This window comes from Acipenser ruthenus, chromosome 1 (assembly GCF_902713425.1).
Source record: "Acipenser ruthenus chromosome 1, fAciRut3.2 maternal haplotype, whole genome shotgun sequence".
In the NCBI taxonomy this organism is placed as follows: Eukaryota; Metazoa; Chordata; class Actinopteri; order Acipenseriformes; family Acipenseridae; genus Acipenser; species Acipenser ruthenus.
The window spans coordinates 102835730-102979908 of NC_081189.1; the positions used below are offsets into that span (position 1 = coordinate 102835730).

Sequence of the window (144179 nt, forward strand, 5' to 3'; positions counted from 1 at the left end):
TTCTTTAGAATTGATTGTAAGTACATTACATTTTTTTATGTATGCTTTACTCATTGTAAGGACAATTGTAGTACATCGTTGTGTAGTAGTGTGGGCAGCAGTGTGGAGTAGTGGTTAGGGCTCTGGACTCTTGACTGGAGGGTTGTGGGTTCAATCCCCAGTGGGGGACACTGCTGTTGTACCCTTGAGCAAGGTACTTTACCTAGATTGCTCCAGTAAAAACCCAACTGTATAAATGGGTAATTGTATGTAAAAAATAATGTGAAATAATGTATAATGTTATATCTTGTAACAATTGTAAGTCACCCTGGATAAGGGCGTCTGCTAAGAAATAAATAATAATAATAATAGTACTATTTAAGCTTACCCCCCCACCCTTTTGTTTTGTTTTACACACGCGTGAAGTAAATAGTTCTATGTTTGGGTATTAAGTGTTTCTCATGTTAATTTTTTATACTGTAACATTTAAAACACATGTATTTCAGTGCCATATTTGTATTACAGTATATATCGTTGTTCCATGTAAATACACTTGAAAACGGGGGCTTTTTGCTAATTGGCAACTTTTGGTTAATGACAACTTTTTGCTGGGAACCGAGAAGTTGTTAATAAGCGGCATCTACTGCACAACAGTGATTCTGACGATGAAGTGACTGGAACAGCACCGGTGCCCCATTGTAAGTAGTAGTCTGGCAATTGGCTTACATTTATTGTGATGTACTGGTCTCCAATGTACTGGAAGTTATTTCTTGTTAACCTTTTGCATTTTCAGAAAGGAAAAACTCTTTAAATCTATTTTACATGCTTGTGCTTCTCATTAAGTAAATACACATTAATGGGAAATAATAATTTTTCAATAAATCACCTTGGGGTGGTCAACATACTTTAATGTGACAATGTAGCTTTGTCCTGACAGGTTTTTATGTTTTGTTTTCACAGGCTAAAGACAAAAGAAGAGAGGCAGCAAAACAGACAGAAATAGTAGGACCGCTGCAAACAGAAAGCATTACAGAAAGGATAACCTCGAGAAGCATTGCAGTCAATAGAACAAGGTACAAAAAAAAGAGTAGGCTTAAATAGTACTACTTATTTTAATTATACATAGCTATCTATCTATCTATCTATCTATCTATCTATCTATCTATATATATATATATATATATATATATATATATATATATATAATAACATTTTGTGTAAGAAGTAATTCAGTATAGTACATAATACACCCTTTAAACTCCTGTACGCAGAGGGAGACTGTCAGCTGAACAAGAGAAGTGAATAAGGTCTTGGTGTCCAGTCTAAACGTCGGTACTTCAGCAAGCACAATCTTCCCCTAACCCATGTTGAATTGTTAGTGGGTTGAGGAATGTTAGGGACAATGGCACATGCTAGGTGCTGGAATGCTGTTCATTGGAGATCATCATATGTGATGAGTGGCATTCAAACCCAGACCTCCAAATTTGAAAGTAATTTGAGGATTGTGAGCTAACCTGGTGTGCCAGGTGAGCAGTACAGTTGTGTTATACTGGTGTGTTACTTGGTGAGCTCACACCCTTATGAATGGTATTATCAAGCATGCTAGAAACAAAACTTTATAAAAGTCCATTTTTTTATTTTAGAAAAGAAGATGAAAAAACTGAACAAAAGACACCTGGGCGCAGGGGGAAGGCCTCCAAAACAGCTTTCCAAAGAAACAAGCAAGTTAATAAAAATGAACCAATAATATCAAAGCTTCAAGTACATCATGCTAACTGCTCTACAACCCTAGAGAAGGAGATGTATTTTATTCACAAGTTATTATACTTAGAAAGCCAGGAACAGCTTGAGAAATCAGCATCACCAACAGAAAATGTAAGACATATTTTGAATACACAGCTGCTAGCTTAACCTGAAAAATAGAAAATGACAAAACACTGCCCCATTTCTGGTTAGATTATATGTAGGGCTTGAACTTTTTGGTTTTTATTTTCCAAATCTCTACCTCCCTTTAACCCTTCTGCTCTGGTGAACATTCTACCTGTTTGAAGTCTGACTGACATAGCTTGACTTTTGGCTTGTATATCAGGACAAATATCCACCAAAAGTATACTGTATTATACCTTTCTAAACAGCCGAGTCTGAAGATTATTAAGGGAATAACGTTTTCACTCTATGATAAAATATACCCTACAATTACCTAGTTTTAATATAAAACAAAAAATAAAAAGTTTTAAAATGTACTCGAAAATGCATTTTTCTTACATGTCTCCATAAGTGTAATTTAGTGATCTCATACCTAAAAACTGTAAAGGTATCAGTGGTAGCCACAACATTCCAGAACTAGGATCAGAAAGAATGTTTCATTCTACACCAAATTGTTTAAATGGTACATAATGTGAAGAAGTTCGCCATCAGATAGATCTGTCAACTCATCAACATTAAATAAATACTTTCTTTTTGAGGTCGGTAAGCACTCTTGGTTATGTAAAGCAATTTAGTATGTTCTCCGGTAATGCAGTGCTTTAAAATCATGGTATATACGGTAATTGAAACCAAAACCTAAGATACTGAAATGCTGGACCTCATAATAAAAGGTATCTCTATTGGCATGGGGCTTTAGTGAAATGCATTTTGATTGGAGAGTCATCCCCGAAGTTTGTTTTATAAATATTTCACTACAGTTAATATTTTGTTTATTTTATTTTTGGGTTTATAAACATTTTGGGCAATTTTGTATGATTTCTGGTAAGCTTGTACTTGTGATTGCCGAATCTCCTGACTCTACTTGCATAGTGTATTAGTCTGAAGGATAATTTTTTACATGGCAGAGTTAATCTAAATAAATTCTAAAAAAAATGTTGTACCCACCATACTCTTTACAATTAGCATATAGCTTAACAGTAAAACGCCCAGGTCTGTTGTATAAATAGTTCATACAGTTTAAGATACTAGTGCAGGGGTATTCAAGACATTTTTTTGTGAGGGACGAATTTTCCAAAAAAAAACAAAAACAAATGAAAGTTCTCGAGGGCCAGACATACCCAAACATATTTCTCTAATTTGCCAATGGTCCTTTACAAATGCAGAGTACATTGAAATAACTATGTATAAGTGATTCCCTGTTTAATGGGATAGCTGAGTTCTCTTTTTTTTCTTCACAATATTTGTGAACTGCAGCATTGTATCACTTTCTGCCAGTCTTAATAACTGATGTAGGTGTGAATCAGTCACAGTACTGCGATGCACGGATTTGACTTGCTTCATTGAGGAAAAAACACTTTCACAGCAATATGTGGATCCAAACAATGAAAAGACTTCAAAGCAGCGTCCTTTGTTGTTGGGTATTTCTGGTCAGGAATCAGAGACCAAAATGCAAGGCTTGTTATGTAATTTCTCATTGCCTGTAATGATGAGCAGGTCAATCAGTCCCATTTGCACATCAGCTTTAGAGAAGACCAACACTTCTCATGCTTCTAGAACATAAGAAGAACATAAGAAAGTTTACAAACGAGAGGAGGCCATTCAGCCCATCTTGCTCGTTTGGTTGTTAGTAGCTTATTGATCCCAGAATCTCATCAAGCAACTTCTTGAAAGATCCCAGGGTGTCAGCTTCAACAACATTACTGGGGAGTTGGTTCCAGACCCTCACAATTCTCTGTGTAAAAAAGTGCCTCCTATTTTCTGTTCTGAATGCACCTTTGTCTAATCTCCATTTGTGACCCCTGGTCCTTGTTTCTTTTTTCAGGTCAAAAAAGTCCCCTGGGTCGACATTGTCTATACCTTTTAGGATTTTGAATGCTTGAATCAGATCACCGCATAGTCTTCTTTGTTCAAGACTGAATAGATTCAATTATTTTAGCCTGTCTGCATAAGACATGCCTTTTAAACCTGGGATAATTCTGGTCTCTCTTCTTTGCATTCTTTCTAGAGCAGCAATATCCTTTTTGTAACGACGTGACCAGAACTGAACACAATATTCTAGGTGAGGTCTTACTAATGCATTGTAAAGTTTTAACATTACTTCCCTTGATTTAAATTCAACACTTCTCACAATATATCTGAGTATCTTGTTGGCCTTTTTTATAGCTTCCCCACATTGTCTAGATGAAGACATTTGTGAGTCAACATAAACTCCTAGGTCTTTTTCATAGATTCCTTCTTCAATTTCAGGATCTCCCGTATGATATTTATAATGCACATTTTTATTGCCTGCATGCAATACTTTACACTTGTCTCTATTAAATGTCATTTGCCATGTGTCTGCCCAGTTCTGAATGCTGTCTAGATCATTTTGAATGACCTTTGCTGCTGCAACAGAGTTTGCCACTGCTATTTTTGTGTAGTCTGCAAATTTAACAAGTTTGCTTACTATACCAGAATCGAAATCATTAATGTAGATTAGGAATAGCAAAGGGCCTAATACTGATCACTGTGGTACACCACTGGTTACCTCGCTCCATTTTGAGGTTTCTCCTCTAATCAGTACTTTCTGCTTTCTAGATGTTAACCACTCCCTAATCCATGTGCATGCATTTCCTTGAATCCCTACTGCGTTCAGTTTGAGAATTAATCTTTTATGCGGGACTTTGTTAAAAGCTTTATGGAAATCTAAATAAACCATGTTGTATGCTTTGCAATTATCCATTGTCAATGTTGCATCCTCAAAAAAGTCAAGCAGGTTAGTTAGACACAATCTCCCTTTCCTAAAACCATGCTGACTGTCTCCCAGGATATTGTTACCATATAGGTAATTTTCCATTTTAGATCTTATTATAGTTTCCATAAGTTTACATATAAGACATGCTGTCGCCTCATACTTTTGTTAAGTTGGCTGTATAAAGATCATCAATGCATAGAAGCAGGCGCCAGCAGGGTGCAAAATAAGACTGCACAGGCAGCAATTGCAGTAGTGCCCAAGCTGCTTGCCGCAACGCCTCTCAAATTAAAAAAAAAAAAATATTACAGCAAAAGTTACCTGTAAGCCTGTCCCTCAGCACTAGCACATCTGATCTACAACCCATTCACAAACTTGCTCAGCGTCAGCTGGCCCGTTCGGTCACATTTCAATTTAATTCTGTCTAATCTCATCCTGCGAGAAAATGACTCATTTTCATAATGTATTACTGTTGCCATTCTTTTTACTGTACACCTCCCAGCTCTAAGCCATGAGAAAGACGTACTGTATCATTAGTTAAGTAAGAAATAACCCATGACCCCCTGGGTGCATTGTGAGGCACGCGGCCGCAGCAATGTAATATTTATTTGCCATAAATATTACATTGAACATTTCCATTTATAGTAACATTTTTGAGATAAAATGGCATTTGTGAATTGAAAGCAGACTGATTTCCCACATCTGAAGGAGGATTCACAGAACACTGCACTGGCACTTGATGTCAAGGGAGGAGCTTCAGAGTGCTTTTTTTTGTGTTTGTAGGAAATGAGCCTACTCAGGTTTTGCGGTCTTCAAGAGAAGCGGACCAATAATTTCAGAGGCTGTTTTCACACCGATAACCATCATGAGATGACATGTGGACTAAACGACCTCCATGTCAGTTTGCGCAGTGCCGCAATCACTCCCTTCCAGGGCGAACATAATACAGTTCTATGCCGGACCCAACCTTGTTTAAAAGCCCAACGGTTGTGTCAGAAGAGATTTTAATTTTGTTTTAAATATGTTTCTAAAATCGGAGGGTAGTGGTGAGATGTATCTGTTGTGTCTAATTTAAACATTGAATACTCACTAGTCGGTTTTATCAGGCGATATATATATATACATATATATATATATATGTGTGTATATATATGTGTATATATATATATATATATGTGTGTATATATATATATATATATATATATATATATATATATATATATTACATGTTGAGTGAGACAAGCGTGGTGATTTCTCAGATGGCTTTTGAATAAAGTGTTATGCTACTACTTACCTCAGAGTTTTCTTTGTTCTGTTCTGACTAAATACCACAGTATATTTGCCAATTTTTCTGTAATTCTTAGTGACAGAGATGAAAAAAAAAAGATTGTTGGGTGATTTAAATGCAGTTGTATGTTGACATTTTTACTTACAGAAACACTGTTTAGCTAATTGCTACTATTAAGGCGTAGTAATATTAATAGATCAGGTAAGTAAGTTGGTCTATGATGTCATAGCCCTGCGGGAAAACAGTTCTTACCGCACGGTCATGTGACCTTGTTAAGCCAATCACAGCACTTAATTTATCCAAGCCATTTTATAATGACGGTCAAACAGAGGGAGGGACGCTGTTATGTTAGACTGAGCTCAATATGACCGTGCTTGAGCAGGCTATCATGCCAACTCAAAAAAGTTTAAAAACAAAAAAGGAAGAGCTGTCTAAATCGGCAGTGAAGTGTTCTAGGATTTACCTGATGTTCAGGTAAGAAATGGCTGCACAACAATTCGTCCCCGACAACAATAATAATGCCAATTTACATTTGTCAAGTACTGCAGAAAGGACGAGATTAGATGGATTAAATGTAATTGTGACAGAACAGGCTTAAAATTGCAACACTTTAAAATGCATTGCTAATTTATATAGACACTTCAATGACCGTTACTGTTTTGTAATTCGGTGCTATTCCTCCCAAAACACCAATGCCAAAAATGGTAGAGAATTGTTTTGCTGAAATTCTTACACAAAAAAAAACTAAAAAAAAAAAACTGAGCAAGTAGAGTAGAACGCCAGAGTTACGAACGCCTTTGGGAATGGAGGTTGTTCGTAAGTCTGAAATGTTCGTAACTCTGAAAAAATTAATTTTCAATGGTTTTATTAAATATGCACACCTGCTAGCTACACCCTCAATCTGGCAAATAATACAAGGATACAGCACAGTAATGCATTACTCATTACCCAACACAGCGCATCACCCATCTGTCTCCACTGTCACACTGCGGACTCACCATGCAGCCACCCAAGAGCTACAGAGGCGGAGGACAAAGCAGCTCTCGGACAAGCCTGCAGGCACCCAGCCAGACCACAGGGGTCGCTGGTGCGCGATGAGCCGAGGACACCCTGGCCGACCTAACCCTCCCTCCCCCCAGGCAGCGTGCGGCCAATTGAGAGCCGCCACCTGGAAGCTCCCGTCCTCGGTCGGCTGTGGAATAGCCTGGACTCGAACTCGCGACGTCCAAACTATAGGGCACATCCTACACTACACGCAGAGTGCCTTTACTGGATGCGCCACTTGGGAGCCCCCCTAAATTCCAATTCTAATAGCACATTTACTGTAGGAATTGTTTTGTGAAAATACTATCACCAAACTAACGCAGATTACAAAATCTGAATCTTACATTTGCAGCGTACAATTTACAAAAATGGACGACATGAAAACAATTTACTGCAGCCCCCAGTATACTCAGTATTTTTCAATGTTTTCATCTGACTACCATTAAAACTGTATAAATCCTCTTGTCATGTTGTACTGTTAAACACAAAAAAGTATGACTTTAAATATTAATAATTTTAAACAGACTTACCTTTTTTAAAAGAAAATTAAGATTGTATGATAACTGGGAAAAAAGGAAGTCACTGGCCAAGAAAATAAACTTTGATTGCATGCACCCAGGAGGCATGTGTCTAAGACTGTATATTTGTAAGATAATAACTCTTTTCAGGTCACGAGAAAACCAAAGCACTCCATAAGTTAGCTCTCATCCCTCTGACACACTTCCAACCTCGGGCCACTGGAAATCATTAAAAGGGCTGTATGTTGAGTACCGTGGTACTAGTGCATTAAGAAGTGTTAACCTTTAGGTTGAATTTCAAGGAGAGAAGGTGATACTTATCACCTCCTTCTTTTCTCTATCTGTAACTTGATCTCTACCAGCACATCAATCAATTTTGTGATATGTTGTCTCCTGATTTGTTAACCAATCTATCCTGCCTCTAAAACACTCCCATTACTAGCAATCTCTCTCTTTTGAGCTTTGTTTGTTCCCACCATCCTCCCCTCCACCCCCTAAACTTTACTATTTTCTTATTTCCTATACAGCGCCCCGCACCGAGTCTCTGCTGGGGAGGGATATTGATCACTTCCCCTAGCTTCTCAGGCATCCACCATTCAAGCTCTCTTACCTTTCACATTACATTCGCTATTCTGTTAAGTTTCTATCTATACTGAACCTTTAGTTCCTCTACTCTCTCAAACTTTGTAATTATACTAACATCTGTTTCTTCCTTTAAGGACTTGATCACAAGTACGTTCGGCCTCGTTGAGTCGAGGCCATTGTCCTCCCCCCTGTGGGTTTGGATCCGCATCCAAGCCGCCGCCACGGCTCTCCTGTGAGTAGGACACTTTATGTTTTCCAGGTCTCGGCGGTCATCCGACCAGCCTTCAGTCACCAGGTTCCCGATCACGAGACTGAGACATGCTTTCCTATCCACTTTTTCCCCTTCAAGTAAATAGCATTCATCGAGACTGCTATAAACCACTCTGTATAAAAATCACTATCTATACGCTTTTCACCGATACCCAGTAGAAAACTAAATAATAATAATAATAATAATAATAATAATAATAATAATAATAATAATAATAATAATAATAATAATAATAAATCTTTATTTATATAGCGCAATTCATGTGCAATGCAGCTCAAAGCGCTTTACAAGCAGAATAAAACAAACAAAAAAAGTACAATTATTAAAAGCAGAAGTAACAACAAAACTAAAACATATTCATATTAAGATATTAATATTATAAAAATATGTTTTTAATCGAGATTTAAAAATAACAATTGAGGGTGATTCTCCAGGGTGTGGGAGCATTAAAACAAAAAGCAGCCTCTCCCATCCTTTTATTATTCACCCTCGGAATGCACAGGAGGCCAGCGTCAGCAGATCGAAGAACGTGTTCCGGCTGGTATGGAATTAGCATGTGATTCAAGTAGTCTGGAGCTAATCCATTTAATGCTTTAAATACTAGTAGTAATTTTTTGCTCTCATTAGCATTCTAGCAGCTTCATTTTGCACAAGCTGCAGGCGTGATAGAGCATGGTATGCAAGTCCAGAAAATAAAGCGTTACAGTAATCTAGAAAAAATAAAAGCATGTACTAATTTCTCAGCATCATCCAAGGACAGAAAAGGTCTAACTTTAGCAATATTCCTCAAATGATAGAAAGAGACTCTAGTAATATGTTTAATATATGATTCAAAGCAAAGTTCAGGGTCAAAAATAACCCTCAGGTTTCTCACCTCAGATTTTACATTTGAGTTTAACAAACCTAAATCAATATTTGTCGACTCCATCTGTTGTTTAGAGACTAAAAGTAGGACTTCTGTCTTATCCTGATTTAACTGTAAAAAATTGAGACATCCAGGTTCTAATATCAGCAAGACACTTGAATAAGACATTGATAGCTGTTATGTCACCTTCTTTAACAGATATATAAATCTGTGTGTCATCTGCATAGGTGTGAAAATTCACCCCATGTTTCCGAATCATCTCCCTAAGTGGAATCATATGGGACCAAGAATGGAGCCCTGCGGGGCACCACATGTAATATTAGCAATAAAATATTGTCTATTCGATAAATATGATTTGAACCAATTTAGAACAGTACCAGAAAGGCCCACCCATTCTCTAAGACGATTAATTAAAATCCCATGATCCACGGTAAAGTTCTAAAGGATCAGTACAGATAAACAATTTGAGTCTGCACTCATACGTAGATCATTCGCCACTTTGACCAACGCAGTCTCAGTGCTATGGATAGAGTGAATTCCCAATTGAAATTTCTCAAAGATGTTATTATTATCAAGGAAACTATTCATTTGTTTAAAAACTAACTTTTCAAGTACCTTAGCTAAAAAATGAAGGTTTGAAATAGGTCTAAAATTGCTTAGAACTGAGCTATCCAGATTGGATTTCTTGAGTAAAGGTTTCACTAAGGCAGTTTTTAAAGAAGCCTGATTCCAACAAGCCATTATCTAGTGTAACAGTACAGACACACAGATCATCCTATCTTGCCTTGCCACAGTAGCTGTTAAAATAGAACAGAATCAACCAAAAATATGCATTACATAATTTAAGTTTCATTTAGTACCAGTATTAGATTGTCTTGGTTTTGCTGTAAACTGTAACAAACCTATGACCAAATTATAAAATATATAACTCACATAAATAAAGGGAATCATTTATTTCTGCCCTCTTTGTGTTCACTTTCCAATTTTGATTGTCACCTGATTTTCTTTGTTATCCATTATTACTTTTCCAAACTATTGTACCAGCAACTAGATCTTTATGGTAACAAAATAACAGTTTCTTCAAAGAACAGCTTCAGCTATGAAAACAAAACTGTGTGACTACATAGGTTATGTACCAGGAAGTGTCTATCTGAAGATAACATCAGTCCTTCATTCAATAAACATAACAAGGGAGATTTCACTTGGTAATTCCCCAATATATTTTGCTTACATTGAAGAGCTTAATTCAGGGAAATCCCTTGATTACAGAAAATTGAACTATAAGGTTCACATCTGTTGATAGCCTAAAATTAGGACCCAAGAGCACAAAACAAACACATTTTAATTTAACTTGTTTATCCAAAATTTTAATTTAAAGTGCTTCAGTTGTGAAAAATATGTATTGCTTGTTATCTTAATTTAAGACTTATCAAAGTATGTGCCAAGAACTTTACTGTAAACCCTGTTTTTTTTTTCCCTTGCTGACATTGTGCCATAGCTGCAATTTTTTGTACAAAATACCATTGTTATTTTAATAAACCACATGGGCCCATAAAAAGATAAGATATTCAAAACTGGGAATTTGGCTAAATGATTTTACACACCAAAACACAATTACCTTACTTGGATTGGAATGCTGCCATTTTACAATGCTTTAAATAAATAGAAGATGTATATACTCTAATTATAATAAGTTTGAGTAAATATTATCATCATTACATTTTCAACAAAATAAAGACTGGTGGTTAGGACTTTTTACAGCCTGTAAATCAAATTGTATGATAAAGGTTTGATAGACAGGTGCCTCTATTCCCACAGATTCTAATATTTTCAAAACTTAATCCCAACTGGATAAGAGTTTTTCAAGATTCTGTTCACTTGTGAGAAAGTCCTTAGGAGGTTTCATCACATTTGGAGGTGATTGTATACCCCGCCCCCCACACCCCCATGCCCCTACACCCCTACCCCCCCTTTGCCACACACACACCCTGACAGGGAATAATAATAGCTTAACAAAATAAAGTCTTAATGATTTTGAAAACAAAATAAAGTCTTTACACATCAACCTTATACTAACATAATATCATTTTAATGATTACACTGCATGCATAGTTAACAAACTTAATGAAATCCAAAAAGTCTTAAAACCTAGGTTTGAGGATGCTGACGAAAACCAAAATTGTTTTTCTATACATGTGTAGGTAGATGCCTATCTATTAAAAAATAAAAAATTACATGAAGATAACAATCCAACCCAGCTCTGTCCCCAAAGTGTTACTAAGTTCTTACCTTTAGATTGGGTTCAGAACTCAAGGGAGATGAATCAATCAAAAGCTTTTCCAGCAAATGAGTTGTTTCTTCCTGTTACTGGATTTACATGCAATCAGAAAAGGAAGTACCAAAATGAAATGTAATCAGATACTGTGTATTTCATTGATGTTTATTTATGTTGGGCAATTCCCCTGAGTGCATAGTTGTTGTGTTTTTTTTTTTTTTTGTGGAACTATTGTCTCATATATACAGTATATATATATATATATATATATATATATATATATATATATATATATATATATATATATATATATATATATACAGTGCCTTGCATAAGTATTCACCCCCCTTGGACTTTTCCACATTTTGTAGTGTTACAACCTGGAATTAAAATGGATTTAATTGGGATTTTTACCATTTGATTTACACAACATACTTAACACTTTGAAGGTGCAAAATATTTTTTATTGTGACACAAAAGTTAATTAAACAAAAAAAAGACATTTGTTGGTTGCATAAGTATTCACCCCCAATACTTGGTAGAAGCACCTTTGGCAGCAATTACAGCTGTGAGTCTTTTTGGATAAGTCTCTACCAACTTTGCACATCTGGATCCTGCAATTTTTGCCAACTCTTCTTGGCAAAATTGCTCAAGCTCTGTCAAGTTGGATGGGGACCGTTGGTGAACAGCAATTTTCTAGTCTTGCCACAGATTCTCAATCGGATTGAGGTCTGGGCTTTGACTGGGCCATTCTGACATTCAGGTTCTTGTTTTTAAACCACTCCAGTGTAGCTTTGGCTGTGTGTTTAAGGTCATTGTCCTGCTGGAAGGTGAACCTCCACCCAAGTCCCAGGTCTCTTGCAGACTGAAACAGGTTTTCCTCTAGAATTTCCCTGTATTTGGCTCCATCCATCTTGCCCTCAATCCTGACCAGTTTCTCAGTCCCTGCCGATGAAAAGCATCCCCATAACATGATGCTGCCACCACCATGCTTCACCGTGGGGATGGTGTTCTCAGGGTGATGAGCAGTGTTGGCTTTGCGCCACACATAGCGTTTTGCTAAGGCCAAAAAGTTCAATTTTGGTCTCATCAGACCAGAGAACCTTTTTCCACATGTTTGCTGTGTCTCCCACTTGCCTTTTGGCAAAATCCAAACGGGATTTGATATGGTTTTTTTTCAGCAATGGCTTTCTTCTCGCCACTCTTCCATAAAGTCCAGCTTTGTGGAGCGTCCGGGTTATAGTTGTCCCATGGACGGTTTCTCCCATCTCAGCTGTGGATCTCTCCAGCTCCTTCAGAGTTACCATTGGCCTCTTGGTTGCTTCTCTGACTAATGCCCTCCTTACCTGATCACTGAGTTTTGGTGGACGGCCTTCTCTAGGCAGAGTCGCGGTTGTGCCATATTCTTTCCATTTTTTAATAATGGATTTAACGGTGCTCCGGGGGACGTTTAAAGTTTGGGATATTTTTTTATAACCCAACCCTGATTGGTGCTTCTCCAGAACTTTATCCCAGACTTGTTTTGATAGCCCCTTGGTCTTCATGATGCTGTTTGTTTAGATATGCTCTCTAACAAACTCTGGCGGCTTCCAGAAACAGCTGTATTTAATCTGAGATCATGTGACACTTTAATTGCACACAGGTGGACTCCATTCAACTAATTATGTGACTTCTAAAGACAATTGGTTGCACCAGAGCTTATTTAGGGGTGTCATAGCAAAGGGGGTGAATACTTATGCAATCAAGACTTTTGAGTTTTCTATTTGTAAATAAGTTTTAGGCAGGTGTGAAAAAATGCTGTAAAGTAAGAATGCTTTCAAAAATAGACATGTTAATAGTTTATATTTATCAATTAACAAAATGCAAAGTGAGTGAACAGAAGAAAAATCTACATCAAATCAATGTTTGGTGTGACCACCCTTTGCCTTCAAAACAGCATCAATTCTTCTAGGTACACCTGCACACAGTTTTTGAAGGAACTCGGCAGGTAGGTTGGCCCAAACATCTTGGAGAACTAACCACAGTTCTTCTGTGGATTTAGGCAGCCTCAGTTGCTTCTCTCATGTAATCCCAGACAGACTCGATGATGTTGAAATCAGGGCTCTGTGGGGGCCATACCATCACTTCCAGGACTCCTTGTTCTTCTTTACGCTGAAGATAGTTCTTAATGACTTTCGCTGTATGTTTGGGGTCGTTGTCATGCTGCAGAATAAATTTGGGGCCAATCAGATGCCTCCCTGATGGTATTGCATGATGGATAAGTATCTGCCTGTACTTCTCAGCATTGAGGAGACCATTAATTCTGACCAAATCCCAAACTCCATTTGCAGAAATGCAGCCCCAAACTTGCAAGGAACCTCCACCATGCTTCACTGTTGCCTGCAGACACTCATTCGTGTCCCGCTGTCCAGCCCTTCGGCGAACAAACTGCCTTCTGCTACACCCCAGTTCCTGTGTTTTCATGCATAGTTGATTTGCTTGGCCTTGTTTCCACGTCGGAGGTATGGCTTTTTGGCCGCAAGTCTTCCATGAAGGCCACTTCTGACCAGACTTCTCCGGACAGTAGATGAGTGTACCAGGGTCCCACTGTTTTCTGCCAATTCTGAGCTGATGGCACTGCTGGACATCTTCCGATTGCGAAGGGAAGTAAGCATGATGTGTCTTTCATCTGCTGCAGTAAGTTTCCTTGGCCGACCACTGCGTCTACGGTCCTCAACGTTGCCCGTTTCTTTGTGCTTCTTCAAAAGAGCTTGGACAGCACATCTGGAAACCCCTGTCTGCCTTGAAATTTCTGCCTGGGAGAGACCTTGCTGATGCAGTATAACTACCTTGTGTCTTGTTGCTGTGCTCAGTCTTGCCATGGTGTATGACTTTTGATAGTAAACTGTCTTCAGCAACCTCACCTTGTTAGCTGAGTTTGGCTGTTCCTCACCCAGTTTTATTCCTCCTACACAGCTGTTTCAGTTTCAGTTAATGATTGTGTTTCAACCTACATATTGAATTGATGATCATTAGCACCTGTTTGGTATAATTGTTTAATCATACACCTGACTATATGCCTACAAAATCCCTGACTTTGTACAAGTGTACCTAGAAGAATTGATGCTGTTTTGAAGGCAAAGGGTGGTCACACCAAATATGGATTTGATTTAGATTTTTCTTCTGTTCACTCACTTTGCATTTAGTTAATTGATAAATATAATCTATTAACATGTCTATTTTTGATAGCATTCTTAATTTACAGCATTTTTTCACACCTGCCTAAAACTTTTGCACAGTATTGTATATATATATATATATATATATATATATATATATATATATATATATGTTTGTGAGTGTTTAAAAACATTCTGAGTGGTTCTAGGTTATGTTGCTCCAATATATAGTTATTTTTCTCTAAATCTGCTTTTACCGGTCTTTGAGCTGCTTTTAAAGATTGGACCAGTAGTCTGCTCTCAATGCAAAGAATATCCGCTTCAATGATTTTTGACACATTTTGTTCATTCAGCTGCTGAATGATATTACAAAATCTATACACGACACAAGTTGTATTAATATATTTAGGAAAACATTTGACGGGGTTAATAAAAAATGATGAAGTAAAAAAAACTAACAGTGGTAAACGCAAGCAATGAGGAATGGAATGCTTTATGTATAGCGGCCCTTAAAATGCTGTCCTTCAAGAATTTCAAAAATGACAATGCTTTAAAACATTATTCTCGCTGAATGGTCTCTGTAGCTAAGCAACAATCTTAAGAGCAGATGTGTTTGCAATGCTGGCAGTCTTTTAATGTCTGGCAAAAAAAAAGTACATTTATCTGGAGAAATATTTGCTGAGCAATTAATCCCATCCCACAACAACATAATAATTGTGCTGTAACATCTTTCTTTTCCAAATGTACAATTCCATTGGCTGGCAATCTAATAACTGTTATTATACGGTTACTGGTATAAATAAATAAATATGTATGTTCTTAAGGTGTGGATATCTTCTAAAAGAGAGGCTCAAACAGGTAAGAATAAAAGGACAAGTGTATTCAAAACGGTTTTATTTTCCAAAGCAACTGGTTTTCTGAACAAAATGTGTGAGAATTTTGAATAATTGAGTATCTGCTTTATCAGAATATTGGTTGAACTGTGCTAGCTATTACAAAGTTCTAGTGATAGTACTATATTACTAAAGACGTTTTACAGTCAGAAAAGAGTGCAACATAACTGCAAATATATTTTATGGCAATTGTCTTATCATGTAGCAAAATCACTCAGCGTTCCCATTGTCAAAGACAAGTATACCAAGCTATTGTTCCATCATGCTTCATTTCCAGACACTTTTCTAAGCACTTACTTCCTATTAGTCACTTCTCTACACTTACCAAAACATAACAACACTGAAAGTGTTCAGGGTGAGATCATCTGCATAGCTGAGGCTGAACAGCCTTTGTGGTTCTTTGGCAAGTGAACAACTATCTTTCAACCATGATGGAATTGTGCTGTTTTCTGCTGACTGGGAAAGCTACAATAAATGCACATTCTTTTATGATTTTAACTTTGTACATTAAAATGGTAAGCATGTCGACCAGGCAGAGATGACGCACAGATAAGTAATGACTAGAAGTATTAATATTTGCAGCAGTAAATGACGGAACACAGTAAATAATATTTAAAGATTACATAAGGACCTTTTATTGTGTTACATGTTCCCATGTGTTGTTACAATTGTTTTAATTTTTTTATACATTTTGACCACTTTTTTAAACTTTTAAATTGCATTCCGCCTCAAGATGGCTTCCCATGTACCCGCATGGACCTTGCAGAACTACATTTCCTATCATCCTACATATGTGAGCAGGAGGATGATGGGAAATGTAGTTCTGAGAGGTCCATGCGGGTACATGAGAAGCCATCTTGAGGCAAGGAATGCAAGTTTAAAAAAGTGGTCGATGAGAAAAAAAATTAAAAACACACACCTTACGTAAACAGTAAGCAACACATGTGAACATGTAACACAATAAAATAAAAAGGTCCTTATGTACCCTTTAACTTTCACAGCCTGATTGTCATACTCATATGATTGATTGATTGCTGCTCCACATAGGAATACAGATATAGAAGTGACAGCTTTGTTATAGGGGTGCAAATATATTTGCAGTGTGGGTGAAAAAACAAAAAACTAGCTACTGTATCTACTCAGTAAAAAGTCAGTGTTATATTTGGAAGTATAGGCTAGATGGTGCTGTTTCTTCATTATTTCTTTAATGCCCACCCTCAGGGTGGGATGCTTGGATAAACCCCTTAACAAAGTTGGACTGTTGGGTAGTTTTATTCTGTTACTATTTCAACCTTAAAGGGCATTATACAAACTATTTCCTTACTCCCCTCCAGTGGTGTGCAAACCAGCAACCCTGCACAGCTTGTAGGCAGACACAATGTCCACCAATCATTGTGGACCATGCACATGTCCTGCTGGCTTATGCTTACATCTATCTCTTGACTGTCCAAGCACATTTTATGTGATCTTCATCTACAGTAATTACTGCAGCTAAATTGCGCACTGTTAAAAGTAATCTTGCTCTTATAGCAAATGGCAGCATTAGCCTTGAAACTGTAACACAATATAAATATATTGGTTTATGCTGATTCATTATACGTGAGTGCATCCCATACAGTTCTGACAAAGTTTCTTCCCATCTATAATAGTGCTGCAAGATGCATATTGAATGCAGGTTAAAACCAGTGCCACTGTACTCTCTATGGAACTTTAGAGTGGCTCAGTCTGGAGAATAGAAAGATCTGTGGTATTTGTGTTTAGTTTATAAGGTGTGCACTGGACATGCTCCAAGTTACCTTACATCTCGATTAGAGACATGTACCACTACCTGTGCACTGAGATCAAATGATGTGCCTACTTTTAAAACCTCTAAATTGAGATCTAATATGGGCCAACGTGTCTTTGTATATCAAGCATAAAAACAGCCTCCTAAATACCTTTTTTAATCACTTATAAATATTTTAAATCTCACCATGGTTGCAATCCTGTAAATACTGACTATGACTAGGATCATGTTAATTGGAATTGTTCTATTTTTTACGCTTTTATTTTGTGTTACTGGCTTTATGATTGTTTTAAGTGTTTTTGCCTTATTTGAATTAATTTGTCTACTTTTGTCATTGATATTATAATGTTATTTCTTGCGGCCTTCTACTGCCAGGACCCCCGTAAAAATGGGAAGTATATCTCAAGGGTTCTATCCTGGTTAAATAAATACATTTGGTTAGTTTAGCTAGCAACTATTCAAGCAGAAGGAATCCCTGTCAGTTAACGAACTTGGGTAACAAAAATAGCTTTTGATTGCTTTTGTGCAGTCCCTTTGACCCTTTTTAGTTAAATATTCATAAAGTCGTTATGCAAAGAGTCGTAATATTTGGAATGGATTATATTACCCTTGATTTGCTATTTTCAGTAGTGAGTTAGAGGTAAACATTGTCACATTTATTACTAACAAAGTTCAACAGTATTTTGAACAAACCAAATGCATCTAATAAAGTGCTTATTAATATTATTTTCCAATCATTCTCTGAAATCTGATGTGAAGATTTGAAAGATAAACTACTTCTCCTCCCTCTCCTCCTCCTCCTCCTCCTATGACTACTACTACGACTAATACTACTACTGCAGTGTTTGTTTTTATTTAAATATCAGCAGGAAGGATCGTTTTGTAATACTAATAGGAAGTAGGTGTAATGGAAGAGTGTCTTCTCAAACAAACCCACCAGATGGCATGCCTTCCATTATGGATAGGAAGAGTTCAGTAGGCCTGCTAAAGCACTGGAGAGCCACCTCCTAAAAGTAAAATGTTGAATTCCACAGATTATATCAATAATTTGTAGAGAATAAACATAAAAATAGGCAAAATACAAACATAGTATGCTCGTATTCGATCTTGCATCTATTTTTTAGGTCTGTGAAACCTTTAAATCGTATAGGTCTACACTGCATAAAATAGCTTGTGTTACTAATTTTAAACTCCAAGAGCGTGGTTTTAATTTCAAATTTAGTCTATTTAATCTGTAGACAACATGATAAGTCTAGTTAACCTACCAGTAAGGTATATTTTTATACTAAATCAAGCAAAATATTAGTACATCTTTTACCAGGTTCCCAGTTAACACCAGTTTTATTTATCTATAAAGAAAACAAAATGTTGATGAAACAAAGCTTCAAATGGATTGAAATTTGTATTTACATTTTGCTGTTTGATTTTACTAACAACAAAAGATTATGTATAGAGAGTTAATAGATAGGCCTAAACCATACTAATTTGATCATCAACAATGTGACTGCATTCTGTTCCACATTATTTACCTACAGTAGGTTATGACTAAACTGCACTGGTATGTGCAGGTAAAAGTAACAAGCTATTTTGTTTATGCAAATCGCAAGCAGACCATGTCAGGATGTTAAAGGCAGCACCTACTCCTGTGCAAGTTATTTAACCTATTCAACCTATTGTCTTCGTTATTAGGCCGATTTGAATAGACATGTTTTACATCGCATTGTATAAGGTCATAACAGTTCGATTTTAAAAACCTATTAGGGTACTTTTTTTTAAAAGTATTACTATTTATTATTATTATTATTATTATTATTATTATTATTAATAATAATAATAATAATAATAATAATAATAATAATAATAATAATAATAATAATGTAAACGTATATCTATGGCTAACCCTTTCTTTTTGAGAAGTTGGCTGCAACTCGACATCCTGTTTACCAACTTTGAAATTGACTTTTAGTTTAAAATATAGTTGGACAAAGGTTTGTAACAGCTCATTATTTTTTGGTGATAAACGTGTTAAAGATATTGTAATACCTAAAATGTTTGACAATGACAATGAAAAGAACACGAACCGCTTGTATATCTCGTGCATATTCCCAGTGCCATAAATGCCAAATAAAAATCGTTCCAATCCCTCGAAATCCCTTGAAAGAATGTGATGGTGGTCCACTATGAAAGGCACTATATAAAAGAAATAATGATTGAAATATCGAACTTACATTCTCACTTCAATTTCATCATCATCATCATAATATGAATCCTTAAAAAAAAAATTCCTGCAGAATAAATGTTGCCTCTCATAATTTATCGTTATTTTGGTAGCAGAAATGTAAATCATGATCTATCTATCTATCTATCTATCTATCTATCTATCTATCTATCTATCTATCTATCTATTTTTTGAAAGGCTTGTATTGTCTATGTCTATTTATTAATATATATATATATATATATATATATATATATATATATATATATATATATATATATATATATAGATAGATAGAGAGATAGAGAGATAGAGAGATAGATAGATCGATAGATAGACAGATAGATAGATATAGCTTACCCTTTCTGGTCACAATACAAAAAAACGAATATTTAATAATTTATGGAGTTTCTAAAAAGACCAGTCAACTAGAGATTGCAGGAACCACAGAAGCAGAAAGTAGGCCTACATGGGGGTCTCGTTAAGTTGTTGAAATGAACTCAGACCACCCAATTCGCCTGCCAGGACTCAGAAAGGAAAAGTCGAACTTGAAACACTGTATTGGGGGGGGGGGGGGGGGGGGGGGGGTCGAATGTGTACTTAGTTCTGCTTACCTTTAACTGCCTAGGACTCTGAGGTCCATGTGGTCATCTGAAAAAATCACCGTTTTTTCTGATTTAAATTGTTAAAAACAGGCGGTGGAAATGGGTAGCTGCATATTTGTTGTGCATTTGTAATAGGGATTAATAATTCAAAACTATACCTAGGGCATTCATTCTAACTTGTATAAATATGACGACTATCAATCGCAGTGAAAATGAAAACTATAATTTTTGAAAACTACTTTTTGTAATTTTGTAAACTTGAGAACACTTGAACATTAGTCTTTAATGACCATTCAGATACATCCTGACAAATACACCAGCATTTTTGAAATTCTGCGATAAAAATTACCCTCGCGACTCCAGTAAAATCAAAATAAAACTTGAATAAATGTAAGTCATGCTTGGAATATTTAAATAACGGTGATGAATACTGATTTAAGATTTGGTAATAATTTGCATTTAACCTTTTTGAAAATCGGTACCTTATTACTTCTTCGTGAATGCTTTAAAATACTTTGGTTCAAAACAATAACAACTAAATGTTAGTGTTTTATTGTAAATGCACGTTCATAAATGCTAATAACGAAAATCCCTCTCAATGTTAAAAAAGGAAAAAAACAGCATCCTTCTTAATGTATATCACATTTTTTAAATTATTTTTTTATTGCAACGTCGCATTCTAACAACAGCATTTACAGTTTTGCCGTAAAGAGTACATTTTTAGTATGACTACTCATAAACTATTTCCAAAACAGTCATTGCATTTAGAAATGATTATATATTTCTTAGCAGACGCCCTTATCCAGGTCGACTTACAATTGTTTCAAGATATCACATTATTTTTACATACAATTACCCATTTATACAGTTGGGTTTGTACTGGCGCAATCTATTTAAAGTAAAGTAGCTCAAGGGTACAACAGCAGTGTCCCTTTCCTGGGATTGAACCCACGAACCTCCGGCCAGGCGTTCAGAGCCCTAACCACTACTCCACACTGATGCCCGATGTAGTAGTAGTAGTAGTATTGGCCTGACTAATCAATTTGTATGCCTATTGTTAATAATAATAATAATAATAATAATAATAATAATAATAATAATAATAATAATAATAATAATAATAATACATTTGAGATTTGTGCACCCAAATTTAAAATCTCATTTTAAAAAAATGGTTGGGCCATTTGTGCTGTGCACAGTTGCTATTATTTTTTTTTACCAGAATTATTTTATTTGCTACCCCTTCCCTCTTTACAAACAGATACAAAATACCGTGGATTTTAGATTTTTTTAAATGTATGTTGTTAGATTTGCTCTAGCATACTAAACTCATTTAATGATATTTCCTAGAAGCAAACGTTTTTCGAGGTTTTCAGGAGTGCCGTCTAATTAAATGTGCATGCGAGCAACACTGATAAGCATGTTTAAGATAGAGACACTGACAAACAAGGGACATTTATTTATTTATTTATTTATTTATTTATTTGTGTGTGTGTGTGTGTGTGTGTGTGTGTGTGTGTGTGTGTGTGTGTGTGTGTGTGTGTGCGTAGGGGGGTAGTTACACCTACATACTAGTAACATTAACTAAATGTCCATTCACATAAAATAATGTTAACCTTTATTATTATTAATAATAATAATAATAATAATAATAATAATAATAATAATAATAATAATAATAATAATAATAATAAAGCTATAGCTATAGCTTCTTTTTTTCATCCAATGGAGCCCAGTTTGCACACTGTTAAGAAAGGGTGGAGTATTATCTATGTTATTAACATGTCACAGCTTGGCCTGACCAATCAGACCCTAGCATTCTTCTTGCTTTGTCCAATGGGAGTTGCTGAGGGATTGCTGTCAGTCACAGGTAAGAAATTAAACCAGAACTGTATGAAAAAGGGGAGGAAAGCGAAAGAGACTAGGATTGCAAAAAACTATCTAAGAGACAAGAGTCCTGCAGCCGAAAACAGGACCACATTCTGTGGAGGGGATAAAACAGATACGCAATGAGCTTCTTCAACCAGAAGAAGAAAATAAACTGATGAACTATAGTCCTTTTAAGGAAGAGGAAAATAATATAGGTCTTACGCTTATCTTTAAAACAAAACAGAAAAAAACAACTTTGCATTAAAATGGCCGTTCGCAGCAACACCTTAACGTCATTCTCCATCCAGGCTATTTTAAATAAAAAAGAATATAACAGACATTCGAACGATTTGGATGTAGCCTGTTTTGCAAAGTCATCCTGCTGGAAAATATTTGGGGATGTGGATACTAGAGTATCTGAAGGCTTTTCTTCCCCATCTAAAAGCGAAGGAGAGGCGGGCATGGTGAGCGACCAGAAGAGCTATGATTCAGATTCGGGTGTCAGTGAAGAGAATGACATGAAGACCCGTCCTGTCTGTAAATCAGAGAAAGATAATATGGAACTTTCAACCTCAGCATTATTGGAAGACAGTTTCCACGATGAAACGGATCATGAATCCACAGCAATGGAGAGTGCTCAAATTCTTAGTGACTATGAGATGTCAGCAAATGTGTCTGGTAAGTGATAAAAGTATTCTAAAAATACAGCTGCCATTATTAAAAATAACCGTTCTAAAGCTCACGTGTTAATGTTAATTTAAGGGATGCTGCTCAGATATCTCTTACAATTTTTTAATGCTAATATGTATACAATTATAAATAAAACAAAATAACAAAAATAAATGCCTGAACGGGAAAGGTTGCATCTACCTTTCCTCTACAAGAGTATCAAATCTAAAAGGCAGAGTATTGAAGTTTATGAAAGGCACGCAAGTGGGGCATTAAGGGGTGTTAGAAACAGCCTATGCTGACTGCAACATAGAAAGTGCTTAGCTAACAAGAAGTTAGTAATAGTTGATTTTAGTTAAAGATATTAGGAGATGTTCATAAATAATAGAGCCCACAAGATGAAACGTATCGTTTTCGTTGGTGTCCTGTCCTCAGTTATGCTTGTTGGGTTTGGCACTCTGATTATCGATTTAGGTACAATACCTTTCAAAAACACGGATTTACTGACTTATATTTACTTCTTTCAGATTCCAACCACCCGGAAGATGCTACATGCGATAACAGCTCGGAACAGCCTAAGCAGAGGAAGAAGCGATCAAGGGCCGCTTTCTCCCACGCGCAGGTATTCGAGTTGGAACGGCGATTCAACCACCAGAGGTACTTATCCGGACCCGAGAGAGCCGACCTGGCGGCCTCCCTAAAGCTGACCGAAACTCAAGTTAAAATCTGGTTCCAGAACCGCAGATACAAAACCAAACGTCGCCAGATGGCTGCTGATTTAATGGCCTCAGCCCCCGCAGCCAAGAAAGTGGCGGTGAAAGTTTTAGTTCGGGATGATCAGAGACAGTACAACCCAGGAGAACTAATAAGACCGCCGCTCCTGTCCCTTCAGCCATCCTACTACTATCCTTATGCATACTGCCTCCCTGCATGGACACTGTCTGCGTGCGCTGGGAATCAATGAAACTATTTCAGAAAGAAACAAAAACCTCCGACACCAAACTGAAACACAACAGTATTTATTATTAATATTTTTTTTCCTTCAAATAAAGACACTTATTTTATTGTGATTTTTAAAACCTAAAACTGCCCAGTGCAGAATGTTTCATGGTATCCATGTATTGACTATTTATAGCATTATGGATTATAGTGAAAGTACTAAGGACTTCCTTTCCATCATATCGATTTAATGAGAATCTCAGTGTTGGACTATTATTGATTACCACAAACAAGCGTGCCTCTTGTTGCTGAATGTATGGACTATTTAGAATCTGCAGTTTTTACTTAATTGTTTCTTTTATTCAAATTTTACATGACAGTAATAGTAAAAAGGGCAGCGATGTCACAGACTTTGAGACCTCCCAAATACCACGAGCTGTTCCTGTTTTTCTTACTGAGATTAGGGTAAGACTTTTCAGCACTTTGTCCACATGTAGCTTATATAGTTTCTTTGTGTGTATCTCAGTTCAAGCTTGCTGTAAAATGTTTCGGCCGTGTATTTGCTTACTCCAAGTGCCTTCTGGGCCAATATTGCAAGAAGGTTTAGACACCAACAATAATGACTTTGAATTAAAATTGATTTTTATTCCAGAAATGGTGCGTTATTTGTTCTCCACAGAATATAAACACATAGGCCTATTGTATGTATGCTCTCTGAGAGACTATATGCTTTAAATTATAAATAAAAAACTTCTGAAAAGTTAACTTATTCTTTAAGATACATTTGTGTGTTTCTGGTTTAAATGAAGCGCATTTTAAGTCACTTTTTTGTTTTATGCACAAACCTTTATAGATTTAAGTTTTATAAGATCGTTTTTTTAAAAATAAAGATACGCATCTGTAACTTGTATTTTCATGCATGTGTTTATTTATCTAACTTTGGTGTCCCGAAATGCCAGAGAGGATTTGATTTATCTCACTTCAACAAATTCAATGGCTTGTCAAACCACACGTTTAGCTATAGCTATTAAATTCTGCAGAACTATCTGCAGAACTATCAAGTTATAATAGTGCTGGATTCATAACTGTTTTGAAATACTGTGCTGAAACTGTGAAAAACACATAGGCCTATTTAAAGTAGCTGTGCGTTTGTTTTGTAAACATTCTGTTAATTGTCGTGCAGTTTAAGGCTTATTAACGTTGCTGTTTTAGATTTTGTAGTAAAATATTGAAAAATAAAGAACGCGAGACAATAATAATACCATGTAAAATAAATTAAAACACCTGTAAAAAAGAACATAACGAAGATACTGTCATTTGTCTTTATTAGGTCTAAGAAAAATAAAATAACAATTGTGCGTGATGCAAACTGGAATACAATAAGGCAGAATTATTCAGTTTTATCATTTAATTATTTTTGTATATATTTTCGAGCTAGAAACCTTGCAAAATTCTGAAATATAATCAAATATAAAACGATGCAATTTTTCAAAGGTACACGCTTACAAATGACAGCCTAATACTCTGATATTGCAGTATTAATACCATTTAAAGGTGGTATTTGTTCTGATTTGCTGTGTATTTTCATTTAACGACTACTCCAGAGTAATAACAATCTATCTGACTGATGCTTTGTTCTCACGATTATTGTTTACTAACAAAGCTTAAGATATATATAGCACAATTCATAGAATCCGATTCATAAGATTGAGTATCTTGTAGCTTATACTAATGATAGTTACAGGCTATATTCATTAAAAAAAATGTTGTTTAGTATATTGTATACCTATTTCTCTATAAACGACATTGGTATCTTCTGACAACTGCTATACCTCATAAATAATCCCCCTTTATAGCCGGTTTCACGCTACATTGCTTTTATAGCCGATATGCCAAATAAAGGTTATAATAGTGTGCCCTCAAGTACTAAACTGTAACTACATTTACCAGTGACTTAAGGGAACAATACAAACAAAATGTGTGTTAATGGTAATGCTATAATCTTGCATTCTGTGGCACCTTTTATTGTTAAAAAATGTGTATGTTATAGTCTGACTACAAATAAACATATTTGCATTTTTTTTTCTCAAAGCAGAAAAAAACACTCATAATGTTACAAAATTATATATATATATATATATATATATATATATATATATATATATATATATATAAAACAAAAGAACGTAACATCTCTAAATAGACTGTGAGCTGTTTATTAACATTAATGTTTCTGTTCCTTTGATAGTTCATACAACGTATGGCAGTAACTGCAAAAACCTTCAGTCCAGTAGATATTGACAAATTCTTATTACAAATCTGTAGTTTTAACTAAACTGCTTTCACTTTATTTAAATGTGTCGAAGAGTGTAAGGACATGTTTACATGACCCTGTCCTGTCACCGAAGTAACGCGATTAACACGAAGAAGCAGGGTAGTCTGCACGTTGTAAATTACGGACAGAAGTGACCTCCTCTGTTTTATAGAGACTTGTTTTTCCTAAAACAGATATGTCAATGCACAGCCTAAGTGTTTGTTTTTAAACTGGTGGCGTTGATAAGCTAAAGGCATTGTTTTCTGAAAGGAATGCAAAAAAAAAAAAAAAAAAATCACATAAATAAAATCCATGTAAGTCAAAAGCCTAGAAGTGGTCGTAGTAGTAATGGCTACTACGACGACGACTACTACTACTACTACTACTACTTCTAGCTAGATAAGTTAATGACCCAATGATACAATATCACTTTTTGTGAAGGAAAAGCCCCGCCCCTTCCGTCTGGAAAATGCATTCTTTTTCTCCAGTAATTTCCTTTGCTCCAGTTCAAAGTTTGCTACCTTTCATGAAGGAAAACTATTAATCTTGCCAACCGATTAAGATGCACATAAATACATCTTTATAATTATGAGTTTTTTCAGAAAAAAGTGCAATACTTCATGGGTAATAATGAAATGTTTTTTTTTCAGATTTTTTTTTTCTTGATGATAATAAGTAACTGTTCGAGTATACAAGAGTTCAGCAATGCATTATCTCAGTAATAATAATTAAAAAAAAGCGTAATGACAAGTTACTAGATATCCAACCAGATACACAAGAAGCTAATTATTTTAAATTGTTAAATTCCAAGTGGCATCAAAAAAAGAAACCGTTAAATACTGTATTGTATCTATATTTAAAACATGGGCCCGGTGTGTCACGGTCTTTGCTCCATAGTGCAGACACAAACATTAGACCATTTTTCTTTTTACAAAAACATTTTAAATCTATCTCTAAATGTATACTTTTCATGAATATGAAATACCCCCAATCCAATTCACATACATAGTGTGTATTTCATGAAACAGTCGAGTCAGGTAAATAAAGAGACCTGGCATACCAGCTGAATCACTCCACTGTGCTCCCTGGTTCAACTTGCTACCTCCAATTATGATGCAGACTACACTATAAAACAGACAATTTCACACACACACACACACACACACACACACACACACACACACACACACACACACACACACACACACACACACATTTTTATATTTTACCTCCCTTCTAAAGCAAAGTCTAATAAAACGTTACAGATAAACATAGCAAAATATGTGCAGTTATAAGGACATTTAACTTTATTGCTATAAATTTGGTAGTTTAAAATATTTACATTTTAAATGGAATTTAGGACAATTTCCTTTTCAGTGTGACAGAAAAAAAAATCAGAGGTCTATAATATGTTTTTTCTTTCAAAGGTAACATAGAGGCTGTATTCTGGTGAATTGGATAAACAAGCTGCACTAAGAGTGGAGTCTGTGAGACTTTTAAAAGCATCTCACAGGCGGATAGCTTGTAAAGCTCAATGAAACCCAAATGTAAAATAAGCAAGCTCTGGGTTCAGAGGTAGCAGCCACCGTGTCCCAAATGAAAGACTGACACAACACTGCATGCATTCCTCTCTGTCAATAACAGGAATTCAAATATAATAAGAAATAGCCACAAGTTACATACACACAATCAACAAAACCATTCAATACTGTGTAACATGTTAGATATTTTGAATAATAATAATAATAATAATAATAATAATAATAATAATAATAATAATAATAATAATATTTTCTTTGTATTAATCTTCAGTTAAAAATAAACTAGGAGCTCTTACATGAACCTTTTTTTTTTTTTTTTTAGTTCTGTAACATTATCAATTGTTTTTTTTTTTTTTTTTACAAAAAAAAAGTACTTGGGTAATGCTACAATAAGTGTAGCCCCAGATCTCAAAAAAAAAAAAAAAAAGTAAACGCTTTTAGAGTCTCCATGTCTTAACATTTCTTTCATCCGTATAACTGAGAACAAAACTGGAACTGGGTGTTGTGCATTTACTACCATTGTAAGAGACTGAGCCGAAGATATCTCCAAAAACAAACCCGACATTACCCCATTACATTTTACATTTAAATAGAGATAACTTAAAATATATAGATATAATCAGAATACCGTAATATCTTTAAAACGATTCTGTTTGTGTGCTCTCAGTTTATATCTGCTTATTTTAAAGAATACTTTTCAACATATTAGAACCTTTACAATGCATTACATTTAAGGTGGACATCACTTTATGTAACATTATGTCCCTTTATTACGCATGCTTTAACCGTGGTTAATTTACCGTGGTGCAAATTATTCCCCAATATTCCTATTTCACCGAAATAATTGTGACATTTATATCATAGGAATGTTAAAAAGTATGTTAAACTCACTTCAGCAAAGTTTTGTTTAAATGTTGTGCCTGTGTTCTTTCCAGATACAGGTACAATAATCTTATTACAGTTGATCACTTTACAGGGAATAATTTAAAATATTTACATCATGGTTAGATAAAGAAAACTCGTAATGCCGCCAGTTTGTTTAGGCTTACACTACAATGGAAGGGAACACGCCGTTAACATTCGGTATCAGGTGCATTGACAACTATAAACGTTCAGATGACATCAAGAATTAACCGGTGATGGATCTTGTATTTTGATGTCCGTTTTTTGTAAGTAGCCTAAGCGATTGTCTCTCAGTTTTCCATGTACCTGAGTAGGCCAGTGAGAGCTCGTAGCCTGCCTTGGATGTTTAAGGATTTTCAACAAACCTCTAACAACTTTTAACAAAAAATGTATTTTGCGTATATATCATTGCAATCGCAAATTGCAGCAAGTGCACTTTACATATCGAGGTACATAATTTCTGGTTGATGTGCTTAGTTTGTAAAAGTATTTCTGGGGACCAGTTTGCTCACAGCGCACAACACTGACCGTAGGTTGGGAATCTTTGATGTGGTCTTGTGTAATTTTTAATCACTTATAGCAAAAAATTCGCTAAAAAATAAAAATGGATTACAATGCGTTACCAACAAAGGACCCATACATTTTATTGATAAATACTGTAATACATTGGGTGTCACATACTGTTTGCATTGTATTTAGGTCAAAGGGGCATTTCGTGTTTTACATCCTTTTTAATGAATCCCCACTCTCTGTATCACAGTTTAAATGTAAGCCAACTTAAAGATCCTGTATGTGGAATATTTGCCAAACTAAAAATGATACGATTGGGGTTTACTTAAAAAGTGCATTACACTTATACTGCAATCATCATATAGTTATTTTACGAAATGCAGAGATCTTATTTAAACAAGGCTGTTTGCCTTGTATGACATAGCTTAACATCAACGCAAATAATCCTATTATTTTTAATTGCAGGATACTCTTATATATATATACTAGTCTCCAAACAATATATATATATATATATATATATATATATATATATATATATATATATATATATATATATATATATAGTCTCCAAACAAATAACTTATCTTAACTATCACTATTATTTGCTTTACAGATAATAGGTCCAACTACCAATTCAATTATGATAAACCTCTTCAGAGGTGTAGACCTATCGTCATTACTTTACTGGAAGACAGGAGATACATTTATTTACAGCACATAGATTCACTGCAGTACCAGTACAATGAACGGTATAATCGCAGTTTTATTTGAGCAACGAACAATACATGTATTTTAATGTAGCATTGTTAAATAGTTGTATTATTATTAGTAGTAGTCGTATTATTATTATTTATTTTTTAGCAGACGCCCTTAAAATTGTTACAAGAAATCACATCATTTTTTTACATACAATTACCCATTTATACAGTTGGGTTTTTACTAGAACAATCTAGCTAAAGTACCTTGCTTAAAGTTACAGCAGCAGTGTCCCCCCATCGGGGTTTGAACCCACGACCCTCCGGTCAAGAGTCCAGAGCCCTAACCACTACTCCACACTGCTGCCCTCGTAATAGTAGTAGTAGTAGTAGCAGTAGTAGTAGTATTGACATACATTGCTAAGTATTTTTGGAACTACTATGACGCATTTTCTCCCAAAACGATTGCTCTGAAAATGAGATTACTGTTCTAGCGCACTGGGGCATTCAGAGATATTTTCTAACCTAAAACCAATACGTTTATCTCTTTTTGAAAATCGATTCTGTAACAACTTCACTAAATGTGGAATATACTGAAGCCCGAATAGTTTTTTTTTCTTCTTCTTATTCTGTTAATCATACTTTTATTTGTGTTCAGGAGTCTGAATTTAAAAGTATTATATATAATGTATCAGGTTATGATACATTGTAAAGCTTACACGTCGTTGTAGAAAGGAATACTTGCGCACACTACTTGGTCGTATTACCTGTCGTATTTCACCGACACCAATTTACTTGGCTGTGTATTTAGACAAAGGCTGAGACCATTCACGCGAAGGAGGGCATCAGAAGATGAGCGCGCAGTATCTTTGTCATGGTTTCTTCTTTTATTATGTATTTATATTGTTATTATTATAATAATGCAGCCTATTGTTATTTTGTAATGTTTACTATTTCCTGATACTGTAGACTTTTTGTTTTAACCACGTGTAAAGCGCTTGAGATAATGTGCTATGAAAGGCGCTATATAACTAAATAAACTTGAAAATGTAAACCAATCAAGAAATTATAGTGATCCTCACTGCTTCTGCTGAGCGTATGCAGGGTAAGTTACGGCCCGCTAGCAGCTTTATTTTATTTGCAATTGCCAGTCTTTTTAACCATCTTTGAGGAAAAACGTTACATGGCTGTTAAAAAGGTGTGCTTCTCCTAGCAGCAGGCCTATCTGTAAGATATATTTGCTAGTATATGTTTTCTTTTTGTTGCTGTTTGGGCAGATGCCATTACTGATGTTCCTGTCTGGTTTGTCTCCACAGTTCCCCTTAATAAGTATGATCATCATATTTTGTTTTTTAAATATGTCACGTGTGTTCTAACATATTTAATTTTTAAAAAAATATTAAATTACACGTCTTAAATAACTCTTTATTAGTATAATGATGTGTTTATGGTTACAGTTCCAAACGCGTAAATTACATGGGAATATATAAAATTACATATGCAGCATACATTAGATACAAAATGGGGTGTTAGGTCACTTAAACCTATAGTCTTATATACGCAAGTGTGATTTCCAAGACCATTCAAAATACTGTACATTCCTTGTGTTGCGTGGTCCATGTATTTTCAGACATGGCTAGTCCTGTCGTATCGAAACACTACACAATACGATTTGACTCGAATATACAGGTGATAACTCATCGAGACTGGTGATAACTAGTCGAAAAACCTATCGTATTTGAATTTAAGATCTCGCAATATAGAACTTGGCCACTGGATTCCTTGCAGTGATTAATTTCTAATATTGTTGTATTGCAATGTAAAACACATAATAACTTTTCGGTACTAATCTGGTAAAGGTTTACCATGTTTATGGAGATAACAGCTTACAACAACTGTTGTGGTCTTCAACATACCATTGGAAGAGTTTAAAGTAGACTATCCGTGGGGAAAATAATAAATAAATAAATAAATAAATAAATAAATAAATAATAATAATAATAATAATAATAATAATAATAATAATAATAATAATAATAATAAAGTATAGGTAATATCATATAATAATTGTATTTTTAAACATGTCCCTGTAGTTTTATTTGGTCAAGGTTATTTTTTTTCATTTGTTATGGTTTAAATCTCCTGCATTAATCATGTTTTATTACACAACATGTCAATCTACAGAAATGACATGACATTTTTTGCTAAGCGTGCCCTGAACTTATCATCTTCGTTTAAACTATCTAAAAACGCAACCACGGAAGGTTAATTTTCCTAACAGATTTGTAAGACATATACTGGGGCAAATACAGCTGAAAATAAATAAATAAATACATAAATAAATAAATAAAAATAAAAATCTTAAAATGTGGTTTTATGTTAATATCGTTTTCCGAGCACAACTAACTATTTATTTGAAGAACATACAGTAGGATATTATTTTAGTTATGATTTTTGTTAACTTTTGGGCTCCTGGCATTGTCGTATTAAAAATCTAATTAAATAATAAATATTACAGAACTTCATATCAATAAAGTTCTTTCTTCAGATTTTTTTAATGGATGTATTAATACAAAGGATTGCGGTTTTTCTTTACACATCTAAAAGTACCAAAATTCTATGAACACTTTGTTATCTAATTTTTAACATTACATATTCGTTGTTTAATACAGTAGTTGTATATGACTATGTATTTTTAATTGGCTTGAATTTAAAACTAACAAAATATAACAATTTCACAGATTATAAGGACGACTTCACGATTCCAAGAATGCCTATGAATTTGTGGTAAGACTTTTTCCGTCAAGGACAATTTCTTTATACAAGTTAATAGAGTACGCTTGACATACATAATAGTACTTAATCATTAAAATTATTTTCCTTTCCTCGCAGACATGTTCCAGTTGTTGTTCTAGATCACATTTCACATTTAATGATAGAAAATTACTATTTGAAATGCTACATATTTTGACACTTAAATCCGTGGACCATATGTTTCCCCGAGCGAGAAATAAATTTGTTCGGGCATATAACTTAATTAAATTATATTAAGGGAAGGCAGATTAGGAAACCTTAATATCAAAGCCCTAGCGTCGTGTGATTAAGGTGTGGCGATTTGTATAAAATGAAATCGGTGAACTATGGTTTGAAAGGTATATAATACATTTTGTCACAACGCAAACCATGTAATCATCTGCTTATACCAACTTGAATTTTCAGAGGTGTAACATTCACTTCAACGTGCGTGTAAATAGGTAAGTTTAACATTATTTGTGTTTGCATTGGTGCTTTGTTTGAATTCTAAAATTGTAAATTGTGAAATAAGAAAGATTTTTTTCTCGAAATAGAAAGCTATAACATTTTTATCAAGGGACTCGCGAAGTAAAACAAATTGAAAGTGTAATTTAAGAGGAGGAACCACTGATATAATCGATTTTATCAATAGTTATGTTTGATAACTTTAATAAGCATGCATGGTTTTTGATTTCTAATTTTTTGTGTGTAATTAAACTTGTGTTGTCTTAATACATAATTAATAATACGTATATTATACAACCCTTCTGTGATACAGAATAATAGTCATTAAAGTAATTAATTATATTTTGTACTATTGCAGCTTTTACCTGATACTATGTATTTAAGTAGGCTATATGTAAGCAAAAAACTGCAAATACTGTATTTCCTGACACCTTATTCATATGATAATATATTAGTAATAACACCTTTCAAATAGTGGGTACGGTAAGGTGTTCCACTTCATAAAGAGGACATTCATAGTGTGCTAAACATTAATGCTTTCATTTTCAAGCCGTTAGGCATAAGACCCGGATCAGCTGAATATTAGACTGAGGTTACAGGCCACAAGGCTAGCGCCAGAGCTAGAAAACTAATAGCTATACCTTTGAACTGTTTTGAAGGCGCTACTGTACCACTCTGGATACAGTATTGTAATAATGTGTTTAACAGTGTTTTTATTTTGAACAGCTGCGAAGCAAAATGTACATCATTTTATGTGTTATAGAACTAGAGACTACTCCAAATATGAATACAGTCACTCCCTCTTTCATGTAACTCATTTGAATCCAAAAGTTGGTCTGTTTCATCTTTCACTGGAACTGTGAAAATGAAAAGTGGGTACACAAAAGTAAAGGTTTTGAAATACCATTTTATCTCCATTATTATCACCTTGTGCAAATTATATACACAGATAACTTAAACAATAGGCCTATCTATAAAACAATCAGTCACATGAAACATTGAAATAAATAAACAACCATTGTCTCACCTGTGGCAATTGATGTCAACACCTTATTCCAATTTTTTAGGATGATGTACTAGACTTTTTCCTGGTGAAATTCGTGGAGAGATGTCAAAATAACAACTAATGTTTTGTCAACATTGCTGCCAACGCCTAACGCTGTACAATATATAGTAGGGCCCCATAAGTTAAAAGTTCATTTGATTTTGCCAGTATATTGTATATATAGTAAAACATAATGTAGGTGGCAATCTATGTCAATACATTGACATTAATTGACATATAAAAGGTTTCATATAAATAACATGTTACAGATAACAAGAAACTGCTAAGATACACATAGACGCTTGAATGGACCTCGTGAGTTGTGTATGTGAACATCAACATTTAGTTTTCTTTTTTCAGAGAAAGGTATCAGTTGCTAAATGCTTTGTGACTGAGGGTACAGCTCTTAGTTTCCTAGTTAATAGAATCATAACATGTCTAGAAAAATAAAAATCACTCCACGTTTATCAGCAACCATTTACATGGAATTCATTTAAAACATTTAATTCCATATTTAATTTTGGGGGGTTGGGGTAATTGAATTTTTCAATCCGATTATTTAGACAAACCAGTTTTTCACCCGTTTTCAATTACATCTGAAATGCATAGTGCAGTATTGTGACTTCCAAAAATAAATGATTTAACTTTGTTTGAAACTTCAGCTAAGTTTGTTGTCTCTTGGTTTCTACCAATGGAGAATATTTTCTTTTCCATCATTTTGAATGTAGTTGCATGATTGCGTCTCCAAAGTTTGAATAAGGTTGGCTATGCATATGTGTAACTCAAAACCAAAAAATGAACATTGACATTTAGTCAGCAATAAACAGCTGTTACACATTGTTCATGAAGATTTAAAAAAAAAACAAAAAACCTGCAACTACATTTTTAAATGTGACATACTGTACAGGGAATAAACACCAAAAGTACAACTTGTCTAAATGGGTTGTCCCACAAAACTGTCAGTTCTCGCTATGTATTCTATAATATATAAAAGCGGTATCTCCCTGCTAGCAGGTGCGTCCCTCTTGTCATGGTTTTATTGTTTAAATAGGACCAGCTACTTTATGACAGATGTGACCAATGGCATCAGAAAAATTTCATTCAATCACTATAAAATATGTATAAAATATCTGAAGCTGTTATAAGATTTGTAGGCCTACTTTGATTCTAAAGTTTCAAAAGGGTTTTTATTTTATTTTATTTTATTTTATTTTATTTACTATTAACAACACGCTTCCTAATGCATTCAACTCCCCCTGGGTACAGGGCCACTGGTGATTATATTGTTAACTATCAATTAAATAGGTTTAACAGCTATACACCAATTTGTTTTTTACTCTCCAAATACAAGCATTTACTTTTCAAATACAAGTTTGTCTGCATCAAGGTTTGTTTAATTAAGAGGAGCAGATAACCTTGATGGGGAAAATACCCAAGAGACCCAAATTCCAGAAGATATAAAGTAATTCACTGAACACAAATTTGTTGTATATTAGTTAGATAGCATACATGCTAGGATTACGTTTTCCTAAACAACCTCTTCATCTGTGTTACCATACAAGGTTTGTAGTTAAGCAGTAGTAGTGATAAAGTGTCTAAACACTTTCATTTTTTTTTTTTATAACTGTAGTCGTTGCCAATTATTTCTATTATTTTCTCCCAATTTGGAATTGCCAATTATTTTTATGCTCAGCTCAACGCTACCACCCCTGCGCTGACTCGGGAGGGCGAAGACGAACACACGCTGTCCTCTGAAGCGTGTGCCATCAGCCGACCGCTTTTTTTCACACTGCGGACTCACCATGCAGCCACCCAAGAGCTACAGTGTCGGAGGACAACGCAGCTCTCGGGCAGCTTACAGGCAAGCCCGCAGGCGCCCGGCCAGACTACACGGGTCGCTGGTGCGCGGTGAGCCGAGGACATCCTGGCCCACCTAGCCCTCCCTCACCCCCAGGCGGCCAATTGGGCTCTGCCCCCTGGAAGTTCCCGTCCTCGGTTGGCAAAGAAATAGCCTGGACTCGAACTCGCGACGTCCAGACTATAGAGCACATCCTGCACTCCACGTGCAGCGCCTTTACTGGATGCACCACTCGGGAGCCCTTAAACACTTTCATTTAAAAAAAAAATTAGCACATAGTGCTTCACACAGTATAAAATAAATTCAAAAGCTGGAGGCACAAACAAATAGATAAATAAAATAAAAACTGGGGCCACGCACACAAGCCTAGCAGATGCAGGAGGAGGGGACATATCAATGCCAGAGAAAGTTTTAAATACCATACTTTTGACATCCAAAATTGCAAAACAAGCATAATTTCCTCAATTCAGTCAAATACCACACATCCTGTAAAAAAAAGACAACCTGCACAATGTTCCTTCTATCATTGCACCACACTTCTATTTGCTGTTCCATCTACAACAGACAAAGAACTCTATTTCCCCCAGGATGGCCATCCAGTTTGAAACCAGCACAGGATTTTTATACTCAGGTAGTACCCATAATCGTAGCCTAGTAAACATGTTGTACCATAATTGAAGACTGATTGGGGGAACTAATTCAGGATGATTATGCTAAATAAATATAAAATATTACAGCCATATCTAAGAGCAACAAAGAAAGTAATATACATGTTCACAAATGCTTCTGTTGATATATATATATATATATATATATATATATATATATATATATATATATATATATATATATATATATATATATATATATAATTGTACAACTGCACTAGAAAGGACTGAAAAATAAACCCCATGAACCTGTGTTCTCTTCACAGCAAATTTTCAGGCGCCCAGTTAGGACGTTTTTGATGAGAATATCAAAAAGTGTTAGATGTGTAAAATCATCTTCTTTTTTTTGTGAGCAAAACAAACAAAAGATACTTTTTACATTTTGCTTGGCTGTCTCTTTTATGTGACAGATAACACAACTACCATTCATTACACTATGTTACATGTATTCAAAATGTTTTTTTTTTATTTTTTATGAACCAATGGGAATATTTTAATGATTTTAAACACACACACACACACATGCACACACGCGCACACACACACACGCACACACACGCACACACGCGCACACACACACACACGCACACACACACACACACACACACACGCACACACGCGCACACACACACACACGCACACGCACACACACACACAATGTGTGGATCATTGCCCATTTGTCAAGTACTGTAGTGTATTTGTTACAACATGGTGACTAATGTTGTAGATTGATGATCTCTAATGTTAGTGTTTATATTGCATGTTGGCCTGACCAGAACAAGGTTGAAGATTATCCTCAGCATGCTTCATACTGCTTCAATCTGATCACATAAAGAGTTGATTGAATAATGGTCAATTAGCTTATGTAAAACTCTTAACAGACTTTGTTTTAATATTTAATTTTTTTATTTATGAGTGAATACATTTCCTAATTTTTGAGTTTTTTTTTTTTACTTACATTAAGTGGATGCACTTTATCATTTACCAGCTTTGCTCAATGCACAGCCAGCGTTTTGCAGTTTTAAAGGCAGCATTTAAATAGGGGCAAGGTAACATAAGGTATACTTCTAGGAAATACACTAAATGAATGTCACAGTAACAGATTTGTGTTGATTTAATACATTTTAAACTCAAGTACTGTATAACATAAAGAAACATTAATAAAGACTTCAGATAAAAACAATTGACTTTACATACAGCAAAAACAATTAAACAATTAAGGAAATGTTAGTGCATTGACACAGCTATACAAATGTTAGAATCCCATTTTCATGAGCACCATTGTGTGTATCCAGATCATGCTCCCTCCAGCAACAACTGGTGGTCTTATTGACATGACTGGCTTTTGGGGAACAGAAAATTACCAGATTTGCAGTGGGAGTATGATCTGGATACAGTATGAGGCATAGAAAAAAATATAAAAACGTTTTCTAAAAAGGTTGTATCAGTATTAAAATACATACGGGTCATTTGGAGAAATTTACAGTAACGTCTGTAACATGATTTATTTTGAAACAGCTGGTAGAGGGTTAAAATAAAAATACATGTTTTTTGCAAAGGTGCTTATAGGAACTTAGGCGAATGGATTGTGAATAGGGTTCCCATCTCTGACTAACAAAAAACCGGGACACCACAGTCATTTCGTACAAAAATAAATAAATAAATAAAATAAATAAATAATCATATACTTTGACATTTAATGTCCCAGGAAGTCTTACAGATTTCCCAGGACAGACGCCTCAAAAAGAGAACAATCCAGGCAACACCAGAACGGGTGGCAACCCTAATTGTGAGTAAAAAGTAAGGGTTGTTATTATGCGATTTGTGCTTCTTTTAGCATTTGGTCTACTGGTACCATATAGCACTTGCTGTACATCTACTTTTAAACAGGAGACAATTATATACTCAGCGATACCAATATATTTAGCGAATATGGGGTTAGGTTGTGGTTAAAATGTAATGTAAACAAATGTACATCCCAGTCCTTTGAATTCTTAGGAAACGGGTGGGGTAGCACTGCACTTGTGAGATGCCACTCTCATGAAATCATCAGCATATATCTGAAGAGGGTGATAAGGTTATTTTGTGATTCCCAGATATTCACTTAGAAAGTGGGCTGAGTAGGTTATACTGGCAATAATACCCCACCCCCAGCGCCACTTGTTTTTATAGCTGGCCAGAGCAATAACAATTAAAAGAATCATTACAGTAACACGTGTAGATGCAGAGACAATATTATTATGCAGACTGTGGTGTGAAAATATTGACAAAAAAAAATCTTTATCTACTTGCAGTCTGTTCACAGAAACGTATTTCCATGCAATAGTTGCACAATTCCAACACTGTGGTTTAGTTGCAGTGGCATGGTCTGTGTCTAGTAACAGTACCGTGTCTAATAAATAAATAATCAAACAAACAGCGTTCGGTGCATAGAGGCTGATTATTCATCTATTTTCGATGTATTGGACATTTAAGGCTACATTTAAAACAACCAGTTTGTCATTTAGCTGTCACAAAACCACAGTACAGTACCAACAATCTCAATAAACAAAAAAATGAAGCTACGTCTTGTTGTAACCTCTGACCCCATTTTCCTTGGATACAGAGACGCGTCATAGATGGAATAAACCATTATAAAACTACAGTTAAAACGCAGCAGGAACATTTATAAGCAGATAAAAATAATCTATTATATATACATTTCATTTTTATTTTAGCGAGTTAATGCCATCGGTCAAACCAAGTTGTTTTTTTTTTTTTGTTTGTTTTTAACATATTTGCATTCTTGTAAAGTGCCTCCTGCTTTTCACTGCAATAGGATTGCCCCAGCATAGCAATTGCGTGAATATGGCGTCTGGTTGCTTAGCGCTAGTTCTTTTAATCTTTATCTGATGACATTTCTTTAATTAATTTCAAGTTCGAACAGTTTAAATTATCGTCTTCATAAACATCATGTCTGACTCGGAGGAAGAATGCCAAGACCGACAGCTGAAAATTGTTATTATAGGAGACGGAGCATCAGGAAAGGTGAGAGATTTTCAGATTCGGGACGACAGATACAGACATTGCAGCATCAACAGAAAAAAGGATTTAGGACTTCCAATTTTATGTACACGCTCTGTAATATATTTTAGTCGAGAAGCATTTGCGCTTCTAGAAAAAAACAAAATGAAATGACCCCGTTTACCTATTCGAAAAGACAGTACGGGTAGGTTTTGATATTACAGACAGTGTTTACACAGTACTGGTGAATAACTTGAATAATTTATGACAATAACATGAAAAAAAAAAGTGGCGTAAATAGCCACAGGATAAGCATTTGTATTGATTAAGCATTTGCAATATTGATTGAATACTGCACAAATCCCCCTAAAAAAATAACTCAAAAACACAATTTGTTTATTTGTATTTATTTATAGCGATTTATAAACAAAAAATATGGAGAAAAAATAAAAACTTTGAGAAAAAAAAGTTTACATTAGAGTGTGCAAATAAGTTACCCTCAAAAGTAGAGATAATATTTTATGTATCATGTAAAATAGAAACTCAAGAATGATTGAATATGTAGTAAGTTGTTTGTTGTGTCCTGTACAGTTTCCCGTTGTTTTGATTCAGTGATAGTGCATGTGCATCGATGACAGCTCTACCCTGTGGCAGTTGACCGTACTGGAGCTATGTGTCCAGAGCTGAAGGCGAGGGCACTAACGAGTCAAGGTCAACTACCGTACGGTACTGACTTCACCGAGAGGGAACTATTGCTAGAAAAGATTTTTCACATTACTTTCTTTAAACAGCATTTTAAAATCTAGATTTGCCTTGAACTGTAGGGTACCATTCTGCTGAGAAAAGGTTTAGGAAAATAGTCCAAAAAATGTTCATGAAGGATCACGTACATAATGATAGAGAGAAAAAATGTCTTATTAAACCAATAACTTTTTACTTGTTAGGGGTGCTTATAGTTTATATGGACAGTGCAAGGTTAGTGTCTGGGCAACTTAAGGTTGGTTTATACTTCTCTCGCAGACAAAAGCTGTAGGTCAGCTGCAGACACTTCTACGGGTGTGCCAGAAGGACTGAAGCATCCCCAAGCTGGCAGACTATTTGATGCAGCAAAGTGGTTATAGCTGTCTGTCATACTTTCAGGCAGTCTGCATTACTGCCGGTGTCGACTTGTGATTAGGGTTGCCAACAGGCTCCACAATCGACACTTTGAGACGGGATTTTAAAATTGCCCGTCTCATGAGTGAAGTGAATGTGTAAGCTCATATATATTTTTATGAGCAGCAAACAAGTAAAACTGTTCAGCTGTTCTCCATACTGCCTCCGATCAGACATATTGAACAGCTGAGCAACGTTACTGATTTGATGGGGAAAGTAAATGCATACAGAAAATAAATAGTAACTTTAAGTTGTTAGTGACTCAGATATATAAAAGAATAACAATAATACAAATGAAAATACATTGCATTCATTATTATTGTTATTATTATACAAGTGGTTGCTGCCATAGTAGCCTATGTAAGCACCAATATTAATTTAGCAAAGGTACATTTACGCTTTAATTTCATTGTTTAGAGACAAGTTTAAAATCCTGTTCTGTTCATGTTTATTGGGTTCCTCAAAAACTTGCTCTATCGCGCTTCACTGGCTTGCAACCATGAGACAAATGTTGGATTTTTTCAACATCATCTGACCCTGTGCGTTTCGCTGTCACAGACACACAAGAAAAGGCTGTACGACTTTTCAGAAAAGACGCAGCTTGCGGCAGTGTGAATGGTGTCATTCTGACCACTGTCTGAGACCAAAAATTGGGTCGCAGTTGCAAATAAACCAGGTTGCTGTGGAAAGCTGCTGAGCTCCAGTCGAGCTGACAGTCTGTGATTGGCTGATTTGGCAGATGTGGGTACAGGACTGGTTGCTTTTGTCGAGGCAAAGTATTGATTGGCTGGTTTTAGTGGATAACAAAATATGTTTTGACCAATGTGCTCGTCTACTAGGCCTATTTGCTTTCCAATAGATGTGAACTAAGCTTTCAATACAGCAAGTCAACATGAAATAGCCAACCCTTGCGCAGATTGATTTTAAGTTTGATTTACATTGATGCTGTGGCGTTCCAGCAGACATCTACTGTGTGATAGAAGCCTGCTGGAGCTGGAAACTGATTGGCATATGATACTGAATAGTTTTTAGTAATAGTACGCTCATAAATTAATGGAGTGGGTCATGCTGTGTCAATTTAGTGGTGCACTCAACCAATTTGAAATTCAGTATGGATCACAAAAAATAACTTGTTTTCCCAAAGATTTTCAGGTTAGATCAGAACATCAGATTTGAAAATATCAAACCCAACTTATAGCCTATCTCATAGCTGTTATTTTCTCAGAAACTGTTTATCAGATTGTAGTTCTTCATAACTTATTGGAAGGTTTATACAGTTAACGATAATTATGCAATGTTCCTAGTTTACCTCATTTAATATGTGTATATATATATATATATATATATATATATATATATATATATATATATATATATATACAGACGTGCTCAAATTTGTTGGTCCCCCTCCACAAAAAACAAAGAATGCACAATTTTCTCTGAAATAACTTGAAACTGACAAAAGTAATAATTGGCATCCACCATTGTTTATTCCATATTTAATAGAAATCAGACTTTGCTTTTGATTTTTTATTCAACATAATAATATTGTAAATAAGAAAACAAATGAAAATGGCATGGACAAAAATGATGGGACCGCTAACCTAATATTTTGTTGCACAACCTTTAGAGGCAATCACTGCAATCACTGCAATCAAACGTTTTCTGTAAAAAGCGACGGATGGTGCGATCAGAAACTGACGTACCTTCACCTTGGAGTTCAGCTTGTATCTCTTTGGCAGTTATCCTTGGTTCTTTTTCTGCCATTCGCACTATCCTTCTCTTCACTCTGGGGTCGATTTTCCTCTTGCGGCCACGCCCAGGGAGGTTGGCTACAGTTCCATGGACCTTAAACTTCTTAATAATATTTGCAACTGTTGTCACAGGAACATCAAGCTGCTTGGAGATGGTCTTGTAGCCTTTATCTTTACCATGCTTGTCTATTATTTTCTTTCTGATCTCTTCAGACAACTCTCTCCTTTGCTTTCTCTGGTCCATGTTCAGTGTGGTGCACACAATGATACCAAACAGCACAGTGACTACTTTTCTCCATTTAAATAGGCTGAATGACGGATAACAAGATTGGAGACATGTGTGATACTAATTAAAGAAACTAATTAGTTTGAAATATCTCTATAATCCAATTATTTATTATCTTTTCTAAGGGGTACCAACAAATGTGTCCAGGCCATTTTAGAATATCTTTGTAGAATAAGCAATAATTCATCTCTTTTTACAGCTTCTTTGCTTTATTCTATGACATACCAAAGGCATGGAAGTATACATGATAAAATAGCTTTTAATTTCATCACTTTTCAGGAGGAATGAAGCATTATTTCAATGAGCTGTAAGGGTACCAACAAATTTGAGCACATCTGTATATAGTTGGTCTGTTAATATTAACCTTTTGTGGGGCATAAACCAATGATGACCTTTTGCAGAAGGGTACAATGATCTCAATTTATCCCAAAAGACCAACAAGGGTTCAAAGGTCACGGTTTTACCAACACATACAACTGACTTTTCTTCATGTGGGTAATATTAGTCTGTGCAAGTAAAACGTCTGGGTTATTCCAGCTCAATTGGACCAAAGTGGGTTCATCTACCCTGTAAAAATGGCATGGATTAGGACCCCATAGAATTAAAAAGGTTCAAAATTCAAATTTCAGGGTTGCTGTCCCAGGATTCCTGGTATAAAAAGGTTGGCACTAATCATTTTCTGCCTTGGTTTCATTTTCAACAAAACAACATCCCAGTACTTTGGTTGATCCCATAACTTTGTAAAGTCAGTTTAATAAAGGAAACCAATCTTTCAGCATCAACAACGTAGTAGGACTGCAACAAAGGCTACGCTTTGACCTTCGAAGGTTTGGAACACATTACAGAAGGAAGGTTCGACCCTTCAGTGGTACTAATTTGCATAATTTACTTGTGACGTCACCATAGCTACTTGTTTAGATTTGATTGACAATCATATTATTTTACAGGTAATCCATATAAATGGAGTAAAACATTCAATGTAGTTTAAAATGTGTTATATAGAACAGTAATCATGTTTTTATAATTTAAATAAAAATACATGTTGTTTATTTACACGTAATTGATACAGTAAGCATGCATTGCAGCAGCACCAACTGCAGTGGATTTAGGCAAAACAAAGCTTTATTTAAGTCACTGTTCCAAGCAGGTTATCGGTCACGTTTTACTACTACTAAAAATATTAATAATAATATGAACTTATGCTTGTCAAGTGACCCTGGAGATTGGTTGTGCCTCCATGATACTTCAACAGTCGCCTGCACAATTTGCATTTAACTTTTTTTTTTGGTCATCTGGGCTTTTAACAAAGAAATCCCAAACAGCAGAGGGTTTTCAATACATTTCTTTCAATACAGCTTATGCTATACAGTGCTTTGCTGTCGAGATGGCGAATGAAGAAATTAAAGGTTTGCCCGTGGATAATGTTGTTGAAGCTGACACCCTGGGATCATTCAAGAAGCTGCTTGATCAGATTCTGGGATCAATAAGCTACTAACAACCAAACGAGCAAGATGGGCTGAATGGCCTCCTCTCGTTTGTAAACTTTCTTATGTTCTTATAACATGAGCTGGAGCAGGGAGGGGCGGACAGTGCTCAGTTTTCGAAATTAAAATTATTAGTGTTAGTGCATATTTTGTATGTTTAAAACATATTCTACCATAGCACTTCTTTTACACGGTCCTGTACACTAGCTATTTAGTATGCATTTTCAAGGCTAGAAATTAACTTTAAGGCAGTAGTGAGGATTTGCTACCTGCCTGGAAAGTAGGTAGTAAAATGATCTTATTCGGTAGCGGTTTATTTGACTAATAATTATATATAAAAATTCTGAAAATAAACAACTACCTCATGTTTTAATTAGACTGACTATCCCAAAACTATCTCAAACTATCATATTTAAATGTATTTATTGAAACCACCTTGTGCTCAACTAAGTAATGGAACTAATGCAATTCCTTGTCGAAATGTATTTTATTTTATCCTTAAGTTCTACAAGAATGCAACCATATCTGTCGTCTAAGCATTTGATATGCCATCAGTATGGTTAACCAGGTTATGTTTCATCGGTGCAAATTAAGTGATATGAAATGATCCTCTTGACTGAGATTTCGGTAACTAACAAATCATACACACCCACAAAGACAGCGATTTAAAAAAAAAAAAAAAAAAAGTAATGTGTGCTACATTGTTGTTGAATCCTGCATTGTATGATCTTATAAATTATAAGGTTACAATCACATCCAAGCTGTTTTGAAAATGTTCATATATATGTCAGCTCGCATGGATATTTTTAATACTGTACAATTTTGAAGCAATTAACTAAGTAATAACAGAATAAGGGATATCAACCAAAAAAAAAACAAAAAAAAAAACACGTAGGGTTTGTTTTATTAAACCGTGACATTAGTTAGCTATGTGTGTAAGTTATAGTTTGTATAACATTGTTTGTTAAAGCACTAAACAGAATTACACAAGGTAGTGATAAAAACAGATAGATAAATGAGTGCACCTCAAGATTTTATTTAGTCTACTATTCGTATTGAGAAAACAAGGAAGCCGTTACTTGAATCATGGTAACGTTATAGCTAGCTGCTTGCTCCTTTTTTTTCTGTAGTCAGAAAATAATAATTTTTTATCTACCTATTTGTTCAATTTTAAAGTGAGTGAAACAAGAGTTAACATTATAACAAAACCGGAGCAGCCATTCTCCAATAAAGGGTGATCGGTATGTACAACTATTATTATTATTATTATTATTATTATTATTATTATTATTATTTATTTCTTAGCATATGTGAAAGCTATAGCGAACGAAAGGGTGGGCGCGGCTGGAGATGCCTAATGAGTGCTTTGTTGATATGCAGGGCTTTTTAAACCTGTTTGACTGTGGGAAAAAAAAAACTTTTAAACAGCGCGTCTGAAATTAACTGCTTGTGTGAAAGTAAATTGGACCTGATGCGCCTTAATAAATGGACTGCAAAGGGTTAAGTCTACATGGGATATCTAAACATACTTTAATATAGAAAACATACATGTTTTTAGTAGAAGATGGTGTTTTAAGTTGTATATATAAATGGAGAAACGCACAAAACGATTGGCTTCCTATACATACCGTCCTAAAGTGCTTATATGAACATCTGTAATCCCAGTTGGCATGGTGGATGTACTCGCACAGCACCAAATACTGCACTAATAATTCAGATTGCTCTCCAATTTAATGTAGCACCCTGTTCAAATCTCTGATCCTCACTTCTACAATAAAAGTCCCCACTCACCAGTCTTTGCATTTCAGGAAAGATAAAACGTCATATCACAGGTTATACTTTTTACTTGTAGATTATTTTGTGACGCTCCATGTGAGAACTTGCTCTTAAAGTTATCTGATTTGTTTTAATTATGTTTTACACCAGATCTCATGAATCAAATATAAAGATATCATACAGCATTCACTGCATACCATACAGTAATACTGTTATCTATATACATTTTTCAATAACAAAGATATTTAAAAAAATACACGTCACTGTATTACTTGCCATCATTGTTGTTTACTGTTTGTTTTGCCGTCAGGCACTGGACATACAAACCCATTAACCCTTTGTGGTCATATGTCGGACCAGGTCCAACATTACAATTTTCCCTTACCGGTATGATGTAGGACTCTGTCCGACATCATCAAAAAGACGTAAAACACAGGTCTCTCATCGTTTTTTATCCGGAAAAAGCCGAGAAAACCATTCAATGGCCGAGTGAGACTGACAGGAGCCGAGAGAATCCAAAAAAAAAGGGGGCTATCTGAGCAATACACATAGCCCCGGCACCACAGAGATAACACGGACATAAACAAACAAGATAACTGCTTCCGCATCCAGTGCTCAGAGAACATCACGGACATTTGCAGAGTTTTTTGAGATGTTATAGTAATAAAATAATGACTTGGATCGCATTATTGAGGAGTTTGGTGATAAAATGAGTGATCAGGAGATGATTTATCAGTATGCACGACTATGAAGAGGTATGTTAAAAATACAGTGAACAAGGGGCGGGGCTGGAGATGCAGTACTGTTTTACTGTGAAAAAAAATACTTTTAAAGTGCGTCTAAAATGAAATGCGCATGTGAAAATAAATTGAAACTGACGTGTCTGAGACTCGCTGAATAAATTGACCGCAAAGGGTTAAACTACTTTGCACCTGGATTATAATTGTCTGTCTGTTCATTGATCACTTGCACCTGCGCACTGTTAACCACTGTTTGCCACAATTACACAAATCTTTTTAATGTTAAGTATTTTTTGTTGTGTATTCTGCTTAGAGATAAATGTTTAAAAACATGTTATTCTATGGCCTGAGGGACCTTACAATACTTCCTAAAGTTTTGTTGAAAAATATTGATATCTAGGCAAATTACAAGACATTGTTTCACCTGAGTGATTGCAATGACTCAATACACGTTTATTCTCAGAGTCTTTGAAGCAATAATGGACATTACTCACAATTATTTTCACAAAATAAATATTTATTAATAAAATAAGTTATTCATTCCATTATTATTAGTAATAAGCACAAAGAAAAACTGACCTGACAAATTTAGTTCATGAAATAGTATCTGCTTATATTCACTTGTTTTTTTTATCTTTACAAATGTTGTAAAAAAAACTAAAATTATATATATAATATACAGTGCCTTGCATAAGTATTCACCCCCCTTGGACTTTTCCACATTTTGTAGTGTTACAACCTGGAATTAAAATGGATTTAATTGGGATTTTTACCATTTGATTTACACAACATACTTAACACTTTGAAGGTGCAAAATATTTTTATTGTGACACAAAAGTTAATTAAACAAAAAAGACATTTGTTGGTTGCATAAGCATTCACCCCCCTGAGTCAATACTTGGTAGAAGCACCTTTGGCAGCAATTACAGCTGTGAGTCTTTTTGGGTAAGTCTTTACCAGCTTTGCACATCTGGATCCTGCAATTTTTGCCCATTCTTCTTTGCAAAATTGCTCAAGCTCTGTCAAGTTGGATAGGGACCGTTGGTGAACAGCAATTTTCAAGTCTTGCCACAGATTCTCAACGGATTGAGGTCTGGGCTTTGACTGGGCCATTCTAAGACATTCAGGTTCTTGTTTTTAAACCACTCCAGTGTAGCTTTGGTTGTGTGTTTAGGGTCATTGTCCTGCTGGAAGGTGAACCTCCACCCCAGTCCCAGGTCTGGGGTGGACCTATATGGTAACAATATCCTGGGAGACAGCCAGCATGGTTTTAGGAAAGGGAGATCATGTCTAACTAACCTACTTGACTTTTTTGAGGATGCAACATTGAAAATGGATAACTGCAAAGCATACGACATGGTTTATTTAGATTTCCAGAAAGCTTTTGACAAAGTCCCGCATAAAAGATTAATTCTGAAACTGAACACAGTAAGGATTCAAGGAAATGCATGCACATGGATTAGGGAGTGGTTAACAGGTAGAAAACAGAAAGTACTGATGAGAGGAGAAACCTCGAAATGGAGCGAGGTAACCAGTGGAGTACCACAGGGATCAGTATTAGGTCCTCTGCTATTCCTAATCTACATTAATGATTTAGACTCTGATACTGTAAGCAAACTCGTTAAATTTGCAGACGACACAAAAATAGGAGGAGTGGCAAACACTGTTGAAGCAGCAAAGGTCATTCAAAATGATCTAGACAGCATTCAAAATTGGGCTCTAACAAACTCTGGCGGCTTCCAGAAACAGGTGTATTTAATCTGAGATCATGTGACACTTTAATTGTACACAGGTGGACTCCATTCAACTAATTATGTGACTTCTGAAGGCAATTGGTTGCACCAGAGCTTATTTAGGGGTGTCACAGCAAAGGAGGTAAATAATTTTGAAAATATGTAGATTTTTTTCCCCACTTCGACATTGTGGACTATTTTGTGTTGATCAGTAACAAAAAATCCTAATTAAATCCATTTTAATTCCAGGTTGTAACACTACAAAATGTGGAAAAGTCCAAGGGGGGTGAATACTTATGCAAGGCACTGTGTGTATGTGTGTGTATATATACACTACCGGTCAAAAGTTTTAGAACACCTCAATTTTTCCAGTTTTTATTGAAATTTAAGCAGTTCAAGTCCAGTGAATAACCTGAAATGGTACAAAGGTAAGCGGTAAACTGCCAGAGGTTAAAAAAAAAAAGTTTAGGTTACCAAAAACTGAAAAATAATGTACATTTCAGAGTTATACAAAAAGGCCTTTTTCAGGGAACAAAAGGCCAAAATTCCTACAGGTGTCCCAACTTTTGTTGATTACTTACAAACCCTCTGTCTGTATAAAAACAGTGTTGGAACAGACTGTGTTACTACACCCTCTTAAGCATTATTTGGACAGTATTGTACTGCAGTAAGTAGTATATTGCTCTCATAATGGCGAGAAAAAGGCAATTAACAAAGGAAGACAGACAGACCATTATAACCCTTAACCCTTTGCAGTCCATTGTCAGACTGGGTCCAACATTGCAATTATTCCTCACAGGTCCTTTGTCGGACTGGGTCCGACATCATTATAGCAACGCAATAAACGGGTGTTTAGTCGTTTTTTCTCCGGAAAAAGCAGAGAAAACCATTCAATTGCTGAGTGGGAGCGACAGGAGCCGAGACAAGTCAAACAAAAAAAACAAAAAAAATGGCGTCTCTCATGAATAGTCATACATGGTATCAGGTATCAGATAACGGGGGCGAAGTAAACAAGTTGGCTGACTGAATCAGCGCACAGAAAACACAGACATTTGCAGAGCTTTTTTGAGATGTTATAGTAATAAAATAATGATTTGGATCGCATTATTGAGGAGTTTGGTGATAAAACGAGTGATCCGGAGATGATCGATCGGTATGTACGACTATTATTGTTATTTATTTCTTACATAGGTGAACGCTATAGCAAACGAAAGGGTGGGGCGGGGCTGGAGATGCCTAGTGAGTGCTTTGTTGATATGCAGGGCCATTTAAACCCGTTTGACTGTGAAAAAAAATACTTTTATACAGAGCGTCTAAAATTAACTGCGCGTGTGAAAATTAATTAGACCTGGCGTGCCTGACGCGCAATTAATAAATGGACCGCAAAGGGTTAAAAGTGTAGGTCTTTCCTTCAGAGAAATTGCAAAGAAAGCCAAGGTGTCAGTGAGTACAGTTTCCTACACCATCAAAAGGCACTTGGAAACTGGAGGAAACTCTGACAGGAAGAGGTCTGGCAGACCCAAAGCCACAACAGAATCAGAAGACAAGTTTCTGAGAGTCAACAGCTTGCATGATAGACGGCTCACAGGACAACAGCTTCAAGCACAGCTTAACACTGGTCGAAGTAAGCAAGTCTCAGTTTCAACTGTGAAGAGAAGACTTCGAGCTGCAGGTTTGACAGGTCGAGTAGCAGTAAGAAAGCCTTTGCTAAGATGGCAAAATAAGAAAAAGAGGCTTGCCTGGGCCATGAAGCACTGCCAGTGGACTACTGAAGATTTGAAGAAGGTCTTATGGACCGATGAATCAAAATTTGAAATCTTCGGTTCATCACGCAGGGTTTTTGTACGCCGTCGAGTAGGCGAAAGGATGGTTCCTCGGTGTGTGACACCAACTGTCAAACATGGAGGAGGAAGCGTGATGGTCTGGGGCTCTCTTGCTGGATCCAGAGTCGGCGACTTGCACAGAGTGAGTGGCACCCTGAACCAAAACTGCTACCACAGCATTTTGCAGCGCCATGCAATACCCTCTGGTATACGCCTAGTTGGTCAGGGGTTCATCCTACAGCAAGATAATGACCCAAAACATACCTCCAGGCTATGTCAGAACTACCTTAGAAGAAAAGAACAAGACGGTAGGCTTCAAGTCATGGAATGGCCAGCACAGTCTCCAGACTTAAACCCCATCGAGCTGGTTTGGGATGAACTGGACAGCAGGGTGAAAGCAAAGCAACCTACAAGTGCAACACATTTGTGGGAACTTCTGCAACAGTGTTGGGAAGAACTTTCCGAACAATATTTGATTTCCATTGTAGAAAGAATGCCACGAGTGTGTTCGGCTGTTATATCTGCAAAAGGTGGCTACTTTGATGAGTCAAAAATTTAGATTAAATTTTGTAAAACAAAACGATTCCATGATTTCTTTTTTATCTCCAATTGTTTACTTGTTCTATGCTTTAATTTCAGAGTACATTGAGACATTAAACTGCGTAAATTTCAATAAAAACTGGAAAAATTGAGGTGTTCTAAAACTTTTGACCGGTAGTGTGTGTGTGTGTATATATATATATATATATATATATATATATATATATATATATATATATATATATATATATACAGACAACCTTTAGAGGCAATCACTGCAATCAAACGTTTTCTGTAGCTCTCAATGAGACTTCTGCATCTGTTAACAGGTAGTTTGGCCCACTCTTCCTGAGCAAACTGCTCCAGCTGTCTCAGGTTTGATGGGTGCCTTCTCCAGACTGCAAGTTTCAGCTCTTTCCATAGATGTTCGATAGGATTCAGATCAGGACTCATAGAAGGCCACTTCAGAATAGTCCAATGTTTTGTTCTTATCCATTCTTGGGTGCTTTTAGCTGTGTGTTTTGGGTCATTATCCTGTTGGAGGACCCATGACCTGCGACTGAGACAGAGCTTTCTGACACTGGGCAGTACGTTTCGCTCCAGAATGCCTTGGTAGTCTTGAGATTTCATTGTGCCCTGCACAGATTCAAGGCACCCTGTGCCAGGCGCAGCAAAGCAGCCCCAAAACATAACCGAGCCTCCTCCATGTTTCACTGTAGGTATGGTGTTCTTTTCTTTGAAAGCTTCATTTTTTCGTCTGTGAACATAGAGCTGATGTGACTTGCCAAAAAGCTCCAGTTTTGACTCATCTGTCCAAAGGACATTCTCCCAGAAGGATTGTGGCTTATCAATATGCATTTTAGCAAATTCCAGTCTGGCTTTTTTATGTTTTTCTTTCAAAAGTGGAGTCCTCCTGGGTCTTCTTCCATGGAGCCCACTTTCGCTGAAAAAGCGACGGATTTGGCAGTTATCCTTGGTTCTTTTTCTACCATTCGCACTATCCTTCTGTTCACTCTGGGATCGATTTTCTTCCTGCGGCCGCGCCCAGGGAGGTTGGCTACAGTTCCATGGACCTTAAACTTCTTAATAATATTTGCAACTGTTGTCACAGGAACATCAAGCTGCTTGGAGATGGTCTTGTAGCCTTTACCTTTACCATGCTCGTCTATTATTTTCTTTCTGATCTCCTCAGACAACTCTCTCCTTTGCTTTCTCTGGTCCATGTTCAGTGTGGTGCACACAATGGTACCAAACAGCACAGTGACTACTTTTCTCCATTTAAATAGGCTGAATGACTGATTACAAGATTGGAGACGTGTGATACTAATTAAAGAAACTAATTAGTTTGAAATATCTCTATAATCCAATTATTTATTCTCTTTTCTAAGGGGTACCAACAAATATGTCCAGGCCATTTTAGAATATCTTTGTAGAATAAGCAATAATTCATCTCTTTTCACAGCTTCTTTGCTTTATTCTATGACATACCAAAGGCATGGAAGTATACATGATAAAATAGCTTTTAATTTCATCACTTTTCAGGAAGAATGAAGCATTATTTCAAGAGCTGTAAGGGTACCAACAAATTTGAGCACGTCTGTGTATATATATATATATATATATATAATATATATATATATATATATATATATATATATATATATATATATATATATATATATATATATATATATATATATAAACATGAGACAGAATAAATGTTCTAATATAACGGTCAAATACATCCTTTTTTATCTTTATTTTTCAATTCAAGCAGAGCACAGGTAAAATCGATGCTTAAAAAAACAAACAAAAAAAAAAACACTTTTTATGAGAAGTCTCATTTAGAGAAACCTCTATCATATTCGACATGCTACAAAACCAAGGTTACCAACATTCTAATTGAAATAATGTTTGGTCACAGCGAAGCTATACCTAGATATAGATCATACACAAATGTTTTAAAAATGTCTCAAATAAACTGTAGAAAACGCAGCATATAAAGTGTATTACATATACTTTTATAGCATACATTTACAAGTAAAAACAATATGCACAGACAAAACAAAACATTAGATAGTTGAATAGAACTAACTTGCACTTATTCCGAGCTCCGCCCCTCTCCTTAAGCACAGCTGGACTTACTGGAGGTAAGGCAGACTGGCCCGCTTTGTCCTGCCGCGGAGACTTCTGCTGTCGATCAGGGTACAGATGAGATGATTTCTTAAATTTATTATCTTTGGTAAAAAATAAAAATTGCAAGTGGTTTTACCGACGGTTATCCTATATAAATTTATTTCAGTCAAAGTCATATTTTTGGGGAATTCGACGTTTAACAAGCTTTACCAATTACAATCGAAAAATAGCAAGCCTAATTATAATGTAATGAGCAGGTTAACTGATGTGACACATTCTGCATGGCTGCCGCACTGACCATCTGGGAGGTTCTGGAGAAGTTAAACTAGTGTTGAAGAGACACAGGAATTAAAAATGAAGGTGCAGAGTGCAATTATTGTGCTAGGTGAAACAGTGTTTTTAAATGTCAGTTTTACTAACCAATGTGTATAGAACTTTGTTAGTTTTTCAAACTGCACTTAAAAAAAACAAAACAAAACAAAAAAAATTACCTTCACTACCTAAAACAAAAAAAGAAAAAAAAATACTCAGCAGTGATTCTTTTTTCCAGCAAATGTGTAGCTTCTAAAAACTGTTTAGGACCTATTTTGCACTGGCTGAATGATACATTACATTAAGCTTAATTTAAAGGTGAAATGTTATTGTTCTGCTTTATTAATACTCATTAATGGTATTTTTCATTGAAAAGTCATGACTGCATAAAATATATTTTTCTCTTTGCAGATTTTAGGACGTTTTATTGCAGATTTCCATGGGGGCTAATTAAAATTGAACAAAAATGGCCAATGCCTGGCATCATCGCAGGGAACTATGTCCTTGCAGGCTCGAATCTAGGCTGCTAAGTCTAGCCCCCCCCCCCCACACTTTGGCCTTGATTTAAGCTTAGTGGCCTTGGCGCCCTTTACAAATGTATTGAACTGAAGGCCTTTTTGGCCTTGCCCTTTTTGTTGGCAATTTAGAGCGCTGGTATTAGTTCTGCACAACTCCACTTATAGAGACAGAAGCTAATATAGAACATTTAATGTATTCATTTTTTTTTTTTTTTTTTTACAAATGCACTACATTTTAAAATAAATAAACAAATAAATGTCAACCCTCTATTACCAGATTGGTGGTTGATACATGAATCCCATGTAATTTGGAAAATGTTTTCAGGATGATGAGTGTGTATAAAGAAGGCATGAAGGACTGTGTTACGTAGCAGAACCAATTCCCACGCACACAGCGAGGGAGCATCTTGATCACTGTACAAAAAAGCTGGGCTCGTTTACAACAGCTGTTATCTGTTGACCTCATTTTACCTTCAGGGGTCAAAGCCTGTTTTTTTTCTACATTTTGACCACCTTGTAGTGTGGTTGCTTCATGGGAGTTTTAAGCATATATTGTTTCAATTTGAGCTATTTACCGCCTTTCTAAGACAGTTTTAGAAGTTAGCAATGCTCTAACAGGCTAAATTGTGACTAAATTCTTGTTAATGCTCCTCAGTGCACAGCAAACACACTTTAATTTCAGAACTTCACATATTGACTGATTGTGCTGAGTCCATAACACTGTCAAACCTGTTAAAATCCTGCTTTAGTTGTTCTTACAATGAAGTGCTATTATGTTTATTTTATTATAGTGTTATTGTTTTATAAGATAATTGCTTGTAGGAAGCACACTTTTATTGAAGAGCAAGAAACTCTGCTAACCACCCTCCATGTTTTTTTTTTCAGTCTTCATTGGCTATGAGATTTGCACAAGAGTCTTTTGGAAAACAGTACAAGCAAACAATAGGGCTGGATTTTTTTCTGAAAAGAATATCTTTGCCAGGTAAGAAACATTTGAGTGAGGTCAATTTTATTTTAGTCTTTCAGGCAAATTATACAAATGTTTCACTTGAATATTTATTTATTTTTTACCTGCAGTTACTGTCAATTTACAGTTTAGTATTGTACAATTTTAAAGCTTGCTTACAGTGTTCCCTAAATAATAATAATAATAAAAATACTGTACATAAATTACCCAATTTGTATTAATTTCTGCCTGCTCGCTGTATGTATGTTTTATGAAAAGAACAAGTTCCTTTCAGCATCAAGGTAAGTAATGTTTTAAGTTCTTCCAAGTATTTAAATCAGAGTTAATAGTCTTTATTTGTCTTTATTTTAATACTTTTTTCAGAATTAGTACTAATGCAACAGCATGAAGTTCTAAAGAACAGTGGTATTTGTGCTTATCCACAAATTCACACTTCCACTGGAAAAGACGCAGTGTATTTCTTGAACTCTGTATTTGTGATTAAAAAAACAAATATATGATTTTTGTTTAAGCCAATGTGTTGAAACATCTGACCAGATTACTTATTCTCAATTAGATCAAAGGGAAAATAAAGCAAGATATCATATTTTGAAGCAAGTGCAAAGGCACATTTTCTGAAGGAAAATGAATTACTACAATAAAATCAGCAATACAATACTATGTTTTTTTTTTTTTAAATTGGATTATTATTATTATTATTATTATTATTATTAGTTTTATTTAGCAGACACCTTTATCCAAGATGACCTACAGAGACTAGGGTATGTGAACTATGCATTAGCTGCAGAGTCACTTAAAACAGCGTTTCACACGAAAGACAGAGCACAAGGAGGTTAAGTGACTTGCTCAGGGTCACACAATGAGTACGGGCTGAACGGGGATTTGAACCGGGGACCTCCTGGTTACAAGCCCTTTTCTTTAACCACGGGACCACATTTTGTGAAAACTTTTTAGGATTAATCAAGTTTAAAAGTATAACTTTTAGCTAATAATAATAATAATAATAATAATAATAATAATAATAATAATAATAATAATAATAATAATAAATAATAAATAATAATAAACTTTGTTTTATTTAGTGCTTTTCATGTACAAACATCACAAAACACTGTACAGTTCAATAAAAAAGACATTCAAATTTAGAGATTTAAACATTAGGAAAAGCTACTGTATAAAAGTATGTTTTAAGATGTGATTTAAACATTTCTCAGTCTCAGTCCATGATCAACCCAGAAAGAGCATTCCACAATCTTGGTGCATAACTGCAGAATGCGCTGTCACCCATTGAATGTAGCCTTGTTTTTGGAATAATTAAAAGACCAGAGTCCATTGACTGAAAATTGTGAAGGAATATAGTTGTGTATTAAATCTTTTTAGCATAGAGCCAATCCGTTTAGGGCATTATCAACACAATTTTAAAATCAATCCTAGACTTGACAGGCAGCCAATGCAAGGATGCCAAAACAGGAGTTATATGTTTGCAGGATTTAGATTTTATTTAAACCTGAGCAGGCGTATTCTGAACGTACTGCAGCCTGTTGAGAACCCTCTGAGAGACACCAGCAAGCAGAGCATTGCAGTAATCAAGTCTAGAAAAGACATAGGCATATACTAACTTCTTAGCATCAGACAAAAACAGAATAGAACGTAAATGAAAAAATGATACCCTGGTAACATTCCGTACATGTGACTCAAAAGGCTAGACTATGGTCAAAAATAATACCAAGATTTCTCATTTCAGATCTAGACCAAATCTCAATATTGTAACCAATCAGAGAAGAGTGTTTTTACTTTGATACTTTATCTACAGCATTACTGTGTATGAGAGTACATGTAACATTTTGGGTGTATATTGAAAAATACAAAGCATTATTTTTGTTTGCTTTGTTTATTACGTAGTGACTAATGCTATACTTGGCTTCCTATTCACTGCATAACCAAGGTGTTCTAAAAGATTTATCGGTTGTTAATGGATCCTATGACTGGTTATGAATTAGTTGTGGAAATCTTACAATTTGATGAATAATGTCTCGGTAATCTATCAATATTACATTGAAACACTGCATTTTAAAACATTTTGGATGTGTCTTGTTTAGGTAAGGAAAAGTGTGTGGTACAGATTAACCATTAAAACCATCAAAGTTATCAAGATGCATATACATCTCTAGTTGTTAAGGGGAAGAACCTTTATAGAATAAGGAGCGGGGTTATGTAAAATATAGCATTTTACATCCCCACATGTTGCTACAACTGTTTAAATAACATACCTGTCATTTTTCTTTAACATCCTGACAACTTTTTACACTTTCAAGTCTGTTTCAAAGCTCTTTTCAAAATGTCTGCTCTAGTGCATTGGGGTTTGAGATCTGCCCTCTAAATCACTGCAGGAAGAGCGATTAAAAAAAATAAAAAAAAATAATATAACAAGTGCTCTGGCTTTTCTGTTCCGTACCACATCATGGATCGACATTGCTGTGTTATCTGTTAGACAACGTAGGCAATAATCCCTGCACTACCAGTGCACTAGAGCAGACATTTTGAAAAAAGCCTTAAAGATATAGGCTAAGTGTAAAAAGTTGTCAAGATGTTAACAATCAAAAGAAAAAAATACAGGTACGTTATTTAAACAGTTGTAGCAGACACGTGAGGACGTGTAACGATATATTTTTCCGAACCCCACTACTTACTCTTTAACTCTTATATATAATTTTTTTTTTTTTTTTTAAATCATGGCTCAGTCCTAAAATTCTAGGTGATGCAAAACTTTTGGCCATAGCGGTAGTGTATTCTTTGCCTTTTTTCATTCTCAGGTTAATTTTTATAGCAGGATCATATTCACTAGGTGTCCAGTTATATTTAGTTATTGTAACAGAGAGGCATCAGCGTCTGAATTTATTGAAGAAAAATAACTCTAACTCTATTGCAGATTATTTTACAACAGATGCATTTTTTTATATTAAATGCAGCTTGCCGTGCTGTATAGTCTAGATGCAACCACTGTGAAGATTTTCCTTCCTTAAAAATTGTGAGTCAGCAGGGTCTGCTGGTTTGAGTTCACTGTCAATCAGGCAGTCTACTCATGCAGTTTCCTAAGATCTACTGTAAAATACTTCTAGAAGACCTTTGGTTACTGTCCAGTAAACAGCTTTCCTGTGAAAGGATATTTTTGACTTACTAGCACAAAAAGTGGCCAAGCCAGTGTTTTTAGTACCATTTTGGCTGCACAGCACTTAAAGCAAGATTGCCTGATGAGCCAAATATACTTTACAGTCACTGCTGTATCACAGTAGTGGTTGAATATTATTATTATTTGTTTATTTAGCAGACACCTTTATCCAAGGCGACTTACAGAGACTCGGGTGTGTGAACTATGCATCAGCTGCAGAGTCACTTACAATTACGTCTTACCCGAAAGATGGCGCACAAGGAGGTTAAGTGACTTGCGCAGGGTCACACAATGAGTCAGTGGCTAAACGGGGATTTGAACCGGGGACCTCCTGGTTACAAGTCCTTTTCTTTAACCACTGGACCAAACAGCCTCCACACAGCAGATAAACTGCTTACTGTGTAGTCCCTTTATTTTTGAAGGAAAATAAATATTTATTCAGTTCTTTCTTACTGGACAAAATCTTTTAAGATCTTACATGGAGTCCTTTACCTTCTTTTCAATATAGTAAAAACACCATATCAAGGTTAACTGGTACTTCTTCATAATACAGAAAAATAGTATGCTGAAGAAACTTTTGTGAAACACTATTCAAATAGAAAATGGAATTTCATTTCTTAAACATTTTTACTAAAATGACTGTAAATGCTACCTTACAATACGGGCCTTTTTGACACTGCAGACACCAACTCATTGGCTTGTATGGTCTTGATTGACTAATTTTGTATGTTGTGTAATAAAAGCACAATTGTTGTATTTCATATTGTATTAGTAACCAGAAGTTCTTTTTACAGGAAATGCAAATGTTGCACTACAAGTGTGGGATATTGGAGGCCAGACATTAGGAGGAAAGATGCTGGATAAATACATTTATGGAGCTCAGGTACTATAAACACAGTAATTTGGCATGGCTTTAAAATAAAGAGATGTGAAAAACTGATGCTGCACAAAAAGTATGTTTGTAAAAAAATGCACTGATGCCTCTTTTCCTCTGTACAACCGAGCCGCGCCGGGGCCGTACTGAGCCCTCACGGTGCGGTAAGGAGAGCCCGGGTTGTTTTTCCACTGCAGAGTCGAGCAGTGGAAAAATGTTCTCATTTCTGACGCACGACTGCAGATCTTCCTGAACACTACTATCTGCCCACAGAGAAACTAAAGCCTGCACTTCCTCAAAGTCCCAAGGCTGTACTTTTCTCTCATCACACTAGCTGCCTGCCATGTTGCTTGTTTGGCTTTCTGGACTGTACTGACTGATGCAACATAATGACGAAAATCCTTTACTCCGCCCCTGGCCCGGCTTTGCTCCGAGCCAGATTCAGATGTCTTGTGAGGCCAGAGTTTCACGGTTTGGTTCTCGCTCGGCTTGAAAAATAGCCAGTGGAGAACCACCCATACCCGTACCGTACTGAGCCCTCACGGGTCAGATGTGCCAGTGGAGAAGGGGTATGAGATATGCAAAACACTGCAGCAGACCGTTCTTTATTATTTTACCACCGTAGCCCTTATGAAAACTCAAAGCGCCTCTGGTGTTTTTCTTTATAAGTTTAGTGTGATCTTTATAAACAAGATAAAGTAGATTTATATATTTGTGGTGTAGAGAAATTATTATTGCATCTAGAGCAATGCGTCTGATTTTGTACTGACAGGTCACATATTAGAATGGCTACGTTTACAAATATACTTTGCCTCTGTGAACCGAAGTCTATATGCTCAAATTTTCTGCAAATTCTAATTCGAAAATGGATATTTCCTTTAAATAGATAGGTATAACAAAGAAAGTAAAAGGAAAATATAAGTATAATGTGTAGAAGTTTGTGTAAATTGACAAATAATAGATATCACTGCATTTTTATTAAAAACCCATTTGAATCCGAGGTAGTAATTTGGATTTAAAATAGAGTAACAACTTTGACAATCTAATTATAACCTTTTGAAAAGTAGCTCTGATCTGCAATTATTTCTGACTTGTACATATATTAACTGGGTTTTCTAGAGCAGTCACAATGTGGATTTGTTGTTGCTCTGTTCCTGTTTTTATCCATTATTAAGCATGACATCACACTTGTGCTGCAGTGGGGCACTTGATAAATGGTCGAATCCATCCTCAGTGATTGGGTTTAATGAAGGAGCAGTGAGAAAATAATCCTAAAGTCACTGTGTTCCTTATCCCACTTTAGGGTGTGCTTCTGGTATATGACATCACAAACTATCAGAGCTTTGAGAATCTTGAAGACTGGCACTGCATGGTAAAGAAGGTTAACGAAGAATCTGAAACTCAGCCTGTAATTTCCTTGGTGGGAAATAAAAGTAAGTTTAAATATATATATATATATATATATATATATATATATATATATATATATATATATATATATATATATATATATATATATATTTTACTATTTTTGACATTCTTTCAGATAATTGTAACTTTTCAAGCTTGAAATGGACAAATTAAACTGAAACTGAATATAAACTTTTATATTGTGGACCTACAAGGGGGCAAAATACATTTCTGATTGTTATTTACTATCTGCAATATGATGCATAACACTTAGCTTTTAACATCCAATAAAAAAGAGAGGCTTTATTTTATATGAATTGAGCCTGTATTTGTTCGGTTTTTAACCCCCACCTCATATAGGATGCTCAGTACTATCGGTGCATTTATATTTCTCATAATCTGATTCATAAGCAGGCTACTCATGTGTCAAACCAACATTCTCCCTAGATTTATTGTAAATAGAAATTAACCCAGGTTGCATGGGAGCTACACACATCTTGATTTATGGTCATGGATCATGGAGTCTGGGGCACTGGTTATCTGTAGCTCCTTCATTTGATGGATGAACGATTTCTGCTCCAGAAAGGTAGAGATATTAACCAGATCCATTTGCAAATAAAGACTAATAACTCTGATTTTTAAACATTCTTCATGACAAATGAGGAAGCAAGGAGAAGAGTGCATCAACTCGAATTAAAAATGTTGACTGTATGTTCTGTTAGCCTCGATTGATTGTTACAGAAGTGGTATCTCTACACAGGAAACTCTGTTCCGTTACTTTGCGAAGTTGAAAGGTTATGTTTTAATGTACGTATTAATTTGTGCCCCCTGCTTCTGAAAGTGATGCATTAGCTTTGCAATTTACAGTGAACTCTTGTAGATTTCGAACAGCAGTCTCTACAGAATCATGTTTATAAACTCAGTGCTCCTGAACATACTCTATTACTCCAAGGATAGAAACCTGAGAAACATTTGTGTGTTTTACTCCTACAGTTTGAAAAATACCACACAAATTGCTCTACAAGGAGCAATCAATTATGATCTGACACCTTTTAAATCCTTGAACCTTCATACAGACTTATTTTTCAGTGGCCATGAAAAGGAGTTAGTCTAGATATCTTAAGGGAATAGCAGACACAGACGTTAGTATTTTAGTTGCCTTCAGAGTAGGTACAAACTTGTAACTTAATGTAGAATACTTTGGGGGTACTTTTTTCAGTTTAGTGCCCTCCTGAAAGAAAGAAAAGTGTGCTAGGCCTAATTAATAGCTATAAGTTACAATGTGCAATGTGCAATATTGGAGGGTCTTTAAAAATATAAATTCAAGCCTTGTCGTCCCCAGGAAATAAAAAATCTGCTTGTGCAGTCCCTTACTGTATGTATTTGTTTGTTTAAAATATCTTTATATTTATATATATATATATATATATATATATATTGTAAAACTTCAAATAATCGCCGGTCTCCAATACTCAGCGGGTCTCTAAGTGCAGGGGGCTGCTGGGAAATATGGTAAATAGACGCTGGGTCTCTTTTAAACTCTGGTTATGAATAATAATACGATGCCCGTCATACTGAATGTTCCAGCCAATACACAGACATGGCTGTATAGCGAGCTTACCAATTTGTTTTTCAACAGCGATGAAGAGACCCTGAGGCTCAGGATGAATGATAAGAAAACTGAATTTAATTTATTTTAAGGTACACGTAATGCATGAGTGTGTTGTGGGCCAACAGTGTGAACTTATTTTTCGTATTAACACAGTATTTCATGTGGTTGTTTTGCAATGAAGATTTGTTGCTAGTTAATTTCTCATCGATTGTCCATGCTTACCAATGTACACGTTTGAGTGGGAACAATAAATATAATATGTGTTAATAAAGATTATACTTATTGCTTTTATTATATTTTAAAAACACTTTTTTATTGTGCTGCAAGCCTACCTTAATACACGCCTGTGTTCCAATATTTACAGGGCTGTCTTTAGTGGATTTTACTGTTTTTCTTATTATTACAATACAAACTGTTATTACCCACTGACACAACCTTTTAATGACGTTGCTGGAATGTTGTAATTTACCTATGTCGTTTCTATAAGGTTGTGTGCAGGCAGCTTTTTCATGATTGCTTCAAAGTATTTGCAGATGTTAGTGATCTTACATAACAAATGCCGATTCTCAAATAGTCACCAGTCTCCAATAGAGAGTGACACGGGAATGAAACTTCAGTCCTGTCCTGTCAAAAATAATCCAGTCCCATCCCATCCCGTGATAAACAGAGATCAACTATTATATGGAGGTACAGATATTTTCGTATTCATGTATTATATATATATATATATATATATATATATATATATATATATATATATATATATATATAATAGATAGGTAGGCTAAAAAAAAAACTCAGATTGTCATTGTATGAGGTTGCTGCTTTTAAAAATGTGTAGTATTTACTAAGTAAGTTTACTGTGTAAACATCAGTTCAGTGTTTTATCTACGTTTACGTTTTTAAATAACAGTATTATTGAGTTGAGCAGGCAGCTGGGCCGCCCTACTTAGACAGTGAAATCACTCACTTGTTCTGCACTGGAGCTGAAGCGACACGACTATTCTCTTTACTTGCAATGCCTGTATGTGTTTTTTCAGTATTAATTAATTCGTTCAAGAACTCTTTTGTCATATGAGTGCATTACCCCACGCCTCCACACCAGTAATTATTAATAAAAGCAGAAGCACTATATTATTATTATTATTATTATTATTATTATTATTATTATTACAAAAATGGAAACCCGGGATTTAAAAATAAAATCAATTCCGAAATCCTGGGAATTGGATTCCCCACTCCAGACCTATTGAGTGTGTTTATATCATACAGCGAGTGCCCATCAACAAGCTTTAATTGTCTTACAGCTGATTAACACGAATAGACTACTGCACTAAACACTTCAACATGTAAGCATTTTGCTAAAAGTCATTTTTGATTGCCTATGCCAATGTGCTTATTCTGGCTATATTCAATACCACACAAAACACTTTTTAAAATGTTTTATTATTATTATTATTATTATTATTATTATTATTATTATTATTATTATTATTATTATAATGAATTTCTTAGCAGACACCCTTATCCAGGGCGAATTATAATTGTTATAATATTGAGTTTCAATATATACTTTGTGTGTGTTTTTTTTTTTTTTAGGTTTGTTTTACTTTGTAGTTAAGTCTTTGTGATGTTAATACTAACCACTACTGTTGGTATACATCAGAATGTGACGTTCATAAAAAATTTATCAAAAGCACATTCCTTACTCTCTCTCTATATATATATATATATATATATATATATATATATAATTTTTTTTTTTCGAGTTAAGGTGGGAGAAAGCATTAACTATAGAATTATGGGTAAAGCCAATCAAATCGCGTGAATGTCGCCAAAAGGCTTCTACATTCACAGCGTTTTAAAAATCAGAGTACAGCAACTGCAGACCTGTTTCGCCCTGTTTGGTCCTCATCAGTGCAGTGTAACTGTACCCTGACCTAGTGAAAAGCTCAGACTTCCCAATTCAAATTGGATTAGCACATAACTGAATTTATAACGATGTATGCCGTACGCAAAGTTATGCAACTTTATACATTTTCCCCTGATCTCTGTGCATTTGATGAGACTTATGTATACCTAAACTCAACATTTTATTTTGATATTTGCATTTTATTAATACTGACACTTTTCATTTGATCCCAGCCTCAGATGTCATTTGTCAAAGGTGCATAAACTAGTGTCGCTCACTGTCAGACCACTTACAGTGCATATGCCTCAGTAGCACAGCACAGGCTAGCTGGCAAGGTACTTTTTTTTTTTTTTTTTGTTATTACTGTATGTCAGAATACCCAATGGCTGCAAAATAAAACAAAACAAAAAAACATCTTAAAACAACTTAATTCATGATGCAAAACTGTAAATATATTATAATTCAAGTAACAGTTTTTTATATATATATACTTCAGGTGCCAGTGAACTGTCCAGCACTCAATAATAATAATAATAATAATAATAATAATAATAATAATAATACATTTTATTTATAAAGCACCTTTCCAATCCCAAAGACGCTTTATAAATAAAATGTATTATTATTATTATTATTATTATTATTATTATTATTATTATTATTATTATTATTATTATTATTATAGAGTGCTTGAGAGTTCTCTGGCACCTGAAGTATATAAAACACTGTTACTTGTAGGCAAGATTAGCCACAGCATGTGTGAATACTGTATATTCAAGGCCTGTATATGTATGTATGTATGTTTGACAGTCTGCAGTGTTGAGTGAAGTTATCTTCACAAGATGGTGAAAGTGATCTACTGTTTAGAGCAAAGTTATCTTTCCCAAACCCATGTGCAAGTCAGCAGTGTTGAAATAGAAAAAAAAATAATTAAATGAAGTGTGACATAGTAAAGCTGGTGCCTTTCTCATATTTCTTTACACTGTTATTTGTATTATTTCTTCAGGGTTACAATGGTCTCTACTGCATTGATCAACACATACCCTCTCTATGTTGGACCCTTAACAAGGATCGCTTTTAAAAACATTAGTCACATGATGCATTTTGCCACCAACATTGTTCTCAATGTTTACTTACTTGGCAAAGTAAAGCAGAATATTTAAAGAGCCTTGTAAATCTGCCATAAATCCTGTCTGTTCAGTGTAGACAGCACATTTTTTAATAAAGAGGTGCTAATAATCCCAGGTTAAAGCTGAATGCGCTTCTGTTTTTGGTTTAGTTGAAAAATGTTGTTTCTGGCTCTGGCCTTCATACTTAGGTCTTCTTATAACAAACTAAAGGCTTTTAATTGCACCTTTGGGGATAGTTAGGCTACAATAGACATATGGTGGACAAAAGCCGAGTCTAGTAAGTGAGGTACTATTATAAACAGGAGATGTACACGTCAGCAGTGTCTGAACTGCCCAGGGAGATACCCACAGCTCGTTGTGTAGAATTGTCATATACAGCATAGTTTTTTTTATTGCAAATTTTAAAAGCAGTATTTCATATGAAATGTACCATATCAATTTTTACAGTATCCATATACATTTTTCTTGTTTATGTCAAATTAATTGCAAAAGCAGTAGGCTGTATACTGAAAGAGTATCTCTTGCGTATAATTCTTTTGTCTTATTGGCATTGCCTCATTTTTAAATAAAAATTCAAACGAGAGCTTTGGTCATGGGTAAGTATGATTCAAAAGCCTCCCCCATATAAATAAAATAGATACAGTCTGCCTCTTAGGACTTATGGTTTGATGTGAGTCATTCGGAGGGAGGCTTTACATGTTTATCTTATATTTGATAACCAGCTTAGGCTGCATGTATTGTTTTCCAAGCAGAGTTTAATTTCTGACTTGCCAGGACAACAAAATATTAATATTAGGAACATTCTAAGCTCTGCCCCTTTGGTAACCTTTAGGTTACAGAGACAGTGAGAAAACAGGATACATTGCAAGTTGTGAATAGATTACTGTAAAAATTCTAAATGTAAAGAATATTTAGATAATGATCAGAGTAATCATGACAGAAAATACTATGTCCCCCAGTGTAGGAGCGCCGGTATTCATTGACTTGAATACTTCATGTGGTTGATGTGCTTCACCAAAAGGTTAAGTATTAATGGAAAATGTTCACAGCCATGTTACTAAAAAAAAAACATGTTCCTTGTAAGTTTTCTTTGATTTTGCATTTACAGTAACATTGAATGTCTTCATTCATTAAGCCATCCATAAAGCAAATATTGTTGCACATGTAGCGGATAATACGTCTTTTTAAGACAGCTTGTGTGGTATGTCACAGATCATTAACTGCACATAACCACCTGACTTGCGGCTGTCTGGAAGCGTCATTACGGTAAAATAGTCTTTTATTCCTCTGTCACTACAGAACATTGATTTGCAAGAATGTCCTTTCTTAGCCACTGGATATACATTACGTAAAAGGTGCTGTTATACATCATTAGCGGTTACCTTTAAAGACAAGATATCAAATGGTAGCAACTGACTTTGACTATATATATATATATATATATAAATATATATATATATATATATATATATATATATATATATATATATACCCCAATGGAAATTTATAATTTCTAGAAATTTCTCAAACTAATAATTCTAGGAAAAATCTTTTGTATCAAAAGTTTTGCATTTGTGGATGCAAAAAAAGTTTTTTTGCAAAACTCCAAAAATGCTAATTCAGAAGTATTCATACCCTGACAAGGAAAATTAAATTAATAGCTAGTTAAGGCACCTTTAGCAATAATAACCTCTTTTAAACAATTAGGATATTTGTCAATGAGCTTTTGGCATGATTCTTTAGTGTTTTTTTTCATTCTTCAACATAAAATTGTTCCAGTTCATTCAAATTCTGAGGACTTCTTTGGTGCACAGCCTTCTTCAACTCATACCAAAGATTCTCAATCATATTTAGATCAGGGTTTTGACTAGGCCATTCCAAAACCTTGATTTTATTTATTTTATTAACCATTCTGAAGTAGATTTTGATGTATGCTTTGGATCGTTGTTGTGTTGGAATGTCCAATTGCGCTTTAAGCCAAGTTTTTCAGCAGAGGGTTTCAGATGATTGGCCAATATATTTTGGTGTGCTATGGAATCCATTTTACCATATGCCATTAGAGGAAAAACAGACCTATAGAAGGATATTACCACCTCCATGCTTGACAGTAGGTTTGGTGTTCTTTTCTTTGTACGCGTCAACAGACTTTCTGCAAATGTAATGATTATCAGCGTGACCAAATAGCTCGATTTTTGTTTCATCACTCCACAAAACCTTTGACCAGAACTCATATCTATCATTCAAGTGCAATTTTGCAAACTTTAAGCGATTGTCCTTGTGTCGTTTTCCTAAGTGAAATTTAATCCCTCCCCTATCCAATGATATGTTTCAAGCCTGTACTGCAAAGTACAGTGGTCCTGTAAGTCATTTAAACGAAGTGTGTTTTTTATCATTATTTACACGATCAAGGCCCTAGAAGCCCACTTCAGTATGATCGTGTTGACACAATCCCGGCCCTTAAAGGGTTAAGGTAATTGTGCTGAAGAACTGTGTATTCTACTGTAGTTGGCAGGTTGTATGGAATTGATTGGTGTAAAACCAAGAGGTTTTCCATCAACTTCTCTGATTGTCTTGGATGGAGCATGTTAGCATGCCAGGCTGTATTCCACTGAAGTATTATACAAATGTTATTGTGTAATGATGGGCTTAGTAATTATCTAGCATTACGTTAAGCATCTACCTGATATAAATAGTTATTTAGATAAAGGTTGCTCTCTAGATTTACATATTTAGGATGGTTGAAAGCAGTAAGCCTGTGCCAGGTTGCAAAAGACTGAATCCCAAAACTCCACATTTGGGTGTATTTAAGACCCTGCTCTGACCCCCACAGTCAAACCTTGGAAAGTGTAGAAGATTTTCTTTTTCTCTTATTAATCAGTATACTTGCCATTCCACCCAACTGAACTGTACTGAATGCTGTATTGTTTAAATCTAAAATACACTGTTTTCTTATATTAACTTAATGATTTGAATTCGTGGTGTAATGCTGGAGTTCAAGGCAGTCAAAGCTACCCTCAAGGTTTTAACATAATCTGTCCTCATCCAATTATTTGCTGCAGAGATGTATTCAAATTATTGCAGCTTTCAGTTCTCATATAATCGTAACCTGCCCAAGTTGCTGGTGCTTCTTTCAAAGTCAAATATTTTGAGTACTGCATAGGTTTGTGTGGCCACCCTGAAAGTAAAGTTGCTAAAAGGATGAGTTGTAATTAAATAACTGTTGACAGGATATGTCTGCTTTGAAGCAAACTGATTCCCTTGACAGCGTTCCCACATCAAACCCGCCAGTTTCTTCAAAACAAAAAAGAAGACTTGAAAGACTAATCTAAGCTTATCACTTTAGCAGCTTCTGTAATATTGGAGACTTCATGCTAACCAACTTTAGTGGTGCAGTGCAGTTATATAAGTCTCTATTGATTTAATTTGTTGGAGATCTTGTTTAGGAATCTATATTAATCGCCCTTGTTACTAAGGTTTCTCACTGTATGGATGTTTAGTTCAACAAAAAATCTTAATACCATATTTGTAAAATACTGTCTAATACACAATATCATTGTCTGGTCTACTTGCAGGAGCTGTTCAAGAGTTACATTTTACATTTAATAAACTTTGTGTTATTCTACAAAAATAAACAATTATAAATTGCCAGTTTTCTGTAAACATATTTTATTTAACAATGTTTGGAGTGTTTTGGGCTAATAAAATTACTCGCTCTAGCATTAGGTAAGATGTGGCTGGAGCCACCAAGGTCTGCTTTACTGAAAACTCTTGTGAGTTCTGAATGGTTTTATGGTGCGCTTAAACAAGAAATGCTTAATATACATGTGTTAGAGTTATAACTTCATATGTGTGAAAAGTGAAGGGATTTATAAAATGAGAGCTTTATGTGTAAGTAAGACTAAACAGTATATTGATGTTACTTTATCCTGTTTCCACTGGGGGGTTTACCTTAAGACTTAAGTCATACATTGTATGAATGTCTCTTAACTAAATGTTAGGGTTTTTTTTTTTTGTTTCATTGATGGAAACGTTGACAGAAAATTATGTACAGGGCTGTAGTGCTCTGATTACTCATGTAGCTGTATATATTAGGATTTAGTTAATGCTGATATTTTTTCTCTGGCTAAAAAAGCTCAATAATGTTTACAGTATACAAAACCTAAAATGAAATATTAGCACCATCTTGTGCACCTTACCAGACACTGCAGCAGCAATGTACTTTTATTGTAAGCATGGCATTATTCTCAGGCTTGGGAAGCTTTAGTTCCTGCATCTATTTGCAAAATAATAGCAGTACAGTCAGTTCAGTATATCGCAGTATATCAAATTAATATTGTGTCAAATAAATAATTTTGAATTACTTTGTATTTCTTAACATTCATAGGATTGCAAGGATAGTTAAATAGGTGAATAAGCTTATTTTGATCCCTTGAGGTAGATTCATAGAGGGTTAAGTAGAAGTACTGTGAAACCATTGTCAGGTTAATTGACATATCAAGACAATGTTGGAGAGTTCAGCAGAAAGTAGGCTTTTGTTTAATTTGTTACTATAGCCTTTGTGTACATGGTGTGCATTGTACTTCCTTCAAAAATCTCCACAAGGCTAAATAAAAAATAAAATAAACACCAACACCTTTCTGTGATATGTCTGTATTTGGTAAATCTTACATTTATGAATGATCACTTCTAATGACTAACCTCTTTCCTTGTTTATTTTAAAAATACAAATATGCTTGAGTGGCGATCCTTTACATTTCCTCAGTTTTTTACACATTATGGAATGTAGTAATACAGGACACCTATAGCAATGGAACTATCAGTAACTAACACACAGACATACTATGATAAAGAGTTATCATTAGTCACCATAATGGAATAGAAGGCTCCTGGTAACCTGGGGCTGGCCTGCCAGTTTAAAATGTTTTAGTACAATTTGTTAAGATGGATATTTACAGTCCAGCCATTAGTGATAGAAGGCAAGGGCATTAGGGAAATCCATTTTAGAAGAAACAAGTTCTGAAGCCATTAGTCACAATTACACAATATTTTAGCCGATCAAGCACATCAAATACAGCAAATTCAATCATTTCCCAATGCACACAGCTATTCCTGCTCTGTTCTCATTGAGACCCTGTCATGATGCATTTTACTCATTTATGACAAGTAGGCCATTATACAAACATTCAGTAACATTGAAAAAATGGAATGTGTAAAGCAAACAAATGAAAGAGGTGCAGTTAATCAGCTATTGCTTAAAGATGGGTAAATTTGTGTTTTGTACATTTTACAATCATAACTGTTCTGTCACAGATCCCTTATCTTACTCCCCACTGAACAGGTAATTAATAAGTTAGCTTGCTATGCAGAATACAAATGGAGAAATCTGTTTTTTATGGTATGTATATAAGTTAAGTACAGTATTATAAATAGTGCTTTATCATCATTCATAGTTTCTATACTATTCAACTACTGTACTGTAGGTGTAAATCAAAAACAAAAATACAATTTTTCTTGTTCAGGAAAATGGTTATAGACCATGGGGCTCGATGTATCATTGTTTTTTCTTATCTTGACTTTTCGTAGGTTTCTGTGACTTTGATGACCTACTCGTGATGTATTAAAGTCATTTTCACTCCTGTAACTTAGTTTCAATCCTGCTGCGGTAGTTTAGTTACAGCTGTTCTTTTCAAACTACTTTCATATGCAAATTTATGAATCTCAGTATAATATAAAAGTTTCATGCATATCCTTGATGTATTATCATTTTTTCCTGATTTACGGCTTCAGTTTGTGCCTGTTATTTTACGCATGCCTCTCACTGGCGTAGATTCAACTAGCTGTTCATATGTGACTTAATATATATATTATTAAGTAAGAATAACTCACGACAGGGTGTGCGATAATACAATTCTTACCGCACGCCCTGGGTGGGTTGTGAGGCACGAGGCCACACACCCTGGAGTGGGTTATTTTGCATATAAAATGGCTACTTTTTTTTTTTTATATAATTACACAAACTAGCTTTTTAAAGGAAAAAAAATAAGAAATATATTATGTATCCTTCCACTGAGAAAATAGTTCCTGAAGACTGTTTGATTGTAACAAATATTTTCCCTAGATTGTAAACCAGCATTAGGTGATATGTGGACTAAACGACTTCCGTGTCAGTTTGCGCAGTGCCGCAGTCCTTCCCGTCCGCGGCGAGCACAGTAATTCATTGCTGAACCTGACCTTGTTTAAAAGCCCACCGGTTGTGTCAGCAGAGAGCAGGAGAGATTTTAATTTTGTTTTAAATATGTTTCTGAAATCGGAGGCTAGTGGTGATATGTATCTGTTGTGTCGAGTTTAAACATTGCATACTCGCTAGTCAGTTTTATAAGGCGATGTTTTTTTTAATAAGTAGATGCCACTGCTGCATATACAGTATATTACATGCTGAGTGAGACTAGCGTGGTGATTTCTCAGATGGCTTTTGAATAGTGTTACTGCTACTCCTTGCCTCAGTTTTCTTTGTTTTGTTCTCTAAATAAATACCACAGTATATTTGCCAGTTTTTCTGTAATTCTTAGTGACAGAGATGAAAAAAAAAGATTGTTGTGTGATTTAAATGCTGTTTCAGTTGTATGTTGACATTTTTACCTACAGAAAAACTGTTTAGATACTTGTTACTATTAAGGCGTAGCAATATTAATGGATCAGGTAAGTAAGTTGGTCTGTGATGTCATGTCTTACCGCACGGTCGTGATCTTGTTCAACCAATCACAGCACTTAATTTATCCAAACCATTATATATATATATATATATATATATATATATATATATATATATATATATATATAATCACCTCCAAAATTATTGGCACCCTTGATAAAGATACGCAAAAAAGACTGTATATAATAAATAATAGCAGTACTGATTCAGTGGAATCAACCAAAATTACACATTTCTCAAATTATAAATTTATTTCCAAAAAAAAAAATGAAGTGTCACAATTATTGGCACCCTTGTTTTCAGTACTTTGTGCACCCTCCCCTTGCAAGGATAATGTTTTTTCTGTAATGTTTAATGAGATTGGAGAACACATTGGGAGGGATCTTAGACCATTCCTCCATACAGAATCTTTCCAGATCCTTGATATCCTTCGGTCTGCGCTTATGGACTGCCCTCTTCAATTGAAACCACAGGTTTTCAATGGGGTTCAAGTCCGGAGACACAGATGGCCATTGCAAAATGTTGAACCATTTCTTTGTGGATTTTGATGTGTGCTTGCGGTCATTGTCTTGCTGGAAGATCCACCTGCGGCCAAGTTTCAGCCTCCTCCTCCTTTAAACAATGTCTATGTAAAATAAAGACTGTCAATTTGACACAGGTACTTTATGAAGATGCCTTTCAGACTTTACACCTAGTGTACAGTTTTTCAGCTGTGTCAACACCTGCGTACTTATGTCAGTCACAGTGCACTCAGTGTCAGTTACAGTGCATCCTGTTTGTCTTTTCAAAGACAGCACAGTGTATTGTTAAACTGAAATGTTATGATTGTATTTTTTTTGTTATTTAGGCAAGTTCCCCAGGATCTGAAAATGTTGAAAACCAATTGTAGTAGTTCTTTTGTTAAGTCATTCTGTCTGTGAATGCTTGTGTGCTTTTTAGATTTTTTCCTTTTGTATAAATATAATATGCCGAGGCAAAATAGCCAGTAACAAATTCTCACCATCTGAAAGCAACAAGAGCTACAAAATACAGTACATGACACTCTGTAAAATAAACACATGCTCTGTATCAAATTAATGCATGTCATTTGTGTGTAAGTACAGTAATACTCTGTCATGCTATCTATCTGTGTAGAGGCATAAACAGTTTATTTTGTGTTTAGAATAACTTCCTGGAGGTAGTTAATGTGACATACAGTTTGTCAGAAATGAGGGAAACCAGATCTGCACTTGAGATTGTTTTTCCGATAACCCAGAATTGCTGCATTAAAGAAACACAAACTGTAAGAAGGGTATGGTCTTCTGTTTCAGCTGAATGGAGTTCAAAACTGTAACATACTGTATGTAGTGTATGTTTGGTTACAGCACAATTATTTTTCTGGAATCAATTACAGCAACCTGACTGTTAATATCTGCTTTTTAATTAACACTTGCAATCATTTTATGACAGGATATCATTTTACCCCAGGCAGGTTTTGTTGCATTTAACCACTTTACATGGATGCTTTGGATGTCAAACTAGTAATACATTAAGTACATTTTATATATTTATCTATTTATTTATTTAACCAGGAGATTTACCCATTTGAGGAGTCATTTCAAGGGGGTCCTGGAAACTAATAATATAATAAATGGGGTGTGCAATTCATATCACCCGACGCCCGTCGCAACAAGTTTTGCCGTTATACTTTGCCCGTTGGACAAATAGTTTTTATTTATTTATTTTTCCTCTGTTCGTTCTGTTGCTAGAAAAACGTCCCACCCCTGTCACTTCTGATTGGCTAGCTGTGGAACAAGCTTATCTGTTGGTTACAAAGAAACCCTGTAATGGCTGCCTGAGAGCCTCTGGCAATGCACAGACTAATCTTTTCAACTTAAGGTATTATTTAAATTAGCAAATAAGTGATACTACGTTCTTAATATATGAACCTGACATTTAAATACAGCAATCTAGTAAAGTTACAAAAAAAAAAAAACAACAAAAAAAAAAAACACCCACAATAGTAGGAATTAGCGGATTAGAAAAAATGGTGTTGTGTAATTTATACATCTATTTCTGAGTCTACTTTGTGGTCAAGCGTGTATTTGTTGGGATGTTTAAAAAAAAAGTGACGTTTACTGTTAAGAAGCATTTGAAGTCAAACTTTCCCTGGCAAAAACTTTTTTTTTCTTACTAGATTTGAACAGAGATGGCATTAGTTATTTATTGGATACACAATCCATCGATTTGTAAATTTATTACAACGTGAAGATTGACAAATATGTGTATAATGATAGAAATTAAATGCTTATACATGAGATTGTACAATATTTTATTATTTTAAAACAAAATCCAAACTGTAAATCTCATGGCAATGTTTTATCTATTAATTTATGTATGGATTTATTTTTCAGTGAGAGTAGGCAAGAAAGAATGTTGCCCTCCCAAAATATTTTTTTGGGGAAACCAGGATCACCCTGCTGCAGCAGTGTTCCACTTAATCATCATGGGACAAGATGTTAGATTAGGAAAAATAGCTGTAATATGTTATACACTGTTTTAAAAAAAAGTATATAATAGAAATAAACAAAATAAAAAACATATTTTGTCTTTGCAGAATTTGATGGAGCCTACTGAAATATTGTGTGCTTTTTGGTAGAAAAATTGTAAAAAATAATGCAGAGAAACTTGGCAGGTTACACACAAGTCCTTTAAAATCTGGGGTTCAGCAGTTACACAACTGAAAAAACGTCAAGAAAAATCAGAATTTCACAAAGCAGCAGTAATAGTTGGCAATGGTTTTGTGTCTGTGATGCAACAAATTAAAACACCTGTACATCAGGAGTTGGATTCTGCTTATAGAGAAAGAGCGGAAAAAAAAACAGGCAGAAGCTATTTTTATATTTGAATAACTCCAAGTATTGGTTATTATAGTTTTACTTTTAGTATGTTACTTAAATGTATTAGCACATGTGTTCCAAACTGCACTGAAAGGAACATTTCCTTGAAGTATGTTATATATTTGTTGATGTGAGGTAGGGTCAGAGGGAACCTTCTGTGTATCTTGAAGAATTTAGTGAACCAGTCAAGCTACAAGGCTAGATCCGCTCCTGTTAATCACCGATTGATTGTGTTCACTGTTAAATAAAATAAAAAATCCTACACGTTATATTCTTCTTTTTTGTGCGATGGGGAGGGGTCAAGTAGAGTTTTCTAGCATTTTGACCCTTGGAAAAGAAGTTTCTCAAAAATTACACACCGCTGGATAATTGCAAATTATGACCAACACAATAAAAACGTGTGGTTCAAGCTTAATCAGCAGCATACAGAGATCAAAGAACAGAATAAATAAGATATATCAATTTGTTAATGTGGACTGAAGGAGAAACATTGCAGGAGGTTCTAATCAATTCCCAAATACAATCTTTAAAACCAGAGAAAGATATATTATCATACTTTATAGTATGATGGAAACAGTTCCATGTCTTCTGGAGTTGATTTGCAAAAGATAATTCTCCCATATGTGTTTGAACCCTTGGAACAGCTAAATTAACAGAAAACTGAGAGCAGAAAACTATAGCTAATGCTAGTCCTTTTTACCAAGCCTTAGAAACCCTTAAACACAAAACAGTATCAATGAAAAAGCCTCCGGTTCATAAGTGAGAGGCAGCTAATTTCATGTACATGTGACAATGATCTGTCAAAAAGGGACACTCTAGATCAACTCTGCCACATGAATTATAAAGTTAATCTAATTGAAGTAGAGATTGCTTACAAAACAGTGTCTATTCCTCTGTCCTTTTTCTTCAGCCACTTACCGGGTGAGCAAAAAAAGTAGCCACACTGTAGGTCACGTGTGGCAATAACCATCTGGCGGTAGCGTGAGGCATAGTGTGCTGGATAATGTAGTGTTAAAATCCCAGTTCAATGCCCATGAAATACACATTTTAAAAAACAACATTACAGCTCCGTCCATAAATTGTACAGTACTCGCCTGCTAGTAGAAAACAGCCACAAATTAGCCAGTGTCCTTATTCTTCTGTCCTTTTTCTGCTGCCGCATTGTGCTTTGATTTCTTGGTTATAAAAGAACAATGCTTTTATAAACAAACAAGACATTCTTAAATATCAACATCTTCATATGAGTCACAGATTTTTGCTCATTGCCATGGGCGTAGTTTGACTTTTACATTTGGGGAGGGGGGCTGAAGCGTAAGGCGACATAGTATATAGTCGGGTTGGGACCCTGTGGGGGGTGGTGAGGGTTAAAGCTGGTTGGATAATCATGTGACACAGTGGAGATATTAATTTAAAGGGAGTTCTTGGAACAAGCAACATACAATAGGTATATACTATAGCCCCTTTCACACTGGCACTCCTACCTAGGTCCTGGCTAACCGGTCACAATCCCACGTAGTGTGAAACCACATACCTGGGTCAGACACGCTTTTACCCAGCTTGAGTGAGACAAAATGCTTGATGGCCGTTCGTGAGCCGACGCAATAACATATTGTGAGAAGTGTTGAATTTAAATCAAGGGAAGTAATGTTAAAACTTTACAATGCATTAGTAAGACCTCACCTAGAATATTGTGTTCATTTCTGGTCACCTCGTTACAAAAAGGATATTGCTGCTCTAGAAAGAGTGCAAAGAAGAGCAACCAGAATTATCCCGGGTTTAAAAGGCATGTCGTATGCAGACAGGCTAAAAGAACTGAATCTATTCAGTCTTGAACAAAGAAGACTACGTGGCGATCTGATTCAAACATTCAAAATCCTAAAAGGTATAGACAATGTCGACCCAGGGGACTTTTTTGACCTGAAAAAAGAAACAAGGACCAGGGGTCACAAATGGAGATTAGATAAAGGGGCATTCAGATCAGAAAATAGGAGGCACTTTTTACACAGAGAATTGTGAGGGTCTGGAAACATCTCCCCAGTAATGTTGTTGATTTTATATATAGTGCTGTCTTGTACTATGGTGTACTGAACTGTGTGGCAAAAAGCCTGACTTCTATTATAAATAAACTTATGGAAACTATAATAAGATTCAAAATGGAAAATTACCTTTATAATAACAGTATCCTGGGAGACATTCAGCATGGTTTTAGGAAAGGGAGATCGTGTCTGACTAACCTGCTTCATTTTTTTGAGGATGCAACATCAACAATGGATAATTGCAAAGCATATGACATGGTTTATTTAGATTTCCAGAAAGCTTTTGACAAAGTCCCGCATAAAAGATTAATTCTCAAACTGAAAGCAGTAGGGATTCAAGGAAATGTATGCACATGGATTAGGGAATGGTTAACATGTAGAAAACAGTACTGATAAGAGGAGAAACCTGAAAATGGAGCGAGGTAACTAGTGGTGTACCACAGGGATCAGTATTAGGTTCTCTGCTATTCCTAATCTACATTAATGATTTAGATTCTGGTATAGTAAGCAAACTTGTTAAATTTGCAGACGACACAAAAATAGGAGGAGTGGCAAACACTGTTGCAGCAGCAAAGGTCATTCAAAATGATCTAGACAACATTCAGAACTGGGCAGACACATGGCAAATGACATTTAATAGAGAAAAGTGTAAGGTACTGCACGCAGGCAATAAAAATGTGCATTATAAATATCATATAGGAGATACTGAAATTGAAGAAGGAATCTATGAAAAAGACCTAGGAGTTCATGTTGACTCAGAAATGTCTTCATCTAGACAATATGGGGAAGCTATAAAAAAGGCCAACAAGATGCTCGGATATATTGTGAAAAGTGTTGAATTTAAATGTTAAAACTTTACAATGCATTAGTAAGACCTCACCTAGAATATTGTTCAGTTCTGGTCACCTTGTTACAAAATGGATATTGCTGCTGTAGAAAGAGTGCAAAGAAGAGCGACCAGAATTATCCCGGGTTTAAAAGGCATGTCGTATGCAGACAGGCTAAAAGAATTGAATCTATTCAGTCTTGAACAAAGAAGACTACGCGGCGATCTGATCCAAGCATTCACAATTCTAAAAGGTATTGACAGTGTCAGCCCAGGGGACTTTTTCGACTTGAAAAAAGAAGCAAGGACCAGGGGTCACAAATGGAGATTAGATAAAGGGGCATTCAGAACAGAAAATAGGAGGCACTTTTTTACACAGAGAATTGCGAGGGTCTGGAAACCAACTCCCCAGTAATGTTGTTGAAGCCGACACCCTGGGATCCTTCAAGAAGCTGCTTGATGAGATTCTGGGATCAATAAGCTACTAACAACCAAACGAGCAAGATGGGCTGAATGGCCTCCTCTCGTTTGTAAACTTTCTTATGTTCTTAAAATGGTGTGTATCAAGATGTTTAATATCTTATGCATGGAAAATTAATTTTCAAAATGTACTAGAAGCAGCAAAACTGTCTTTTCTGTAATGAAGTTAGTGTTTTTATTTTGTAAATTGTCAGTTTCAATACATAAAAATATACTACTTTTGTACCAAATTCCTCTGATGCATGAGTGAACAAGCAGAACAATTTGTTTCATCTAATCTGCAGGTTGATAGTGCACTTACGGTAATGGAGAGAATAGGAAATGTAGTAAGGATGTGTGAACCTTCGATCTGAAATTGACAGAGTTTGGGAACAGAACATTGTGATTTATAGTATATTTTCAAAGGAACTAATTCACTCCATAAATAAAAGCACAGCACAATCAAATTATCAAAAGTTTTATTTTTACATTAATACAATTGGAACAAGCTATTATAGTGCAGTATGCTGGACTCCTGATCAGCAGAATTACTTTTCTCATGTTAAAACTGAGACTACTGTTTTTTTTGTTTGTTTGTTTGTTTGTTTGTTTGGTTTTTTTTTCAACTGAATAAACCATGTTGTAACTGGTGTCTGTTTGAGCTTAGACATGACAAAACCTTTCAGCTAAAAGTCTTTTTCAATGTCTTTGTGAATATTTGGCAAAAAAGTAAACACGTAAGTATTTGTTCAGTAATACATTTTGTCGAGCATGGGCTTAATTAGTTTAGTTGGAATGCCCTGGTCAGTCCTATGTAAAACCTGTCTGACCAAAATCCATCCTCCCTAAAATTGAGCTGGTTCCATAAACAAAGAAAGAATCTGAAGCAGTTCGTGCTTTCTGTAAACTGGAGTTCTCTGTCCTGTCACTGTATTGACAGTATCACTGTCCAGCATCAACTACAATGTTAAAGATAACAGGGAGGGCAATGATTGTTTGGTCATATAATTAATTACTAGAAGTGGTGGAACAAGATAGATCATGGTATCTTTAAGGTTGTTGTTTAATCTTTACAATAAAAAAAGTACTTTTCAGTAAAATCCTTCAAGCTGATACACCCCCACCCCTCCAAAAAAACATAGATTGAACCACAGTTATGGATATCTTTTAATAGTATTTGAGGAGTTTATAACAGATGGATAATTATACAGATTAAATTCTCATCTGGCAAAAAAATATACAGCAACAGTGATTGTTCTGGGGACAAATTATGCTTGTGTATTAGTTAATGTTACTGTACAGTATATAGGGACTGTCAGAACTAATTTACTGTAACGTGGTATACACAATCACAATGCTTTTCACTCACTTACAATATGGGTGGATGTTAACCAATACCCTGGAGACTAAATGCTAAACATCAGGTCAGTGTATAATTCCACTGCAACATTCAAGCATTTTGAAAAATATTCAGATGTTTTATTTCTATTGGCCATGTCATTGTGTATGTTACTGTAGTCAATTGTTCCATAGTGCACTGTGTATCTTAAAATGGTGTTAATGTTTCATAAGCTTCTCTGACAAGTGATTTATTACCTGGACCAAGTGTCCAGGAACTAAAGGATTTGTGAAGTTTACTTATAGTAGCCAATAGAGTTCCTCTGTACTTAATTATTGGAATTAATAGGGTATTCCCTTGTAGATGTTAGTGTTTTATAAATAGTAATGGAAGTACATTTGAAAAGTGTAGCATACCTTCTGTTCAACCAATAAAATAACATGAGATGTCTTTGTACATCCAAAATAAAACAAATGTAATACTGTTGTTTTTGTCTATTTATTTACACAGAGGAAAAAATAAAACACTCAAATGAACAGGTGCCAGTATATAAATGGAAGTTTAGAAATTGAGTCTGCTTTACACAAATATATATTCTTGTGTTAATCTTGTTTTAAAAATATTCTTTCTAATCTGTAGTATACATATATTCAAATAAACCAGAAACCAGTCCACCTGTCCTAACACTTTTTTTTCTTGAGCTCAAGATATGCAGGTAGAGAATGCATGTTACTTACCTGAATCATACAACATTTAATAATTGACCAATCTGACTTACTGTTTAAGCAGTAGGGAAGCAAAGATGTTGATTTGGCTGCAAATAAAGAGAGACTGAGGCTGAATGATAATGTTAACCCTAATATATAAACTGCTAAAATCTACTTCATTGTGCATGTTTTTCTAGTTGATTTGGAGCACATGCGAACTGTAAAAGCTGACAAGCACCAACGGTTTTGCCAAGAAAATGGCCTCAGCAGTCATTTTGTCTCAGCCAAGACAGGAGATTCTGTGAGTAAAAAAAAAAACAAAAAAAAAAAACTTTCTTTTCTATATCTATTATTTAGACATAATAAAAGCTTTAAATAAAGTGTCCTATTTTGTTTGAATGTATTTATTAAACATAAAGAAACACAATACCAGTGACATACCCTGCAGTGAAACACCTACCCTCCGAGTATATATGACTGCCAATTACTGTATCCACTCCTACTCCCACCATACAACTTCTAAAAGTTCTTTAAAAACAATCCAAGCATGCTTTTTTCACTGCCTAATTGCTATTTAAGAATAATGCTTTAATGTATAAAGAGTTATAGAAATTAAAATTGCAGTGAAAAGACAAGGCCTACATCAAGAGCTGAATCATGTTATGTGTCATATGAGGAAAACTTGCATTTAAATATCATTCCATATCAGCTATATGAATCCATATTAATACATTGGGTTTACCAATTGAAGTATAACTCTTGTCTTATGAGCCCAGGAGTAGGCCCATTTTTTATTTTTTTTTGTCCTTTCTTGCATCTTAAGACTGCTTCATACCAATCTAATTTCTGTTCTCCGACCCTGTGTGATAGGTTGGAATTAAGTCAGCCACACTCTTGCAACGTGCATCTTTTTTGGAAAGTAATATAGCCTTTTCTCATGTGTCTGTAACCTGAAATCTTATGGGGTCAGATGATGTTGAAAAATGTCAACTTTTGCTGCATGGTCGTATGCTGGTAACTGTCACGGAGCAAGACTTCAAGGAACTTTTAATAGAAGACGTTTGTAAACATCCACATTTATATAACCCCTCGCTTGAAGAATATAGAGCTGCCCAAATAATAGAAACAGCGTTGGTGTGTATTATTCAGATAAAAATGGAAAAGGACTGGAGAGAATGTAAAGCCTGATGGAGAAAAGTGCGTGATAGACTTTGTGAAGAGCAAGAAAAACCTGAAGTAAAGAGTGGAGTCAGAAGCACATTGCTGGGAATTTCCAGTTGCTCTGTGCAGTTTAACTCTATGCAAGTCTTTCTGCAGGTGTCACTGGCATCGTGTGTATATTTTTGCATTGAAGCAATGGTCCCAATCTGTTTAACAGATTGTCAAAACTTTCACCTGTCATTCTAAAAATCTCTCTCCCTGTTATATACCCACATCTCTCTGATTAATGTATAAAATTCTTCCTTTTGGATTCTCTGTTGGTTGAGAGGACAGATGTACCAACGACCTCTTGTATAAGGGGTACACACTCGGCACATCTCCTAAAATGTCAATCTTTCCAATTACGCAAATGCTGTCTTTATTTAAAGTATGAACGACAGCTAGGCAGTCAAAAGGGCTGTGACACAATGTGTCCTTCATACAGCCAATAGTGAAGTGCACAGCTTTTATAGCTGTATGTGCCTGACGTATCGCATTAATCTGTGACAGAAGTATGAACCAGCCCTGAACCTACCTTGGATGTTAAGGAAGCTTTTTTTAAGCTCTGGTTTAGCTTGGATACATCTGTGTTTACTATTGTGTTGAAGGGGAATTCTTGGTTTGTTTGAGCACTTTTGCTGGCTGTCTTTTTAATCACTTGATTCCCATTTCATTTGCAGGTCTTCCTGTGCTTTCAGCGAATGGCTGCTGACATTCTTGGCATCAAACTAAACAAAGCAGAAATGGAACAATCACAGGTGAGAGCACTTCAGGGAATATAAACCCATTCTAGAAAGGTTTTTATGAGAAGAAAGACCCTAATGCTATATGCACTAACACTGCAGTACTAACTCTATTGTCATTATTTTCTTTTACCTCCTCCAAAACACAGAAACACGTATTAGAAAATAGTAAATGGTGTTAAAAAATGTGGTCTGTGAACTGTTATTTATCTTTTGGTAATTTGTCAGGGGTCTTTCTCTGACATACCTTTACCACCATCCAGATATATTAACCAGAAAGCTGTAGTTCGAGGTGATAAGATTTAGAAAGTTTCTAAAAAGCCATTCGTTATTCTGTGATATGGCTTGGTGGAGACATGTTGGCTGTGGAAACTGTAGGAGGCAAGTCAGAGAACAAGCCACCCAACATGACCCTGGGACAAGACCCAGAAGGAGTGTTGAATGTTACAATGACAAATTACGTGATTTTGGTATATAATCATGAAATTGTCAACAAATGCTATTCTAAACAACTACACCCCCATTTTTCTGTCAGAATTAGCCGAGTGTATTCATTATATGGTATTAGGTTCTGTTTCTACAGTAAACAAATACATAAACAGGCCTCTCTTTATAATAAGACCTTTTACTTTATTCACATGTGATAGAACAAATGTATAAAATAAGTGTAACCGCTTGTTCAAAGTATATATATTTTTCTTCATTCATTTAAGATGAAGCCAGTATCAACCCAGCGTATAAAAACAACACATCTTTCACTGAAAATGATGTACAGTGTATGTGGTTTCAGTGGCTTTAGTTCTACTAGTACATTCAATACATAATTCAGCAGTTCTAGATACTTGTTAATTTCTTATAAATTGTTTATATTGTGAAAGTATGTGTAAAATGGTTCTCCAATCTATATACAGTGATGCACAAAAGAAACACAACACTCAGGTCTAACTGATTTAATCAAATATTTTAAACATAGATATCAAACAAAATCACAGAAAATGTGAACAAAAATACAGATAAAAGAATCATAAGTTTTCAGTATGAAACGAGACACACTGTCAAAATGAAAACATTACAAAGTTAGTATCGGGTATGACCTCCCTGAGCATTAACACAATCCTGACAACGTTGATGCATAGACCTGATCAGCCTCTGAATAGACTGCTGTGGGATGTTCTGCCACTCTTCCTGTGCAGCTGCAGCCAGCTGGCGAAGGTTGGCTGGTCGCGGTTGTCTCCTGTGGGTGGCACTGGTGATTTGGTCCCACAGATGTTCTATTGGACTCAGGTCAGGAGAAAAAGCTGATCACGGCAAGACCTCGACATTTTTTTTTTTTATTTATTTTTTTTAAGTGCAATTGTAATCCTAGTACTGTGTGCTCTTGCATTGTCCTGCTGGAAAATCGACACCGGATTGGCTTGCAGGAACGGAAAAACTGTTTCCTCAAGGACTTCGTCCATGTATCGCTGAGAAGTAGCCCTCAATCTGCACCAAAGGCGTTCTTGTGTTAAAGGAGATTCTTTCCCACATCATCACACTTCCACCACCCCACTGGTTGGCTTGAACAACGCAACAGTCAGCATAACGCTTATCATGATGTCTCCACACATGCTGTCTTCCAGGGCAAAACGGCATTAATCGGTGAATAAAACACTTTCTCTGCTGCCACATCAGATGTTCTCTGGCCCACAGAAGACGACGATTTCATCTCTCAGCTGTCAACATGTTACTGCTGAACGGCCCCCGAGCATGCAAATCATTTTCATGCAGACGGCGAGCTACAGTCATTCTGCTGATGCGCGGGTTATTTCCTCCTGGAATTTCTCGTGCTGTAGCCACTGCAGTCTGAAAACGATTACGCAGATGGATCAGTCAGATGTGATGGTCCCGGGCCGGTGTGGTGACCATCTGCCTTCCAGGACGTGGCCTGTCCCTCACAGAGCCGGTTTCCTGGTTTCTCTGGACTAGTCTGCTGATTGTTGAAACAGAACATGTCATTCTCCGCGCAACTTCTCTCACAGACAGGCCGCCTTCATTGATGCTGATAGCAACCAGGCGATCTTCATTACTCAAGCGGGGCATGGTCGTATCTTTCGCTTTTCTTGCGTTAATTAAAACCATCTTTTTGAATGGCTATTTATACAGATTCTTAATCAACTCATTTTGGCAAATACTAAACACTGAGCACCTGGCGTTTTTATGAAATCACATGACTTGAGCTCAGTATTTTGTTATCCCAAGGAACAATACTACTCAAACAATCAACAAACTTATCTGCTCACTATTTAAAATGCAAATAACATTATGTATGTGCCCAATGCGCTATTGGTGTAAAACTTAGACTGTTGCATTTTCATTGTCCATCAATATATATTATTTTTCTTCTGTGCCATGTACAGCCAAAAAATGCCTTATCAATAGCCACATACATCTATTTACTTAAAAGCTCACAAGTAACTAAACCATTACTAGGTGTTTCAGATTTTGTTTTCAGTTAGCATTTTCTTTCATAATAGTGTTACATGGAACTTTTCACATACATAATAAGTAATGTAAACCTAATGTGAGTGTTGTAAACCAGACAGACGAAACTGTGTATAATCTCAGCAAGTATATTTTTATTGGTCTACATTGTTTATGTAATGCAGAGGCCATTCTTTTTAATCGCTGCACTTCAGCATACTGACTTCATTATGCTTCATGAAGTGTGACGTGTTTAGCTCATGAGATTTTCAACAAACGTTGTGAGAGCAGTTAATTGCTTGCAAGTTGCCAGAAGTCCTTTTCCTGATCCCCAGTGTACAGGGTTGATGGAGAGGCCAGGACCTGGGAGTCCAGATAAATGTTATTAACATTGGTTGGTTTTGAGAGTTTTACACAGGAGTCGGTGACCTTTTCAGTGATAGTATCAACAGGGGAGCCCACTTAATCATGGCCCATGTGTAACAGATAAGATACTCTGAAGTTGATCAATTAAAAACTCAACAGAACACATCATCAGCTAATGAATCATGAAGGCATTTTGTTTAAGGACACTTTTATGTCTCGTGTTACACCAACTAGTGCAAATTAGTTTGTTGCCATTGTTCATAATTGCTGTAAACTTCAAGAAACTGAAAAATTTACTCAATAAAATTTGAAAAAAACTACAAATGATTTATTTATTTTATTTAGGTTTAGTTGTGTGACTATAGTTCACTTAACAGAATTGAATCCCATTTGTATACCTTTTAATTGTTCTTTTTTCTTGTGTGATTCAAGTATTTCAAATTGTTTGTGGAAGCAACACCAATGTATTATATTAACAGTTACCTTTGCGGTGACATATTAATAATCTTACCTTTTAATTTATAATGGCAAAGGTTAATTCACTTTATTTTATTTACCAGGAATCAGTTGTCTTTTTGTATGTTTTGTTTAGTACAGGTTCTTGATGAGCTCTATTTTTCTCTTTGTGTTTTTCTGTCATCAAGCTCTGCCTTTTCAACTAACCTTGTCACATTCTTTTTCTACTATTCATTTCTCTCTTCACCTTTCATGTTGGCAGCAAGTTGTGAGGGCAGGGTTGGTGAACTACTCTCAGGAGGAAAGCCAAGCTCCTAGCCCTGAAAACTGTCAGAGTAAAGTCTGTTCAATACAGTAGTCCAGGTACTAAAGTAGATACAAACTGTAGATTTTTGTAAAGCACAGTCAGAACTTTATATAGTATACAATTTAGTGGTGGGAATTTTTTCTGGGACCCGAGCTTAAATTTTACCCCACATTCCTTATTTACTGACATCTGTAAATCCTTAAATATAACATTGTATTATTTTTTTATATTTTGAATATGCTTGCTGTATTCCCATGCAGTGGATATTTATGTATGTATATAGTCCAACTTATTTAATTACATTCAAAACTATAGGAGATAAAAGGTGTATTGTTTTTGTTTGCTCTAAAGTGTAGCATAAACTTACAATAGTTAATCCTATCTGAATAGACTGCTGTTTGTAGAATGGCATTGAAAAGACACAAGCCTTCAACACCCACTTTGGCTTTAAAACATAAAAAATGTCCCCTTTTTTTCTTGTTTGACATATAAAAATAAAACAAACACATTTGGATTTGTGACTGGAATTGTGCCATCACCAAGCTGCCCAAGTCCAATATAAGCAAAAAAAAAATAACATTATTTATAACTGTCAAAGTAGCCATGAGTAAAAAATTGGTTTATCTTTGCAACAGATCCAAACATTAATCTTGAATTAACTTAATTTCATCTTTACATACTTTTTTTTCTCATTTTCCATTTACTATTCATTATGTCTAGGGCTTCTGATTTTCGGTTTTAACCGATAAACGATACCCCCCCCCGATACAAAAAATAAATAAAATGAAATCTATGTAAAGCCAAGTGACACCGGAAAAACAGTGGAAATGATTACACAATTCATGTTGACCACCAACCACTTTCCCAATTAAAAAAAAAAAAAAAAAAAAAGTACTACAAAAACCCCCGAAAAAAACTACCTTTCCCAGTGCAACTGGGCAATGTCCCTCCTTCCTGACTTGTATCTATCATTGATTCGTTCTGAATACTTTAAACCCACCCCAACTACTGAGTGGCAGGACATTCCTAAATTTTTATTGCAGACTCCACTTGCGAGATTGAAAACGAGATTACAATCAGGAATGGAGGCTTGTTTGTGGGATGTAAAGCTGTATTACAGTTAAGATACAGAGGATTTAAAAAATAATTGCAAATTGTGGACACATTTTTAAAAATGTCTACACACAAAAACTCCAGAAGAATGTGCCCATGAACGTAAGAATTTCGTTGAAGACAGCAAAGGAAAGAAGATACAACTTAAGTGTGCAAGTACTGTTGAGTTACTACTATACATATTGACCGAGGGGAAAAAAAAAAAAAAAACACACCCAAGCATTTTGGAAAGTAACTGAAAACACTAATTTCATACATTATATAAAAAGCAAAAGCCCCGGAAAAAAACGATTTACATAAAACAGGAAAATAGCTAAAATTAAGCACTGAAAAAATGAAATTAATAAAAAATGAAAAACAGAAGCCCTAATTCAGTCCTACATGGTGTACACACTTATTCTATTTGATTTGATTTAATAATTTATATATATATATATATATATATATATATATATATATATATATATATGTGTGTGAAATCAAGACAGGTCTAGTTTTAAACTTAAGGGTGACTTTTTTAGAAATGCTTACAGAATAGGTAACAATAGTAAATATGCAATGGGGTAGTATTTATTTGTTCATTTGAATATTTGCCTACACAGTGGTGAAGTAAATAGTATATTATTTTGCAAGGGTAATAGTTAACCAATCCATCAGCAAACAAATAGTATTATTCATGTGCTGTCTACTTAATGTAATGATAATGATAATAAAATATAAAATGTTTTCTTTCTTTCTTACACCAGCGAGTAGTAAAGGCAGATATTGTAAACTACAGCCAGGAGCCAGTGGCACGAACAGTGAACCCGCCTCGAAGCTCCATGTGTGCAGTGCAATGAACCAGACTCCCCCTCCACTGGTACAGTTGGCGCTCTTGCTTCCCTCAGGCCTGTTGTTCATCAGGAACCTTTTTACTCAACAGTGATCATATGTGCAGCACAGCAAGAGGTTTTACAAATTTGACTTCACCAGCATGTACTAAGATGCAGCAGGCAACTTTTGTGACTGGCTAGGGTCCAGCTTCTGATACTGAAACTAAAGAAAAGTTTCTTGTTGTTCTTATATTTTGTATTAAATAGTTTGCTGTATTTAACACTCTCTGCTTGCTATGTCTTTCTAACTATACTTTCTTATGATTATTTATTTTTAAGATCCTGAGGGCAACAATTTTAGCAATCACTGCTTCATTCATGTGTATTTTTACTCTTAAATATACCAGACTCGGCTTTTCAATTTTTATACTGATAATTGTCAGTCCTGTGCAGCAGAATATGATTATTATTGGATCTAATTGTGTAAGATTATTATTATTATTATTATTATTATTATTACTACCTTACATTACCTATGTTAAATGGAATCAATAATAGCCAAATGCTTCCCAAATGACCACCACTATGTTAGTAAATATCTAAATAAATGCACTGAACTGTCTGTCTAGCCTAAAATAGACAAAAGGAGAACATTCATTCGTTCAAACCCAACTTTGATGAGGTGTTTTTTTGTTATTATTTAATGGCAATATAGTGTATATGATTACTGTCTTACTAATCTTTCATACTCTTTAAAAGCTTTGGACCAATTTTACTGTTCCTCCTGTGCAGCTCTATCCCCTCTGCTTCCCTAACAGCCCTCCAAACTTTCCTCACTGAGCAGTGAGTCTCTCTTTCTAGTTAGAACTACATTTAGAAAAAGCTGTGCCACCCTGAAGGAATATACCCGACCATTACGTACAGTATATGTGTAATGTGATTACAGAAATGTTGCATTGTACTTCAAATGTGAAATTACTTCTTATTGTTATCTGAAAGGAATTTCCCAGATCAAGCACCCTCTGATGTATCAGAAATTTAAATGCGGTGTCATTGTGGTAAGGAATAGTTACCTTTGCAGTGACATCAGTTGCAGTTGGTTTTAATTACTTTCACAGATATTACCAGCTTAAAGCCAAATGCTGTTCTACCCAAACAATATATTATAAAGGATTCTTGTAAGATACGTTTTAGAGTAAATATTCTTAAATGCTGCTGCTGACAGTGGTAAGCTACAAACAGACTTAATTGGATTGTATTACATAGAACATAGAAAAAAGCAAAAGTATGTAACTGATATCCTTGAGACTTAGTTACTGCAGTAGAAAGGAAAGGATATTGAGATTCAAGGAAATAAATAAAAATATGAGTAGTATGTATTGTATACATTTTTGTTTCCATAGTTCTGATTTAGTGTACAATTCCATGACAATTGTTCTTCATCCATACCCCATTTAAAACTTTCCTTTCCCCTATTCAAATGATTGACAAAACACTGTGATAAAATGTTTATTAAATTGCCTGCTTTTATTACATTAGCTGGATATTTTGGATAATATTGTATTGGTAAAATAACATCCCAAAACCCACTGTCAATATATTGTTTTTGTTAATGTTTTTTTTTTTCTTCTTTGAATGTAACTTAAGGACTAAACTGGTATATTCACAAAGTGTAACATCAGAAAAGAGCAATTAAGTGGATTAATAATGTCATGTACTAGACTGTTGAACAATGACCTGTTTTTCTTCGACAGCATACCTTCCTTTATACAGAATATTGTATTGTTATTCTAACTGAAGAGATGGATTTCATCCTAACAACTGTGGAGCCTTTGGAAATAGTGGATTCTGATGGTTCAAAAATAGTTTTGAACCATTAAGTTTTTCAATTGTATTTTGAATGTATTTGTTATATACACTGTACATTTATTTGTAATGTGAATATTATATATTGTTTTGCATAGATATAATGCATATGCGTGCTGAGATAAAATAGAAGTTCAAAAACTGAGATTTTGTTTGTTAAATTTATAAATGAAGATTAATGAGGAACTGTACAATGAAATCCACCTTGAAATGTGGAAACTTCTTAAAGGGGCAATGTGATTACCATCTATGTACCAGTTGCCTACTTTTAAGTTGCGTGTCCTCATAAAATTTTACATATCAAAACGACTATATTAACAAAACTCTAAACACTCTAGGTAAACTAGGGAATGTTACTGAGTTGTAGAACAGTAAACGTCTGTGTATGAAGGAATAGCTGCAATGCATAGAAATGACTCATGAAACGCATGATTGGCTGAAAGCTCTTTAGAAGTCTATAATGAGGAGTATAAAACTTTTTTTTGTGGCTATAGAAATTTTGACTTAATTCATTTAGATTAACATCAGTGTGAAAAAGAAGTGGTTGGCTGACGGCACACGCTTCGGAAGACAGCGTAGGGTTGGTAGCGGTGAGCTGAGCATAAAAATAATTGCCTATTCCAAATTGGGAGAAAAAATTATAAAAACAGTTGCCGACTACTAAATAAAAAAAAAAAAGGAAAGCCAAAAATAAATAATATAATTCATACTTTTTATTGCTGTTGAAATAGAAATCGTTTTACAACAGATTGTTAATGTGGAAATAATACTGTGGTTGTTGGGTCTACTATACCTTTTTATTGTTTTTTTAAATTCCAATTTAGTGACAGTCGGCTGTTTATTGGGGAAGAACTGTTTCCCAGAGTTCTGTCCCATTTAAACAAAAATCCTGATTACATCTCCCGAGGCGTCCTGATAAAGCGGCGGTGACTGTATTATATATGGTAGTATAGTTTAGTTTAGTTTATCAAACAGTGCTGATTATACCAAAATACTGTGGCACTGACTGTGTTTATACAGCTATGGCCAAAAGTTTTGCATCACCCTAAAATTATCTAATTTTGCTTCATAAAGTCGAATAAAACCTGCTCAACCCTTTGCGGTCCATTGTCGGACCTGGTCCGACATTGCAATTATTCCTATCCGGTCCATTGTCGGACCCTGTCCGACATCATCAAAAAAACACGTTTCTAGTCGTTTTTTCTCCGGAAAAAAGCAGAGAAAACCATTCAATGGCCGAGTGGGAGCGACAGGAGCCGAGACAAGCCTATAAAAAACAAAAGGCGTATCTCATGAATAGTCATACATGCCCCTGGCATTACATAGGGGCGGTCATAAGGAAACAAGCTGGCTGTTAGTGTATCAGCGCACAGAGACTATCACGGACATTTGCAGAGCTTTTTTCAGATGTTACAGTGAGGCGTTTGGTGATAAAAAGAGTGATCAGGAGATGATTGATCGGTATGTACAACTATTATTATTATTATTTATTTCTTGGCATATGTGAAAGCGATAGCGAACGAAAGGGTGGGGCGGGACTGGAGATGCCTAGTGAGTGCTTTGTTGATATACAGGGCCTTTTAAACCTGTTTGACTGTGAAAAAAAAATACTTTTAAACAGCGCATCTAAAATTAACTGCGCGTGTGAAAATAAATTGGACCTGACGCGCACTTAATAAATGGACTGCAAAGGGTTAATAACGTTTCGTTTACATATTCAATTACATACATGTAGTTTTCCACATACATAACGAAAAACTCAAAAATGGAAAAATCTGACATGAAAACATCAGATTTTCCCAATGACGTCACACATCTTGACACGTGTTAATCAATTAAAAGTAATCAAAAGGTGACAATTAGAAGTGGTAATGAGTAGATTTAAGCTATATAAGCATGATTTTTACATAGATTGTGTAGCTTCAGAGCAAGCCATGGGGAAGAACCATACCTCCTCAGCCATCATTGCACTTCATAAGGAAGGTTTTATCAGTCATCAGATAGCCAACAGAGGTTATGCCAGCCAAAGCAAAGTCAGCAATCCTCTTCAGGATCGGTTTCAAGTTTGAGAGATAGGATGGCCAGTAGTGTCCACTTACTGCAGTAATGGAAAGTAGTTGGAGTGAAGGCGTCTCTTGGATAATGGTCTGGTGTCGGGGAGGCCTGCTAAGAAGCCCCTTCTGAGCAAGAAAATCATCGGCGATCGTCTGAAGTTTGGTCGCACATACAAAAGACTGGACCAAAGATGACTGGACAAAGTAATTTTCTCAGACGAGTCCACCTTCGGCTGTTTTGGAAACCGAGGTGGATTAACAATTCGAAGGGGCAAAGGAGAGATACAAGCCAGAGTGTACTGTCCAAATTACAAAGCATCCAGAAACTGTCCATATCTGGTGATACTTTTCTGCCAAAGGCACAGGATCCCTACACGTTCTACCCAAGTGGACAACTATGTACAAGGACTTCTCCCTACGGCTCAGAACCATTTTCACAACGGTGATTTCTACTTCCAAAATGACAGAGTCCTTGCCATTGAGCCAAACAAGTGAAGAAATGGTTAGAAGACAACAGCATCACGCTACTTCAATTTTGATCTCAATCTCAATCCTACTCAGAATGAATGGAATGCACTGCAAATACTAGGTACTACTATTATGGCTTCCGGTTTTTGCAATATCATTTTGTAGTTTCTTTGATTACATGTTGCTAAATAAAAGATCTAAAATGATGTTCATATATATATATATATTATATATATATATATAGAGAGAGAGAGAGAGAGAGAGAGAGAGATTTTTTTAATGATGTCTCAATCCTAAAATTCTAGGGTGATGCAAAACGTTTGGCTATAGCTGTAGTTTTCTTTTTGGCTTTCCCTATTGGTGACAATAAAAGGGCATGATATGTCTTATTTTGTTACTCTTCACCGAGACAAAAAGGATTAAAGCTGTAGGACTTTTGTCATTTTTTTCTGTGTATTACTGTGACCTTTGACCAGCAAGGCTGTCTTATATCTAGGGTATGTCACTAGAAACCACTTAGTGTTTGACTGAAAGCCGCGTTTAAATAGTTTGAAAAAGGTGCAGGTTATGCACAGAAAAAAAATGTTATGGGGGTTTGATGATTTTACCACATTTAGCAAGACCTACGGATTATGTTTCTGTTATGTATTTGCAGTAACAAAATGCTCAAATCACTTGATATAAGTCGTCCACTGTTCCATATTCTCATAAGAAACATCACAATATCACAATATGTCCTAGAGCCACGGTCTTTTCCCTGTCTGAACTAGCCTCTTGATTCAGTAATGTAGAGTTTATACATTTTTTTTTTTTTAAACTCTGTATGTGATGACTTTAGGTTCGGTATGAAAGTCCAGTCCAGTTTATGTTATGTACCCCTGGACTTGTCAAAATCATAAACTAAACACACTTACACGGAACGGGCTGTTTAACAGAATCCATTCTATTTCACTCTTAACCAGTTCACCCATATACATTTGCGCAATTCACAGATAACTTTGTACCGTCCCTTATGTGGTAGTAAACAGCAAACTGTTACACTGCAAATACATAACACTTGTTTTTAAAATATTGTCTGCACTATTTCATTATTATTTAGCGTTTTTATGACTTGTTATTGTTTTAATGTTATACAACAAAAAACAATCGTTTTACTGTCAATTGTATTTAGATTATGCATCAGACAGGGTATTTTATATAAAAAAAAGCCTATACCATCAAATATTGTACACAAAAGATCAATGTAAAATCCATAAAACTAAGGTGACTTACTTAGACTCAGAATAGACTCGAGAGGGGGTTCGTAGGCTTCATTCTTGGTTTTTGCCTTACGGCTCATGCACTGGTTGGAGGTTGCACTGCGCTGGCCTTTTCTTAATCAGGTATGATTCCGGATTCCACTGGTGAGCAGGAGAATATAGTGACATGAGGTAAACATCCTCGCGCTATATAGAGACACTAAAGTCAACGTTTTTTTTTGTTCGAAACTAAAGAGGTTTGTGCAAGGTGTTTTGCAGCAGTATAACATTTATATAATTTTTTTTTCTTTTGTCATACCATCAGTTTTTTTCTTACAGTTTTTTTCTTACTCAGATTTCATGCATCAGCTCATTAAACAAATATGTTCTTCTGTATAACACCAACTGAAAGGCGCCATCAAATTCCATTGTCCATTAATTTTCCATTTTCCTGCTTCTGTGTGTGGTTGCCATGAAATCCGGATTAAGAAAGTGACGTGTGTCGAACAGACATCTGCACAGATCATTTGTTCTTCCAAAAAAAAAAAACATGATTCATAGCACTGACATTATAATAGAAAATTGAACTAATCCAATATGTGTAATTCACAATATTTAATTTTTCAAATTTCACATTTTTAGCACAAATTCAAATGCAGGCATAAAAAGGCATGTGTTTTTCAGGGAGTTCAAATTTTAGTTTTAGAAATTTGTAAATCTTGAAAGGTAATCATCCCTAGACACTTATTTTCAGATACAATTCTATAGTCCATGTTCACAAAACATTTAACATTGTGTTAAAACGGTATACATTTTTCCTCAGGTCGTTAATTTAGCTCCTAGTTGTTTCCTGCTGGTCAGGGAAAAAAAAAGTCTATGAAAGGTGAGATAGGATTGTGCTTGAGGGGTTTTATACTTGTATGAATGTGGCCTGGGTCCCTTTTCATTTTTGCTGCCGAGCAGGTGACGATCTTCACATGGGGAGAAATAGTGGGGCAAAAAGTGCAAAGTTAGGGTTCTTGACTAGGGGATTAAATAGCAAGCTAATAGAAAAGTAGAAAGGAGGCCTTTGCCCCCTGAACCGCACAATGGTTACAATGCTATAATGTTAGTTTTTTTTGTTTTACAAAAAATGGTGCAAACATAGCCATGGTAGTGACTGTTGTGTCAATATGGCCCTATACCTTGTATTCTTTTTAAAGATGTTGTGGTAGATAACTTATGTTTTTCTTTTCACAACCTTTTGAATTGTTAGACTTAATTGTTTGTCTGCTCCAGTTTCAGGGAACTTGGATAACTAATATGCTTAAAGATGCGGTTTAAGCAGGCTGCTGAAATGAGGACCGCAGCTATGACTACCAGGATTATGTGTTTGTTTGGTTATTGCAATCTTTTTCAGTGTGTATTTAAAAAAAACACACTGCATCATCCTTACAACAACACAACAGCTCCATGGTAACCAGCACTGTTATTATTTATAAAACAGCTCTCCATAACACAGCTGCAACAAAACACGTAGGTTTGATTTAAAAAAAAAAAAAAAACACACACACACACACACACTTCCTTTGGACATGTATTAAAATGCTACATTAGTGGTGTGATTTAAAATCGTAAACTATGCCTAGACATTGATGATACATTTGTTATGGGCTATTCTTATTATGGATAGCTATAAGATAAATATAAGTCCATTTGCACATACTGTATTGCCATTACAGCATAAATTGAACACAAACATGAAAATACAACATTTTTGTTGCTCATTGACTTTTAGCAAAAACTAAGTATAGCCCAAGGGAAATAATCGGCAAAATGAGATCCATGTGTTTGAAATTTAAGCATAACAGGTGTAATTACACCCTCAGCCAGTTCCCAGAGACAGACTATCCCAAGGCTATCCGCAAGACCTGAATAAGGGATACACCATTGTATGTAAATCTGCATTAAAAGAGCTCAAAAAACACTTGACAGATGATACAAATTCCATTGTGTGTTATTGTAAGCCATATTAATCAATCACTTAGTCTGTGTAGTCTTTTGTCAGCTCTACAAAACTGTATGAGGGTACAGTTTCAGGTCTAAATTTTACAGTAGATTACTTCTAAGTGCTAAGCCCATTTAAAGTATTTGGGGAAAATATCAGGGAGGAATTTAGAAGCTTAGTTTTTAAACTTACCCTGACAAAAGAGCTACTTGAAATTCTAAATCTGAATTACAGACTAATTTCTATTGCTTTACCTCCTTAGATTTAAATACAGTTAATTGCGCATCAAAGCTGTTTTAAATGTATTCTGCCAATCAATTGTAGAGCACGTATATTTTGTTATGTTTGAGTTTCTATCTAAAGCTGTCCCTTCTGGATTTTTTGTTCAAAGCTGTCATTTCTGCTGACAGCTGGGTTCAGATTTACTGTGCTATTGTTTAGGCAGGTGTTATTATAAAGAAAGCCACTTTACCTCATGTCCAGATAAAACCAAACAAAACAAAACAAAAAAACTAACAATTGTGGACAAAAATGGATAAAAACAAACTAAGGATAATCTGAAATCTAAAGAAGCTGCATATTTCAGACATAAAAGAAGAATTACATAGAGGGTACAATTACTTATACTCTAGCGCAATGATTCCCAACCTTTTCCAAGGTAGAGACCACCTTGGAATTGAAAGGTTTTCCTGGGATCATTACCAGCTTGTGATATATACATCGGTACAAATCAATATTGAGAACTATTACATATTTAATACTTCAGCAAAGTTCTCTTTTGTGCAAAATATAATTGCAATTGCAAATGGCAGCATGCTACCAATGTGACATACGCAAAAAAAAAAAAAAAAAAAAATTCTTTAGTTAAAGATAAAAAGCAACTAGTTTGTTGATATGTTGTGTTATGTGCTGTAGATGCAGTTACATTTTTTAGTGGTCTGGAATTTGCTCACAGACCACATGTGGCAAACCTGTGCAGTAGTGCAGTGGACTTTCTATCTCCTGCTGATAAACATAATTCAGCTGTGTTTTTGGATATACAGCCAGTTCAAAGAGGTTAGCATTCAAGAGATTTAGTACACAATGAACACAATTCACTAGTATTTCCTCCTTTGCAGTTTGCACCAGTAAAAACAGTGTTAATATCACAAAACTTAAATCAATGCCTTTAGAGGTGTTCTGACTTGATTCTGCCTGATATAGGATCTGAACAGAACGTTTGTTTTGATTACATGTAAAACCTAATTGTTTCAACTCACCTTGGTTTGTTCTCTTGATGGAGTCTTGATGGAATGTTCTCAGTGTCATACACTTCGTTGTGCTAATGAATGCTGATGACAGACGTAAGAATCCACAACAGTTTGGTAGGTGATAAAAGCACATTCATCTCTGCTGAAAGGCATCAATAATGTGACACATGCAGGCCTCCTCATTTTCAATTTAGTGCAAATGAAAAAGGCATATTTTCAAAGACAAAATCAGTCATTTTGTCCATAAAACTACATGAAATTACTCAGAACAACATTTGAGAATGTTTCCTGCTAGTTGTATACCGATGCAGTTTTATTTGCCTTTTTACCTTGCACAGCAGTGCAGGATTATTGTAGGATAACTAATTAAATAATTTCAGTGCCAATAAAGAGTATCCAAGCTCAGGATTTGTTCACCAAAATATTTTTGACTTGTATTTGTGCAACATCAAGATTAAAATGTGAATAAGCCATTATAATTTACAAGCTATATAAATCAGTAAAGTCAGTAATTACCCTTATTGCATATATACTTATATTATCCAGCAGCAGATTCTAGTGAGTGGTGCAAGGTACCTGGACTTTACTGAATAGTGTCTTACAGTGCCGAGAAAAAGTTTGTGAACCCCAATGATAATTCTGGAAATTCCATAGTTTTACCATGATAGCCTTCTTGAATCAAAACCAGTCGTTTCTTAAATATCCAATAGGGTTTATATTAACCAATTCCATGTCTTTTGAAACAAAATTATGTATGAATTAGACAAACAATGAGTAACTAAGATTCAGGGTATGTGAAAAAGTAAGTGAACCCCTGGTTTTATCAGCTCAAGGGGATAATTAGAATCAGGTGTTTAAATAATTATGTAGATCTTCAGGGGTGAGTTTGGGAGGCCCCACCCTATATAAAGATCAGAAACTTTGTGAGTTTGGTCTTCACCATACAGGTGTGTGAAAACATGTCATGCCACAATCAAAATAAATCTCTTGAGTGCCTCAGAAAAACAGTTATTGATGCTCATCAGTCTAGAAAGGGTTACAAAACCATTTCTAAGGATTTGGGGCTCCACTAATCCACTGTCAGACAGTCTACAAATGGAGAAAGTTCAAGACCACAGTCACTCTACCCAGGAGCAGTCGTCCTACTAAAATCTCTCCAAGAACAAACCGGAAAATCATCAAGGAAGTCACAAAGAACCCCAGAGTAACATCCAAAGATCTGCAGGCCACTCTCGCCTTGGCTAATGTGAGTGTTCATGACTCAACTATCAGAAAAAGACTGAACAAGAATGGTGTTCAAGGATAGCCAGGAGGAAACCACTACTCTCTAAAAAGAACATTGCTGCTGAAGTTCGCCAAAGAGCACATAGATGATCCACAAGACTTCTGGAACAATGTTCTCTGGACAGACAAATCAAAGGTAGAACTTTTTGGCCTCAATGAGAAACGTTGTGTTTGGCAAAAAACAAACACTGCGTTCAAACACAAGAACCTTATCCCAACCGACAAACATGGTGGTGGGAGTGTGATGGTTTGGGGCTGCTTTGCTGCCTCAGGACCTGGATGGCTTGCCATCATTGATACAACCATGAATTCTGCCTTGTATCAGAAGATTCTAGAGGAGAATGTCAGGCCATCCGCCCGTGAGCTGAAGCTGAACCGAAAGTGGGTCATGCAGCAAGACAATGATCCTAAACATACAAGCAGATCTACAAAAGAATGGCTGCAGAAGGAGAAATTCCGCGTTTTAGAATGGCCTAGTCAAAGTCTGGACCTAAACCCCATCGAAATGTTGTGGCAGGACCTGAAGCGAGCTGTCCATGCAAGAAAGCCCTCAAATGTCACCGAGTTGAAGCAAAGTTGCGAGTAGAGAAGCGAGTTGGGCCAAAATTCCTCAAAACCGGTGTGAGAGACTGACCAACAGTTACAGGAAAAGCTTAGTTGAAGTCATTGCTGCTCAAGGGGGTACCACCAGTTACTGAATCTAAAGGTTGACATACTTTTTCACACATGGATATTTGTGGATAGATAAGTGTTGAAAAAGTATCATGTTTTGTGTCATTTGTTTAATCAGGTTATCTTTATCTATTATTAGGACTTAGATTAAGATTTAATAACTAATAACTACTACTAATAACCAGGGGTCTACCTAAATCGCAATTTTGTGGAAATCGTGAAATTGAGGGGTCACTTTGAAATTTGTCTCTTAGGGGCCAATGCATACAAACAAGTACGGAGAGGGAAAAAAAAGAAACCTCGTTTAAATGAACTACTGCACACCGCAAGCGACGCAAACTATGTATCTTCCTTATGTAGATAGCCCTTTTTGATTCCTTCGCTGTTCCTTGTGCATTGCACTTAAGCAAAAAACAAACAAATAAAAAACATCTACAAATAACATTTACAAAATAAAAATTCTCCAAAGCGGTTAACATTTTTGTTTACTATTCAAATGACAAAGTTTTAATCAGCCTATCAGTGCGTCTTTACTGCTTTTATGTGACCAGTACTGTGCAGTAGTGGGTGGGACAAAGTTGGTGCTGCATTGTTTTGATTTAGGTTGCTAAAATCTAGTTTTCAGCATTGGAGGTAAAATAGTAGAAATGGACGACAAAAAAAGCAAAGTATATTTCGGCTGATGATTGTTTCAAGATATTTCCCAAAGAAACTGTACATGCAGACTGAGGTAATTGTTTTGCATATCTTAATGTGTCTTTGGAGAAAATACGATCGATCGCTATTTAGCTTCAGAATCACACATTAAATGAAAGGCTACTACAGAGGGTGCTGAAATTTACCGCAATTTAAGTAGACCACTACTAATAAGATTTTAGGTTTGAAATATGTGAAAATCTTAAGGGGTTCACAAACTTTTTCTCTGCACTGTATACCAAAAAGTATTTTTGAGTGGATTAATGTAATGTATGACAAGTCATACATTACATTTACATATGAACACCCAATTAGGTGTTATGATTGTTATTTACTTCTATAACTAATGGCAATAGAAGAGTTGATAAAAGTTAGCAAAGATCTCACTGCATGTTATGCCAGATAACTCTCCCTTATGGTACTGTAGATGGCTACAAACAAGTTCTGCTAACCTTTATACTGAGCAGCTATACGAGTTATTAAAGGAAAATACCTAATACTATTGGAAAATGGGGCCATTACTTTAATTTCTCTTTCTAGAAAGTAATAATTGCTTACAATTGAGACTCTCATAGTTTTAAAAGCCTGTAGTTAACATGCCTGAAGAGGTTCTCATAATACACTTGAGCTGAATAAATTATTTGTGAACCTGTCCATCAAATATGTAATTAAATGACAGCAGGCTGATGAGGCAGGAATTAACATTCTTGGGTGTAACTGAGAAGCCTCTACTTTTCTTGTGCTATTCTGTGGCTTGTAGACTAATCCGACAGCTTGACAAAAGTTACCAGCTCATTTTGCTTCTAAAACAGCTTGGTGATCTCAGATGCACCGTGGAGTGTTTCTGGCAGTAGCCCCTGCCAGTTACAGTGCATTGTTGGGTGTTTTGTATACTGTTAGCTGCCTGAGGGTCAGTTCATGCTCGGGTTAGTGCTTCTGCTGAACAGAACAAAGGCCAGTTACAACTGGTGACCATTTAAGGAATTTGGTTCCCAAGAAGGCGACCTCTATGGAGACAGAAGAGGTGTGATACTCCTCTTTCTCTTCCTGCTGTTACTGGAGGCCATGGTGCTCTTAGCATCATTTCAAATGATTAAACATTAAAATGAATTACTTAGATCCTTATAACATTTTCCAGTATTCAGAAAATGTTATTACAATACTACTATAATCTTAATATAGTGTATATTTTAGAGATGTATTTAACTACTGAAAACAATAGGAACATATTTGTAATGACAAGGGTCTGGGAGAATTTTGCAAAGAAGTGAAGGGCAAAACTGTAATACTTACTATGGAAGTTGTATTTTTCAGCGACCGGGAATTTATTCACAGACTACAGGCGGGGAACCATAGGGTATATTTGCAGAAATGAAGTGCAGCATTCCTGTAGAGCATATGGCGGATTCATATAGGTATGTTTTGGTGTCAACACTTTTACATGTCTATTGGCATGCAAGAGCTGGTGAGGTGGGGATGTGCATGATTTGGCCACTGAATTAAAATTATTTTAATTAAAAAAAATGATAAAAGTGAGTATATTTACACAAGTACAAAACTATAACTCACATAACATACTCATCTTATTTTAAAATATGGCCAGAATATAATCGGGTTATCCTTGTCCTTTCTTTGTTGCACTCATAACATAGTAAAACCTTACCGCAGATTCAGGCAGATTACTTCTTACGCTACCTTCTTGAAACTGCAATCCTCTTAACTGCCCATCCTGTAGGTCAAAGACTATCAGTTTACACCAATTACATCTAAATACAGTATCACAGACAAGCCAAATAGAATGGTACTTCTGCTGCTGCTGAGTTACAGTAAACATGGCAACTGTACATTGTTTGATTACAATCTTTGTTTACTTATTTTACAGCCATGCGTTTAAATAACAAACAATCTCAGTGAAAACCCATTTTGTAATGGCTTGGCATCTCAGCCTATTTAACTGAATAGAGAGGCAAGGACTGGACTGTGAGTACTATTGGGGTATTTATTACTTATGGCAATATAAGGGACCTTCAGAAAGCTGTAGGGAGATAGTAACTGTATTTATTATGTATCAACTGTTCGATTAGTTATTTCTTAATGGGAATATTTAATACAAACTTTAAGTAGTCTGGTTATGGTGACATCAGCAATTATATCGGTAGAAACAGATACACTATTCATAATATTGTCTGATAATTATTCTTAGGTACAGGTCCAACTATTACCAATAATAACAATTGATCTTATTTTAACATATAAACCTTTTTCAACATCGCTGTCTGAAAACGACATAGATTTACACGTTACCATAAACTACCAATAATTCCAAGTTCAATAATTTGAGGTTGTTCAACCTGAGTGCATGATTTAATTCTTCTTAGATAGATGACATGTATTAAGCATGCAATCAAAATGTGTTTGGAAAAAACAGTTACACATTTAATATGACATGAAAACATTACAATAAGAACTTAGGTTTTAAACAACAATTTGCCAATGAAATATTAGTACATACTGACACTACAAGAAGAAATTTCACAAGGCCTGAATAGATATTTAAGAGTATTGTTACCTAGTCTGGAAAGCAGTCCTAGTTTCTCAGTGTGTTTTTCCAGCGTCAGGGCCCTCTGATCTGGATGGATTAATGCTGAAAGCTGAGGGCTCCAGGTGCAGTCTTCTTTTTCTTTTTCTTTTTTTTTCTTTTAATCAGAGAGAGCGCTTTGTAATGTTTACAGTCGGCTTTTATCCTTTCCAGACAAAGGGGAATTTAAAATGTTCCCGCGGCACACACTGATTGGCTAGATTGTGCCTGACTGGGCTGAGAAGCTTGATTGTTGATTGTCTAGTCTGGAGGTGAGTACATGTCATATGTTGATGACAGTAAATATTAACACATCAGCTGCTGTGGGGAAATCAATTACAAGAAGTCATAAAAAACAGATTCCGAGCTGAACACAGAACACAGATTCCGAGCTGAACACAGAACACAGATTCCGAGCTGAACACAGATTCCGATCTGAACACAGAACACAGATTCCGTGCTGAACACAGAACACAGATTCCAAGCTGAACACAGAACACAGATTCCGAGCTGAACACAGAACACAGATTCCAAGCTGAACACAGAACACAGATTCCGAGCTGAACACAGAACACAGATTCCAAGCTGACCACAGATTCTGTGCTGAACACAGAACACAGATTCCGTGCTGAACACAGAACACAGATTCCGAGCTGAACACAGAACACAGATTCCGAGCTGAACACAGAACACAGATTCCGAGCTGAACGCAGAACACAGATTCCGAGCTGAACGCAGAACACAGATTCCGAGCTGAACACAGAACACAGATTCCGAACTGAACACAGAACACAGATTCCGAGCTGAACACAGAACACAGATTCCGAGCTGAACACAGATTCCAAGCTGAACACAGAACACAGATTCCGAGCTGAACACAGAACACAGATTCCAAGCTGAACACAGAACACAGATTCCGAGCTGAACACAGAACACAGATTCCAAGCTGAACACAGAACACAGATTCCGAGCTGAACACAGAACACAGATTCTGAGCTGACCACAGATTCTGTGCTGACCACAGATTCCGTGCTGAACACAGAACACAGATTCCGTGCTGAACACAGAACACAGATTCCGAGCTGAACACAGAACACAGATTCCGAGCTGAACACAGAACACAGATTCCGAGCTGAACACAGAACACAGATTCCGAGCTGAACACAGAACACAGATTCCGAGCTGAACACAGAACACAGATTCCGAGCTGAACACAGAACACAGATTCTGAGCTGAACACAGAATGACATTGTATCATGAGTTTCATAAAAAGCACCATCAAATCCTACACATACAGTACATAAATATAAAATTGTATTGTAAAAAACATATTTCTAAACTGCGTTTTATATATTTATAAGGGTTCATTTGCACAATGGTTGTAACAATATTTATAATAGTAATACCCTGCACTCTGGGAGAGGCAGTAATATGACAAGACGTTTCATCAAAGGTACTAAATGGTTAAAGTAGTTCACAGTATTTAAAAAATAATATCTCAAACGATGTACTGAAAGTAGTGTGCTGATTTATTGGGTAAATTAGGATAATCATCCTAATCCTTCTTAAGAATATACTCGTTTCTCACCTGCAGCTATTATTTAATATGCAGGATCCTTCCCTCACTGTATTATTAAAACCTGACATTCTTTGCTTTTGTTTAAGAGGGATATATGTGACACCAAACACTGCTTCTGGAAAACCACTTTTTGACATGTTAGTGATTAATCAAAATATATTTTATGTTTAAATAATAGCAACTCTTAATTTTAGAAGAGGTGGCATATCATGTGCTTGATAAGGATCGAATCTATTAAACTGGGAATACAATGCTTTTGTAAAAATGTGTAATTAAAATAAAAATACCAAAGGCACTTATCCACTTACCAAAGTATGAGAACCAAAAGAATGAAATGTTTTTACAATGGCTAATAGTAAAGGAAATCAGGACTTAAATGTTATTATATGTGTCAAATAATGATGTCCTGAAATTGAGCAGTAAATAGTAGGGGTGTGCAGAGAACCCATTAATCACTCTCCTACTTGTACTCTTACTCATAACCTTACTCATACTCAGAGACCAGTACTCGTGCTTGTACTCGTAATCATAACTGTACATATTCAAAGACCAGTACTTGTACTTGTAATCACAACCGTACTCATACTCAGAGACCAGTACTTGTACTTGTAATCATAACCGTACTCATACGCAGAGACCAGTACTTGTACTCGTAATCATAACCATACTTATACTCAGAGACCAGTACTTGTACTTGTACTTATACTCGGGCAACATCAGTGGAATTGGGCGGAGTTAACACTCAAGGTGCCGTAAAAATGCATTTCTGCCGCTGATTTTCACTTAGAAAGTGACTAGACCGTGCTTTGATGTTTATTTAACAATGATTTGATTCTTTTGAAGTCCTAATATTTCATTTAAATTCTTACTGTGCAATATATATATATAAGGAAAGCAAGACTGAATTAAAAGACACTTTGGTGCAAGAATAAAATAAATAGCTTTTTAAACATCAAAATAAGATAAAAAGCCCAGCCCTTTTACCGGACAATATATTATTGCTTTTCTTTTCAACAGAATTCATAATAAAACAGCAGGTTCTTTGTGTGCATGAAATAGCAGGCTAAAGTGTTTACGAGACACACAGAATTGACATTGAATGTATATTGTACAGAGACACCAGATCTCACAAAATCAAAAAGACATCGCAAGAAAGAAAGAAAGAAAGAAAGAAAAAACTTTGTTAAGCTAAAAAAAACTGTTCTCCTATGAGTCTAGGCAAAGACAAAATAGTAATACAATAAGACACACATATGACAAAAAACAACTGAAATAGACACTTTTTTTCTTTGACAACATTTTCCACAGACATGTGCACATGGACATAAGAAATAACCTTGAAAAAAAAAAAGCTGAGATCCCCAAATAACCCTAATATGAACACACATATTATATATGTAAGAATTCGATGACTCCGGCTCTGCTCTCTGCTCTGGAGAGCTGGTGTTTTGCCATTGATGCAGTCAGAATAAAATAATGAATTACTCAAAGGTGTCCCAGTGTCCATTGTTTCATTATAAGTTCTTCCCAAAATGAGGTGAAGACTAATTTGACACCCATTTATAAACGCATTAGTGCAGCGTGAAATATACAGCATGTTCCACAGTCCAGCGACAAAAGCAGCAAATGAGACCACAATAGCAGTTTGTCAATGTGATAAAATTAAATGAAATGCCCTTTGCTTCTCAAGATGTATTATTATTTTTTTACTTAAATGCTATTTCTGGGTGGTTTGAGTGTAATTAATGTAATGTAATTCATCTCAATCAATCATGTTCATGCAGAGCCATCGTTCTCATTATATTATGGCAGATACCCTCTTAAAACTAATGGGACTTTAGAATGTTGAGATTCACAGTGATTGCTTGTAGATAAGTGACCTTATCTTTCATTAAGTTTTATTGGGGCACCTATCTGTCACTGCCTCAATTATCTAGCAGGTAATGACACTGCATCAGACATTAATGCTTAAATCTATCCAACTTGCAGACCAAACAAGGAACATTTTGGAGTTGAGACACCAAAACACTAGTTTTCTATTATAAACAAAAATCAGGAAATGAAACCACAACCATGTATTTTTCCCGTAAAAAAATAAAAACTACAAACAACCACATAACAAATGTAACTATGAAACAGTAATAGCAAACTAAATAACAATGAGAATAGTTAAATTAATTTTAAGTAAAAAATAAATAAATAAATAAATAAACTTGTGCAAATGTCCATAGATAGCATTCTCTATTTTATTTCAAAATTACAGCTATGCTGCCTATTCCAAGTATGGGTAGTACATCAATCTGAGAAAGAATGATCTCATACAACTGTCTCCACCAACAACATGACTCATTTCATGCACAGCCAGTCAATAGAACGTGTAAAGGCATTACTATACAATGATGTAAATCACTGTGTTGTGGACTGTAAAGAGAACACTGAGAGTCTCTGCCAGTACTTGTCAGTACTAGAACGCCATTCTGGAGAAGTAGGCCAATTTCTGACTTCACAACTGATAGGAAGTGATCATCAAATCCAAAGGTGGATCAACTGTATACCATGTAAGGGATGCCATTAAGATAGTGTAGTATAGGCCTACTCTAATATAAAGCTAAGGAGTAAAATGCATACAGCTTTCACAATCATTTTTAGTCTTGTTTACTAAGTTTGGTGATGAACTTTTGAATAGCACTGTATCTCTCCTCCTTTATTGTATGTGACATGTTGAAATCTTCAAGTGGACTTCGCAATGGCCTCAGTTTTAGTTGTTTTTTATTCGTTTATTAATGTTTGACAAAAATGGGTATACAGTATGAAAGATGCTTATGGATGACCTTTGTGTTCCTCAACATTGAAATGAGTGAATAGTTTCAATAGAACAGTCATGTGAAAAAAAAAAAAATGTGTTTAGTGTTTTACTTCCTTTCTTCACACTGTCAGGGTATATAGTTGGAATATACAGATGACGCAGCAGGCCTTTTTCTAACCCACACAATACTGGCAGTGTTTAAGAACTTGGGTCTGGCCTACTGTCAGAGCTCTGCTTTCTGTTTTACAGGTCTAAAGCCTTCCAGGTTTTAGGCCCACTGCCAGAAACAATTAATCTGAAACAGCATATAAGAAGGCAATAATAATAATAATATTAAAAAAAAACTGTTAGAATGCAGATCACTAAGCAGTTTTATGAACAGAAAGAAAAGCAAACACCAGTTTTTGGCAGAAACAGTGATTTCTGAGAGGTTTGCCATTAGATGTAATTTATTTGTGGTTGATTTAAACATATGTTAACAATAATATATATGCTTTCAAATTTGCCAAAAAATGTTCTTCTGATTTCAAGGTTGTGTATAAACTTCCTGTATGATGTGTAGGCATGTATGTATGTATGTAGCAATGAATGTAGGTACCATATGAATACATACAGTTATATCTACTTTTAATGACCACTCAAGGGACGGTCTTTAGAAACGGGTAGCCTTTTTATAGAGGTAATTAAATATAGTGAATATAACTCTAAGGGGATTCATTTAGACAGGTGGTCCATCTGTACAGGCGGTCTGTATTGCAGGTTATACTGTTTGTACTATTAGAACTGAATAGATTAGTTTTAGCCTCTGTGTTTCTATTGGAGAAGATGGGAAGAAACTGTGCTTTCCATTTAATTCCACACAATATTAATCAAGGCAAAAGATCATACCTAAAGAGCTGAATGTGAGGCTGAATTTGAGTAGGTTAGAAATTACAAAAATTTTAGTTGAGTTTGTTTTGGGTAGTAATGTGATGATAGTATTGTTGACCCATGTTATTATATACCTTGTTTCTCTCACTGAATGCAAATACAACTTTTTTTTCACATCAGCAAGTGTTTTAGTTTTCAGTTTCTATCCATCTGGTGCAAAAAAAATATCTGCAGTTGATTTTTTAAAGTTTCAGATAGGAAGATAGGAAAGTGTTATGACTCAGGAAGGCATATATTACAGGAATATATTTTTGCAATAAAGTGTACTTATACCATGGTAACAGAATACATAGATATATTAATTATTTATTCTACATATCCCAAATACTGTGTAAATTGCAATGAGTCTGGACTGAAAGCCTTTCTATTTCAAAGCAGAAAGTGGACTGAATCTTGGCTGACATAAGCACAATATGGTAACAGAAAACAGAAATGGAATGTTAAATAGATGTCTCTCAGGAAGACATCATTTTTTACTCTTTAGCTCTCTTCATATTCCATATATGGGAATCTTCTACAATACAAGACATGCAATACAAAAATCTGTTTTGGATAGTCACTTTCAGGTTAAGATGCCTGTATAATTTACCTAGGAGTAATATTACTAGTGTTATATTAGGTTAGTGCCTTGTGTCAGAGTGCAATCTTACAGAAGTAACCACAGAACAATTGTGACATGTTTATCATATTCACTGGTTAGCCAAAGAGTTTAACAGCCTTTGGAAGTTGTTTAGACTACAAAAAAAACTCTTAAGAGCTTTTGTTCAACACACTTAAAAATAAAAAGGCCAATTGAATTGATGTGTTACTACATCTCCAAAAGGAGTAACTAAGGAAAATGTGTTCTGAGAGATTAAACATATTGATATTATTGTTTCCAGTGCGTGTATTGAAGCACTATGGATGCACCACTATATACTCTGCTACTGCCTCATTATTTGGGGTTTATCACATTCAATTGTACTCCAAACCCATAGCTTGTCTAACTCAACATCTCATCTAAGTCTCCCAAGACTAGTCTAGCGTTCTCTTCCCCGGTCCAGTTAGACTTGTCTTAGGACAGTTTACACAGCAATTTACATTAAAATGATAGGACTTTTGCATAATGACGTTAGTCAGCTGCTATACTTTTTATCACTATACACCGAAAGTCAAGAAAATAATAATGGCAGTCTCAATTATCACAATTATTATTATTATTTATTTCTTAGCAGACACCCTTACCCAGGGCGACTTACAGTTGTATACAAAAAATACATATCAAGAATTACAGTACAATTAAGAGCAAGATACAAAATACAATGACTTCTGTCCTAATGAGACATAAAAGTTGAAAAGCAGTATTTGTATCCAAACCAGGATTCCAAGTTTTTAGATGAAAAACCAGTTGCATTTCACTTATCCCACCACAGCAGACAAAACAGATGCAACATAAAATATTTAATGCTTTGTGAAATATTCACCTGGACAGCATACACCAGCTACTTTAGACTTGGGGGCTGCCAAGCCTACACTAAGAAAACAGCACTTTAATCAAGGGTCTTGTTTTAATGATTCAACAATCATAGATTATTGAACAATCTTATGGCTCAATGAAGGCTGATTCAAGATCACTGAGATTACCACAGACAGACTACAATAGAGTGCTTTATATGTTTCTATGCATCTTCAGCAATTCTTTTGATGAACACAAGTTCACAGAGCCCAAACATACACCCCAGAGATTATCTACAGCACAAAATTACTGAGTTCCCCAACAATAGTGATGTTCAGGACTGTATATAATCTATCAACAATTCAGAAGAGTACAATGTATCTTGTAAATGATACTAATGTCACACAGATCTTGGTCTCTGGTTCCACCTTGAATTAATAAATGATAGCAATGAAAAAGGAAAACCTCTCAGTGAGAGGAAGCCTTTGGGCTCCAACTCCATAAATCACATCTGCCACTGACAAACACATTGCCATGGAAACCTAACTTTGTAATTAGGACAGATGGAATATATCAGAGCTGATTGTATATACTGTACGATTATGCAACAATGCACATGCATGGTGACCTAATGGTGAGAAACATCTGTTGTCTGAACTCACTTACGGAGAGGGGGAGAGGGAGAGGGAGAGAGAATGGACACAGATAAAAATCTGGTTTAGAAAAACAGACCCAGACATTCTGACATGAACAATCTGGTATGAATGTTTAAGGAATAAGCAGGCTTAACCAACCCTGTCATGATGTTCCCATGCAATCTCTGATAATGGGACGGCTGCAGAGGAAGGCGTTTATTTACTGCAGCAGACAAATTCCAAAAAGTGATCTAAAACAGAAAGACAAGCAGTGACCAGGGCTTCAGAAGCACTGACATAAAATCCTTGGATCTGAGCAGATGCTCACCTAAGTAGGACACAAAACCACACAAGCATAGAATAATTTGTATCTAATACAGAATTATTATACATACATATTATGTTCACCACTAAGTAAATGATGTTGATATATGTACATATACAGTTGATACAAGTACAGTATTACCATTAAGTCTGTTTCACATGGAACCTTATATATTTCTTTCTCAGCTTAAAGAATCTAAGCAATTTAGTTGAAATTAAAAACAAAGTTCTCAAATAATATATAGCCAACAAAGGAATGTCCTTTATTCCTTTCTTAACAACTTTGCCGAATTCACTATACAGACTGAGAAGTACCAAGAAGTACCAAGTTAATGGATGATGGTACCAGAGAAACCTGAATTGCAACATCAAGTATTTGGGGGCAGCAATGTATTCGTCTGATGTGTTAAATGGTACACCACCTTTCTTAATTAACAGTATCATTCTCATATTTTGAGTTATTTAAGTCATGGAAGAGCATTTGCTATATTTTAAACCTACAGACGTGTATACAATGCATAATAACCTGCTTGTTAAATACATTGTAAGCCATTTATGTAAAACAGCAAATTTGTGTACCCTAAATAACTTGAACAAATAACTAGTAGGCCTACAGTTAATTTTTCATTCTAAACAGATGTTTTCAATGTATGCCTTTTTGGTATCCAGAGTAAATCTGCAGGTGTTTCCTCTACCAAAGTTTATAATATATAACTCATTAGTTGGTCTAAGTATCCTGAGAGTATTTGCATTGGCCATTATGGGACATAAAAAAAAAGTTTGAAATAAAGACAAATGTTTGTATGTGTTTGTTATATGATTCTGAACACCTAAATAAATTAACATAGCTATTCATCAAACAGATTCATAGGATTTATTTTTGCTGTTGTTGTAATTATATGTTAAAAGCTTGAAAGGCAAATTCATAGACTTTTATAGATATTATAAGCTTAATTCATATTGGCCAAGTCTACAAATAAGCAAATTGTTATTAGATACACACACATATGTAAATAAGGCATGCTTGTATTTCAAGGAGTGAGAAATACATAAAGACAATATCAATATGTAATAATGTTATGTGACATCACAGTTTATATTTTAAAATAAACATATATGCAACCCAGTTGCATGGGAAAGATAACCATATACCATTATGAAAATGAGATGGTCTATTGAGTTCATGTAGTGTGTGCATGTTTTTGTGAATCTGTTTGAAGAAGTTGGAAATGGGTGTTATTTCTGCCATGAAGTTCTGATGCTTTAACAGCCTGACAAGTTTATTTGAAGTGAACTGTTACCAAAAAACACATGAAGTCGCCTAACAGTCTGTAGTATTTTTTTTTAATATCATCAATGTTTTTACACACCGAGGAAAACCACAGGCTGCAACATGTTTTCCATTTACACTTTACAAATGAAAAAAAAAAAAATTAATGAGTTATAGTTATAATATTACTTTTGACCCACATGCAGTTAACTAATGCTCAGCTGTCCCTAAATCTAGTATTTCCAGATCAAAACTGTGCAAAACATTTCATGGCATCTTAACTCCTGCTAGATGTCCAATAATTGGAAGTATACTATGACCCATATTTGTCAAATATATCTGCTCAAGTGTGCTACTTCTCCAATGTATTGTAAAATAACACCACAACAAAATTATTCAAAACTACTGTGAGAAATAACTTAGGTGGACCTCAAAGCTCTTCAATACACCTTCATAATTGCTTCTCTCTAGCTTTATAACTACTTCGAATGTTTATTTTGTGTGTGAAAAGTACAAAGCGTTAGCAAGTCCTTTTGACCAACAACAAATACCGTATTACTTCGAATTAATGCTGCCCTTGAATTAACGCCTCACTCAGATATCAGCTGTTTAATAGACGCCCCCCCTCGAATAAACGCCGCTCTCAATAAAGAAACGTAAAGGTATTTTTTTCTACCCCTGCTCAAAAAATAAAGAAAGAAACACGCAACTCTGCCTCTGTACATGACACCCCCGAAGAGACTGCAACCTCAATCCAGCATGTAATACAAACTAATGTACACCCACCTTAGTAAACAAATGTTATTTTATAGTACAGTCCCGACAGACAACCCAAGATTAACTACTTACAGCACAGCAGTCCTTCACGTCCCTTTTTTAAAGTAGAGGTCAGTGCCAACACAGCAGGGGATAAGGGCTGTCTGTTTACCTCGTCGTCAGCTTGGATGGTGAAAACTTAAACTCAGAGGAACTTAGAGCTTCGCCGGTCACTAAGCACTATCCGAAAGCTGGCTGACAATATCTTCTTGTAGGGGGTTTAGTTGTTTTGTTTTTTATTCAATTGGAATTTTACTCAGTCCTGTACAATTATGTATATATTAAAAAAACAAAAAACTTGCTTACTATCTATGAGAAGATTTAGTTTCGGTTTCTCTTACAGATAAATTACAAACAAGCAGGTAAATTACAGTGAGAAAAAAATACGATATATTTTAGTTTTAACAGAAATCAAACCGATATGCAGAGGTAATATATTTTGTTACGAAAAACAACTCAACTACCGTTCTCTCTCCTCATCTTGTCCCGCCCCATAGCAACCAATACACACTCCTGATTCGCTGGTACAGTACTCTACTGATCTCTCAACTCCCACCTAATATGCTCTTGTTAACTGTCAGTAAATGTACTGTATTCAAGCCCCAAAAACACACAAGAGTATAGTGCTGCAGATCGGAACCTCTCGTGGCGCTGTTTCTAAAATGCCTTAAATCATTTAATAAAATATTGCAGCGTTTGTAAAGCATAGTATTATTAATAAAGGCCGCCCTCGTTTAAGGGCCGCAGTCATTTTGATCAATTAAAAATAAAACACCACGGCGCCAAATTGAAGTAATACGATATCTTGAAATAAAAGCATAAATGACCCCATTCGTCTGATTTTTTACAGTACAATTGTTCAGTCTCTGTAGTCATATTGCATGTGAACGTCTTATATAATCTAATACGAAGTGATTTAATATGAATAGCAAATTATAAAAAAAGTTATGCAGTGTACGTCACCTGTGAAAACATTTTATTTATTTATTATCACTCCTGCTATGGTGTGAAAAATATAAAGCACAAGTAAACATTATCTACCTGTGTGGACATTCATGAATGTGACAAAGTTTCTTTCTGACACCTTATCTTACAAGTCCCCATCTATCATCATTATGTGTGGACCTCGATGCACCACACTTAAGGATACAGTTAAAAGTTTAATGTTCCACAAGCAATTAAGCAGAGCCAATTATCTTCTTATTATTGAATAAATATTGGAAACCCAATAATTCACTGAATGTGATCTGCATGACTGCATTACATTAATGACTGGAACAAAGACCAGAACCCCTGTACGGTGTTTCTTCTTTTATTCATAAACAAAAAGTCTTTTTGCATATGTTAGCTTCTATATTCATTGCAAACTATTTCTACTGTCAAAGGATACTCTGTAATAGACAGTGCTGTGAAGCTGCAGCATGAAAATGTCAGAAGTTCTAGATTTATAAGGTTGTATTGATATGAAACATTGTCATTCATGACAACCAATGTTCATATCCAGAGGGTGGGGGAGTCATTCTACCTAAAGCTTTCAGGTAGTTGAAAAAAAAAACATTTTGCTCATTGAAATCTTAAGAAATTAAATCGAGCAGTGAAGCCTAAATTCATGTCATGAAATACAATGTTGATTAAATGGGGCTTGACTGGCCTTGCAAATTGTACAAATCTAATATCCAATTCCTTAATAGCAAAATTACCTATGAGATAATGAAACAACTGCTGAAAGGTGTCCTTTTGAACAAAACAAAAACAGAATATATAAAATCAACCTCACGCAAAGTGAGTTATACTTGAGTTATAGAACTACATATTTATTCAGCTATCCAAAAAAACCTAGTGTGCATGAGGAAACTGTAGAAAAATAAGGCTATGTAGACATTCATTATTGAAAATGTGAAAAAGTCCAATACAATTGCTTAGTTTAACGACCAAAACAAATGGCCTCATCCATTGGCCAGGAAATGTTTTCATCCAATGGTCAGGCAATGTCCCCACTGCCAAAAGCTTTTTGAGTTTTGGTGTAACATGACTCTTTCAGTGTGCTCAATTCAATGCACTGTGCATTGATATTTGAGATTTCTGTGTCCTTCTGCATCTCATGAGTGCATCCAATCCCAAATCTTGTTTTCTTTAACTTCAGGGAGATATTGTCAAACTATAACTTGATTAATTATGACTTCACATACAATTTATGTTTTTTTTTTTTTCTGATTACACAGTAATGGGGATGGTGATGAGTAATCTAGGGTGTGTGAAAATGTTGTCCTTCCAATCCCTGCTCATTTCTTTTTATGTGAAATGGAAGCTATTTTAAACTTGAGGAAACAAAAACTCAACCAAAAGCAGTATGAGTGATGAACCTGTTTATATTAACAGACAAAGTCACAGAATGTTGTTATGCACCTAATGATAACAAGTTCATGTTAATATACTCTGTACATGCTTTATTTATTTCTCACTTTTTAAAACATAAATAAAAATAATAATAATAATAATAATAATAATAATAATAATAATAATAATAATAAATAAATAAATAAATAAATAAATAAATAATACTGTGTTTATGAGAAGTCCATGAATGGAACAATACCAATAATAAACTTTCAGGATGAAGAACAATCCAACTGAATATTTCATGGTGGCGCATAGTTATTACAAATTTACACCGATTGTATGCTTCAAAGCGACACTGGGAGCATCCCAAGCCGATGGCTTTGTTGTTAGTCGTCTTGTGTTGTGATATTTAAAAAAGGTAAAACGTGACAGTCGCCTATGAAACTGTTGATCTGCCTGTAAAGATTAGCCATGTGATTCTGTAGTGCTGAAAGACTTGTTTTTTAGAAATGGTCAGTGATATTCACGTTTACTAAATACTGTACTTAAATATTTCAACTGTGAATATATAACCAGGGGAGCAGAATGTATGTATTATGAATGTAAGAGACTTGAAGGAAGGAAGTTAATCAAATTTTAAATTATTTGCTAAATGGAACAAAATATAGATAAGAAGATACCAAAAAGAGTCCGGTTATTTTTTTACTTTCAGTGTTTTTGAAATACAGTACATTGAAATCTCTGTCATAAAATATAATCTACTTTTATACTGAACATATATTTGCTTCCAACTGGACCAGATTACCTCATGGAAGTACTACAAATGCTATATAACATGTTTTTTTTTTGCTCACTGAATGGTCCCACAGTTGCAATAAAAGGCAGAATAATCTGATTAACACATAAATTTTTTTCCCTGTTTATTTAATATATAATGTTTCACAACAGTGGGACTGACATACTGCTGGTTTAAGAGATAAATAATACAAAATAGTCTGCACTGTAAATGTCACGTTTACCATTTCCATCCCACCTCAGCATAATTATGTGTGCCATTTAAAATATTTACGATATCAAAAACATTCACCTCAAGATAAAACTAAAATAATAACTAACAATGATAAACTTTTTTTTTATTAAAGCAAGTATAAAACTTATCCAAAGGAACTCTTTATAACTTTCTGTCGCTTTGCACTTTATGTATTCTCATGCGTTTTCTTCCTTCATTTTTCTTTTGCAAGTAAGAAATGTATCCATTTGCCATTGCAGTTCTAACCAAAGTTTATCTAAATTACTGAGCGGAAAATCTTTCTATGTGCTGGGGGTTCGACCTTTTACCAGCTTTATAAGTTGGAGAAGCTCCTGTGGCTGTGTGCTGTGTAGTATTTCTACTGAAAACATTACGTTACACTGAAATTCAGAGTTAAATGAGTCAGTAATGAGGAAATCTGGTTTTCCGTTTAAGAATAAATGATATAATTTGCAATTATCATCTGATGTTTAGTTTCCACCCTGGAACTGAGAAAAAAAAAATAACAAGCAAGGTATTAGTGGTGCGTTAAATAAAACAGCAGAACCCACAATGTAAATAGAGCCGCTTGTATGTCAAGCAGCGTTGCAGATGTTTCTTCTTATGTTTATTTAGGCCTCAACTGGCTTCCTCAGCTTGTTTTAAAAAACATTTACACCTGATGATTAATATATTCACATTAGGATTACTAGTAATGCTTGGATGGTTTCCCATTTTGGAAATCTGGAATGTCAACGGTTTTAAAAATACAGAAAGTTACTGTAGAAATCATGGTAAGATAAAAACATGATGTACTTTAAGTCTATTTTTTAGAGGAATTAATGAATGAATGAATGAATTATTCTGAAACTCTATATGCTATGGGGGGGCATGTATCAAGTGTTTGTGATGGCATTAAGGCCATAGCGCTGAGTTTACGCCAGCCTTAAAATTGCCCCATATGTATCATGACACTTTTGGCAAGTTAAGGCCATGTTGGCACCGTCAAAATGCACTCTGCTGTGCAGTGCGCTCTGCTGTGCAGTGCGCTCTGCTGTGCAATGCACTCTGCCGCGCATTAGCCGTGCATTTTAAGGCGTGCCAAGCCTTAATTATATGCATGGGCAAATTGTAGGTGGGTCTAATTTGTAAATGAAGTCTGTGATATTAAAATGAGATTTCTGAAGCAGCAGAACAGCAGTGCCGGTGTTACGTAGAATTCAGTGCCCCATGGAAATCCGTTTCCCCTGCTTATTGTACTCAGTCACGTGGTCTGGTGATTCGTCTTCCGCACTTTCACCAAGGTTTGTTTTGGCCGAATCCCAAAGTGACCACTTTTTTCTAAAGTTAATTCACGAATCACAATAAAATAAATAAATAAATAAATAAATAAATTCACGAAACCGCAATTTTATTAAAAAATAAAAACATTTGCTATTTACATTAAATTCTACTGATGTAAGTTGCCTAAAGTGTGTTTTCATTGATAGTTCATCAAGAACATCACCCAAAAAACAAGGTTGAAACATTTTAATATTTAGCCTAGCTACTAGTTAACTCTTGAAAAATGTACATTGTAACTCGATTCGCTATTGAAACAATCTTTAAAAATGTAACGGGGGGCTCTCGAGTGGCGCATCCGGTAAAGGCGCTCCGCGTGGAGTGCAGGATGCTCCCTATAGCCTGGACGTCGCCGGTTCGAATCCACGCTATTCCACTGGCCACTGTGGACGGGAGCTCCCAGGGGGTGCACAATTGGCTGAGCGCTGCCCCTGGAGGTAGGGCTTAGGTCGGCCAGGGTGTACTCGGCTCACCACGTACCAGTGACCACTGTAGACTGGTCGGGTGCCTGCAGTCTTGCCTATAAGCTGCCCAGAGCTGCGTTGTCCTCCAACGCTGTAGCTCTGGGTTGCCTGCAGAGTGAAAAGAAGCGGTCGGCTGATGGCATATGCTTCGGAGGACAGTGTGCATGGCAAGCCATCGGGGCCACAAACGTATTGACACAACGTGTAAGAAAGTAACCAATGAGAACCGGTATTGATCAACGCGTAAAAAAGATTGTGATTAGCCTACGCGTCCTAAAAACAATGGTAAATGCCAAAAGGGCCATAATGTTAAAACCCGACGCGTAGTGAAATTCATGCTATGCGTAGCACAAAGAGCCAATGGGGAACAGTTTCGTTTAGGGGGCGTAATGAGTCAGGCAACAGCCAATCAAGGCTGTTTTTACTTTGTAGGTAGATAAGGTCCATGAACTCATCTCATGACATTGCAACCTAAATAATGTTTATTTTTATCCCATTAGCGTAAATTCTAAATTTATCCGCAGAGGGGGAGTAGACATCCTAAGTGGAGACTGTACTGTAACATTATTTTCGTACTGTTTAGATTTTAATGTTTAAATGGCAGTCCTGAACAATTGTAACTTTAAATTGACTTAATTATCTGTTCCATATTTTAAAATAATCCTGATTAGAAAGATTAATCTTCTTGGAATATTTTTACAGAAAGGATTCATGAAACTTTAAAAAACCCTCCTTCAATTAAAAGTCTAAAACAAGATTTAAACTCCATGTTACTATTTAAAGCAACAGAGTTTGGATGTGAGCAATCTCATTTAGAATGTGCATAATATAACAAACATATATATATATATATATATATATATATATATATATATATATATATATATATATATATATATATATATATATATACAGTGCCTTGCGAAAGTATTCGCCCCCCTTGAACTTTGCGACCTTTTGCCACATTTCAGGCTTCAAACATAAAGATATGAAACTGTAATTTTTTGTGAAGAATCAACAACAAGTGGGACACAATCATGAAGTGGAACGAAATTTATTGGATATTTCAAACTTTTTTAACAAATAAAAAACTGAAAAATTGGGCGTGCAAAATTATTCAGCCCCTTTACTTTCAGTGCAGCAAACTCTCTCCAGAAGTTCAGTGAGGATCTCTGAATGATCCAATGTTGACCTAAATGACTAATGATGATAAATAGAATCCAACTGTGTGTAATCAAGTCTCCGTATAAATGCACCTGCACTGTGATAGTCTCAGAGGTCCGTTTAAAGCGCAGAGAGCATCATGAAGAACAAGGAACACACCAGGCAGGTCCGAGATACTGTTGTGGAGAAGTTTAAAGCCGGATTTGGATACAAAAAGATTTCCCAAGCTTTAAACATCCCAAGGAGCACTGTGCAAGCGATAATATTGAAATGGAAGGAGTATCAGACCACTGCAAATCTACCAAGACCTGGCCGTCCCTCTAAACTTTCAGCTCATACAAGGAGAAGACTGATCAGAGATGCAGCCAAGAGGCCCATGATCACTCTGGATGAACTGCAGAGATCTACAGCTGTCCATAGGACAACAATCAGTCGTATACTGCACAAATCTGGCCTTTGTGGAAGAGTGGCAAGAAGAAAGCCATTTCTTAAAGATATCCATAAAAAGTGTCGTTTACAGTTTGCCACAAGCCACCTGGGAGACACACCAAACATGTGGAAGAAGGTGCTCTGGTCAGATGAAACCAAAATCGAACTTTTTGGCAACAATGCAAAACGTTATGTTTGGCGTAAAAGCAACACAGCTCATCACCCTGAACACACCATCCCCACTGTCAAACATGGTGGTGGCAGCATCATGGTTTGGGCCTGCTTTTCTTCAGCAGGGACAGGGAAGATGGTTAAAATTGATGGGAAGATGGATGGAGCCAAATACAGGACCATTCTGGAAGAAAACCTGATGGAGTCTGCAAAAGACCTGAGACTGGGACGGAGATTTGTCTTCCAACAAAACAATGATCCAAAACATAAAGCAAAATCTACAATGGAATGGTTCACAAATAAACATATCCAGGTGTTAGAATGGCCAAGTCAAAGTCCAGACCTGAATCCAATCGAGAATCTGTGGAAAGAACTGAAAACTGCTGTTCACAAATGCTCTCCATCCAACCTCACTGAGCTTGAGCTGTTTTGCAAGGACGAATGGGCAAAAATGTCAGTCTCTCGATGTGCAAAACTGATAGAGACATACCCCAAGCGACTTACAGCTGTAATCGCAGCAAAAGGTGGCGCTACAAAGTATTAACTTAAGGGGGCTGAATAATTTAGCACGCCCAATTTTTCAGTTTTTTATTTGTTAAAAAAGTTTGAAATATCCAATAAATTTCGTTCCACTTCATGATTGTGTCCCACTTGTTGTTGATTCTTCACAAAAAATTACAGTTTCATATCTTTATGTTTGAAGCCTGAAATGTGGCAAAAGGTCGCAAAGTTCAAGGGGGCCGAATACTTTCGCAAGGCACTGTATATATATATATATATATATATATATATATATATATATATATATATATATTTTTTTTTTTTTTCAATAGCAATTTATATATATATATATATATATATATATATATATATATATATATATATATATATATATATATATATATATATATATATATATATAGTCCAACTCATATTACATCTGGTAACGCAAATACAGTGATTATTATTAATACATCCCTGGCAACTTATAGTGTTAACTTATAAAATAAGATGCCGTACAAGAAAGAATAGTTAACTGGAATATAAAACTTTAAGTTATAGAACCCATGAGGGGCACTGATTATTTCTGATTGGGGTGGGATCAGGCAAGCAGCATATCACAAGGGAGATGAGTTAGACCACAATATTATGTCGGGCAGTGAACATTGTTTTATTAAACACAGGTGGTAACTATACTTAACAAACAGTGCAGATCTAGAATGCACAGTCACAGCATGGGGGCTGCATTGCCCGTTAATTAAAACAATAACTAGAATACAAGATTTCAATTTAAAACTAAAAAAGAGCAGTGGGGCTCAATACGATCGCAGAGACGGGGCTCACTAAAAACAACAATAAAACCAATACACCCCATCTCCAGCACTCATCTAAAACCCCAATGCCTTTTAAAATACTAAAATTGTTTCAAAACACACACGACAGAATGAAGACCAAAAGCGCAGGCATGGATGCGCCCTAAATTTAAATTTGGTGGCTTTTTGTTTCATTTTTGTTCTCCAACCACTGTTAATAATAGGATTTACTTACATATCAACACACTGAACAGCTCACGTGACACTACCAGCAGACTACATACAACACAGCGTACGAAAACTTCGTTGGGATCTACAATCTCTGAACTAATCTTCTCTGTTCAATAACAAACTAACATTGCTGAAGAGATTGATCATGGTGGATAAATAGTTAGGGTGGATACACGACGGATTACTGTATAAAGATTAACATTTTTACATCTTGACCCTGATCATACCTACAATCTTAATTGTGTGTTTCACAAAACATTTGGCATCAGTACATTTATAAGACTAAACCTTTACACATAATTACTATAGGTCTTGTGGCAAATTTTCAGAGAGGAATAAAGCAGTAAACAGAATTTAGCTACTGTATCAAGTTATTCCTCACTAATATTATACTTTTAAAATAGTTTTCCTTTCTAAAAATGTGTCTTTGTTTTTACACTGGTTGTTCTTGATTTAGTAACATCCTCCCATGTTTTCTCTTGTGAAAATGTAACATCATAGTAATATCTTTCATGGCTACACATCTTTGGGGTGGACCAGGTGGAAACAAAGTTCTGAAGAAAGGGTGGCTGTTTGAGGGGTAGATTGAATTGAATGGCTGTTGCCATATACAACTGACCTCTGATATAGGTCCAAAACAGTATCTAAAATGGCAACACTATAATTTAAATGCATTTCTAATTAGTTAATATTCTCCAATACATAAAATAAATGTGTTTTTGTTTGAACAGGGAAGTGAAGGTGATTAAGGATTAATTGTATACTGTATACATTTTGAATTCTGCTTTACAGATCCCACAATACACTCCATTCACACTTACAAAAACATTCCATGTGCTGGTTTCTAATGAAGGCTGGAACTGTGAGACACAAAATAGAGCGGAGCTTTTTCACTACACATTCCAAAATGTAAAAGATAGTATTATTGAATTAAGTGATTTATTAGGTCATTAATTACAGTGGTACATTGCGTATCCAACCCTGATGTATGATAGAAAAACACTTCTAAAGCTATGGCCAAAAGTTTTGCATCACCCTATAGAATTAACAAATTTTGCTTCATAAAGTCGAATTAAAAATGCTGAATAATGTTAAAATTATGTCGCAATCCTAAAATTCTAGATGATGCAAAACGTTTGGCCATAGCTGTATATTAGGTGCAAGTATTGCAGGTTATAATTAGATAAATATGAAAATGTTCCACTATCAGTTCCACTAAAAGAGTGCGTGACACTTACTATAAAATATATTTAATAGTTATTACAACTTCCATGTCTGCTTTAATAGAAGGGGTTAATTCTTAAATAATCTTAAATAATAACCTGCATGGAATATTTGAATGGAATGAGGAAGGGAGTTCTGTCCCAGCATTTAGGATTCTGCAGACATGCTAAAAACAATTGTTAACCAGGAAAAGTCTGATAAGAGAATAATGATCATTGGAACACTATAAAACAGTAAAGCAAATGGAAAACAGAGATAAAAATGACATGTGTGTTTGTATATTGTTAGAAATATCATATATCATTATAAATATATCATTATTCTATATTCTTTTAAGATAGTGATACACAATTTAAAGTAAATAATTTATGAAATCTACTAAGAACCAAGATAATTAATATCTCATAGCACAAACATAGCCTGTAGCTTATCAGGCTTTGATGAGCTGACTCGCTTGTGTTTCAACTGCCAGTTTTGGACACACTGGAGGGAGTGTGAAGTACTGTGACTTGTGAGGAAATTATTTATTTCAAACTGGCTACGGTACCTTTGTTTTTTAATGAATGTATTAGTTATGCATTCATTTTTGCCTGGGAAAAAACCCACTTGCGTGCTCGTGCTCGGTTTAGATAACTGCATCGCATGAAAAGAAAATACAGCTGAATGAGGATTTTACGAGAATGGCGAGGAGGTAAGTACAAACGTTTCTTATAATAATACAGTACAATATTTAAGTTTAATATTCTGTTTTTGGCTCGTTGTCCCGTTTTTCACAAACGTCTGTTACCATACAGGGATGTCAGTAAAATTTGATTTTATAAAGATGAGCACAGCATTAACATTGTTGATGTGGTTAAGGTATGTAAGGCTTCTGTTTACTTTGCAAGTAGCCTACATTTACATTGTAGATAAATGCCGTTTCATTGTGCTTTAAACAAGTCATAAACGGCTGGTTTGTGATTTTATATTGTCCAGTAAGATCATTAATGTAGCATTATGGATTTTGTTAACGGTAAACTATATATATATATATATATATAATGTAAGGACTGGGAATCACCGACCCGCATAAGTGTAATCCTGTTTAAGTGTATAGCTAAATATTTATTATTATTTATTTCTTAGCAGATGCCCTTATCCAGGGCGACTTACAATTGTTACAAGATATCACATTATTTTTACATACAATTACATTATTTTTTACACATTATTTTTTCCATACAATTACCCATTTGTACAGTTGGGTTTTTATTGGAGCAATCTAGGTAAAGTACCTTGCTCAAGGGTACAGCAGCAGCGTCCCCACCGGGGATTGAACACACGACCCTCCGGTCAAGAGTCCAGAGCCCTAACCACTACTCCAGACTGCTGCCCTACATTTATGTAAAAAACCGCCATACAAGTAAGTGTATTAAAGCAGGACTTACTACTACTACTACTAATAATAATAATAACGTAATATCAGAACTACCAATATATGCTTACTGATATTAACTTTTTATGAAGCGCTCACTACAGACAAATGGGTCCAGTCTTTTTCGTTTTTTTTTAATTCTCTTTTAATCGCTGAAATCCATTTTACCCTCCTGTCTGGATCAGCAGGAATCCTGTAGAAGGAAACTTTATATTTCTGTCCAGAACAAAAGAATCTGGCATTACTGCAATGTTACCGAGCTAGGCATTTTGGTCATCTTCCACAGTAATGCTGACTGTGAAAGAGTGTTCAGCTTGGTGACCAAAAACAAAACCCAACACAGAGCCAGCCTGAGCACAGACATGCTAAGTTCACTGGTAACACACAAAGTCATGATGTCAGTGAAGCAGCAAGTGTGTCACACACAAACCTTTAGTGACACCTTGCTCAGGAAAGCCAAGTCAGCCACCGATGAAGCTAAACATTCAAGATCTGAAAGTGCAGTTTGACCTCTTGGATTCCTTTCTGTTCCAAACAACTCACTTTGTGGATAGCTATTACATTTGGTGCTGACTCAGTGACTATTTACAAGTTTTCTTTTCCTTTTTTGAAAGTGCTTTGAAAGTGTTTTAGAAGCTTATACATTTCAATTTGTTATGTTTTGACAGTAAATAAAATACAAACATACTACAAAAATGGCTATTTTTTGTACTTGAAATAATTTTCAGTTGTAATAAATTAAAAAGGTTTCATCTATACTAAGGTAAACAAAATGAAATTTAAACTGAAACAATCATAGCTAATCTCATTATTTATTTGTACTGATAAATTCATACTCGAAACTCACCAGAGTGTAGCATTTAGCTGTTTTATACCCTAAAACAATTCTGGGCGGAATCCCCCCCGGACCCACCGAGATGTCTGCGTGAAAGAGTGCTACTCAAAAAAAAATGTCAAGGTTGGCAGGTCTGCTATTGATAGTTTTATAGTGTTACAATTGTTATACAGCCTTTTTCTTTTGCAATTGCTTGACAATATGGCCCTAACTTGTCCCTATATGACACCTTAGATAAGGACAGGAGTTTGTAGATGTTATTTTTAAACAATGGCCGGGTTTCCATGCAGTTTAGAAAGTCATCCCTCTCTCTCCAGTCATTATTTATGTTACGTAGCACGCACATATCACGTGCTATAGGAAGCGTGCGTCTAAAACGTTGTACGACTTGAAGAGGTGTAGTCTTCTCACACTAACATGCTATACAATTGAGCAAAAACTTGTGTGTTTATTTATCTATTTTTTGCATGGAAACATGTCCGGAAGTCGTACATTATGCTTACGAGACTCCAGCACTGAAAATCACGTTTGTGATGTAACCTAGCGCAACATTCTACTATACGTAAAGGCCGTACCACCAAGCAATCTTTTATTATCTGCGAGGTTCTCTCTGACCACTATGAGTCTCTGCATTCACTTTCAATATGATATCAGATCAAACATTGCCAAAGTGAAAATAAAAACCCTAGAGCAGTGGTACTCAACTCTGGCCCTTGAGATCTATTCCAGTCCTGGTCTTTATTCCAACCAGGTCCTAAATTAGTTAATGGCCTCTTAGCAGCTTCAATTACATTAGAACCTGCTTATAGTAAAAACCTGGACTGGATTGCATCTTGAGGGCCAGAGTTGAGTACCACTGACTTAGAGCTTCTCCGTAGCTTGGACATTATTCACAATATTTCCATACTGTCTCAGTTTAAGGAATAAAAAATGTGGTCCCCTTGCCTAATGTGTTCCAATTATTACCCAACTGTTGTGAGATTGCAAAGGTGCGATTTATAAAATATCCTGCCTGTAGAGTGCTATGAGCTAGGACCTCTAGGGGACAATGTTTGTATTGTTGCCTTAAGTAAACACATGTTAGTTTCCCCGGTTGTTGTGTTGGATTTCGCATATGCTAATAAAGAACAGTATATGTTAACAGCTAGGAAGTCTCTGCATTTAAAATAAAACTATATTCTTGACACAATGCACAGCCCTGGCTGGTCTATTATCGTTTGTGTTCAAAAGCAATGTAAAAAGGCATTATTATAAGAATATTATGTAGTGGGAAATGGACGAGTGGGGTAGCCTACCAGTATTTTTAAAATGTACTGTACTAAACATTTTGACTAGATCATTTTTATAGCATGAACCTAAAGTTCTGGTGTTTAGCTCCGTTCATAGACTATAAGGATCATAATTGCTGAAGCTACGGTTCTGTAGGAAACGTGTATTATATATGTAGGTGGATAATAGGTTTATAATATATATATATATATATACACACACACAGATTCCAAGATAGATGATGTCACAATATATAGAACACCATTGCACAATTGCATCATGTAAGAAAAAATCATGGATTTGAATATAAACAATAAGTAGTTGTCATGCCGTCAAAAACCTATAAATACCTCCAATGTTTTGATTCAAACACAGGCTCCCTTGAGAAAGATATGTACAACATATCGAAACGTTGGGCAGCTGGCTCTTTGAGCTAAAATATATATATATACAGTGCCGTGAAAAAGTATTTGTCCCCTGTCTGATTTTCTCAATTTTTGCATATTTTTGACACTGAATCTTATCAGATCTTCAACCAAAACCTAACATTAGATAAAAGGGACCATGAGTGAACAAATAACACAAAAATGTGATACATATTTAATTTATTTATTAAAAAAAGTTATGCAACACCCAATGCCCCCGTGTGAAAAAGTAAATCGCCCTCTTAGACTCAATAACTGGTTACGCCACCTTTAGCAGCAATAACTGCAACCAAACGCTTCCTGTAGTTATTGATTAGTCTTTCACAGCGCCGTGGAGGAATTTTGGCCCACTCCTCCATGCAGAACTGCTTCAACTCAGTGACATTTGTGGGTTTTCGAGCATTAACTGCTTGTTTCAGGTCCTGCCACAACATCTCAATGGGGTTTAGGTCTGGACTTTGACTAGGCCATTCCAAAACTTTAAATTTCTTATTCTTCAACCATTCTGATGTAGACTTGCTTGTGTGTTTCGGATCATTGTCTTGCTGCATGACCCAGCTGCGCTTCAGCTTCAGCTCACGGACGGATGGTCTGACATTCTCCTGGAGAATTCTCTGATACAGAGCAGAATTCATGGTTCCTTCAATGATGGCAAGACATCCAGGTCCTGATGCAGCAAAGTATCCCCAAACCATGACACTACCACCACCATGCTTGACCGTTGGTATGAGGTTCTTACTGTGGAATGCAGTGTTTGGTTTTTGCCAGACATAACGGGGCCCATGTCGGCCAAAAAGTTCTACTTTTGACTCATCTGTCCATAGAACATTGTTCCAGAACTCTTGAGGATCATCCAGGTGCTTTTTGGCAAACTTGAGACAAGCATTTATGTTCTTCTTAGTGAGCAATGGTTTCCGCCTTGCTACTCTGCCATGAATCCCATTTTTGCCCAGTGTCCTTCTGATGGTGGAGTCATGAACACTGACCTTAGCGGAGGTGAGAGAGGCCTGCAGATCCCTGGATGTTGTTCTAGCGTTCTTTGTGACTTCCTGGATGATTTTACGCCTTGCTCTTGGACAGATTTTGGCAGGACGGACACTCCTGGGAAGATTCACTACTGTCCCAAACTTTCTCCATTTGGACAATATGGCTCTGACTGTGGTTCAGTGGAGCCCCAGAGCCTTAGAAATGGCTTTGTAATCCTTTCCAGACTGATAGGCATCAACATTTTTTTTCCGGAGGTCTTCAGGAATTTCTTTTGTTTGTGGCATGATGTGCCTCTAGAACCTGTGTGCTGACAACTTCACTCTGATGTTAAGGGCCAAAGTTAGTCAGATTTATATTGGGCAGGGCTGGCCCAAATCAGGCCTGGATGTTAACCAAAGTACTCAAACAGCCGACCCTAATTATCCCTTTAATTGGGTTGAGTTAACTAGGGGGGGCAATAACTTTTTCACACCTGAAGATTTCATGTTTGATTACCTTGCACACCAAACAAATGAAAGAAGCACCAAACTTTGGTGTCATTTTTTCTCTCAGACTCCTTCTATATACTACTACAACCCACAAAAAAATCTGACCAAATACAATGTGAAAAATGTTCAAAAATGCAGAAAATCAGACGGGGCAAATACTTTTTCACAGCACTGTATATATATATATATATATATATATATATATATATATATATATATATATGCAGTAACAAAATGTTTAGCAAATAATACAAGGATTTTTTTTTGGTGCTTTTTCTTATTTAATTTTTGGTGTCCAAATGAGGCAGGCTGCACTTTCAGTGTTTCAACACAACCTGGAAACTTCTTGGAAGCTCAGTTTAAGAAAGCGGTACAACATCAATAAGTCACGCAAGGCCAAACTGGAACTCAGACACAAACATGTAAGATTTTAAGTTTTTATATAAAAATTGTAATCATTAAAGGCTCTCTCTCTGTGTAGCTTTGCACACAGCCAAAAAGGTCCTGTCTGCCTGGGAAACAGGATGAGATCTGGGTACTTTGAAGTTCAAAGAGCCCGATGAACTCGGGGTGGGGGGGGGGGGGGGGGCCTTGTTTTAAATGTGCTATTTCCACTACATAGAGCAGATATGAGCGTAGGTGTTAAAAACACGATCAGGCCGACAGAAACTGGTTCTCACACAGACAAGGTGTCGGCTTGGGCTGGTGTAAGAAAGGGGGGCTAGCTTTTATCGTGTATATTAACTCTGCAGACCTGTATGTCTGGGCCCTTATCAAATCCTCACTGAAGCATACTGGATGTTTTTCCATTGATAAGGCTCCTGCAGGTTGTTGATTTGAAGCTTTTGCTTGTCTCATGATTTTGCTTCCAGTTTGCCTGTGATCACGTTTTGGGTTGTATCTTTGGATCTTCCGTTTCTTCCGGAAGTAAACTGTTTTGATTGAAAATCACCTACAAGACTGAACTATTATTTTCAAGAAATATATGAACCTTCCAAACATTTAAATATACCCTCCTGCATTTCAATATAATTAGGTTATTTGCATGTGGAACGAGAATTTCTTAGGCTACAAGAAAACTACATGGAAACACACACAACCCGAAAGTACTATCAAAATAGAGTGAGAAAAAGGTGAGACTTATTTTTCTTTTGTCATGGAAATTGCCCCAATGTCACATGCACAAAACTAAAACTGACATGGTGGGTTACAGAATGTATCTGACATGGTGGGCGTGAACAAGATGGCTTGTGGGTGACGTCAAGACCAGGAAGGGTAGGAAGCGCTGATGCGTGAGCTTATTAATGAAATAAAGTTGAACAAAATACTTCTCAAAAGAAACAGCACTAAAACAAAGCGAACACAAAATGAAGTATTTAAAGTATCGTGCTGGTGTAAAGCCAGCATGTATAGCAATTGTTAATTAATTCTTTAGTTTCAGGTCTTACTGTCTCGCTCTCTCGTTCCACACCCAACCTTGTTCAGCCAAAGCTGTGGGTTTTTATGCATGTGACCATCTACAGATTGGTAATAAATTAAATCACCTGCAGATGGTCACATTCTGCATGAGTTTAGCATGGATGGGGAATTTTAACCCCATCCATGCTGTAAAACAATTAACAAAAAAACAACGTTCAAACACACAACAGTACATTTAAATAATAATAATTATAATACAAAATAAACAAAATATACACAGGGGCGGGGTGTACCCCGTCACAGTGGGCTACAGTATGTACCTGTCTAATGCACGACTACCTGTAACTGTTGTTTGCAACCCAATACAAATTGCTTAAACAGAGAGTACAGAATCTTTGTTGATTGCCTTTTCCCTCAACGGTTTCAAGCCCTAACAGTGTCTGACAATAATGAAAGGATCAACTTTCAAATTAATCTAAAGTCACTTCAGTCCTTTAAGGTGACTCAGGATAGTTTTTATTTGTTTTTTTTTACAAGCCTCTGTATTAGATTTGTGTGAGACCACATGTGAATTGATTTTATTATAATCTCTAGTTATGTGTTCTTTTTTTAATTAAGAAAATAAATACTGTAAGTTTCAGATATTATTTTGTTTCCTTATCAGTTTGTCTTCTGAAATAATTTACTGTTGCTTGAAAAAAATACACTTTTTTTTTTTTTTTTTTTAAAGACTGGGTAAATTAAACCATGGCTAGACCTTGTTCACTAACCTGCTATTAGAGCACAGACATGTTCTTTAATACAGAGTCACTTACCCCACATCTGTTTCCATATGCTGACTGACTGGGTTCCTAAATGTTATGACAGGGAAGTTGTGACATCATTTGTCTAACAAGAGTATACATAGAAGCCAACTAAGAGGCTGGATATGACTGGATCTCTGATTAAATAGTTAGAGCTGTCATCTTTTAAACCTATCCTATCCTTAATATAGAAAATGTATCAAATAGTGTTTAGTTACAATGCTCCCAGAATATGGAACAAACTACAACTCTTCAAGCCATGCCATGATTAAAGAAGTGGATTCATGCTTCATAAATCTTACCTGGTAAATAATCTGAAGAAAAAAGCCCTCAGTTAAACAGCCTATAGGAACCCTTGGTCTGATAGAATTTAGCTGAAAGACTCCCTCTGCTGGTGTTATTATGTAAACACAAGACACACATTCAACAGTGGCACTGGTTTATTCAAGCTGCTTTGCTTGGATTTTCTTACTAAAAATCACAAACCGCTAGCTAAAGGCTTCAATTGTAAATACTCTACAAAGACCTCATAAAAATGCAATAGCTTACTTTAAAATTGTATTAATACAGAATCACTGAGCTAGTTAGTTGCAAGATTTACAACTGTATACCAAATCTATTGTCAACGCTGTGCTTGGGTGGGTCTGAACTGAAATAATATTTAGGTGGGAAATGTGTTGCTTACTTAATTTAATACCATTTAATATTGCAAGTACAATTCATAAAGACAGTATTATGGAAATTGGCCACAATTCATAAATCATTTGAGTTGAATATCAATAACCATTCTTTTGAAGATTAAAGCAAAACAATGAAAAATAGAAAACTTTTTGCAATATTCAAATCGAAAAAAATTTCTCAAAAATGTCAGCTATTACAGGGTTATATTTTTTTTTATAGCTCTGTGACTTCAAAAGGGACACAATAGTGGGAGCCTGTGCAACCACCTCGTCCCTCAACACAGTGGCTGCACTGACCAACATCTCCACCATTGCAGTTGCTTGGTGTTTCTGGAATGGCAACAATGGCAGAAACCACTACCTGAAAGCACAAAGCCAGGTGAAAGCAGATCTTGCTGGATCAAGCCCTCAGACATGTGCAACGTATTTTGACAAGCAACAGACGTGCAACAGTGGCCCAAATGACAGAATCCTTCAACACTGGACAAGCAAGGGACACAACATTCCACTCAATAGTTGAACATTTTCATAGAGTCAATACATGTCTTTTAAGTTGGGCAGCATAAAACAATAATTATTGGAAACTTGATAAATTATTTATTTATTTATGAATTTATTTATTTATTTGGCTAGATGATCAAACATTATAAATAATCCCAGTTTAAATCTGTTGGGAAAGCTGAAGCAGTGAAAAGCTCTCATAAATATGAGAAAGCTTGCATGACTTTTCTTCACTAGATTTTTTTTGTGTGTGAGACATTTTTTTAGTGAATAATAATCAGGAATGACAAAGGAAGAAGAAAGCCTACTAAATGATATGATATGATATGATCTCAGTTTTACAAAACTGACAACTGATCCTGTTTCATGGCGAACAAAGCTGGATTGAAACAAAGCATTGGTTGTCGAACATGTGTCAGGGTTCGCTAATAGGTTTGAAGTAATGTATTGCATTACAGAATATTGATATTATGGCACTTTTTTCATGAAATTAGTTGGGCTGTATTTGAGCAATCTCCAAATGATAATTCGTCTTGCTATATAATGTGACATGGCTCACAACATTTACCCTAATTCCCATCCATAATGACGCTTGTGCACTTGCTTGCCAGGATTATTTTTTGTTCATTTCCTGTGAAAGACATAACATGATATCTTTTACATTTACACTGACAGGTAATCAGCCAAAAGACATATACAACAGTTATGTCCACATCATTACCAATAAGACCAGTATTGCAAGTTCAAATTGTTCAAGAAAAATAATACTTGGTGCTAAAAATCCCAACTGGAGTATCAATGTGTCATTGTACTGCTGGGTTAAATCATGGCCATCTATCATTGAAAAAAGAAGAGCCAACTTCCTGCTAGAGTTCCAACATCTTTGAATTCTGTCTTACAAACTGGCAGCTAATAAATGGTGTCTATTTCAGCCCTTGAAGTAAAGGCCAATGTTTTCTGACAAGTGCTTATTAGAGATGATTTTTTAAACATGACTGAATGGAGCGATACAATTTTCAACCACCTGGAATTCAAAATTGCACCTATTCTCTTCAGCGAGAGCTTAGGCGAATCAAGTGTGGAAATCTAAGCGGACAGCTGACGTTTTATATTTTTTTGGTTTTACAGCATTAAAGTAATTGATATAATTGTTTGAAACAAGCCCACTTTTCCTAATTCCCACATGTGTCCTTGACAACAGGTCATGGAAGGCCTTGGCAGCTGTTGTGATTCTTGTATGATCCCAGATGGCCTGAAGAAATGGGCCTCGCCCAATTTGAGAATAATAGCCATTCTATAACCCTTACTGACTACCTGCTCTCTGCTGTAAAGTACAAAACACTCCCTCTTTCCCACTGGCAAAAGGAAAAGAAAACACCTACCTGTTTCATTCTTTAAACATGTAATGGTCTAAAGCCTTTGAGTGATTCAGTGGTGTTAGGGACGATAGTTTACTTAAACAGTATGAATGGGATGTTAGGACCAAGCAGCTTTGCCAGAGAATGCATACAGTAAAACACTTTAATAAAGAGGTTGTTGAAAGGGTTACAAAGAGTGGAGTCTGTGCAGTATTTCTTTACCTAACACTAGAGTGTTGCCAACTGTGTTTCAGTCACCTTATCATTCATCATCTCCTATTGTGTGTTTTAACTTGCATGCTCAACACGATTTTAAAATAATTCCTATTGGGTATAGTATTACATTAAATATAAATAAGTACACAAGCAGTCAGCAGTTATTTAAACAGATGTTTAAATTAATATGGATTTTTTTGTAAACAGCCTTGTGTGCCATGGTTCAGTATAAGACTAGAGTAGCATTATTTTTATCAGCACTCCAGCAAACATTTTGTAATGTGCAAACCCCTACATTATATGCAATTTAGTGTAAATGTCAGTACAGTAAATATCAACACTTATTTTTTTGTACACGCTATTGTTAAAATAACAGAGATACTTTGCCATTGGTTAAGATCTATACTGGAACCCACATTTCTAAAAAATATAACACTGCGCTTTTGGTAATGAACTGAATAGTAATAAAAAATAAATCTGAAAATCAATTACATAAAACTAGGAAACACAGAAGAAAAACACGTTTACAAATATTATATGCAAATGACACATCTTGGACTCGTTGATGTATATAGGCTGCTATAAAAAGTAGTTTCCACAGAAGATATCTGTTTAATAAGGCATCTGGTGATTAAATGGGTGAATAACCAAGGCTTTCAAAAATGCTCTTACCTCTCATTTGCATAACAACTGTCTTGCAGGTCCCTTCCCATTCTTCTGTAGATCTTTTAGTTTTCCAGACTTTATTTTGACTTTGACATCATGTACCCCTCAACCACATTCTAGAATCACTCCCTCTGCAACACGAAACTCCCTTTGCTGTACATAGCACTGTAGTCCATATGTCAACTATTTCACATTACAATCTGATTATATTTTATTAAACTACACTATGTGTTCTAAATATATATATATATATATATATATATATATATATATATATATATATATATATATATATATATATATATACAGACATGCTCAAATTTGTTGGTACCCCTCCACAAGAAATGAAGAATGCACAATTTTCTCTGAAATAACTTAAACTGACAAAAGTAATTGGCATCCACCATTGTTTATTCCATATTTAATAGAAATCAGACTTTGCTTTTGATTTTTTATTCAACATAATATTGTAAATAATAAAACAAATGAAAATGGCATGGACAAAAATGATGGGACCGCTAACCTAATATTTTGTTGCACAACCTTTAGAGGCAATCACTGCAATCAAACGTTTTCTGTAGCTCTCAATGAGACTTCTGCACCTGTTAACAGGTAGTTTGGCCCACTCTTCCTGAGCAAACTGCTCCAGCTGTCTCAGGTTTGATGGGTGCCTTCTCCATGACTGCAAGTTTCAGCTCTTTCCATAGATGTTCGATAGGATTCAGATCAGGACTCATAGAAGGCCACTTCAGAATAGTCCAATGTTTTGTTCTTATGCATTCTTGGGTGCTTTTAGCTGTGTGTTTTGGGTCATTATCTTGTTGGAGGACCCATGACCTGCGACTGAGACAGAGCTTTCTGACACTGAGCAGTACGTTTCGCTCCAGAATGCCTTGATAGTCTTGAGATTTCATTGTGCCCTGCACAGATTCAAGGCACCCTGTGCCAGGCGCAGCAAAGCAGCCCCAAAACATAACCGAGCCTCCTCCATGTTTCACTGTAGGTATGGTGTTCTTTTCTTTGAAAGCTTCATTTTTTCGTCTGTGAACATAGAGCTGATGTGACTTGCCAAAAAGCTCCAGTTTTGACTCATCTGTCCAAAGGACATTCTCCCAGAAGGATTGTGGCTTGTCAATATGCATTTTAGCAAATTCCAGTCTGGCTTTTTTATGTTTTTCTTTCAAAAGTGGAGTCCTCCTGGGTCTTCTTCCATGGAGCCCACTTTCGCTGAAAAAGCAACGGATGGTGCGATCAGAAACTGACGTACCTTCACCTTGGAGTTCAGCTTGTATCTCCTACTCCTACCCTTCCTCTCCAAAACCCTCGAGCGGACTGTACACCGCCAGCTCTCTGCTTTCCTGTCCAACCACTCTCTGTGACCCTCTCCAATCTGGCTTCCGCTCTGCTCACTCCACTGAAACTGCCCTCCTGTCTGTCACCAACTCACTTAAGTGTGCCCGAGCTGCCTCTCTCTCCTCTGTCCTAATTCTCCTCGACCTCTCTGCTGCCTTTGACACTGTTGATCACTCTATTCTACTATCATCTCTTGCTGACCTGGGGATCTCTGGCACTGCTCTGGCCTGGTTCTCCTCCTACCTCTCCAACCGCACTTACCAGGTAACCTGGCGTGGAGCAGCCTCCATACCTCACCCCCTCTTAACTGGAGTCCCCCAAGGGTCAGTCTTGGGTCCTCTCCTGTTCTCTCTCTACACCCGCTCCCTGGGCCCCCTCATCGCATCCTATGGTTTCTCATACCATTTCTATGCTGATGATGCTCAGATTTTCCTCTCCTTCCCCACCTCTGACTCCACCATCTCCTCCCGTATCTCTACCTGTCTGTCTGCTATTTCCTCCTGGATGCACTCGCATCACCTCAAACTCAACCTCTCTAAATCTGACCTCCTTTTCTTTCCCTCCTCCTCCCCCTCCTCTGATCTCTCTATCTCTGTTCCTCTGGAATCTACCACACTCTCTCCCTCTTCCTCAGCTAAGAACCTTGGAGTCACCCTGGACCCCTGCCTCTCTTATTCCCAGCACATCTCCACTCTGGCACGCACTTGCCAATTTTCTTCCTGAGCAACATCCGAAGAATCCGACCCTTCCTCACCAACTATGCTACCCAGCTCCTGGTCCAGGCCCTGGTACTCTCCCGCCTAGACTACTGCAACTCCCTCCTGGCTGGCCTCCCTGCGTCCGCCACCCGTCCGCTCCAGCTCATCCAGAACTCTGCTGCCCGCCTGGTGTTCTCTCTGCCTCGCTTCGCCCACGCTACTCCACTACTCCGCTCGCTCCACTGGCTCCCGATCACCGCTCGCATCCAGTTCAAGACTCTTGTACTAGCCTACAGATGCCTTGACCAGACTGCACCCAGCTACCTCCAGACCCTCATCTCTCCCTACACCCCCACTCGACCTCTCCGCTCCGCCTGCACTAGAAGACTAGCTCTACCTCCGCTACGCTCCCCTGCCTCCAGAGCCCGCTCCTTCTCCACCCTTGCTCCGCAGTGGTGGAATGACCTTCATACAGATGTCAGGACTGCCCAGTCCCTGACCACATTCCGGCGCCTCCTTAAGACTCACCTCTTCAAAGAGCACCTGTAGAACTCCTCTGTTTGTATCCTGGGACACTATCACCCTTCATGTAAATGTGCTTTATTTTGCTCTTATCTGCCCCCTATTTTACTGCATTTAATCCTGTACTTCAGAATACTGTAATCTGCCAAGTGTTTAACCTGTAGTACTTTGTATTTAATCACATCCTGATGTAACTATCACTATTTAATCATATCCTGATGTAACTATCACTATTATCTGCTGTATTATTGAATTGTGGTTTGTCACACTTGTACTTTGCTTGAACAAAAGTCATTGTATTTCTTGCTCTTATTGTATTACTTGTATTGTAACACTTGAAATGTATTTGCTTACGATTGTAAGTCGCCCTGGATAAGGGCGTCTGCTAAGAAATAAATAATAATAATAATAATAATAATAATAATAATAATAATAATAATAATAATCTCTTTGGCAGTTATCCTTGGTTCTTTTTCTACCATTCGCACTATCCTTCTGTTCAATCTGGGGTCGATTTTCCTCTTGCAGCCGCGCCTAGGGAGGTTGGCTACAGTTCCATGGACCTTAAACTTCTTAATAATATTTGAAACTGTTGTCACAGGAACATCAAGCTGCTTGGAGATGGTCTTTTAGCCTTTACCTTTACCATGCTTGTCTATTATTTTCTTTCTGATCTCCTCAGACAACTCTCTCCTTTGCTTTCTCTGGTCCATGTTCAGTGTGGTGCACACAATGATACCAAACAGCACAGAGACTACTTTTCTCCATTTAAATAGGCTGAATGACTGATTACAAGATTGGAGACATGTGTGACACTAATTAAAGAAACTAATTAGTTTGAAATATCACTATAATCCAATTATTTATTATCTTTTCTAAGGGGTACCAACAAATGTGTCCAGGCCATTTTAGAATATCTTTGTAGAATAAGCAATAATTCATCTCTTTTCACAGCTTCTTTGCTTTATTCTATGACATACCAAAGGCATGCAAGTATACATGATAAAATAGCTTTTAATTTCATCACTTTTCAGGAGGAATGAAGCATTATTTCAATGAGCTGTAAGGGTACCAACAAATTTGAGCACGTCTATATATATATATATATATATATATATATATATATATATATATATATATATATATATATAATCATTTATACTTTTGCGGTGTAACTAAGAAATTTACAATCTAAAGCTTGTTTCAATGCCTCAGCCACAAAGACCTGATTTCGAATCTTGACATCTGTGACGTCACTAGGGAAAACACAAACCATAAACCATAAACATGCCTATGGCATAAACAAAACGATCATACATACAGGCCTATTTCACGATGGTTAAACGGTGTCAAAAATACATTTCACCTCAGACAGGTGCAAGGGAATGCATTGCATGAAAAAAAGTACTGTATTCCAGGAAAGTAAAATCAACGAGTTCCTCAGTGCACAATGCAATGATCACTTCGCACAACAGGGAACACGGAGACGACAGCTTTCGTTTGTTGGTTTCTGGCAGGTACAATTTTTTTCTCTCTTTTGTAAGATACTGGTACACAAATTTGCAGACGACACAAAAATAGGAGGAGTGGCAAACACTGTTGCAGCAGCAAAGGTCATTCAAAATGATCTAGACAGCATTCAGAACTGGGCAGACACATGGCAAATGACACTTAATAGAGAAAAGTGTAAAGTATTGCATGTAGGTAATACAAATGTGCATTATAAATATCATATGGGAGATACTGAAATTGAAGAAGGGAACTATGAAAAAGACCTAGGAGTTTATGCTGACTCAGAAATGTCTTCATCTAGACAATGTGGGGAAGTTATAAAAAAGGCCAACAAGATGCTCGGATATATTCTGAGAAGTGTTGAATTTAAATCAAGGGAAGTAATGTTAAAACTTTACAATGCATTAGTAAGACCTCACCTAGAATATTGTGTTCAGTTCTGATCACCTCGTTACAAAAAGGATATTGCTGCTCTAGAAAGAGTGCAAAGAAGAGCAACCAGAATTATCCCGGGTTTAAAAGGCATGTTGTATGCAGACAGGCTAAAAGAATTGAATCTATTCAGTCTTGAACAAAGAAGACTATGCGGCGATCTGATTCAAACATTCAAAATCCTAAAAGGTATAGACAATGTCGACCCAGGGGACTTTTTTGATCTGGGGTCACAAATGGAGATTAGGTAAAGGGGGATTCAGAACATTCAGAACAGAAAATAGGAGGCACTTTTTTACACAGAGAATTGTGAGGGTCTGGAACCAACTCCCCAGTAATGTTGTTGAAGCTCACACCCTGGGATCCTTCAAGAAGCTGCTTGATGAGATTCTGGGATCAATAAGCTACTAACAACCAAACGAGCAAGATGGGCTGAATGGCCTCCTCTCGTTTGTAAACTTTCTTATGTTCTTATGTTCTTTCTTTTTCTTATGTTCTTATGTCCTTTCTTACAAGTTACACACGCAGACCTTAACAAAGACAGCTGTTCACGAAGACGATCATCAAGTGACCGAATCATTTTCCCCCCGACAACAGCGGAACCATTTAGAAACCACAATACAATATTATTATTATTATTATTATTATTATTATTATTATTATTATTATTATTATTATTATTATTATCTATACCTTTATCAAATAAACTCTGTGGCTTTCATATTGCTGCAAACAAACCAAATATAGAAATACACTTTTTTTTTTTTCTTTAAATTGCCATAATTGAACTGCTAACCGGGGTTAACTGTATACAAGAACAACATTCAGAATTGCCGACCTGCAGGGGCGTGTCGCTTGCATTCGTCAGGCCAGCGTGGTTATTTTCTCTGCTGGGGGTTCAAAACAGTTTGGAATCGGACCTCAAACCACTTATTCTTCCTCCCCACAATTTCTTTCATTACACACCACACTCCCGCTGTCCTAATTGTAATACAGACTACTCAAAACGTCAGAGAAATTCGTAATGATCGCTTTCACAGTCTGAAGCCATGTATATCTCTCAGTTGTTCCTGGTACGTGTTCTCCTGGTGACGTCACGCCAACTTCGTGCATCTCCGGTGCGTTGTCAGTATTTTCCAAAATTGTTGATAGTTTTACGTCTCTCAGTGCTCTAAAATTGATCATGGAGATTTAATTTCTTGCTCATTGTGAAAGTAAACCAAGTACAACCCCAAAGCCAAAACATGATTTTCTATGTGAGATACAGACTTTAAGTGATGTCAGGTGGGATCCCAATACCTGTTGCAGGGGAATATATCTAGTGTTGTGTCAGCTTAAATGGACTTAACCCAATTCAGAGTTAAAAACAGTCTTGAAAAATAAGCAATCTACATAAATCTATTCAAATGTAATTGCAGATGAACAAGCATATGATTTACTATTGAATTTAAATAAACTATAATACTTAATTAATCTTTATACTAACATTGATTAATTATTAACATATTTTAAAATGCCACCGCTATGAGTAAGCATTGAATGTATCCTGAATGTATGTTTACTTCATATGAATTCATTTTAAAATGTAACCTGGAAAAACTTAAAAACATCAGATTTTTATTTTCTATCAATTTATTATGTGACTTATTGATATGTACATTTTAAAGCAATTTTCACCATGTGAATAGTTTAAGCCACAAATTCTACAACCATGATTTGCACTACTGTCAAAATTGTTTGAAAATATCTGCTACAACATGTTTCTTGAAAAATTTCCAAAGTTGTCTGATGTTACACAGGGTTTTGTAGCCACCATTATAATCAGACTTTTTTTATTATTTAAAATGCTTATTTAGATGGCACTAGTCCAATTCTTTGCATTGCAGACTGTACAGCTTTGGCCAAAAGTTTTGCTTCATAAAGTTGAATGAAACCTTCTGAATAATGTTAGGTTAACATATTGACTTGCATACCGCTTTGTAGTTTTCCATATACTTAACGCAAAACTGACAAAAATTGAAAAATGTGACATGAAATACTGTACTATTATTGCTTCTGGTAGACTTTTGACATACCATTTTGTAATTTCTTTGATTCCATGATGTCAAATAAAAGATCTAAATATATATATATCAATCCTAAAATTCGAGTAGATGCAAAGCGTTTGGCCAGAGTTGATGGCAAATTTACATGCCACTGTATAGACAGCACACAGGGGAAGGCTACACAAAGTTAAAAGCTGTTGCATTTAAAAACATTTAAAATAAACAATGTAAAAATTCAGATTGCAAACATTTAAAAAAGAGTAATATTTTTGCAAATGACAAAATCCAAGAAGCTACCGTTCCCTTTCAATTCGAAGATGACCACCAACATTTGGGATATGCCTTCCTTAGGTAGGTATTCGCTGAGCATTTTATGTCAGAGCTGCCGATAGGCCCTTCCGTGGAGTGATGTCCTCGGGCCCGCCTGCCAAGGGAATAAATAGTTACTCTGTGGAGCTCACTTCCTCTTTTGTCTCTTAGTTATGGTAAGGTACGCTTCTGTGTCACTAACCCAAGCATGGTTTTTGAAAGAGCTTGGTGCACTCGATGCACACAGTGCTTGATACGCATGGTGCCCTCTGTGCTTCGGTACCTCGGTGCACACGGTGCTTAGGCGCTCCCATGCCTTGCACTCAGTGCAAGATGGTGTGCAGCACCCAGGGTTTATGCCCCTGCTAGCATGTCTTGGTTCCATGCTTGCACATCCTGCATGGTGAACATGCCCCAGGAGGATGGGCATACATTGTGTGTGCAGTGATGGGGTGTCCAGCATGCCACTTCAGCCCTTGGGGACGAGACGTTCTGCGACATCTGTGCGGCTTTTCAGCCCCGGGTGCTTCGCAAAAAGGCTTGACAGGGCCATGGGGACGGAATGTTCGTCCCCTGTGACCGAGACATCAGAGGCCCTAGGAGTCCTGGTTCCCCCCCTCCTCCAACTGTCCCAGAGCCCCTCGCAGGGTATCCCCTGCACACAGGCTCAGCCACCACCCTCTCGCAGCCACTCCTCATCTCCACAGACGGCGAAGCGGGTCAAGCGCTCGAGGCAGGCGAGGGACATAATAGACCTGAAAGCACAGATGGCCCAGGTCCTGGAGTTGTTGGCATGGCAGCAGACTGCCGCTGCTCCGGCCATGGCTCCGCCAGCGCCCGTCCCAGTACCAGCCCCTGTCTCCCCCAGGGGAGCTCAGAGTGAGCTGGAATCGCCTGAACGGATGGCAGAGGAGGAGGACGCGCTCTTGATAACAGCCTCCTGGAACGACGACTCCTTCCCCACTGAGATGGAGGAAGGAGAGGAGCCTGTGCTCTCTACTGAGGCAGAGCCCAGCTCCGAGGTTGCCCCTGTTTTTGAGCTCCATATCAGCCTTGATGGGACGCACTGCAATCTTTTTGCATGTCCTTTGGTCGACAGCGGCTGAGCAACGCCAGTCTGTGTTCAGGATGCTGGCTTCGGCTCCCCACCCTCAGTCCTTCCCAGCATTCCAGGATTTCATAGAGGAGGTACGCTCCTCCTGGGATCGTCCGAAGGAAGTAGGTGCCAAAAAAGTACGACGGCCTTCACCCCATCCTAGACCTGAGACACCTCAACGGGTTCTTGAGGAAGAAGAGATTCCGGTCACACATCGCCACATCCTCCAATCTGTCCGTCCAGGCGATTGGTTTACAACAGTGGACTTGAAGGACGCACATTTTCACGTTCCTATCCGTCCAGCACACAGGAAATATCTGCTTCGCCTTTCAGGGGAGCTTATTCGAGTTTTCCGTGCTGCCATTCGGCCTCTCCTTAGCCACCTGCACATTTTTAAAGTGCGTGGATGCAATCCTAGCTCCCTTGCGCTGCAAAGGATCAGGGTGCTGAACTATCTGGACGACTGGTTAATCTGTTCCCAGTCGCAGGAAAGAGCAGTGGCCCACACGGCGACAGTGACAAACCATCTAGTGAGACTAGGTCTCACTCTCAACGAGGCCAAGAGTCAATTAATACCGGTGCAGAGTACAGACTTCCTGGGTTTCCAGCTGGATTCCCTCACCATGCGAGCCTACCTGTCGGACGACAGAGTAGCGGCTATTCAAAACTGCCTGGCTCTGTTTCAACAGGGGTCCACAATGCAACTGGTCTTGTGTCAAAAACTATTGGGTCTGATGGCTGCAGCCTCATCAGCTACCCAACTGGGGTTACTGCACATGTGCCCCATTGAAGCGTGGCTCAATGTCTTTCAGCTACACCCCAAGCGCGACAGCCACCGTCGCCTGACTGTGTCTCGCTCATGCTAGGAAGCTCTACACTGGTGGCGACAAACCTCCCACCTGCGAGAAGGTATAGTGATGGAGAGGTGACCTGGGCAGCAGACCTCCTCTCGAGGTAGTGTCCTCACCCGTCAGAATGGTGACTCCACCCTCAGGTGGTGCAGCGCATTTGGGATCGCTTCGGGGAAGCCCATGTCAATCTCTTTGCCATGGCAGAGACGACTCATTGCCCCCTGTGGTTCTCCCTCCACAGCTGCAGAGGTCCATTAGGTGTCGACGCCCTAGCCAACAAATGGCCCAAAAAGCTTTTATGCGCTTTCCCGCGGATAACGCTGCTCCCTGCCTTCCTCAAGAAGGTCAGGAGAGAAAAAGCGACAAGGCCCAGGAGAATCTGGTTTTTGAACCTTTGCCAGCCCTGGGAGATCCGGCTGCACAGTCAGACGCAAGGTACCCTCTGGCATCCAGAACCGGGCAGACCAGCTGTGGGTCTGGCCCCTGAATGGGACCATCTGTCCACCTTAGGGCTCTCAGATGCGGTTGTTAGTACACTGCAGAATGCTAGTGCTTCCTCCACAAGAGCATTATATGCTTACAAATTGAGGTATTTTCAGAAGTGGTGTATGGCCAGAGGTCATGACCCCATCTACTGCCCCATAGCAATTATTTTACAGTTTCTGCAAGATCTGCTAGAGGTGGACAGGTCCCCCCTCTACGCTCAGTATTCCCGGGCGCCCATATTCTGGCGACCCGTTTTCTAAAAGGTGCTCGGCGGCTGTGTCCCCCTAGAAAAGACGTCCTCCCCGAGTGGAGTCTGGACATGGTATTGGAGGCTCTCACTAAGGCCCCGTTTGAGCCTATACATTCCATAGAGCTGAAATATCTCTCTGTGAAGACAGCCTTTTTATTGGCCATCACCTTGGCTAAGCGGGTCAGTGAGCTACAGGCTCTGTCTGTGCACAGTTCCTGTATGCATATTTGGGATAATGGAAACAGGCTATCGTTCAGCACGAGCCCTGCATTCCTACCTAAGGTGATTACTGCTTTCCACTTTGATTCGGAGGAGGATATGTGGATAGGACAAAAGCGCTGCATCAGTCTGACCAGCTCTTCGTTTGCTATGGTGAAAAGACCCTGGGTCAAGCCCTCTCGAAGCAGCGACTGGCCCACTGGATTGTGGACAGTATCAACTGCATATAATAATGCTGGCCTACCCCTACCTAGGAGCCGGCCTACCCTACCACTAGTTGGCATTAGCGAGGCATCCCTTGAGACGTCGCATCACTCACATTCGCGGGTTCGATGAAAAAGAGGAAATGAGCTCGCGGAGCCTATCGGCAGCTCTGACATAAAATGCTCAGCAAATACCTACCTAAGGCAGGCATATCCCAAAAGTGCTGGTTGGTGGTCATCTTCTCTTTCAGGGAACCAGGGTTACGGTAAGTAACCTAACGTTAATTAAAGATAGAAAAGTTACACCACTTTCTATGCATTTGAGAATTCTTATCAAGTTTAAACTTTCAAAGCACACACAGTTTACTTTTTTTGTATTTTACATTGAGAATGGCAAGTAATTTGTAAAAGAAGAAGAATTGCTCAATATCTTCAGCACTTTTCATGGTTTTTTTTGTATCATTCAAACACTAAAGAAAATAAACAGAATCAAATTAGATTACGGTTGTTCTTGAGCTGTTTATTAGCTGTTCATTAGAGACAAGGCTGCCTGTGAGCAAGCCCTTGATCGGGTCTGAACTATTGCCACTGGTTAAGGATATAAGGAATACAAGAAATGTCTGTAAAGCGTTATAGCTGAATGAATGGGGACAGCTTGTGAGCCTGCAGCCTTACAGTGGTAATACAGAGCCATTGCATTTTTTGTTTTATGTTTTCTAAATGAGTTTTCTCTTTATGAACCGAACACGTGAAGCCATACATACTCTAAATCTGTTGGTGTGATGGACTATGTATGTCAAGCACCTTTAAAGCAGAACTTGGGGCATAGTTAGCCTCACAGGGTAATGGTGTAACAAGGTGTCAGAAAATATTCCACACATAAACATAACATGGCTAACTCAGCACGTTCGGTTTACACACTAGTTAAATTAAGTGCTTAAAACAACACTATTATTGCTTAGTTAGCCTGCAGGCTGAGAAAAGGAGTTCCCCGGTGGCAAAAAACTTGAAAAGTAACATAATAGGGTGCACTTGCAGAAATATAACAGACCACATACATGTTTCAATTTGGAATGCATTATAGTTTTCTGTTTCCATTTTTTTTTTTTCATAAAGAGAGTCCACAGACAAATGAAACCTGTTTCTTGCTCCACATAATGTTAAATTTAACTAAACAGTCTGAAACTGGGCCCTGCGGGATCATTTTCTCTGATGAGATCATGGTCATTGTAACAGCTTTGGACTGCAGATATACTGTGTTAAAAAAAAAAAAAAAATGTCCTCGAGTTGGTAATGACTTGGGTGGCATATGGTTTAAAATGTAATTGGCAATTCATTAGACAACAACATTGTGTTAAGATGTTTATTTCCCTAACAGATACAAATATACATTGTATAAGATAATTTAAAAAAGTATATATATATATATATATATATATATATATATATATATATATATATACACGATTGCGCCACACACGGGTTCGTGCCCCTTTAAAATTACGACCCAATACACAGAAGTGGAGTTTTTAAGCGCGGTTGCGCTAAATTTTAATAAACACAAAAATAAACAGCACGAAAATAAACACCTAACTCCTCTTGGACCGCTAACTAAACAGGATTTTTCCCTTACTAATACGCAGGACGGCTAAGCCGTTTACCTGCCCCACACACAAAAACCATGTTGGCTTAACACAGTACTTTACTCCCACGACTGCTTGGAAGCAGAGCACCTCATCTGCCTCCTTCTACTCAGCAGCCATCCCGTGCAGACTGGCTGCACGTCTTAAATACCCTGCACCCGGTTCTAATTTTTTAATCACCCCCGGGTGCAGGGGATAATACACAATAAAACCATTAACCAAAACTAAATTAAACAATAAAACAATTAACAAAAGGCGCAATTTTTTTTTTTCTTCAGGGAGGTTTTAACCCCCTCCCTACTTTCTCACACAACCCGCTGCCTTACAATATATATATATATATATATATATATATATATATATATATATAGATAGATAGATAGATAGATAGATAGATAGATAGATAGATAGATAGCTGACTTCTCATTAGGCCTAAATAGTAACCTTAAAATTGAATTTTGTTAGACCGAAACACATGGCATTTCAATGTTATTACAGGGCACAGATATGCAAATATTGCAGACAAAAATGTATAAAAGTCTTGGGTGCATTTTCAAGTTCACGTGGACTTTGTATTTGTATGTACTGCCTTTTGAACAGCGTAAATAGTTTTTTTTCTTCTTTTTTTAATATTAACATACTTGTATCATTTTAAATGTAATTAAAACATTAAAATATTATGTCCAAAATACATTTCTACACAATGTGTACACAACTGTGTTTATAAATACATAAAAAAAAAATACCGAAAAGAGCATAAAA

The 144179-nt window shown here is 36.1% G+C and overlaps 2 protein-coding genes across 3 annotated transcripts; both read left to right on the forward strand.

The window, feature by feature from the left end:
- Nucleotides 1–22031: 22031 nt before the first annotated feature.
- LOC117421512 (homeobox protein Nkx-3.2-like) lies at nucleotides 22032–24384 on the forward strand. The gene is made up of 2 exons (XM_034036009.3): nucleotides 22032–22689; nucleotides 23208–24384. The coding sequence occupies exons 1-2, from the start codon at nucleotides 22278–22280 to the stop codon at nucleotides 23642–23644; spliced, it is 849 nt and encodes a 282-aa protein (XP_033891900.1). The 5' UTR covers nucleotides 22032–22277; the 3' UTR covers nucleotides 23645–24384.
- Nucleotides 24385–39209: 14825 nt separating this feature from the next.
- rab28 (RAB28, member RAS oncogene family) lies at nucleotides 39210–89174 on the forward strand. Of its 2 annotated transcripts, XM_059035573.1 has the most exons (8): nucleotides 39210–39441; nucleotides 54560–54656; nucleotides 58605–58693; nucleotides 59988–60117; nucleotides 79904–80007; nucleotides 81587–81664; nucleotides 85194–85294; nucleotides 87098–89174. In XM_059035573.1, exons 1-7 carry the CDS (start codon nucleotides 39367–39369, stop codon nucleotides 85287–85289), a joined length of 669 nt encoding a protein of 222 aa, XP_058891556.1. In that variant the 5' UTR covers nucleotides 39210–39366; the 3' UTR covers nucleotides 85290–85294; nucleotides 87098–89174. The 2 variants fall into 2 exon arrangements, with proteins under 2 accessions (XP_058891556.1, XP_033889976.1); XM_034034085.3 differs by lacking the exon at nucleotides 85194–85294 and having other exon boundaries at nucleotides 39212–39441.
- Nucleotides 89175–144179: the final 55005 nt, after the last annotated feature.

Coding starts and splice junctions, on each gene's coding strand:
- LOC117421512 (XM_034036009.3), top strand. CDS start 22,278: ATGGCCGTTCGCAGCAACACCTTAACGTCATTCTCCATCCAGGCTATT. Junction 22,690..23,207: donor GATGTCAGCAAATGTGTCTG/GTAAGTGATAAA, acceptor TACTTCTTTCAG/ATTCCAACCACCCGGAAGAT.
- rab28 (XM_059035573.1), top strand. CDS start 39,367: ATGTCTGACTCGGAGGAAGAATGCCAAGACCGACAGCTGAAAATTGTT. Junction 80,008..81,586: donor CAGCCAAGACAGGAGATTCT/GTGAGTAAAAAA, acceptor TTTCATTTGCAG/GTCTTCCTGTGCTTTCAGCG. Junction 81,665..85,193: donor CAGAAATGGAACAATCACAG/GTGAGAGCACTT, acceptor TCATGTTGGCAG/CAAGTTGTGAGGGCAGGGTT.